This window comes from Balaenoptera physalus (genome assembly GCF_965194825.1).
Source record: "Balaenoptera physalus genome assembly, chromosome: 4".
Taxonomy (NCBI): Eukaryota; Metazoa; Chordata; class Mammalia; order Artiodactyla; family Balaenopteridae; genus Balaenoptera; species Balaenoptera physalus.
The window spans coordinates 10,249,691-10,393,869 of NC_138891.1; the positions used below are offsets into that span (position 1 = coordinate 10,249,691).

Consider the following 144,179-nt stretch of genomic DNA (forward strand, 5'->3'; position numbering starts at 1 on the left):
GCACATTTCTACAGCCAGCCAGCCGAGCCACTAAAAGCAGATTCAACAGGGAACACGGCAGTCATCCTTGCCTTTGTCCCAAACAAGAAGCCGCCTCCCACGTGTAGCACTGAGGCAGGTGGCCAAGACACAGATCCCAGGAAAGGTTTCATCTCAGAAGAAACTAACAATTAGGATACATACTGAGGATGTTTATTAACATGAAGCAAATGTGCTGGATGTTCAATTCCCTAAAGCAGTTTTCCTAATAATTTTCTATTTCCAAACCCAACTTCTGAAGAAGCAAGGCTGCAGGCCACAATAAGGTAAACTAAAACATTAAATTTTTATTTATTTATTTATTTATTTTTGGCTGCGTTGGGTCTTCGTTGCTGCGCGTGAGCTTTCTCTAGTTGAAGCAAGCAGGGGCTACTCTTCCTTGCGGTGTGCAGGTTTCTCACTGTGGTGGCTTCCCCTGTTGCAGAGCATAGGTTCTAGGCGCACACGCTTCAGCAGCTGTGGCACGCAGGCTCAGGAGTTGTGGCTCATGGGCTTAGTTGCTCCATGGCATGTGGGATCTTCCCGGACCAGGGCTTGAACCCGTGTCCCCTGCATTGACAGGCGGATTCTTAACCACTGTGCCACCAGGGAAGTCCCTAAGACATTAAATATAATAAAGCATTTCAAATGAAATTACGTTTAAATTTATTCAACATAAGATATATAGTTTGTTATCAAATAATTTAAAGATAGCTTACATTTCACACACAAAACCATATTTTCATATGACTGAATAAAAGTCTATGTCTTTTTTTCCCTTAAGGGGAAAGAAAATCCCTACTGACCAATTCGAGGTACATCATGAGATAATCAAGCAGTTATTCATAAAAGAAAGTCAACGTTGTGAAAATCAGTTTAATCAATGAAGTTTTTGCAAAAAGTTTATCAGCTGGTTTTTCTTGCTTCTCCAACTGGTCACTGAGTTCACAGCCTTAAAAACTAAGACTGGGTAGAGGTAAATTCATCCACCATGAATCACAGAGTGTACTGTCTATCCCTGTCCTTGTGGACCTCCATCCCACCCTTTTGCACCTCCGCCTTCCCCCTACCACCACTTCTCAAAGTAGATGTGCTCTTTGGGAACGTGGCTGCTCTCCAGTTCCTTGGAGAAGAAGTCTGTCATTGGAGGTGGGCCACAAATGTAGAAGAAGGTCTCTTTCGAAATATGATATCTTATCTCCTTCTCCGTTATTCTTCCTTCTACCAAAAAACAGAATAAACACCAATTTAAGCCAGACGTGTCTGTACTGCGAAGAGGAAGGACTAACCACAACTCGGCAACAGTGTCTATTTTCAGTAACTAAGCTCAGTGGGTCGCGTCCTGAGTCATCAGTACGCCGGCTCCTGCTGGTGTCCAGGCCGGACCCAAGCAGAGAGCGCGTCTCCAGGTTTCCTGAATCCACGGCAAGCAGTGAGGGCAGCTGATCATAATGCACTCTCCAGACGGGGCCAGGGAGCATACTGATCTTTGGGAGAGATTCAAAACTGCCTTCAGCAAAGTAAATAAACTGCTTTGTGAGAACTCCTTCCAGGGAGGAGAAACCACGAGAAATTTAAATTACTATTAATGGCAAATGGAATTGATTCAGTCAAAGCCGGAGTATAATTCTTTGTATGCATACTACGGCGATGACGCAAAGGTCCCCTAAAAAATGCAGAAAATAAATTTTTAATATGGGCAGCAGGAGATCTGTATATAATAAGTAAATCCAACTAACCTCTCCGTATTTTTCCATGATGAATTGTCTCTCAATTCCCCAAGTAGTGACATTCCCAGCCAGCAACTCCCAGCAATAAAGCATCTACACTCAACCAACTGGCACATCCACAAAATAACGGTGTGGATACAGTCAAAACATCTTAGGGGACTCACCCGTGATGTATGGCTTGAGGTCTGCACTGATTTGTGTAGTCTGTTTGGTAACATGCAAACTGCATGCAATCTTCTCAGGAAATTCATTTACTAAATCAAGGATATTTTTCTGGAATGTCAAACATATTTGGTCACACTACAATTTAAAAAAATCAAAACAGATGTGCACCCCCAGGGACGCTGAACCACCACTGCCATTCTGCACACGTCTGCCGCTCCGCTCTCTACTTAGAGAGATATTGTTTGCAGCCGAGCAGGCCAGAGCATTCAGAGTACAGAGGGCTATTTGGCTTTAATTGAAATCTGAATATGCTAACAAGCATATTACTAACTCTCCGGGAGTTTTTTCTTTTTCCTTTTTCTCAGGCGTGGGCAATTAAGCAGCAGTTTCACTGACCACAGTTGTGTCTTTTAACTGTTTCTGTTCTTTTGTTCCTCCTTGCAGCTGCAAAGCAACCCAGAGTGAAACCCTTCTCCTGTCAAATGGACTTAGTTTCCACAGATGCAACCGATGGGGGTTTCATATACCCAGCTGGGTCTCACCTACTCCTGTGCCATCTGAGCCCACCCATAGTCCTCGGGACTCTCTGGGGAGCCCCAGGGCCACGCTGACTTTTCTGCTCATCCACCTCCTGGTTCAAGCCGCCAGCCCTGCCCTCTCCCTGTCACCGCACTGGGAACCTCCTTAGCACTAGCTTTTTAAATTGTCCTGGGCCTCATCTGAACATGATTCAGCCTTTCAAGCCTCTGAACTGTTGCAGAGAAGACGGAATGGAGACAAGAGAGGTCTGCGGACACTAACACCACGATGCGAGTCTGCTCACAGCAAGCTATGGGACACACACTCCCCCCTTACCTTGAACAGGAGCTCGCTGGTGTTTTTTGCACTGTAGAACAGTCTGATTGTTCCAATCTCATACCCACGTCCCTTGTTCGCCCGTTCTCTGTGGAGGTCTGCTGCATGCCGCAGGATGGAAAGCAGAGGGTTAATTCCAACTCCTCCGGCAATCAACACAAGGTTTCTAGAGGTGTCTGCAGGCTGAGGGTCAAAGAAGAACTCTCCACCCACTCTCACGGCCACTTCTGAGTCCAGTGTACACTGAGGGGGGAGAGAAATGAGCCTTTAATGCTTTGTAGCAAGGGTCTTAAACCATGTTCTTCCTTTGGAAAGCAGAGTGCATCCACCTCCTATATTTTGGTCAGTTTTTAGGGCCATTTTTACAGCTTGCTCTCAGTTCTCGCAGGGCCCGTGAATTGATCCCACCTGTGCCTTATACAGGCCATATGCCCCTCCACCTTCATGATGCAGGCTGCACAGCCACTCTGGTATTGAGAAACAGAGGCTCGCTTCAGGAATCCTGCCATTTGTTAACTTCTCAGGTGCTGAACTAACTGGGTTATGCAAAGAGGCACTGGGCCCAGGGGACAGCCCTGAAGTATGAGTGTCCTTTTCTGAGCTGTGCTCCTGTGTTCCGATTCAAGCCTTGGAGCTGAGAGGCGGGACGGGGCTACCCTGGGCTCCTCAGGGCTGGGGAGTGCGGGTCCGCGGGCTCCCTCCTGGCCGCCAGCAGGGAACGGCCAGGCTGCCCCACAGGCCGAGGCCAGCACTGCGCTCCTGCTCAGGGCTGCCAGCTTCTCCCTGGAGCAGAACAGGCAGCCAGAGGTTCCGGCCTGGGGGCGAGTACCACTTACACCCACCCAGGTAAAGCAGCTACAACTGGGTGAGGTCACTTACACCAGAGGTACCATCAGAGCTGAATGCACTGGTTCTCCATGGGGGCGATACTGCCCCTGAGGGAGCTGTTCTGGAAATCTGTGGTGACACTTTTTTCAGGTCATGATGATTTGGGGAATCCAACTGGCATTTAGAGGGCAGGGCCAGAGACGCCAGATGTCCTGTGAAGTCAGTGGTGCCCCGAAGCTGGCTCCTACTAAGCGGATGGTTAAATCTGCAGGAATTTTGTGGGCCAGTTTCTACTGGTAGTTTGATGCCAGCCACTGTGGGAGTATTTACAGCACAGCAATCAGCAAATGAGGCAAACGAGGGCTTTTAGGTCAGGGAGCTGGTCTGGCGGCACACCAGTCTCTGTGATGCACAGGGCTGCCCTGCACAGACTTCTAAGTGACCCATGGGACGTACATGCAGGTGAAAACTGGTTTGCAACGATCTGAGACTAGACCCTAAATCATTTTACAAAAAAACTTGACCAGATGGCAGATAGCAGAAGCAAGAAGAACGACAATCCTGCAGCCTGTGGAACAAAAACCACATTGACAGAAAGATAGACAAGATGAAAAGGCAGAGGGCTATGTACCAGATGAAGGAACAAGATAAAACCCCAGAAAAACAACTAAATGAAGTGGAGATAGGCAACCTTCCAGAAAAATAATTCAGAATAATGATAGTGAAGATGATCCAGGACATCGGAAAAAGAATGGAGGCAAAGATTGAGAAGATGCAAGAAATGATTAACAAAGACCTAGAAGAATTAAAGAACAAACAAACAGAGATGAACAATACAATAACTGAAATGAAAACTACACTAGAAGGAATCAATAGCAGAAACACTGAGGCAGAAGAATGGATAAGTGACCTGGAAGACACAATAGTGGAGCTCACTGCTATGGAACAGAATAAAGATAAAAGAATGAAAAGAAATGAAGATAGCCTAAGAGACCCCTGGGACAACATTAAACGCAACAACATTTGCATTATAGGGGTCCCAGAAGGAGAAGAGAGAGAGAAAGGACCAGAGAAAATATTTGAAGAGATTATAGTCGAAAACTTCCCTAACATGGGAAAGGAAATAGCCACCCATGTCCAGGAAGTGCAGAGAGTCCCATACAGGATAAACTGAAGGAGAAACCCGCCAAGACACACAGTAATCAAATTGGCAAAAATTAAAGACAAAGAAAAATTAGTGAAAGCAGCAAGGGAAAAATGACAAATAACATACAAGGGAACTCCCATAAGGTTACAGCTGATTTCTCAGCAGAAACTCTACAAGCCAGAAGGTAGTGGCATGACATATATAAAGTAATGAAAGGGAAGAACCTACAACCAAGATTACTCTACCCGGCAAGAATCTCATTCAGATTCGATGGAGAAATCAAAAGCTTTACAGACAAGCAAAAGCTAAGAGAATTCAGCATCACCAAACCAGCTCTACAACAAATGCTAAAGGAATTTCCCTAAGTGGGAAACACAAGAGAAGAAAAGGACCTACAAAAACAAACCCAAAACAATTAAGAAAATGGTCATAGGAACATATGTATCGATAATTACCTTTAACGTGAATGGATTAAATGCTCCAACCAAAAGACACAAGCTTGCTGAATGGATACAAAAACAAGACCCTATATAAATGCTGTCTACAAGAGACCCACTTCAGACCTAGGGACACACAGAGACTGAAAGTGAGGGGATGGAAAAAGATATTCCACGCAAATGGAAATCAAAAGAAAACTGGAGTAGCTATATTCATATCAGATAAAATAGACTTTAAAATAAAGAATGTTACAAGAGACAAGGAAGGACACTACATAATGATCAAGGGATCAATCCAAGAAGAAGATATAACAATTAAAAATATATATGCACCCAACATAGGAGCACCTCAATACATAAGGCAACTGTTAACAGCTATAAAAGAGGAAATCGACAGTAACACAGTAATAGTGGGGGACTTCAGCACCTCACTTACACCAATGGACAGACCATCCAAACAGAAAATTAATAAGAAAACACAGGATTTAAATGACACAATAGGCCAGACAGATTTGATATTTACAGGACATTCCATGCAAAAACAGCAGATTACACTTTCTTTTCAAGTGCACACGGAACATTCTCCAGGATAGATCACATCTTGGGTCACAAATCAAGCCTTAATAAATTTAAGAATATTGAAATCATATCAAGCATCTTTTCTGACCACAATGCTATGCGATTAGAAATCAATTACAGGGAAAAAACCCATAAAAACCACAAACATATGGAGGCTACACAATACGTTACTAAGTAACCAAGAGATCACTGAAGAAATCAAAGAGGAAATCAAAAAATACCTATAGACAAATGACAATGAAAACAGAATGATCCAAAACCTATGGGATGCAGCAAAAGCAGTTCTAAGAGGGAAGTTTATAGCAATACAAGCCTACCTCAAGAAACAAGAAAAATCTCAAATAAACAATCTAACCTTACACCTAAAGGAACTAGAGAAAGAAGAACAAACAAAACCCAAAGTTAGCAGAAGGAAAGAAATCATAAAGATCAGAGCAGAAATAAATGAAATAGAAACAAAGAAAACAACAGCAAAGATCAATAAAACTAAAAGCTGGTTCTTTGAGAAGATAAACAAAATTGATAAACCATTAGCCTGACCCATCAAGAAAAAGAGCAAGAGGACTCAAATCAATAAAATTAGAAATGAAAAAGGAGAAGTTACAACAGACACCGCAGAAATACAAAGCATCCTAAGAGACTACTACAAGCAACTCTATGCCAATAAAATGGACAACCTCGAAGAAATGGACAAATTCTTAGAAAGGTATAACCTTCCAAGACTGAACCAGGAAGAAATAGAAAATATGAACAGACCAATCACAAGCAATGAAATTGAAACTGTGATTAAAAATCTTCCAACAAACAAAAGTCCAGGACCAGATGGCTTCACAGGTGAATTCTATCAAACATTTAGAGAATAGCTAACACCCATCCTTCTCAAACTCTTAAAAAAATTCCAGAGGAAGGAACAGTCCCAAACTCATTCTATGAGGTCACCATCACCCTGATACCAAAACCAAAGATACTACAAAAATATAAAAGTACAGACCAATATCACTGATGAATATAGATGCAAAAATCCTCAACAAAATACTAGCAAACAGAATCCAACAACACATTAAAAGGATCATACACCATGATCAAGTGCGATTTATCCCAGGGATGCAAGGATTCTTCAATATACGCAAATCAATCAATGTGATACACCATATTAACAAATTGAAGAATAAAAACCATACGATCATCTCAATAGATGCAGAAAAAGCTTTTGATAAAATTCAACACCCATTTATGATAAACACTCTCCAGAAAGTAGGCACAGAGGGAACATTCCTCAACATAATAAAGACCATATATGACAAGTCCACAGCAAACATCATTCTCAATGGCGAAAAACTGAAGAAAAATCAAAAGAAAACTGGAGTAGCAATACTCATACCAGGTAAAATGGACTTTAAAATAAAGAATGTTACAAGAGACAAGGAAGGACACTACATAATGATCAAGGGATCAATCCAAGAAGATATAACAATTAAAAATATATATGCACCCAACACAGGAGCACCTCAATACGTAAGGCAACTGTTAACAGCTATAAAAGAGGAAACATAGTTTCCTCTACATCTGTGTCTCAATTTCTGCCCTGCAAACCAGTTCATCTGTACCATTTTTCTAGGTTCCACATATATGTGTTAATATATGATATTTGTTTTTCTATTTCTGACTTACTTCACTCTGTATGACAGTCTCTAGATCTTATCATGTGTCTACAAATGACCCAATTTTGTTCCTTTTTATGGCTGAGTAATATTCCATCAATAGTAATATTCCATCATAGTTTTGGAAGTCCTAGCCATGGCAATCAGGGAAGAAAAAGAAATAAAAGGAATACAAATTGGAAAAGAAGAAGTAAAATTGTCACTGTTTGCAGATGACATGATACTATACATAGAGAATCCTAAAGATGCCACCAGAAAACTACTAGAGCTAATCAATGAATTTGGTAAAGTAGCAGGATACAAAATTAATGCACAGAAATCTCTGGCATTCCTATACACTAATGATGAAACACCTGAAAGAGAAATTAAGGAAACACTCCCATTTCCCACTGCAACAAAAAGAATAAAATACCTAGGAATAAACCTACCTAGGGAGAAAAAAGACCTGTGTGCAGAAAACTATAAGACACTGATGAAAGAAATTAAAGATGACACCAATAGATGGAGAGATATACCATGTTCTTGGATTGGAAGAATCAACATTATGAAAATGACTATACTTCCCAAAGCAATCTACAGATTCGATGCAATCCCTATCAAATTACCAATGGCATTTTTTACAGAACTAGAAAACATCTTAACATTTGTATGGAGACACAAAAGACCCCGAATAGCCAAAGCAGTCTTGAGGGAAAAAAATGGAGCTGGAAGAATCAGACTCCCTGACTTCAGACTATACTACAAAGCTACAGTAATCAAGACAATATGGTACTGGCACAAAAACAGACACATAGATCTATGGAACAGGATAGAAAGCCTAGAGATATAACCACGCACCTATGGTCAACTAATCTATGACAAAGAAGACAAGGATATACAAGAGAAAAAACAGTCTCTTCAGTAAGTGGTGCCGGGAAAACTGGACAGCTACATATAAAAGAATGAAATTAGAACACTCCCTAACACCATACACAAAACTAAACTCAAAATGGATTAGAGACCTAAATGTAAGACCAGACACTATAAAACTCTTAGAGGAAAACATAGGAAGAACACTCTTTGACATAAATCACAGCAAGATCTTTTTTGATCCACCTCCTAGAGTAATCGAAATAAAAACAAAAATAAACAAATGGGACCTAATGAAATTAAAAGCTTTTGCACAGCAAAGGAAACTACAAACAAGACGAAAAGACAACCCTCAGAAATATGTGCAAACGAATCAACGGACAAAGGATTAATCTCCAAAATATATAAACAGCTCATGCAGCTCAATATTAAAAAAACAAACAACCCAATCCAAAAATGGGCAGAAGACCTAAACAGACAATTCTCCAAAGAAGACATACAGATGGCGAAGAAGCACATGAAAAGCTGCTCAACATCACTAATTATTAGAGAAATGCAAGTCAAAACTACAACGAGGTATCACCTCACACCAGTTAGACTGGGCATCATGAGAAAAATCTACAAAAAACAAACGCTGGAGAGGGTATGTAGAAAAGGGAACTCTCTTGTACTGTTGGTGGGAATGTAAATTGATACAGCCACTATGGAGAACAGTATGGAGGTTCCTTAAGAAACTAAAAATAGAATTACCATATGACCCAGCAATCCCACTACTGGGCATATACCTAGAGAAAACCATAATTCAAAAAGACACATGCACCCCAATGTTCACTGCAGCACTATTTACAATAGCCAGGACATGGAAGCAACCTAAATGTCCATCGACAGACGAACGGATAAAGAAGATGTGGTACATATATACGATGGAATATTACTCAGCCATAAAAAGGAACAAAATTGGGTCATTTGTAGAGACATGGTAAGATCTAGAGACTGTCATACAAAGTGAAGTCAGTCAGAAATAGAAAAACAAATATCATATATTAACACATAAATGTGGAACCTAGAAAAATGGTACAGATGAACTGGTTTGCAGGGCAGAAATTGAGACACAGATGTAGAGAACAAACATATGGACACCAAGGGGGGAAAGTGGCGGGGAGGGTGGTGGTGGGATGAATTGGGATTGACATGTATACACTGATGTGTACAAAATGGATAACTAATAAGAACCTGCTGTATAAAAAACAAAAACAGAAACAAAAACAACTCAAAGTATTGTTTGCATGGATCTAACGTAGTCTGAATTTTCCAGAATGTCACTGCCATGTAGATTGTATGTTGTTGTGTCCAGAAATTTATCAAACATGTTCATTATTCTGGAGAACCACATCCCAGTGTACAGCACGCATGTGCGGTCCTTCTGTCACCACGAAACACCTGCACCATCTGCATCTGTAGACGTGTATTCACGGTGATCCTACACTGAGGAACAGCAACCTGCCCACCTCATTCTACCTTCTAGTTCAGACGTGTCCCACCATTTATACACTGAAATACAGTCTTTGATTATGGATCACTTTCCTTTACTTCTCCTTTGTACTGTATTTAGAGAATTATGTTATATTTTAAATGTATTTATTTAATGTATGTACTTGTGTATATACTAACTTTGAATTTCATTTCAGAAATGAAAGGGGCATTGGATCTGGCAGTGTTGAGAACCCTTAGTTTGGAGAAAAACACATTGATCTAGGAGTCAGAAAGCTAACTTTTAATCACAGCCCCTATGAAATCCAGGAAGTCCCTTCACTCCTCTGAGCCTCTGCTGCCACACCTGGAAAACGGGTTCCAGCCCCTGCCCTGCTCACCCCCCAGGGCCACGGTGGGCATTGCATGACACTGTGGGGGAACCTCTGCTGGCATCAAGCACTACGTGGAGGGTATTTTGGTCATGTGGCTGTCACAGAAGAAAAAACGTAGGGGGTGCCTGCTTCCTTCTTCCCTGTCACCAAAAAACAGAACTTAGGAATAAAGAAATCATTTATATCAGGAGCATTCTTGACACAAATCTACTGAGTAGACTCCCTCAGTTCAGGCGCTTTCTGAAGACCAACCCTGAGCCCTCACCTGGTGCCTTGCCTGACAGGTACACAGTAAGTACTTTTGATATGAATTTAATTTGGGGCTCTACAACTTAAAGAGCTAAACTTAGAGAAAATCTAGGAAAAAATGAAAATTACGTGAATTCACAGAACAGGTCCTTTTTGGTCAAGAACTGTTAAATTAATGGAAATCCTTTCTCTGAGGGGGAAAAAAAAACCCATCTGAACTTAACTATTTTAAAGATGCAGGAGATTTTTACATGAAGGACGGTACGTGGGTTTTCATTTTTGACAGAAGAAATTAGCAGCAAGGGTGCATTCTTTTAGGAATAACTAAAATCTAGGAATTGCTACACTGGCTACCAAAGTGCTTTAAAATGCTCTTTCCTTTCAAGTCTTGAAAATAGAAATCTGTAGAGGCTCTGTCTAATGATGACAGCAGAGTTAATCTCTCTCCCCTCCTCCCCTTCTTGCCTGTACATTTCTCTTTATCTCTAAGAATCTAAGAGTAAAAGAGACTAAGAAACAAGACAGAAATAATTGCCTCCAATGGTCACCTTCAGAGTGCTTAGTAATGACAACAAACAAAACCTTTAGGTTATTGTTTTTAGAAACCAGAGCATTTTCAACCCTTAAGTTGTCAAGAAAATATGCTCCAGAGAAAGATAATAATCAAGAAGCCTGTCGTCTCCTTAGTGACAAAATAATCTTCAGTAGATCTATCTCCTAATTTGCTAGCATCTGGAAAGAATCAAAAGCCATCTTTGTCTTTTGTTGATCAATAAAAACTGCCAGGGTAGCATGAACAGGAGACTCAAAGTGCTGTAGAGTATAAAATGGAAGGGAGTAAAGGGACATTACCTTCAATTACATGGCAATGTATCTAATTTGGATATAGATTTTCTACTTTTGAAATAAACAACTTTTCCACAGCAACTGGAGCCCAGCACACAATAGCTGTCTACAACCCTTTGCCCTACCAGGAGCTTGAGCCAAAGCAGAGAAAATAAAGGAAGACGTTTATGGCACTTTATTCCATGTCCCAACACAGCAGCCTGCTGCCACCGAGACACTCACGTGCCTCTATTGTCCACTCTAATAGCTTAATAAGACGAATCCTCAGGAGGAAAACAGACACCTGAGAATGGTTCCAAGAAAAATCTGACTTCATAAAGGCTGTTTGCAACTCCCACTGGGCAGAGTGGAGCAGGCACTACAATTAGGATGTGCACTCAAGCAATGCCACTTGGAGATTTTCTACAGCCGCTTGGAATAAGTTCCTTCACTGAAATGCCAATGAGCCATGAAACCAAGCAGGGAGCTATGGACCAGGAACAGGTCCAGGTCATGTAGGCGGCCAACAACTGGAGGGGCACGTGGCACTAGAAGCCCGGATGGCTAAGCTCCTTTTAGCACTGAGCTCGGGGCACATGGACCCTTTGCTGGTCCCACCCTCAGGGCATACTTTAACAACTCAGGATGCAACCTGGAGATAGTGATGGAGGAAAATCCAAAGAGAATATAAAAAGGAATGAGGTTGCCGAGGCCACACCAAAGGACTCAGAAGGTCGCAGGGTAGAAATGTGACAGGATACATTTACAATGGAAATGCTAAGGCAAGCAGCTGGAAATGTGTCTAAACAGATACAACCTGACATGTAAACCATAGGAAGAATATTTTTTTATGCTGCTGTAGATTTAGAAATCTTTTATTTTTTAAATTATCTTACAGTAACAGTTTTTTGTTGTTGTACAGTTCTATGAATTTTAACACAAACATAGAGAAGTGTAGCACCAAAATCGATACTGAACAGTTCCATCACCCCCCAAAACTCCCCTATGCTATCCCTTTCTGCTCACACCCTTCCCCAGCCTATCCCTTGTCAACCACATTTCCATCACTGTATTTCCGCCTTCCAGATTGTGGCATAAATGAGATTATAGAGTATGGGACCCTTTGAGACTGGCTTCTTTCACTCAACATAACACCCCTGAGATTCACCTGAGTTATGGTGTGCATCAGCAGTTGATCTGTTTCTACTGCTTAATTAACAAATACAGGCGGACCTGGGAGATACTGCAGGTTCAGTTCCAGAACACTGCAATACAGCAAGTACTGCAATCAAGCGAGTCACAGCCATTGTTTGGTTGCTGTGCATATAATAGTTATGTTTATAATGCATATAAAAGTTATGTTCACATTATACTTCAGTCTATTAAGTGTGGAGTAGCATTATGTCTAAAAAAAAATGTACATACCTTAATTAAAAAATACTTTATACTACAAAGCTACAGTAATCAAAACAGTATGGTACTGGCACAAAAACAGACATATAGATCAATGGAACAGGATAGAAAGCCCAGAAATAAACCCACACACTTATGGTCAATTAATCTATGACAAAGGAGGCAAGAATAGACAATGGAGAAAAGACAGTCTCTTCACTAAGTGGTACTGGGAAAACTGGACAGCTACATGTAAAAGAATAAAATTAGAACATTCTCTAACACCATATAGAAAAACAAATTCAAAATGGATTAAAGACCTAAATGTAAGACCAGATACTATTAAACTCCTAGAGAAAAACATAGGCAGGACACTCTTTGACATAAATTTCAGCAATATTTTTTTTGGATCCATCTCCTAGAGTAATGGAAATAAAAACAAAAATAAACAAATGGGACCTAGTTAAACTTAAAAGCTTCACAACAAAGGAAAGCATAAACAAAAAGAAAAGACAACGTATGGACTGGGAGAAAATATTTGCAAACGATGCTACCAACAAGGGATTAATGTCCAAAATATACAAACAGCTCATACAGCTTAATATAAAAAAAAAAACCAATTAAAAAATGGGTAGAAGACCTAAACAGACATTTCTCCAAAGAAGACATACAGATGGCCAACAGGCATATGAAATGATGCTCAATGTCGTTGATTATTAGAGAAATGCAAATCAAAACTACTATGAGGTACCACCTCACTCCAGTCAGAATGGCCATCATCAAAAAATCTACAAATAATAAATGGTGGACAGGGTGTGGGGAAAGGCAACCTTCCAAACTGTTGGTAGAAAGGTAAATTGGTGCAGCCACTATGAAGAACAGTATGGAGGTTCCTTAAAAAACTAAAAATAGAGTTAGCATATGATCCATCAATCCCACTCCTGGTCATATATCTAGAGAAAACTCTAATTTGAAAAGATACATGCACCGCAAAGTTCATAGCAGAACTATTCACAATAGCCAAGACATGGAAACAACCTAAATGTCCATCAACAGATGAATGGATAAAGAAGATGTGGTATATATATACGATGGAATACTACTCAGACATAAAAAAGAATGAAATAATGCCATTTGAAGCTACATGGATAGACCTAGAGATTATCATAGTAAGTGAAGTAAACCAGACAAAGACAAATATCGTATGATATCACTTGTATGTGGAATCTAAAATAATAATACAAAAAAAAACTATTTATAAAACAGAAATAGACTCACAGACATAGAAAACAAACTTACGGCCACCAAAGGGGAAAGCTAGGGAAGGGATAAATTAAGAGTTTGGGATTAACATACATATACTACTACTATATATAAGACAGATAAACAACAAGGACCTACTATATAGTACAGGGAACTATATTCAATATCTTGTAATAACCTATAACGGGAAAGAATCTGAAAAAGAATATATATATATATGTGTGTGTGTGTGTGTGTATATATATATATATATATACACACATATATATGTATAGCTGAGTCACTTTGCTGTACATCTGAAACTAACTTAACATTGTAAATTAACTATAATTTTAAAAATTTCTTCATATAAAGAAAACCTTTATTGTTAAAAAAATGCTAACAATCATCTGACAATGCAGGGTTGCCACAAACATTCAGTTTGTAAAAGAACACAATTATCTGCAAAGTGCAGTAACGTAAGGTGCAGTAAAACAAGGTCTGCCTGTATACTGTATGAATGTATTGATATCACAGTTTATTTATCCATTCACCTGCTGAGGGATGTTTTGGTTGTTTCTAGTTTTTGACAATTATGAATAGAACCACTATAAACATTCATGTACAGGTTTTTATATGGACAATTCTTTTGTTTCTCTAGGATGAATACCCAGGAGTGGTACTGCTGGGTATTATGGTAAGTGTATACTTAGTTTCATATGGAACTGCCAAAATATTTTCCAGGATGGCTGTAGTATCTTGTTTTCCATCTAACAATATAAGCAATATAAAAGTTCCAGTTGCTCCACATCATTGGCAGCACTTGGTATTGTCGGTATTTTAAATTTTAGTCATTCTAATAGGTCTGTAGAGGTATCCCACTATATACGGTTTTAATCTGCATTTCCCTAATGGTTAATGATGCTGACCATTGTTTCATTGCTTATTTGCCATCCTTATGTCCTTTTTTAGGGAAGTGTCTGTTCAATCCTTTGCCCATTTAAAAATTATGTTTGTTTTATTTTTGCTGCCTTTTGCAAGTTCTTTATATATTCGGGATATAAGTCCTTTGTTGGATATCTAATTTGCAAACACTTTCTCCTAGGCTGTGGCTTCTTTTTGAAAATTCTGTTATAGTGTATTTTGCAGAAAAAAATTTTTAATTTTGATTAAGTCCGATATATAAATCTTTCCTCTTAGGGATCTTGCTTTTGGTGTCATGTCTAAGAACTATCTGCCTACCCTGATGTTCAGAATATATCCTGTGTTTTCTTCTAAAACCTTTACTTAGACCTACAATATATTTTGAGTTACTTTTGAATATAACGTATGAGATTTAGGTTAATGTTCCTTTTTTTTTGCATATGGATAGACAACTATTCCAGCACTATTTGTTGAAAAGGTTGTCCTTTCTCCATTGAATTTCTTTAGCAGCTCTGTCAAAAATCAAAAGGCCGTATGTGTGTCGGTCTATTGAACTCTTTAATCTGTTCCATTGATCTATATGTCTATCCCTTCACCAATACCACACTGTTTTTATTACTGTAGCTTTATTTTAATCTTAAATTTGAGTAATGTGATTCCTCCCCTGTTAGTCTTCTTTTTCAAAACTGTTTTTGCTACCCTAGTTCCTTTGCCCTTCCATATAAATTTTAAAATCAGTTTATTTGTATCTACAATATTTGCAATATAGCACATTCCTTTTTGGTAAAGGGGATAAGCAAGTGCCTGAGATGGGATGGAGGTTCTTGGTAAATATAGAAGGCACACTCTAGAAGTGAAGGGGATGGCAGTTAAAAAAAAGACAAAGGTCAAAAACTAAGAAGACTGAAAAAAAAAAAAAAAAAAAAAAGAATTGGAATAGATCCCCATGCTTTCTACAAATAAAGTCAATGTTCTCCTCAAAAAAAAAAAAAAAACTAAGAAGACAAATAACTGATCTGTTCTGAGCCCAGTCTTTGTTATCAGAGTTCTAGTAGGTAATGAACAGCAGCGTAGGGTTGTGTTGAGGTCCATGGTGAACCATGGATTATTAGCAGCAAATGTGGACTCCTTCTCAAAATCACATGTGAAGAGCTCTCCAGAGACTGAAATGGAGAGGCAGTGGCACCACAGGTTTAGCAGTGCTCAACTGGGCACAAGAAGTATGTAATCAGAGATTGTTTCCTCTCCAAATAATGAGAGAATGATTAGCTTAATTCCCTTCATTTAAGATGGTTAGGACAAAATAATCTGATTTATAGATTTACCAACTACAAGACACACACAGAGCCAATTTTCAAAAACGTACATATGAAGTAAAATGTTTTAATCCTAAAGCAGCATTCAACTGAATACTGTTTGGTGACCCAGAAGGTATTTCAAGACCCCAAAGTATCTTTGCATCATCCTTAGTGCATCAAAAAGGTTCTGCTTCTTTAACCTTGCTACAGTCTGAATTCTGGATGGAGGGGAGCTCTTTTTGAGCTTCTACCCTTTTCACGCAAGCCTAGGTTTCTTAGGTGGATTAAGAGAGCTGAACACAAATTCTGTGGGAGACAGAGATCCCAGATCTCCAAGTTTAAACAAAGGTTTGCTCACCTGATTGTGAATCCAGAGAGCAGGAGGGTGGTTTGTGTATTTCACTGCCAATTCTATCATTCTCTCTTGTTCTAGCAGTCTGGGGCTGGAGCATATTGAGAACCCACCAACCACAGAGACTCCTGGGATAAAGAAGTCAACCCTAAAAGGAAAGGCAAGTAAACGACTATTGTTGAAGCAATTTTAAAAGTGGGTAGTAAGGTAAACAAAACTGACAAACTTTTAGCTAGACTAAGAAAAAAGGAGAAAAAAATAAAATTACTAAAATCAAGAATGAATGATGGGACATAATCACCAACCTCACCAAAGAAAAAAAAAAAAAAAAAGATTACAAAGGAATTCTATGAATAAGATAAAAAATTAGTTAACTCAGATGAAATGGACGCATTCCTTGAAAGACACAAATTACCTAACTGGACTCAGAAGAAACTGAAAATCTGAACAGACCCATAATAAGTAAATGGATTGAATTAGTAATTTTAAAACTTCCCACAAGAAAAGAATAGGTCCAGATGGCAGCACTGGTGAACTCTACCAAACATTTAAAGAAGAATTAATGCTAATCTTTCACAAATACTTCCAAAAAAACCAGAAAAGAACATTTCCCAACTTATTCTATGAGGTCAGTTACCCTGATAGCAAAACCAGACAAAGCTATCACAAGAAAAGAAACTATAGATCAACATCCCTTGTGAATACAGACGCAAAAATCCCAGGAATACAAGATTGGTTTAACATACAGAAATCAATCCAATGAAATAAACCCACTTAACAGAATAAAGGACAAAACCCATGTGATCATCTCAACAGATGCAAAAATGGCATCTGACAAAATTCAATACCCTTACATAATAAAAATACTCAACAAACCAGGAATAAATGTGAACTTCCTCAACATGATAAAGGCAACTATAAAATATCTACAGCCAACATCATATTTAACCTTGAAAGGCCAAAAACTCCCCCACTAAGAACAGAAACAAGACAAAGATGTCTGCTCTGACCACTTCTACTCAACATTGTACTAAAGGTTCTAGCCAAGGCAATTAAGCAAGAAAATGAAATAAAAGGCATCCAGATTGGAGGGAAAGAAGTTGCAGATGACTTAATATTGTATATAGAAAATTCAAGGAATTTACTATAAATATATTAGACTAATAAGTTCAAATAAGGCTGCAGGATTTTAAATCAGTAATAAAAACCAATTTTACTTCTACACAGTAGCAATGAACAATCTAAATGTGAAATTAAGAAAAATAATTCTATTTATAATAGAATAAAATAATAAAATAATTGGGAATAATCTTAAAAGAAGTTTAAGATTTGTACACTGAAAACTACAAAACATTGTTGAAAAAAATCAAAGAAGATCTAAATAAACAGAAAGGCTTCTCATGCTCATGGACTAGAAGACCTAACACTGTTACGAGATGGCATTAGTGCCCAAAGTGATCTACAGATTCAATACAATACCTATCAAACCCTAGCTGGTTTCTTTGCAGAAACTAACAAGTTGATTATAAAACTGATATGAAATTCAAGGAACCCAGAATCATAGAAGAATAAATTTGGAGGATTCATACCTTCTGATTTCAAAACTTATTATAAATCTACAGTAATGAGGACACTGTGTACTGGTGTAAAGACAGGCGTATATATCAATGGCAAAGAACTGAGAATCCAGAAATAAACTCTTAGATTTATGGTTGATTTTCAACAACAATACCAACACAATTCAATGGCAAAAGAATAGTCTTTTCAACAAATCGTGCTGGTTTTGTAGTAATCTATAAGGGAAAAGAACCTGAAAAAGAATATATATATATATGTGTGTGTGTGTGTGTGTATATATATATATACACACACACACACACACACACACACATATATATAAATAACTGAATCACTTTGCTGTACACCTGAAACTAACACACCATTGTAAATCAACTATACTTCAATTAAAACAAACAAACAACAAGTGGTGCTGTGACAACTGAATAGCCACACAAAAAGAATAAAGTTGGACCCCTACCTCACACCATATACAAATATTAACTCAGATCACAGACTTAAATATAAAAGCTAAAATTATAAACTCTTAGAAGACTTACACAGGAGTAACTCTTCATGGCAACAGATACTTAGAAATGACACTAAATCACAAAGGTCAAAGAAAAAATGGAGAAACTAGACTGCATAAAATGAAAAACTTTGTGCCACAAATGATACCATCAAGAAAAGATGACCCTCAGAATGGGAGAAAATATTTTCAAATCTTGTATCTAATAAGGGACTTGGATACACATTATATAAAGAACTCTTAACAAGTCAGTAATAAAAAGACAACTCAAGTAAAAAATGGGCAAAGGATTTGTACAAACGTTTCTCCAAAGAAGATATACAAATGGTTAGTAAGTACATGAAAAATCCTCAACATCATTAGTTATTAGGGAAAGGCAAATCAAAATCACCATGGGCTATCACTTCACACTCACTAGGATGGATGGCTAATCAAAAAGACAATACCAAGTGTGAGTGAGGATCAGAGAAATCAGAACCCTTACACATCGCTGATGGGAATGTAAAATGGTCTTGCCACTTTAGAAAACAATTTGGCAGTGCCTGAAAATGTTAAACATATGTGACCAGCAATCCACTCCTAGGTATATACCGAAGAGAAAAAAATATATATGTCCACTCAAAAACATGTACATGAATGTTCATAGCAGCATTATTGATAATAGTCTAAAAGTTTCAAAATAATCTAAACATCTGTCAACTGATAAATGCATAAACAAAATGTGGTACATCCACACGACGGAATTAAATACTGATCACATGCCACCACATCGATGGACAATGAAATTACGTTAAGTTAAAGAAACCAGTCACAAAAAAAGATCACATACTGTATATTTCTATTGATATTAAATGTCCAGAATAGGCAAATCTGCAAAGACAGAAAGTAGAACAGTGGTTGCCTAAGAGGGTGAGGATGGGGACTGAATGATAATCAGTACAGAGTTTCTTTCTGGGATGATGAGAACGTTGTAAAATTTGTCTGGGCTGATTGATCACTGTACAGTTCTGTGAATATACGAGAAATCATTGAACTGTACACTTTAAATGAGTGAATTTTATGATATGTAAAGTATATCTCAATAAAAGTTTTTAAAAAGTGTGGGGAAGAAAATGGCAACAAACACTCTCTCACTGGCATTTGAAAAACTAAACAGGCTGATGCGGGCTCCTAAGTTCCAAGAGTCTCATTTTCCTTCTCTTCTAACCATTCTCCTGTAGTCGAGAACTCTTGTGAGTCTCAAGCCTTCTACTGAATTGAATTCTACGCCACAGAAACTTTTTTGGGGGGGGCGGATTCTAGGAAATGCAACAAATCTAGTCACATAACAAGGAAAGAGAAACTTATTAGAAACTGAGACCACAGGAAATTCTCATCTCCATGTCCAGGAAACTCAAATATCCAATATAGCTGTTTCTCAGCCATCAAAGAGCGATAGTATTAAAAAAAAGCAATAGTATCATTTCCCTCCAGTTGCTTCCCTACCAGCAGGCTTACACGAAAAGCACTTGATGTTCTCTCCTGATTTGATCTATGTATGGCCTTAAAAGATGTTCTCTTCTCATCTCTGGCCTTAGATATCTGGTCATTTTTTTATAGTCTTAGAAAACCAGTTCTGGACTGGAAGTGCTCCAGAAAAGGCCCCCAGGCTGTTTTCGCATTTATTCACTTCCTTCTTTCCCATGAATACTCTAATTTCCCTTCCATTTCAGACAAGATACAAATTTTAAAAGACTATAGCTAACATTTATTAACACAGTTGCTATGTGCTTTCAGAGAAGAGGTAAATGGCATCTCCATAGCTTCTGTGTTTAAAAAAATTAATCTCTGAGCTACTTTTGCTGCTTTATCTCCTGAACTATAGCACCCTCTGCTGCTTGATGGTGATAAAGACCTTTCTCTCAGGTGAGTGAAAGGGAATCTCTCTTCTCTAGTAACTCTGGAAACCCTTTGCCTTTAAAAGGACTCCTTCAGGAAATGCTACAGAAGAACCTCATCTGAATGGACTTAAGAAAATATGTACAATACATAAAACATAAAACAATAATAAAACATCTTTCCAAGAAAGAATTAAGTTTTAAACACACAAGTGTGCGCGTGCACATGCACCCGTTTAAAAATGCCCTCTGCAGGATTAGCACCCAGATGAGTGAGTACCTGAAGAGCAGAGAGAAAGGACCTAGTTCTGTAGTGAAGCGCACATATTCACATCCAATGTGACACACCAGGCAGCCCCATCCTGCCCCAGGGCCCAGCACAGAGCAGGCACACAAACCACAGCCGAATGAGAATGCTTTACCCCGAGATCCCAAAACTCTTTAGCCGTCAGCTACCGTACTCGGCAAACGTGACAGACGGCATCTGCCCACCATGAACAGGCACTGGGGTTGGTGTTGCAGGTAAAGATGCAACTATGTCTTGGTTCCTGCCCTCAAAAAACTCCCAAATGGGAGGAAAATTAACAAATAAACACGATTAATGGGGCTATGAAAAAATCTGCTTGGCAGAGAGAAAACGCTCATCATTTGAGATCTGTCTGGAAGTACCTGTACTTAGTACAGGTTTCTTCTTAGCTCCAACATATGTGATCCTGATTTTCTCAGGAAAATACTAATAAAGCCGCTGCTTTATTTAAAAAAAAAACTTGCTTGGGGGGTGGGGCGTGGGGAGGGGAGGCGAGGAAGTAGTAGTCAGTTCCACTAGGGGTGGAGGAATTAGGAAGGACTTCACAGAGGAGTCCTGAAGGACAGTGCTCATCACACAAGCAGTGGAGGAGGACACCATGTGAACAAAGCCGCCGAGGAACGCAGCACTTCCTCAGTGTGGCCCTGTGAGTCAGCGCTGCGAGGCCATCTATAACCGTCTACAGCGCAGCTGCCCTGCCAGCGGGTGGCGGGGGGAAGAGTCCTATTTCTCTAATCTTGCTCCTCTAATCACTTTCTTCTCAGTGTCCTCCTCCTCTTAGTACAGCCCAGTCATTTGCAAGCATAAGACCTTGTGTTATCTTGTACGAAGTCAGAGACGCACCTTTCTCCCTCCAGAAACGCTTGGGCCTTGCTCCCCGGGGTGTGTTCTGTGCACAGCCCAGGTGTGGAGCTCACACTGACTGTACACGAGGGGCGGCATCACAGGGAGTGGAGCTGTGCACTCGCCCACTCCTCGCACGTCTGCTGCTCTTCCAACAACAGCCTCACTGCAGGGGAACTGGCAGAGGAGCTAAGAGTTACAATCTGTCCCTTGGGCCTCACCAACACAGATGATCTAAATGACTGTGAAGCATTGGCTACAACAAAAAACAAAACAAACTCTGCCTGACATACCCCAAGACACAAAAATATTACTATTCCCTGTTTAAAGATATGGAAACGGAAGCCCAGAGCAAGAAGGAAGCCGCCCACATCACAGAGCCAGCAGGTAGAAAAGCGAGCCTTTGGGCCAGGCGGTCTGCGGAGCACAAGGCGTGTGACGCTGTGATACAGCCTCCCAGGGGGACAGACCCAACATTGGTGATATTACCAAATCCATTCACTGATACAGCGTATGTGACACCCACCCTGAGTGATTTTATCTTGAGGCTCACAGGGAGACCCTATTTCTATGTATATCACCAGAGAACGATGACATTTTTCTTATCAGATAACAGTTTGCAAACTTACAGTTTGCAAGTGCTAACACACTCGCACGCACACCATGGGAGCAGCAGTGTAACAAAGGCATAGGCTTTTTCTAATCAGGACGCTGGGGTCAGCGTCTTGGCACAATTCTGAGTTGGAGGCAGGGAGATAATGGTGTGCACAGGACACAAACACTTCCCCAGAAGGGAAATGTGGAAAGATAGATCATTACAATTAAAGTTTGCACTTTTCAATGTAATAACTGCTCAACTAGTTTGGAAGGGTAAAAACGCTGCCCTCCCCCCTAAAACAGCCCAAATTCACTTAATATGTATCACTGAACATGTGCAAAGATTGCAGTAAATTGCTTCACAAACGCAAATTATTGCAATCAGCATCTTGTTTTCTAGTTCTAAATTCAAAGGCAAACTATTAACACAAGACTGCTAACTCTTGCTATTATCACATTTGCTATTTATCACACATCCTCCTTCTAACAAAACCACATTTCCAGATGGACTGCCAAAATTAGTCAAGTGACTCCTAAGAAAGACGACCAAGATTGACATGCCAGAAATTCATTTAGAAATGAATGCTTTATTTAAATAAAGGAAACAGACACCCAAACACACCTTTCCTAAGGAAATACAAGTTTTTATTTACAATTCAACTTGAATCCCAGCTCAGTGAGGCCATTTGTGGCAACAGTGGGACAGCTGGGCTGTTACCTTGTCAGTACACTGACCAGCTCTCAGAGTCCTGAGTGTGATGTGGGCTGGGCCCCATGGGGGATCCTGATAATAAATTCAGCAAAATATTTCAACTCAACCCAGACAAGTTATGAGGGACACAGGAATTCAGACGAGAGGATGGGAAGCTCTGTGACATACCTGGTTAGAATAACCAGTTTCAGACTGCTGTGTTTACTCTGCATTTGACATAAAGAAGACCGACTTTTAAAAATGGATCAACCCCCTGCAACACATAACTGAAGCACATTAGATTATTGCAGTGCAATCTATTAGCAGCCATTCCTGCAGAATGTAATCAGAGTTGTCAAGTCCTCAGACCACAACTAGCTGCTCTATTTCAATCTGGAAAACTCAAGAAGTTCTGGAAGGTACTCCTTGGCATGAGCCCTCCCAGAGTCCACCATTAGCCCCACCAAAAAGCCAGGTAGGCTCCAGTGCTGGGTCGCCTCAGGCCAAACAACCAACAGGGACGGCACTCACCCCACCCATCAGCAGACAAGCAGATTAAAGTTTTACTGAGCTCTGCCCACCAGAGCAACACCCAGCTATACCCACCAACAGTCCCTCCCATCAGGAAGCTTGCACAAGCCTCTTAGATAGCCTCATCCACCAGAAGGCAGAGAGCAGAAGCAAGGCAAGAAGAACTACAATTCTGCAGCCTGTGGAATGAAAACCACATTCACAGAAAGATAGACAACATGAAAAGGCAGAGGGCTATGTACCAGATGAAGGAACAAGATAAAACCCCAGAAAAACAATGAAGTGGAGACAGGCAACCTTCCAGAACAAGAATTCAGAATAAAGATAGTGAAGATGATCCAGGATCTCGGAAAAAGAATGGAGGCAAAGATCAAGAAGACGCAAGAAACGTTTAACAAAGACCTAGAAGAATTAAAGAACAAACAAACAGAGATGAACAATACAATAACTGAAATGAAAAATACACTAGAAGGAATCAATAGCAGAATAACTGAGGCAGAAAAAAGGATAAGTGATCCAGAAGACATAATGGTGGAATTCACTGCCACAGAACACAATAAAGAAATGAAGACAGCCTAAGAGACCTCTGGGACAACATTAAGTGTACCAACATTCGCATTATAGGGGTCCCAGAAGAAGAAGAGAAGAAGAAGAGAGAGAGAAAGGACCCGGGAAAATATTTGAAGAGATTATTTCCCATGCCTAACATGGGAAAGGAAATAGCCACCCAAGTCCAGGAAGCACAGAGAGTCACAGGCAGGATAAACCAAGGACAAACATGCCAAGACACATAGTAATCAAACTGACAAAAATTAAAGGCAAAGAAAAATTATTAAAAGCAACAAGGGAGGGGCTTGCCTGCTGGCGCAGTGGTTGAGGATCCACCTGCCAATGCAGGGGACGTGGGTTCGAGCCCTGGTCCGGGAAGATCCCACATGCCGCGGAGCAACTAAGCCCATGCGCCACAGCTACTGAGCCTGCACTCTAGAGTCCGCAAGCCACAACTACTGAAGCCCAAGTGCCTAGAGCCCGTGCTCTGCAACAAGAGAAGCCACCGCAATGAGAAGCCTGTGCACCACAAGGAAGAGGAGCCCCAGCTCACCGCAACTAAAGAAAGTCCGCGTGCAGCAATGAAGACACAGCGCAACCCAAAATAAATAAATAAATAAATAAGTAAGTAAATAAATTTATTAAAAAAAAAAGCAACAAGGGAAAAACGTCAAATAACATACAAGGGAACTCCCATGAAGTTAACAGCTGATCTCTCAGCAGAAACTCTACAAGCCAGAAGAGAGTGGCACGATATATTTAAAGTGATGAAAGGGAAGAACCTACAACCAAGATTACTCTACCTGGCAAGGATCTCATTCAGATTCAATGGAGAAGTCAAAAGCTTTACAGACAAGCAAAAGCTAAGAGAATTCAGCACCACCAAACCAGCTCTACAACAAATGCTAAAGGAACTTCTCTAAGTGGGAAACACAAGAGAAGAAAAGGATCTACAGGGGCTTCCCTGGTGGCGCAGTGGTTGGGAGTCTGCCTGCCGGTGCGGGGGACGCGGGTTCGAGCCCTGGTCTGGGAGGATCCCGCATGCCGCGGAGCGACTGGGCCCGTGGGCCACGGTTGCTGGGCCTGCACGTCTGGAGCCTGTGCTCCACAGCGGGAGGGGCCGCGGTGGTGGGGGGCCCGTGCACCGCGATGGGGGGTGGCCCCCGCTTGCCGCAGCTGGAGGGGGCCCTCGCACAGAGACGAGGATCCAACACAGCCATGAATAAATAAATAAATAAATAAATAAATAAATAAATAAATTAAAAAAAAAAAAGGATCTACAAAAACAAACCCAAAACATTAAGAAAATAGTAATAGGAACATACATATCGATAATTACCTCAAACGTGAATGGATTAAATGCTCCAACCAAAAGACACAGGCTCGCTGAATGGATACAAAAAAAAATCCCTTTTGTATGCTGCCTACAAGAGAGCCACTTCAGAGCTAGGGACACATACAGACTGAAAGCGAGGGGATGGAAAAAGATATTCCATGCAAAGGGAAATCAAAAGAAAACTGAAGTAGCAATACTCATATCAGATAAAACAGACTTTAAAATAAAGAATGTTACAAGAGACAAGGAAGGACACTACATAATGATCAAAGGATCAATCCAAGAAGAAGCTGTAATGATTATAAATATATATGCACCCCACATAGGAGCACCTCAATACATAAGGCAAATGCTAACAGCTGTAAAAGAGGAAATCAACAGTAACACAATAATAGTGGGGAACTTTAACACCTCACTTACACCAATGGACAGATCATCCAAACAGAAAATTAATAAGGAAACACAAGCTTTAAGTGACACAACAGACCAGACAGATTTGATATTGATAGGACATTCCATCCGAAAACAGCAGATTACACTTTCTTCTCAAGTGAACACAGAACATTCTCCAGGATAGATCACATCTTGGGTCACAAACCAAGCCTCAGTAAATTTAAGAAAACTGAAATCATATCAAGCATCTTTTCTGACCACAAGGCTATGAGATTAGAAATCAATTACAGGGGGAAAAAACATAAAAAACACAAACACGTGGAGGCTAAACAATACGTTACTAAATAACCAAGAGATCACTGAATATGATCATCTCAATAGATGCAGAAAAAGCTTTTGACAAAATCCAACACCCATTTATGATAAAAACTCTCCAGAAAGTGGACATAGAGGGAACCTTCCTCAACATAATAAAGGCCATATACGACAAACCCACAGCAAACATCATTCTCAATGGTGAAAAACTGAAAGCATTTCTTCTAAGATCAGGAACAAGACAAGGATATCTGCTCTCGCCACTATTATTCAACACAATTTTGGAAGTCCTAGCCATGGCAATCAGAGAAGAAAAAGAAATAAAAGGAATACAAACTGGAAAAGAAGAAGTAAAACTGTCACTGCTTGCAGATGACATGATACTATACATAATTAATCCTAAAGATGCCACCAGAAAACTACTAGAGCTAATCAATGAATTTGGTAAAGTTGCAGGAAATAAAATTAATGCACAGAAATTTCTGGCATTCCTATACACTAACAATGAAAGATCAGAAAGAGAAATTAAGGAAACAATCCCATTCACCACTGCAACAAAAAGAATAAAATATCTAGGAATAAACCTACCTAAGGAGGTAAAAGACCTGTACTCAGAAAACTATAAAACACTGATGAAAGAAATCAAAGATGACACAAACAGATGGAGAGATATACCATGTTCTTGGATTGGAAGAATCAATATTGTGAAAATGACTCCACTACCCAAAGCAATCTACAGATTCGATGCAATCCTTATCAAATTACCAATGGCATTTTGCACAGAACTAGAACAAAAAAATCTTAAAATTTGTAAGGAGACACAAAAGACCCCAAATAGCCAAAGGAATCTTGAGGGAAAAAAACGGAGCTGGAGGAATCAGGCTCCCTGACTTCAGACTATACAAAGCTACAGTAATCAAGGCAACATGGTACTGGCACAAAAACAGAAATATAGACCAATGGAACAGGATAGAAAGACCAGAGATAACCCCACACACCTATGGTCAACTAATCTGTGACAAAGGAGGCAAGGATATACAATGGAGAAAAGACACTCTCTTCAATAAGTGGTGCTGGGAAAACTGGACAGCTCCATGGAAAAGAATGAAATTAGAACACTCCCTAACACCATACACAAAAACAAGCTCAAAACGGATTAAAGACCGAAATGTAAGACGAGACACTATAAAACTCTTAGAGAAAAATATAGGGAGAACACTCTTTGACATAAATCACAGCAAGATCTTTTTTGACCCACATCCTAGAGTAATGGAAATAAAAACGAAAATAAACAAATGGGACCTAATTAAACTTAAAAGCTTTTGCACAGCAAAGGAACCTATAAACAAGACAAAATGCAACCCTCAGAATGGGAGAAAATATTTGCAAACGAATTAACGGACAAAGAATTAATCTCCAAAACACATAAACAGCTCATGCAGCTCAATATTAAAAAAACAAACAACCCAATCCAAAAATGGGCAGAAGACCTAAATAGACATCTCTCCAATGAAGACATACAGATGGCAAAGAGGCAAATGAAAAGCTGCTCAACATCACTAATTATGAGAGAAATATAAATCAAAACCACAGCGAGGTATCACCTCACACCGGTTAGAATAGGCATCATCAGAAAATCTACAAACGAAAAATGCTGGAGAGGGTGTGGAGAAAACGGAACCCTCTTGCTCTGTTGGTGGGAATGTAAATTGATACAGCCACTATGGAGAACAGTATGGAGGTTCCTTAAAAAACTAAAAATAGAATTACCATATGACCCAGCAATCCCACTACTGGGCATATTACCAGAGAAAACCATAATTCAAAAGGACACATGCACCCCAATGTTCCTTGCAGCACTATTTACAACAGCCAAGTCATGGAAGCAACCTAAATGCCTATCAACAGACAAATGGATAAAGAAGATCTGGTACAGATATACAATGGAATATTACTCAGTCATAAAAAAGGAACAAAACTGGATCATTTGTAGAGATGTTGATGGATGTAGAGACTGTCATACAGAGTGCAGTAAGTCAAAAGGAGAAAAACAAATATTGTATATTAACGCATACATGTGGAATCTAGAAAAATGGTACAGATGAACTGGTTTGCAAGGCAGAAATAGAGACACAGATGTAGAGAACAAACGATGTAGACAACAAGGGGGGGAGGGGGGATGAACTGGCAGATTGGGATTGACATATATACACCAATATGTATAAAATAGATAAATAATAAAAAACCTGCTGTATAAAAAATAAATAAATAAAATAAAAATTTTTTAAAAAGTGTATCAACCCCCAGCAACACATAACGGAAGCAGATTAGATTACTGCAGTGCATTCTATTAGCAGCCATTCCTGCAGAATGTAATTATCAGAGCCATCGGGTCCTCGGACCACAACTAGCTGCTTTGTTTCAATCTGGAAAACTCAAGGCGGCAATTTTCATGTATGACTGAGAGGGTCATGGGCTCAAAACCAAGGTGAGCTGAGGATAGGAAATGAATCAGATTCTCCATGCCAAAAAGAGGCTCAGGCCGAATGGAGACGCTCTAGAATTCCTACCCCCTGGGAGAAACAGTAGCCACAGAAGTCCTTTCCAGAAGGAAAAACAAGCTCTTGTATCTGATGGCACCTTGAACACACACACACTTAGGAAACAGAAGAGCCACTTACCACTGGCCGGCTTTAAAAGAAAAGTCTTTATCAGCGACAAGCAGGCGCAGCCTCTTCACAGACGGGGACTCATCAGCTGCTCCACACACCTTAGCTGCTGACACGACCTGGAGCCAAAAGACCACAGTGGCTGAGGTTAGGTGCACACAACTCAGGGACAAACTGTGGCTTTCTGGTAGGTAGGTTTTTGGGTTTTTTTTAAAATCTACAAAGATGTGGGTTTTGAAAATTGCAAAACAAGGTAAAGCACACTTTGCTTTAGAATTCTGCCTACCACCAGGTGAACAAATTTTAATTATTTTGGGAGAATTTTATTCTGCATACAAAACTCACCTCTGAAAGGGACCGTTTAACAAGCGCGTATTTGTGGAGCGTGCGGTGTGCGCCACGCACGAGGCTGGGTGCTCTGGGGAGGAGCCGGGGCACCGGAGCCCCGTGCAGCCCTGCCTGGAGCCTGACTGCTCTGTCGGCGCTATGCACGCAAATGAGACCGTCAGCCACAAGCCTGTGTTTGTTCTGAGCCCACCAGAAGCCCACGCCAAGCTGACTTCAGAAATTAAAAGCAAGCACTTAGAAAACTTTTTTTTTTTTAAGCAATTTTCACAGAGTAAATTGTGTGCCTGTTTAATCTAATAACAGACAACAAATTGGGTTTGTACTCCTTGTGCTTTTGTTTTCTTCATTTATTTTTTCTAATTCATCTTTTATTATATTTTACAAGATATAAACAGTTCACAACCTTCAAACAACAAAAACGGCCCTTTGCTACAGATCGTTGGAGAAACACTATTTTAAACGATGTATCTGATTTCTAGGAAATCCTAAAAAGGTCTGAGTCAGGTACTCTTCAGTTCAGTGACATCCATGCCTCCAACACCCCTCAAATTCCAAAGGCCTCTACTTCCTACATTCCTTGTTTCTTCCGCTTGTGGGTTTCTCTTCCTCCCAAACCTGGGATTTCTTCACAACAGGAGAGAAAAGACAATATGACTCTTTCCTCCACCTACTGCCCTTCAGCTCCACTTCTGGCAGCAAACCAAATCAGTAGCAGGTGACCAAACACAGTCCTTCTCCTTGACTGTGTTACCTTCACAGCCCCATTAGGGGGCACCTTGGGAATCTGTCGAGGTCAGTGAGCCTCCCACCCTAATGCTAGCTCCCCTAGCCCCTTTTTTCCAATAGGACCAAGTCCAGTCAAACTATCAGTGGGAGACAATTCTTAAAAATCCACAGGAAAATTCTCCAGATGATGATGGTCTCTCTCGCTACCTCAACAAACCTCTTAAAATGTTCTCCCTTTCTCTTGCTCCTGTAAAATCCCCTGCCTCTCTTTCTCTGTATTTTTGCCAGTCCTCTCTCTCCTCCTCTCCCTGAGAGCAAGTCGGGTGAATATCCGCTCTGGAGCCTCTGAGCCTGGCCCCACCCCCGCCCCTGCATGAAACACTGCTTCACCAGCTCCCACCAGCCTTTCCTCCACGTTCAACCTGCCCCTCTAGACCCCGTGACTCATCAGACATGATGTCTAATGCTAACTGCTCATCCTCAACAATTCAGCAGCAAAAAGGAAGCAGCAGAGTACGGCTTTTAACAGCACAGGCTCTACAGCTAGACTGCTCGGTATTGAAGCCTGGTGCCACCACTTACCAGCCGTGTGACCCTGGGCACACGTGTGACCCTAGGCCGCCTCAGCTGGGAGATGAGAAAAACAGCACCTGTACCTCACAGAGTTGGTGGGAGGATTAAAGGAGACAACATATGCAAAGCGCACATAACGCTGCTGGCCCATAGTAAGTGCGCATTAAGTGTCTGTTTTAATGTATCTTATTGCATTAATTATAATGAATTTATCAGTATTTATTTGTTATTACAAGAAATCTCACACTTTATCCATTTACGATCGCACATTCCACCTCACCAGTGCCGCCATGCAGGGCACACCCCAGGGAGAACATCTCATGGACGACAATACAGACTATAAAGCATGGTGGTCTTGGTACCACAGCCTATTCATTGTTTTGCTAGAACAAACTTAAAAGCCATACTGTCTTTAAAAGCTATTCTGGAAATCTTGCCTTTAACACTGGCCTCTACTTATACTTCTTTATCCGACAGAACCTTCCCTGTTCCCTTGATGCTCTCTGCACCCATGGGAAACCTGGCTTCCGCTCTCCTGTGACTTCTCCCAAGCTTGGTGGATGTCTTGCCGAACAACCAAACTCAACATCCAGCCTCAGTTCTCAGCCTCCCTTCTGAGCCTCCCTGGTCTCTCTGAATTTGATGCTTCCTACTTCCTTTCCATCCTGAAGCACCCTCCTTGCCTGGGACAGCTGACACTGAACTCTCCCAGTGCCCTCCTGCCTCTCTGACCTGGTCCTCCTGCCCCTTCTCCGCTCCTCCTCCCACTTCCTTACCAGGCGCTTCCTCTGAACTGCCTCACTCCTGCTCCCTCTTCACCTCCGGGCTGAGGCCCTCAAGCACTGCCAAAGCTACGAACCCTCCACCCCAATTCACCATTACTTTCCTGCCAATCACAGGCTCACATCTACACGCCCCTGTAAAAACAGCCAACGTCTGAGGAGCAATTATCCCAGGTGTATGCCAGGTGCTGAGCTAAATGTTTTATGTGCATTAATTCATTCAGCTAATATGAATAACCATGTTCTATCCCGAGAGACAGTATTGTTACCCTCCATTCTGCAGATGAGGAAATGGAAAGGTTCAGTAACTTGCTCAAGATCACTCAGGAATGGCCGTGCCAGGATTCACACCCAGGTCTGCTTGGCCCTTGACCACCTGAAAGTCCTGATCCAATGGCAAACTCACTGATGTGCACAACTAAACCCAGCATATTCATTCCTTCCGCAAACCTTTCTTGAGCTTGGTGCCTGGCGCTGGAGGTGCAGAGGTGGAGAAGGCTGCTCCTGCCCTCAGAGGGCCCCGCAAAAGCAGCCGCCTTTCACGACCAGGGTTTCAATTCTGGATCGACCTTGGAGTCAGCAAGTCAAATCCATGATCGACTGGTACCTGCACACACAGTCTTTGGTTCATCGCTAACACAGGCCAGTTCCACGAATTCAGCTCACGCCTCTTCCTCTCCTTGCTCACCCACCACCATCCTAAGCCAAGAACTCTGTTCTTCTCACTTGAATTTCTGCCTCAGCCTCCTTCTTATCTCTCTCAAAACAGCCAACAGGCGAATATTCCTAATGTTCTGACCTCACCGAGTTACTCACCAGCCCAAAACCCTCCAAGGGCTCCCTAACTCTCAACTACAAACAAAATGCTCAGAGGCCTTGGTAACTCATACCAGCCTGAGCTCCTCCTGGTTTACCAGCCAAACTGGACGACTTGCCAGTCCTTAAAGGTACCTGACACCTGCCTACCTCTCAAAGCCCTGCTGAGGTCTTTGGGCAGGCACCCGCCCTCAGTCCTGTCACCCTCCCACCCAGGCCTCTGGGCCCTGCTCAAACACCACCCCTCCACCCAGGTCCTCCCTCTCCTCTCCATCCTCTCAACTCTGCCAATAAAATTTTTCTGCCTGTCTTATCATACTTAGCACATGTAATGTAAATATAAATACTCATGAACAGATCTTTTCCACACACAGCCCACAAGCCTCCTGAGGTCAGGTACTGGATAAAATTTACATCTAGATCACTTCCCTGCCTCAAGCATGGGGCCAAACACATAGTTAAGATTCAGTAAATATCTGCAGAATGAATGAAAACTCTAACTTAAAGTGACTTAAAATTCGTTTCCAAAACAAAGGTTAGTAGAAATTCAGGAGCTATTTGTTGTTCAAAAAAACAAAAAAACAAAAAAAAAAGAAAAGAAAAGAAAAAAAAAGCAAGTGGGGGACCACTAAAGAAAATCTAAATTCATGTTCAAAACTGTGGAAAAGTCAGGGAAGGGAGGGATTTCTTCAGTAGAATAGGAATCTTCCTTTGTTTGCCACACACTCTGTTTTAAATATCTTATTACAAAGACAAAGTAATAATGATCAGCAGAGGACTCTCCATGACATTATTACTCTCATTTTTTTTAGGTTTACAAAAAAGAAACATTTGTTTTTGTAAACAGTCATTATTTTCTTTCAATACAATAATCTGCAAAAACACAGCCAAGAGCTAGATTATTTCATTTTTAACAGTTTAATGGGCATCTGTCAGATTCATTAAAAACTAGATATGTATAAGCTTTAAACACATCCCAAAGAGTCACCTGGTCACAGGGAAATGACATTCATAATCACAGGGGAGGTGGGGAAAGGCACAGAGAATTTCAGCTGAAACATGAGCATGCTTGACCAGCAAATGCTAGACTACATAAAATGAATTCAACAATCATCTGCCAATGTCCAAATAAAAAATTCAATGAAGAAGGGAAAGAAGTTATACTTTCCATTGAAAAAGTCCTATTTTCATCTGGATAGCCCCCAGGACCAAAAATGATCCCAGATGCTTTACGCTTACTGGTATTAATACAAAAGGCACCATACCTGTTGCTATTAGTCCAAATAATCTGGGCAAAATGCTATAACCGGTCACACAAAATACCTTGCAGAATTCATGATTTTTAAAGACATGCCTCCCTCTTAACACTTTATTTTCTTAATATAAATACTGTTCACTATACAAAGATTTCTAGCAATGGGGATTAAAACCATTAGCAAAATCTTTTTGAAGGCCATGTCTTTTATTTTATTCTGAAGCTATTTCATATAATTAAGCCATGATTATGGCTCTGGTTATATGCCATTCTTTCTCTACTTTTAGTGAATAAGCAAAACATGATGGAGAAACTGTATGTTTTAACATTTGTACTTGTTCTCATATTTAATGGATCAAAAGATTTCGCAATTGAAACCTCAACTAGCCACGTCCTAAGTTAAAACACATGGCAGGAAATGAAGTTTTCCATAAAATAACATCTAGACTCTTCTACTGTTCAGTAAAATAACAACACATTTGCCAACTTTTACTAGCACACTTTTTTAATGCTTTGTCAGAGTCAGCATCTAAAAGGAAATGCCATCATACTGACTGAAAGGGTTTTATGGACAATATTTTGATGTTACTGCTGCTACAAAAGTCTCTGTTCAGGAAATGGGCCTTTCTCTGGGAAACCTGGCCGCCTTCCCCTGTTCACTCCCATTCATTCATTTGCGGGCTTAAAAATTTAGACAAAGTCAGGAGTAGAGACGACCTGAAACAAAAACACAGGTGGGGCACAGAGCATTTCAGAGGTGAAGGAAAATTTAGTCATCATCCAGAATAGTGTGTCATCTTATACATAGACACCAAGGCCCAGATTTCAACTGTGGCTGAACACCAATCTGATGAGTAGGAATCTGATTAAAAGAAAATGGTTTTACTGAAGTAAATTACTGACAAGGAAAGACCACACAACTCTGTCAACTGTATAACCTCTTCAGTGGTGTGTGCCATCAACACCACGGCCTGCTGTGACAATGCGCTCTCCCTGCTCCTCCCAAAGACCCACCCGTCCACCTGGGCTGACTCTGCTCTCTGCCCCCTCAAGCCTTCACTCTCTCATGCATCACTCCTCGCTCCCCTGTCTCCATGACAACACACGCAAGTGTTCGGGTTTGCCGCCTCACATAAGGACACTGGCAGCAAACGCCTACACACAGCACTCACCATGGGGTAGCCACTCCACATACAGCATTCATTCCACCATCACAACAACCCGAAGAGGTGGGTATTGCTATCATCCCCATTCTATATGTGAGAAAACTGAGGTCCCAGAGCTAGTAAGTGGCAAAGCCGAGATTTGAATCCAGGCACTTGACCACTGTGCTTTGCTGCTTCTCAAAATATAATAATTAAAACAAGCCTCTCCCTTAACCCAGCTGTTACCCCATTTCTGTGCTAACATCCACATAAAAAATTTCAGAGGGATATACGGTCCTGGCTCCACTTCCTTATTTCCCACCCTCTCCCCAACACATCCATCAGGCGTTCACGCTCAGCGACGCACTGACACTGAAGCCAGCCACTCCGGTGGCCCGCTATCCACTCTGCTATATCCAGTGACGGCCTCTCAGCAGACTTCCCCGTGGTTGGCTGCTCCCTCCCGGAAACGCTTTTCCTCCTGGCTTCACCAGCACCTGCTGATCGCCTGCCTGCCTCGTCGGCCCCTGCTCCCCCATCTCCTCCGCTGGCCCTTCCTCCCTTCCTTGACCTCTAGATGTTGACACGCCCCAGGCTGAGTGCCCGGCCCTCTCCCTCTCCTCTCTATGTGGCTTAAACTTTTCATCTCCAGCAGTGAACTCCAATCTCGTATACCCAACTGCTGACTTCAATTTCCATTTCAAACAAAACATCCAACACAGAACTCTTTTATCTCTCGAAGTTTCTTCCTTTTTATTATGGAAAACGTCAAACATACACAAAACTAGTAAAAATAGTATAATGTATCTCCATGCAGCCATGACCCACATTCAACAGTTGATGTGAGTTGACAAAGCTCATGGCTGATCTTGTCTCATCTGTAACTCCATCTACCTCCCACCCCAGATTATCCCCAAACTGAGCTCTTTATCCCCCCCTCCAAACTTGTTCTTCTCTATTTTAGTAAATATGTGCCACCACCATCATCTACCCCAATGATTCAAATCCCAAACTAGAAGTCTCTTGGTCTCCTGTCCTCTCACTAGCTGTACGCCCCCCGCCCCACCTGTGAATCCCATCAGCCCCACCCACAACCCCACCATGCTACCCTAAGCCACCGTCATCTCTCCCCGGACTATGTCAGTAGCCTCCAACTCGGTGTCAAAGCACCGCAGAAGCCCGGAGCTCTACCGAGCCACTAGATGACCCACTTACAATGTAAACCACACGTCATTTCCCTGCTTTAAACCTTCTATCGTCCTGAGAATAAAACCCCAACTCCTTGTCCAAGGCCACAGCAGGTTCTATGACCTGGGCCCTGCCTACCTCTCATCTATCACCTTCTCTGAACACGCGGAGCTCGTTCCTGCCTCAAAGTCTCCGCACTCTCCAGTCCCTCTGCCAGGAATGCTGTGCACTAGGCTGGCTGGCTTTCCTCCTTATTCAAGTCTCAGCCCAAACGTTACAAACCAATAGGAAATCACCCTCCCACCCCCCCCATGACCCCATTACCCTGTTTTATTTCCTTCGCAGTGTTTATCACATCTGACATTCTCTGGTTTACCTGCTCCATATACCTCAGGGGCTTTACCTGCCTCATGCACTGCTGTACGGGGCTAGGTTACAGCAGGCACTCAATGCATGTCTGCTGGATTTAAAATGAAATCCATTTCATTTGATTGGATCCCCTAAGGGAAAAATGGAAAAGAGCCACCTCTTAGATTACTTAATTTGTTGAAAAAAAGTGTGTCGGTGAAAAGCAATGACACTAGACATTTTAGACACTAACAAGTTAAGTTCTGGGTCTAGTTAAGAAGTAGCAGGTGAGGCAAGTTCTCATTTTCACAGGCCTTATCTGCATATCATCACTGTCCCTACTTTACAAAGGGACTCATCCAAGGCAGTACAGGTAACCAGCCACAGAAGAGGTGTCGAGTGAAAAAAAATACACAACCTAAAAGTTGAGAATTATGCTTTATTCCATGGACTAACTGAGGACTTAAGTCTAGGATACAGCCTCTCAGATAGCTATGAGATACTGTTCCAAAGAGGTAAGGGAGGAGCCAGGACATATAGGAGTTTCTGCAAAAAAGAAAAAAACCCAGGTAATCGACCATCAAAAGATTACTGCTAATTAAAGAAAAACCAGACACCTCAAGTTAATGAATTTAGTGCTTCTCTATGTATGGGAAGATGCAAGAGTCTGAGCTTATTGAAATCATTCCTTTGATATGCACCTTGGCTATCTAGGGCCAGTATCCTGCTTTTCTCCATCCTGAATCCCCTCAGGGTGCACCATGGCGGGTGGTGGCTACAGTGGCTGATGGCTTAATGGCCCCAATATCCTTTGTTTACTGAAATGGGCAGGCGACATTCTTTGTCCACAGTGGGAGTAACACTTATTTATTCTACTCAATGAAACAGGTACTGAGTGCCTATGTCATGTCAGCACTATGCCAGGTACTGTGGCTACAGTGGCTTCCCTCTTCGTAGGCCTCCACTCACAGCAGGGTGCTGGGTACCTGAGGAGCTGGAGTCCAGCTGCCAGGGCCATCAGACTGCACCCCCCTGGGAGATTCTCCAAGAGACTTGGGCCCAGACCCCCCACAAGCCCCCAGCTGCCTCGAGGTGGCAGGTGCCTGAGGTCTCCCCACCACTCTCTGCTCTGTCAGAGCTGACAGTGCCGTGAATGCCAAGTACTGTTCATCTCAATCTGGATAATCTCTAAAAGGTTCTCTGACCATCAGTTGAAGCAAATTAGCTGTTCAACTGCTGGGAAACATTCCATATTAAAAAGATGCCCCCCCCCCGACCTCCCAACTTGAAGAAGGCCGCTCCAGCACACAATCTTCCCCAAATGTACAGGTGATGACTAGCAGAGAAGTGTAAGAGTTAAACTCAGAACACGATCCAGCTCTCCAACTAAGCAGCCTATTCCACTCAAATCCAAGCCTCAGCAAAACCCAAAGTCAAGCAGATTCTCAGCACTCAATAACCAGCAATGGGACTCATAGGATCCCCAAATGTCTCTGACCCAGGAGCCCAGTCATTTGGTTTTATTGTGACAGCAGTAACTCCCCCGTTTGTTATGCCCAGTAACACTAAGTGAAGTTTTGATCTGGAACAGAGATAAGGCTGTGTGACATTTACCTCCCATTTTGTTGCTCAATTGAACTTTGTCTAAATCAAGTGTCACAATCCTCTCCTATATTAGAAAGAAAGACCAATTTGATAAAGATCTGAGTTCAAGGGCTGAGTTCTCCATTTACTTGAACAAGTCCCTTAAACTTAGGCCAACAATGTAATTTATCACCCAAAACAGGGCCCTTGTGAGAGTGAAAGGGGGTGCTACTGACAATTGTACCAGAGGAAGAGTCATAAGCCAGGGCTACCCCAGGCAAACAGAAAGCAGGGTCATCCTATCTAAATCTCTGAAACCTTAATTTCCTCATCTTTGAAATGGGGATAAGCACCAGGGTGGCTGTGAGAATCAAGTAACAACTTATTGTCTAATCGAGGGCTTTGTAAACAACAGGCAACAATACACATAAGGCATTTGTAGGATAAGGCATAGGCTTCTAAAAGAAGTACACTAGTACAATTTAAAAAGTATTAATCCCAAGGAGGAACATACCTAGACACACAGTAACCAAACTGACAAAAATTAAATACAAAGAGAAAATATTAAAAGCAATAAGGGAAAAGCAACAAATAACATACAAGGGAATCCCCATAAGACTATCAGCTGATCTTTCAGCAGAAACTCCGCAGGCCAGAAGGGAGTGATGTAATATATTTAAAGTGATGAAAGGGAAAAACCTACAACCAAGAATACGCTACCCAGCAAGGCTCTCATCAGATCTGATGGAGAAATCAAAAGTTTACAAACAAGTAAAAGCTAAAAGAATTCAGCACCACCAAACCAGCTTTATAACCAATACTGCAGGAATTTCTCCAAGTGGAAAAGAAAAGGCCACAACTAGAAACAAGAAAATTACGAAAGGGGAAAGAAAGCTCACCAGTAAAGGCAAACATATAGTAAAAGTAGAAAATCATCCACACACAAATATGGTATTAAAACCAGTAATCATGAGAGGAGGAGAGTACAAGGGCAGGATATTTGAAATGCACTTGAAATTAAGAGACCAGCAATTGAAAACAATCATGTATATATATAGACTGCTATATCAAAACCTCATGGTAACCACAAATGAAAAATCTGTAATAGATATACACACGAAAAAGAAAAAGGAATCCAAGAACAACACAAAAGATAATCAATCACACGAGAAGAGAACAAAAGAGGAAAGGAAGAAAAAAGACCTAAAAAAACAAATCCAAAATTAATAAAATGGCAATAAGAACATACATATGGATAATTACCTTAAATGTAAACACATTAAATGCTCCAACCAAAAGACACAGACTGGCTGAATGGATACAGAAACAAGGCCCATATATATGCTGTCTACAAGAGACCCACTTCAGATCTAGAGACACATACAGACTGAAAGTGAGGGGATGGAGAAAGGTATTCCATGCGAATGGAAATCGAAAGACAGCTGGAGTAGCAATACTCATATCAGACAAAATATACTTTTAAATAAAGACTGTTACAAGAGACAAAGAAATACACTACATAATGATCAAGGGATCAATCCAAGAAGAAGATATAACAACTGTAAATATATATGCACCCAACACACGAGCACCTCAATATATAAGGCAAATGTTAACAGACATAAAAGAAATTGACAGTCACATAATAATAGTGGGGGACTTTAACACCCCACTTACATCAATGGACAGATCAACCAGACAGAAAATCAATAAGGGAACACAGGCCTTAAATGACACATTAGACCTGACGGACTTAACTGATATTTACAGAGCATTCCATCTGAAAGCAGCAGAATACACATTCTTTTCAAGTGCACATGGAACCTTCTCCAGGACAGATCACATGCTGGGCCACAAGGCAAGCCTCAGTAAATTTAAGAAAACTGAAATCATATCAAGTATCTTTTCCAACCACAATGCTATGAGATTAGAAATCAACAAGAAAAAACTGCAAAAAACACAAACATGTGGAGGCTAAACAATATGCTACTAAACAACCAATAGATCACCAAAGAAATCAAAGAGGAAATCAAAAAATACCTAAACACAAATGAAAACAAAAACACGATGATCCAAAACCTGTGGGACACAGCAAAAGCCATTCTAAAAGGGAAGTTTATAGCAATACAAGCTTCCCTCAGGAAACAAGAAAAGTCTCAAACAACCTAACCTTACACCTAAAGCAACTAGAGAAAGAAGAACAAAACCCCAAGAAGGAAAGAAATCATAAAGAGCAGAGCAGAAATAAATGAAATAGAGATGAAGAAAACAGAAAAGATCAATGAAATTAAAAGCTGCTTCTTTGAAAAGATAAACAAAATTGATAAACTTTTAGCAAGACACATCAAGAAAAAAAGGGAGAGGGCCCAAATCAATAAAATTTGAAACGAAAAAGGAGAATTTACAACAGACACCACAGAAATACAAAGGATCACAAGAGACTACTACAAGCAACTACATGCCAATAAAATGGACAACCTAGAAGAAATGGACAAATTCTTAAAAAGGTACAATCTCCCAAGACTGAAACAGAAAGAAATAGAAAATACGAACAGATCAATTACAAGTACTGAAATTGAATCTATGATTTAAAAACTCCAGAACACAAAAGTCCAGGACCAGATGGCTTCACAGGCGAATTCTATCAAACATTTAGAGAAGAGGTCCAAGAGGGAGGGGATATATGTATACATATATCTGATTCACTTCACTGTACAGCAGAAACTAACACAACACTGTAAAGCAATTATATGCCAATAAAAAAATTAAATTAAATTAAATTAAGATAGGGAAGCATTAACATCTATCCTTCTGAAACTATTCCAAAAAACTGCAGAGGAAGAAACACTTCCAAACTCATTCTATGAAGCCACCATCACTCTGCTACCAAAACCAGACAAAGATACCACAAGAAAAGAAAATTACAGGTCAATATCACTGATGAACAGAGATGCAGAAATCCTCAACAAAATACTAGCAAACCAAATCCAACAATATATTAAAAGGATCATACACCATGACCAAGTGGGATTTATCCCAGGGATGCAAGGATTTTTCAATATCAGCACAGCAAACAGTGTGATACACCACATTAACAAACTGAAGAATAAAAACCATATGATCATCTCATTAGATGCAGATAAAGCTTTTGATAAAATTCAACATCCATTTATGATAAAATACTCTCCAGAAAGTGGGCATAGAGGGAATCTACCTCAACATAATAAAGGCCATATACGACAAACCCACAGCAAACATACTCAACAGTGAAAAACTAAAAGCATTTCCTCTAAGATCAGCAACAAGACAAGGATGTCCACTCTTGCCATTTTTATTCAACATAGTTTTGTAAGTCCTGCCACAGCATCACAGTCAAATGTCATTCAGTTCAGAGCTCAGTTTCCCTCATCAGCAGGACTCCAGACAGCTTACAGTTACAGCCCCAAGTAAGAGGTATTAATATCATAATATGGTCATTCAGTAAATTCTCCAGAGGGAACCCCAGGCCTAGTAAGGAAAGGACACTTCCGGGCGGGTGAGTGCTCCATTCTGGACCCAGTCCAGGAAGCAGCAGGGTCCTCTGGCCTAGGAATCAGAGACCTGGAGCTTCCCTCTGGCCCCAGGCTCTGCTGCCTCTGCTGTAACATGGAGATGCCAAGCTATCCTTAGGCTGCCTCACAGGCTGGAACTGAAGGGCAAATGACGTGTGGGGAGTTCTGTGCAGTATGCTAGCCGTACAAAGGGAAGGCAGGGTCTGCAGACAAGAGAGGAGAAGGCGGTCCGGCCTGACCACAGGTGCTGGTCGTTTCCACAAGTCCAAGCTGAGCGCCTGTTCCATGGCTAGGAGTTGCACTCTGGAGGGATGCAGGTGAGCCCCTGATGACCTTACACCACTAAGGTCGTGGTTCCAGACACCACCTGGCTTATCCAGCTCCCCCGCAGCATCCCACTCTCATTCTGTGTGGTGGAGGAGCAGAAATGAGAAACAGAGAAGGAGGGGAGCTGCAACTGGAAAATCTCCCGCCTAGCTGATACCACGGCTGGAATTACCCTGTAATCTCTGACTTCCAGGCATTACAACTCTCAACTGTTCAATCACACTACTGGAGTTTACATTAACTTTCTGTGCAGTTTTCTTAAACTTGGCTCAAAATAACCTCTCAGAAGTCTCGGAAATTCTGTCCTGTAAAATTTGAATTCAGGAATTGGCAAATTACAATCGACCCACAGGCCAAATCTGAGTGTTCTGGTGAATGCCGTCTTATTGGAACGCAGCCACAACAATCTGTTTACATGTTGTCTAGGGCTATCTTCACACTATAAAGGCAGAGTTTTGTAGTTGTAACTGAGACAGGGTGGCCCTGGAAGCCTAAAATACTCACTATCTGGCTCCTTATGAAAAGTTTGCCAAACCCGACTCATAATTCTACCTGCCTCAAAATACAACAGAAGAGAGTATAGTCCAAACCTGTTAAATAAACTGCTTTTTCTTCAAAGCTGGAAAGGTTTCACTTTTTTAAAAAAAATTCTAACAAATCTCACTTTTACAGAGTCAGCACTTTTGCGTGTTGAAAAAACCAAAAAAAAGCGTTTTCAGATTTATCATCAGCGGGAAAAGCATATTTTCTCACACAGTCATAAATCTATTATGCTGAACTACTTTACATAAACTCCTCAAAAACACATTGGCTTAAAGCTGAATCCACAAACACACCACTCTTGGTCCCAAAGCAATTTTCTGAAAGTAGAATAAGCTTGAGGGTGGGGCCTAAATAATACTCTTTTACATTAAAGTATATTCTATTATTAACACTAAAAATTAAACTACTGCGACAATGCAATTTCTGACCATGTTTGTAGAAGTGTATAATCCTTCCTTATATGAAATAGTTTTTTAACTGTTAGTTTAAATACACTTACAAAACTAAGCTAAGTATTTCCAAATTCGTGAAGAATCATTCAAAAGCAAAATCAAATATCCAACTGATGGTTTTAAAAGAAAATGGGGTTACTCACGGAGCTCAAGGGTGAGGATCCTTTATTTCCCAGCCCTCGACACCCCTTCGGGTTGGTGGATTAGCCCTTCTATGGTCTGAATATGGAGGAAAATATCTGCACGTGGGAAGGGTAACAAGAGCTCGTCCACCTTCCTTTCTCAGATGTTAGTGCTTTCTCCCTTTTGATGAAATAGGAAGTTGTTCTAAAGCAGGGATAAGAACAAGGACTTTGAGACATGGTGCCAAAAAAAAAAAAAAAGAAAGAAAAAGCAAGCTGCTCATAAAATGTAGGCTCTAAAAGAAGTTCTATCGCTAAAATAGAACCTTAAACCTTATGCCTGTGAGGATAGTTCCCTCCATTGCTGCTACACTCCCTTCATCAAAAACAAATCCATCAGGACTTCCCTGGTGGTGCAGTAGTTAAGAATCTGCCTGCCAATTCAGGGACACGGGTTCAATCCCTGGTCCGGGAAGATCCCACATGCCACGGAGCAACTAAGCCTGTGTGCCACAACTACTGAGCCCACACTCTAAAGCCCACGAGCCACAACTACTGAGCCCACGTGCCACAACTACTGAAGCCCACGAGCCTAGAGCCTGTGCTCCGCAACAAGAGAAGCCACCGCAATGAGAAGCCCGCGCACCGCAATGAAGTGTAGCCCCCGCTCACTACAACTAGAGAAAGCCCACGTGCTGAAACAAAGACCCAACACAGCCAAAAATAAATAAATAAATAAATAAATTTATTAAAAAAAAAAATCCATCCATTCCAAGTTTAAACGGAACAATTTGAGTATTTTGCTGTTATCTTTTCAAATCAGTTGTCATACGCTCTGTTCAGAAAAGTTCTGAAGAGAAAAATAACAAACTTGCCCTGACTGTCTTCACAGGGATCAAGCTCATGAGTAATGAGTAATGATGATCAAGCTCATCAAGCTCTGAGTAAGCCAGTCCTAACTGCGCGCAAACTGCCAGCGAGGAGAACCTGCCCTGGCCCAAGATACAAACCTCCCGGCGAACGACATCTGCAGTTCTCTCCAAGTGATCAGTTTTCCTTTTGGATTTCATTACGCTTAAATAGAAAGTAAAATTAGGTTATTAAGTATTATCCTCCTGAAAATTAATTACACTAGTAATTATTGTGACTATCCAATACCTGTCATACTATCCAATACCTGTCATACCTGTAGCTGGAAAGCAACAGCATGACTATCCACAATACAATATAACATCATGGATCCCAGAAAGGGGCCCATGAAAATCTGCACATCTAACTAAAGCTTAACGATCCACTGATAGCATGCACATGTAAGCAAGACGTTACGATATGCCTCCCATGATCATCAGCAGGTCAGGTCTTTTTGAAAATCAACCTCAAATGACACTGAAGGTGACAACTCACCTGCTTAGAGTAAGGTGGCGCAAAGCGCTGGGTGTCAGTCTCCTCAAAGCAGCCTGAGCGCAGATGGCCCCCACAAAGCCTCGCAGCAACGCAGGAATCATGACAGCCATGGTGCTTCCTGGGAAACAACAAACTGAAAGTTAAAATATTTTAAGGAAAAGTAGGGAAATATCAGACTATCTTAGGGGCCAGTGAAGAAGAGTTTGGATTTTTGTTGCTGATATTATGAGCTGATATAACAGCAAAGCAATTAACTTCACCCTGACAAAATTAATGCTACTACATACAACTGATTGAACTATCTCCACAGTACATATGTATGTAATTATTGGTGTTGTTAAATATTCGTGTTCTCTATTAGTTTCCAAAATCTCTGACCAAACTCATGGGACTAATCTTCTGCTATTACAGAAGAGGACAGTAGATTTTATAACTGCCTAATAATTATATTCTGCCCAGAGCACCACATAAGTCTTTAATATATCTTGTTAGATAAAGTGAAAGGGGCAGACAAATTTTCTGAGGTTCACGGCAATGAGAATAAACAAACTCCAACTACATGCAGTAACATAGGTGAGTATCACAAATATCACAGTAAATGAAAAGAATGAAAGAAGCCAAACTCAAAGAAGTCAGTCATACAGAGTACAAAAACAGAAAAAAAGAATCTACGCAGTTAGAAATCAAGTTAGTAATTACTCCTGGTGAGGTGCCAATGACAATGTCGTTTCTTAATATGAATGCTGATTGCATGGGTATTTTCATTTTGAAAAAAATTCATCAAATCACAGAGGAATTTTGGGGCAGTAAAAATACTCTGCATGGTACCATAATGACAAATGTCATTAAACGTATGTCCAAATCCACAGAACATACAACCAAGGGTGAGCCGTGGTGTTAGACTTGGGGTGATTATGATGTATCAGTGCAGGTTCATCACTTATAACAACTGTCCCACTCTGGTGGGGGATGTGGATGATGGGGGAGGCTGTGCACGTGTGAGGGGCAGGGAGTGTATGGGGAATCCCTCTACTAGCCCTCAGTTTTGCTGTGAACCCAAAACTGCTCTAAAAAAAAAATCAAGTCTTAAAAATTCAATGAAGCAGTTCTCTTAGGATTTATGTACTTCTGTTTATATGTTACACTTCAATAACAAGTTAAAAAAAAAAGCCAGAAAGATTCTCCAACATTTCAAATTCTAAAAACTACTGGCCTATCAGGGAAAGCACTGATTGGAAGTCAAATGATACGTTTTTTTTGCTTCCTATCACTCTGTTTTCCTCTGCCAATTTTTAAATATTTCTTTGCCTAAGATGGCCACTTTTAACACGTTATATTGCCATATATATCTGTCCTTTACTATCTTAGTTGGCTTGAAAATAAATTAAAATGTATGTGAACACTCTATTTCCTGAGCTCTTTGGAAGGTACTACATAAATTAATTGTAACAAATACAGTGTTAGAAAAATATTCAAGTGAGGTGTGCTGCATTCCTACTCCACATTCATTGATTTAGTCCTTCATTTGAGAAATATTTATTAAAGCCCATCACATGGCAGGTCCTGGGGATACAAACATGAACAAAACAAAGACCTTAGGGAGTCTACATTTAAAAGACAGAGACAAGAAATAAATAAAAGTAAATAAATTGAAAAGTGATGTCAGTTACATGTAATTTATTCAGTTATAACCAAATCATATCAAAAAGCCACTGTTTCATAACTAGTCTTTAGACAAGTAAAAGATCTACTTCTTGCCATGCAGCATCACTGTGGATAAACATGCTACTCGCTATTTTTCTCTCTAGTAAATGAAATAAGTATAAGGCCTCTTTCACCTCATGTAAGACTACTACACGTAGTTTTTCTCCTTTGAATGTACTAAACCAAAAATGGCACATAAATCATTGAAAGAAAGAAGGCAAAACTTACTTTAGAAGTCCATGAGAGTTCAGGAGTCATTAAGAGTATGGCTGGCTGACTGACTGACATGCAATATTCTGGTCCTGCATTTACACTGAGACCTTTGGAATATACACCGGTTGGAACACAGACAGTGTTTCCATATACTGAAATTCTCACAAAGTTCCTGCAATGGCAGAGACAACATATAAGAACGATGTCTGGGAAAATTAAAAAGCACTGTCTCTTAGTGGCAAAAGGAAAGGCTCATTGCAATCAGCAAGCATCACCGCAGAGCAAGCCGACTCTCAAAGACCCCCTTTCCATTCATTCCTCCTCCTGTTTCCACTTTTCTTGTCTGATTGTCTTGCTGCTTCTCTCTTTCATCTTCCTTGGCCTGTCTCTAACTCCTGCTGCTTAGGGTATCCACCCCATGAACAACCAGCTCAATGGCTGGAATGATATAGTTACATGTCACTTGGGGTCAACTTCCCTGATAAAATTTAACTGATATGTAGGTACATACAGACACCCTGTTCTGCTCAATGTTTTGGACAACTACAAATGTGTTTGGACAACTACAATAAGTTGTCCTCATCTAAGACACATATTTTAGTGATTATGCTGTTTGAACGGTCTACTGCTCAACTGAACTGGAAAACAAAGAAATGTTAATTTTTAAAAGCTGTTCTCTTTAAAATTCTAAAATCTTGTTTTGTAACAATAGTAACCATGACCAAGAGCACCACCTACTGGTAAATAAAGGGTATTTCATCAAATTGTGTTCAATGTGCCTTCCAAAGCAATAGGTATTTAAAGAAAAAAAACCTACCCATATTTTGAAATATGTCCAATGGTTTTACATATTCATTGTAAGTATTAATTAACTATGGAAAATTAACATATATTAAGTAATTTTCAAAACCATACAAAAAAGAATATTCCATCAATGTTTGTATCCTCATGGGCCTTACCTCACCAAAGTTATTTTATTTCTAAAACAGAGAAAAGTATCATAAATGCTAAATAAAACATATATCCATTTAAACAGTGAACTGCAAGCAACAGATAATTATGACACTATATATATAAAATCCTGAAGATGCTACCAAAAAACTACTAGAGCTCATCAATGAATTTGGTAAAGTCGCAGGATACAAAATTATACACAGAAATTCGTTGCATTTCTATACACTAGCAACAAAAGATCAGAAAGAGAAATTAAGGAAACAATCCCATTTAACATCACATCAAAAAAAAAAAAAAAACACCTAGCAATAAAACTACCTAAGGAGATAAAAGACCTGTACTCCAAAAACTATAAGATGCTAATGAAAGAAATCAAAGATGACACAAACAGATGGAAAGATACATCATGTTCTTGGATTGGAAAAATCAATATTGTCAAAATGACTATATTACCCAAGGCTATCTACAGATTCAATGCAATCCTTATCAAATTACCAATGGCATTTTGCACAGAACTAGAACAAAAAATTTTAAAATCTGTATGGAAATACAAAAGCCAAAGCAATCTTGAGAAAGAAAAACGGAGCTGGAGGAATCAGGCTCCCTGACTTCAGACTATACTACAAAGCTATGGTCATCAAAACAGTATGGTACTGGCACAAAAACAGACATGTAGATCAATGGAACAGGATAGAAAGCCCAGAAATAAACCCACGCACCTATGCTCAATTAACCTATGACAAAGGAGGCAGGAATATACAATGGAGAAAAGACAGTCTCTTCAATAAGTAGTGCTGGGAAAACTGGACAGCTACATGTAAAAGAATGAAATTAGAACGTTCTCTAACACCATGCACAAAAATAAATTCAAAATGGATTAAAGACCTAAATGTAAGACCAGGTACCATAAAACTCCTAAAGGAAAACATAAGCAGGACACTCTTTGACATAAATTGCAGCTATATCTTTTTGGATCTGTCTCCTAGAGCACGGGTCCCCAACCCCGGGTCACACAGCAAGGGGGAACCGGGTCGCACAGCAGGAGGTGAGCAGCGGGCAAGTGAGCGAAGCTTCATCCGTATTTACAGCCGCTCCCCATCGCTCACATTACCACCTGAGCTCCGCCTCCTGTCAGATCAGCAGCAGCATTAGATTCTCATAGGAGCACAAACCCTACTGTGAACTATGCACGCAAGGGATCTAAGCTGCATGCTCCTTATGAGAATCTAATGCCTGATGCTCTGAGGTGGAGCTGAGGCGGTGATGCTAGTGCTGGGGAGCGGCTGCAAATACAGATCATCATTAGCAGAGAGGTTTGACTGCACAGAGACCATAATAAATCAACTGCTTGTGGACTCATATCAACACCCTATCAGTGAGTGGCAAGTGACAATTAAGCTGCATCTGGTGGCAGGCTTTATAGTGGCAAGTGAGTTGCTGTACTTCAATTGTACAGCTGCATCTAGTGGCAGGCTTTGAGTCAGAATCCGACACTTATTTAGTCCATGCGTGGCCCACCCATTATTTTATTTACCACTTCCATTGTGCTTCTTTCCCGCACTGCGCACTTGTCTCAGTCAGAGTTTTGGTAAGCCCACAAGCTAACCCTAGCCAAAATGCATAAAAAACAAACATCGCTGGAGAGCTTCTTTGAAAATGGGGAAAGACCCAATGATGAGACAGCAGAAGACTCTAAGACTGCCAACAGAAAGAAAGCTGGATTTAAAAGAAAATACCAAGAGTCTTACATAATTACGGGTTCATTGCAACAGGTTATTCACATTCTCCAAGCCTGCTTTGTATAATATGTGGCAACCAGCTATCCAACAAAGCCATGAAACCTTCAACTGCTTCGCCACATGGAGACCAAGCACCCTGCATTAAAAGACAAACCTTTGGAGTTTTTCAAAAGAAAAAAACATGAACACGAAGAACAGAAGCAATTATTGAAGGCCACCACTTCATCAAATGTGTCTGCACTGAGAGCATCATTCTTAGTGCCCAACCACACTGCTAAAGCTACGAAGCCCTTTACTATTGGTGAAGAGCTGATCCTGCCTGCTGCTAAGGACATCTGTCGTGAACTTTTAGGAGAGGCTGCAGTTCAAAAGGTGGCATGTGTTCCTCTTGCAGCTAGCACCGTAACTAGACGAACTGATGAAATAGCAGCAGAGGATACTGAGAGACAATTGTTCGAGAGGATTAATGAGTCACCGTGGTATGCAATCCACGTTGACGAGTCTACTGATGTTGACAATAAGGCAACAACGCTTGTTTTTTGTGCAATATATTTTTCAGAAGGATGTGCATGAGGATAAGTTATGCACACTTTTGTTGCCAACCAACACCACAGCTGCAGAACTATTCAACTCTTTGGACTTATCAGGACATATCAGGAAAACTGAATTGGTCATTTTTTTAAAATTAATTAATTTATTTACTTTTGGCTGCATTGGGTCTTCATTGCTGTGCGCGGGCTTTCTCTAGTTGTGGCGAGTGGGGGCTACTCTTCGTTGCAGTGCATGGGCTTCTCATTGTGGTGGCTTCTCTTGCTGTGGAGAACGGGCTCTAGGCACACAGGCTTCAGTAGTGGTGGCACACGGGCTCAGTAGTTGTGGCTCGCAGGCTCTAGATCACAGGCTCAGTAGTTGTGGTACATGGGCATGTGGGATCTTCCCGGACTAGGGCTTGAACCCGTGTCCCCTGCATTGGCAGGCGGATTCTTAACCACTGCACCACCAGGGAAGCCCTGAATTGGTCATTTTGTATCAGTATATGTGCAGACGGAGCACCTGCCACAACTGGACAGCTTTCTGGTTTCACTACTTGGGTCAAAGAGGTCGCTTATGAATGTGAGTCTACGCACTGTGTCATCCGTAGAGAAAGGCTGGTTAGCCGAAAAATGTCAGCTGAACTTAACGTTTTGCAGGATGTGATTAAAATTATCAACCACATTAAAGTACATGCCCTTAACTCACATCTGTTTGTGCAGCTCTGTGAGGAGATGGACACAGAGCATACACGTCTTCTCTTATACACAGACGTGAGATGGCTTTCTAAAGGTAGATCACTGGCCAGAGTATCTGAGTTACAAGAGCCGCTCCAGAGATTTCTTTTAGAAAAACAGTCACCACTGGCACTACATTTCAGTGACACAGAATGGGTCACAAAACTTGCTTACTTGTGTGACATATTCAACCTGCTCAGCGAACTCAATCTGTCACTTCACAGGAGAACGACAACTGTGTTCAAGTTGGCAGATAAAGTGGCTGCATTCAAAGCCAAACTGGAATTATGGGGATGACAAGTGAACATTGGGAATTTTTTTTTAATTAATTATTTATTTATTTATTTTTGGCTGTGTTGGGTGTTTGTTTCTGTGCAAGGGCTTTCTCTAGTTGCGGCAAGCGGGGGCCACTCTTCATCGCGGTGCGTGGGCTTCTCACTGTCGCGGAGCACAGGCTCCAGACGCGCAGGCTCAGTAATCGTGGCTCACGGGCCCAGTTGCTCCGCGGCATGTGGGATCTTCCCGGACCAGGGCTCGAACCCGTGTCCCCTGCGTTGGCAGGCGGATTCTCAACCACTGCGCCACCAGGGAAGCCCAACATTGGGAATTTTGACATGTTTCAAACATTAGCAGAGATTTTGAAAGAGACTAAGCCAGGGCCTTCTTTCTCCCAGCTAGTGCATGATCACCTATCTCAGCTTTCAAGAGTCTGAGCATTACTTCCCAACCACAAAAGACCCCTGAACTGGGAAGGTATGGATCCGTGACCCATTTGTGAATAAGCCAGGTGAATCGACTTTGTCCGTGCTAGAAGAGAATCAACTGCTTGAGATCACAAATGATGGTGGCCTTAAAAGTACGTTTGAGTCAACTTCAAATCTCCATACATTCTGGATTAAAGTCAAGGCGGGATATTCTGAGATCGCCACAAAAGCACTGAAAAGCCTGCTTCCCTTTCCAACATCCTATCCTCGTGAAGCACGGTTTTCTGCAGGGACAGCAACCAAAACGAGATCACAGAGTAGAGTGGACATAAGCCACACACTTCAGGTGTCCCCTGCCTCCCATCACCCCCAGATGGGACCATCTAGTTGCAGGAAAACAAGCTCAGGGCTCCCACTGATTCTGCATTACCGTGAGTTGTATAATTATTTCATTATATATTACGATGTAATAATAATAGAAATAAAGTGCACAATAAATGTAATGCGCTTGAATCATCCTGAAACCATCCCCCCCACCCCACCCCGGTCTGTGGAAAAATTGTCGTCCACGAAACCGGTCCCTGGTGCCAAAAAGGTTGGGGCCGCTGTCCTAGAGTAACGGAAATAAAAACAAACAAATGGGACCTAATTAAACTTAAAAGCTTTTGCACAGCAGGGGAAACCATGAACAAAACGAAAAGACAACCTACCGAATGGAATAAAAAATTTGCAAACGATGCAACCAACAAGGGGTTCATCTCCAAAATATACAAACGGCTCATACAGCGCAATATCAAAAAATCAAACAACCCAATCAAAGAATGGACAGAAGATCTAAATAGACATTTCTCCAAAGACATACAGACGGCCAAAGACACATGAAAAGATGCTCAGCATTGCTAATTATTCGAGAAATGCAAATCAAAACTAAAATGATGTATCACCTTACACTAGTCAGAATGGCCATTATCAAAAAGTCTACAAATAATAAATGCTGGAAAGGGTGTGGAGAAAAAGGAACCCTCCTACCCTGTTGGTGGGAATGTAAACTGGTGCAGCCTCTATGTAGAACAGTATGGACGTTCCTTAAAAAACTAAAAATAAAGCTACCATATGATCCTACAATCCAACTCCTGGACATATATCCAGAGAAAACCATAATTCGAAAAGATACATGCACCCCAATGTTCACTGCAGCACTATTTACAATAGCCAAGACATGGAAGCAACTTAAGTGGCCATTGACAGATGAATGGATAAAGATGTGGTATATATATACAATGGAATATTACTCAGCCATAAAAAAGAATGAAATAATGCCATTTGCAGCAACATGGATGGACCTAGAGATTTTCACACCAAGTGAAGTCAGACAAAGAAAGACAAATAACCACATGATATCACTTATATGTGGAATCCAAAATATGATACAAATGAACTTATCTATGAAAGAGAAACAGACACACAGACATAGAAAATGAACTTATGGTTACCAAAGGGGAAAGAAGGGGAGGAATACATGTTTGGGATTAACATATACACACTACTATATATAAAATAGATAACCAACAATGACCTACTGTATAGCACAGGGAACTATACTCAATATTTTGTAATTACCTGTAAGGGAGGAAAATCTGAAGAACATATATACTTATGTATGTATAAATGAATCGCTGTGCTATACACCTGAAACTAACCAACACTGCAAATCAACTATACTTCAATAAAAATTTTTTTAAAAAACAAAGTCACATTCAAAAAATTAAAAGAAATACAAAAAAAAGAAAAAAACTACTCATATTTTGAAATTTATGTCCAATGGTTTTTTATATATTCAATGTATTAATTAACTATATAAAATTAACATATTAAGTAATTTTCAAAACCATACAAGAAAGAATATTCCATCAATATTTGTATCCTCATGGGCCTTATCTCACCAAAAAGTTATTTTATTTTTAAAACAGAGAAAAGTATCATAAATGCTAAATAAAACAGATATCCATTTAAGCAATGAACTGCAAGCAACAGATTAAGATTTAAAATGAATGATACTAGTTTCTGTTCAATAACTACATTCAAATTCTTTAACAATTACTGAGGCACCAGGCACTATTTTAGGTTGTGGAGACACAATAAACAACCAGACACAAGGCCTTTGCCATCGTGAGGCTTTTATCACAATGTCTACAACAGATAATAATAAACAGATAATTAACAAGACACAGATTACAGTGAGTGTGATAAAGGAAATAAGAGTGACGGGGTAGGTGGGGGAATATCAGGAAAGGTCTCTCTCAAGAGGCATCAGAGCTGAGACCCGAATGAGGGGGAAGAGGCAGCCAAGCAGGCGTTACGTGCAGAGCACTGGGGCGAGGCCCCATCACAGAAACAAGCCTGGTGCGGTAGAGGAAGCACAGCCAGTGTGACTGGAGAGCAGTGAGCCCAGGACAGTGACAGGAGATGAGGTCAAGCAGGGAGACACGTGCCAGGTCACAGCAGGCCACAGGAAGGGTGTGGACTTCCTTCTAAAGGCGATGGGCAACAACTGAAGGGTTTAAATAAACCAGGGGAGGGAGGTGATCTAATTTACATTAAAGGATCACTCAGGCTGCCCTGTAAAGGACAGATCACAGAGGGGCAAGAGGTGAAGCAGGAAGTTCAGTTAGAAGGCACCAGGCTAAGCGTAGATCGGATAAAACTCAGACAGAAGCAGATGAACATGGAATAGATTTTGGAATTAGAGCCCTATCACTTGCTGATAGACTGGATGAGGTGTGAGCAAGCAGAGCGAGAAAGAAAAACCAAGAATGCCTCGAAGAGCATGAATGCATTTGAGATAAACGCACAGAGGTAGCATGGCACCTGCTGATTTATAATCCTAGGAGCCAGCGAGCAAGCACAGGGGACCCCGGCATTGGTGAGGGCACCCAAGTGGAATACAAGTTATAACAGAGTGCTCGACTCACAATCAGCGGAACTGGGCTCAGATCTGACTCCTTTCTGCTTTCTGACCTTAGGCCACTCACCTCTTCCCATTTATAAATGGGAATGACAACACTACCTCACTAGATTGCTGAAAGGAATAAACGTCCAGGGAAATACCTGGCAAGCAGGAGTGTCACTAAAAATCAACCCAAATACGTTATCCCTGCCAAACAATCTAGAGAGGCAGTGGGTTGATATTGCCAATAAACAATTCCTTAGCCTGATCTACAACAGCACTCATAAAAAACAGCTGCTATGACATAAGTGTGATCTAGTTCTAAATTCAATCTCACGCTAAGAATTTTGGTCACTGTTATTTTCCAAATCAGCAGTGTTACAATTAAAAAAAATTATTTTTAAACCATAAATTTGTGATCTCAAATGACTGTATAGCAACTAGTAAACTTGCTTTTGTCACGCTCTCAGAGTCCAAAGATATCTCATTATATTATAAAATGTCTATTCCCTTTTAGGAATAAATGTAAAGTTTAGTAGTCACTGTGATGTTTTATTAAAAAATGCTGGGTGGCATAAAATAATGCCTCACAGGATTGGCTACAGTTTTACTTTCCTCAGCACAGGATGAACTCAAACTGGCAGAACGATATGGGGAACCACCTCTGGCCAGAGAAGAGATATGGCAACAGACGGCAGGCTGAAAGTGGTATGGAAGGCCAAGGAGACCCCCAGATCTAGGCCTCAAGGGAACCAGCACTGCTCTAGCAGAAAATCTCAGCAGTCTACAGAGTGCCAGGGCTGTCTGTTTAATCTAGCTCTGCTTCAGGCACATCATATCACAGATGGCACTGAAGGTAATTAAGAGCCTAGTTTCTGGGGTCAGACAGGTCTGAGTGATCACCATAGCTTAATGTCACTTACCAGCTTTGCCCCTTTTGGTTAGTTCCTAAACCTAAGCCCCTAAAGCTCAGGTTTCCCAATGTTGAAGATGGGATTAATGATACCTAGACCTCACTGGGCTGTTTCAATGACATGATGCATGTAAACCATTTGGTACAGGGCCTGGCACACAGTGTCAATTACTATTAATAAGTGGTTCATTCATTTTTCTTTTTCCATTTGAGGTAATACACACTCAAAGAAAAGTTGGAAAATTACAAGGAAATTATAAAGAAAAATTACCCAACGACTCCTGAAACTTTTAGGATTACAAACCTCAGATTTTAAGATTCCCCAGCAAATTGTTTTTGACAGATCCAAACTGTTTTCTAAAAGGTCTACCAATTTATAGTTCCATGAACCAAATATGACTGCACCCATTTCTGTACATTCAAAAATGGCTCACCTTTATTTTGTAGGTACTTATGCTCAGAAGCACTGAAGAACTAAAGAAAGTTCCCAACCTCAAAATGATCACTGGGACTACAGAATAAACACTGGAGACTCTCTGGCCTCCTGTCTCCAAGAGGCTACCTGGGAAGTATCCGTGTCTGCAAAGATTCAGGGAGCAGCCTCTGAGCTATGTGGGCTCTGAGCTATGTGGGCTTTCTCCTTTGCTCAGAGCAGAACCATCCCAGTTAACCCTCAACAAGTTTAGCAAATGTTTCCTAACTCCTGGGTAGATCTCCAATTAGGCAAAATAGAATGTTGGTGAAGCCTCTGAAGTAATCTTCTACAAATCCCTTTAACATAACTTCTAAATTTTCTCCCAAAGATTCCTCTGCCTTTAGGTTTTCAAGCTTTAAAAGGGCTAAACCAGGTGGAACTTCAGCGTGCACAAAATTGGTAACTTCATGCAAACGTCGGAGCACGTGTACATAAATAAGCATAAGGATGTGTACATGTGTATATTATGCATATGTATTATATAAATATAAACTGAATATCGTATATGTGATTGCTGAACCAAGTAAAACTCATAACTTCCACGCAAAATAGAATGTTGGATCTGAAAGGAATCTTGTAAATCATCTCTAAGCCAACCCTCTTTTAGTCAGAAGAGGAAATAAGGCCCAAAGAATGTAAATGTCCAGCCCCCAGAGTTAGTTCCCAACGGTCATCTTCTGAGCTCAGATCTGCTTCTAAATAGTGGTTTTCTCACTGCATTCCTTCTCTACCAAGATTTGAATAAATGCCTAGTAATGGAGAAATACTCCCATGAAACCCCGTTTTACCAAGACAGGCACTAGTGCTGCTTTCGAGACAAATCACGTTTTATTTACATTTCCCATTAAGGTATACAAAGGCCTCATGGTAGTAACTCTGCATGCTGATGCCATTTCTTTTACAAAGAAGAAACTGTGGTTCATGCAAGTTAAGTAATTTGTTCACAGGCTTGGGGACAGACAGGCTCTTCATTTCCTAGTTGTGTGATTTTGGTCAAGATACCTGACTCTCTGTATCTCAGTTTACAGATTAATAATATGGAATAACATCTAAAGACCCAGGGTTGATTGAAGAATTATACTTAGCGAAACACCTGATCGTAGTCATATAATATTATCAATACATGCTTGGCAAACACAGGACTAGAACTCAACCTGCGTAACAGATCTTGCTTGGTCCTTTCGACAACACAATTTAGGGCATTTGAAGACAATCTAGGGTGAGGAAGAGGCGGGGATGTACCTGAATAGCCGAGTGCAGCCAGAACTACAAGCTACGCGTCGCCCAGAGCTCACGGTCACTCGGTGAAATCACTATTCCAAGGGAGCTTTTCGTCAGTCACCGGGGAGGCAGGGAGGGACGTTCCGGAGTCTGAGCAGTTCCCGCCGCCGCCTCAGACTCACAAAGCGCGCCCGCTTTTCCGCAGCGTCGCCGAGGGGCAGGGTCGACGCTACCTAGGCCGGCCGCCGCCCTCTGCGGGGTCTAGTTAAGGCCTCTCTAAGGCCCGCGGACGTGAGGCAGGTAACAACCCCCTCAACAAGGTACCTCCAGGCCGCCACCGCCTCTGGGACTCAGCTCGCAGAGTAGGGACAAGCTCCGCCCCCGGCGCCGGAGAGCTTCCGGTGTTCCCCCACGTGACGCAGCAGCGGCGCGGACGAACCCCACATATTATTGGTCGCTGCCGTCCGATGGGCGGGGCGGGGCGCGACCTCGCGGGGCAGCCACAGCCGTCCGCCCGTGTCTCCTCCCCCTAGCTCCTCCATCTCCATGGTGACCGCTACCCGGTCACCCATTTGGCCTGAAACCCTGAGTTACGTCAATGTCTCTGAGCCGGAAGCGGTCATTCCTGCGCCGGTGCACGGCTACGACGCCCGGCTGGGCCGGTGCTCTAGAAGTTGGACCGGCCCCGGCCTGGGTCGGACGGTGGAGGTGACAGGCCTCTGCTGGCCGCAGTAACGATGGCGGTGTTTCACGACGAGGTGGAGATCGAGGACTTCCAATATGACGAGGACTCGGAGACGTACTTCTATCCCTGCCCGTGTGGAGATAACTTCTGTATCACCAAGGTAACTCGGGGTCCCTCCCGGCGACTCCTCGGAGCCCCGCCCGGCGACTCCTCGGAGCAGGCGCGCTTTCGCTTTGCCGAGTTCCTGCCGCCGATCCACACGGCTCACAGTTATCCACGCCCTTTTTTATCCGTTTCTGAATCCCCCCAAAGTTGATACTCTGCGCTGTCGGCGGGCACTTAGTTTTGGCCTTTAGTCGGGCCGGAGCGGGGAGGGGAGGGTGTGGATGGCGCCATCCTCCCCAACTTAAGCTTCCACTTCCTGGGATACTCCTTTGGAGGAAGGTATGTGTTTTTGTGTTCCCAGGGGTTTTGAGGCGACTGAACCTTGACTCACCCTCCTGGGTGTTTATCCCAAGTGACGCTTCCAGGGAAGAGTGGGGCTGGCATTTCTCTTGGAAGATGCTTTTGGTCCTCACGTGCCTTGTGGGGAGGTCAGCCTCAAAGGAGCTTGCCCACAGAGGTGGGAGGGTTTGGGAGAAGGAGGTCGCCAAGAGAAGACTGTGCTGACCATGCGGTGTTCGATTTTGTTATAGGAAGATTTGGAGAATGGGGAAGACGTGGCAACGTGCCCTAGCTGCTCTCTCATTATAAAAGTGATTTATGACAAAGTAAGGAGTCAGATTTTAAAAGGTGGGGGGAGGGTTGCAGGGACCTAGAGTAGTCTGCCTGTGATAGGTAGGTGTAGAATGTTTTCTAATCTTGTGTTAGGTAAATGCTATGTTTTTTAAAACAAATTTTAAAAACCATTAATAAGCAGCTGTGTAGTAAATTAAAATTTTAAAAGCTCAAATTGATTAACTCTTTTAGCTTTGGAGAAGGCAATAAAAACTGTTCTGTATCTAGTGAATAGTATGATTACTTATTAAATAGAGGAAAATAATTATAAAGATTATTTAATTAACAGTCTTTATTCCTCCCTTATTTAGTAAGTAATTAAAATTGTTTAGAGCTCTTGGACTTATTTTGAGGGAACATTTGTATAGTATCTCTTACCTGGCTTATACATTGAACTCTGCATTATCTTGTTTGAGATGTAAGTCATAGTTGCAATTTTAAAATTTTCATTTTAGTCTTTAGTTGTCCTGCTGTTTTCACCCAAGGATATTGACAATAGAAAACAAAATAAATGCCCACCTCCACCCCAACTTTTGGTCAGTACTTTGAATGGAATCTTAACATCATAAGTAAGAAGCTTAACATTCTTTTTTCTGGGTTTTGTTTTTTGTTTTTGTTGTTGTTGTTTTTGAGATATAATTGTCATATAGCAGAGCTTAACATTCTTAAGGATGAACTCTAAAATGAGTATAGGCAAGGTGGGGGAACAAGGCACTTAGCCTCATGACATAAGCAGGCTATAATTTAGACTACACTTAAGAGGTTTACTGATTTATTCTTGCATTTAAATGTGTTCTGGAACAAAAAGAAAACAGGGTAAGGGTGAGCAGGAGTGCTGGTATGAGAAGAGATTGCAATTTTAAATCGGGTGATCACGTACTGTAGGCTGTTTAGTAGCATCCCTGACCTCTACCCATTAGATGCCAGTAGCACCCCGCAGTATGTCAACCCAGAATGTCTCCACACATTGCCAAATATCCCCAGAGACAAAAGCAATGCCTCCTCCCCGCTACCCCTTGAGAACCTTGTGTTAGAGCAAGAAGGCACATGGCCATTTTAAAGAATATGGAGCATAAACTCCAAAGAACACAGTGGGAGGGCTCCACGTGCTGGGCAGGAGTCAGAGATCGATAGGGATGGAATACAGGCTGATCCTTACGGGGATCAGACTGCAGGAGATGAGGGGTAACCTGGGAGACAGAGGTTTCCTGGGCTGGCTGGCGTAAGCCAGGCTAAATCATCAGAGATTGAACTTTCATTTACAAAATAGCTAATTTGCAGATTATCTATGTTGGGAAACATAAAGAGCTATCCGTTTAGTTGAAAAAAGTAATTACTTTGAAGAGAGCAGGTATTTGAGTGACCAAATATTGAAGTGGAGAAGTAGTAGTGCAAATAGTAATTAATACAGAAACTTAAAAGGTGCGACGTCTGTTTTATAAATGTGATTTCTGAGAAGTGGGTGCGCTGTAGTGACGAGGGACATGTTTGTTTATAAGATAAGGTGCATTAAATATGAATTCAGGACTAAAAACTGATACACTTTTAAGATTATGATTCTGGTGCTGGCATTGACTCACTGAACAAGAATGAAGTGATAGAGCAAAGGAAAAACTTAGATTAACAGAGCTGGATTGATCCTGTAACAAAATGAGTTTACCATTGATGCATCTGTGACACAGACACTCCGTGATTAATATAATTTCTTGTTCTGTCTTAGGATCAGTTTATGTGTGGAGAGACAGTCTCGGCCCCTTCCACCAACAAAGAGCTAGTTAAATGCTGAAGAAGACTTTAGGATTCCAAAGCCTGAACTTTGGGGAGTGAGCCAAATGGGAAAAATGCAAAGTCACTGGCTTCTTCATGGGGACAGTCATTTTGTAGTTTGCTGTTCCATAGAGTGTGGATTCTTTCCATCAGCTGCCAAGTTCATCTCCAGTTGAAGAAGCAAGTCCACCACATGACATACCCGGATTTTGTGCCTAGAACTTTGAATTGGATGGGCTCTTAATTTTCCATCCGAACTTAAAAGAAGATAATTTCAAATCAGTGCTTTCTTTTGCTCAGTTTTGTTATTTTTGTATCTTACACCTAATTACTTCATTATCTGACAACAGCTTCATCTACCTCAAAGTCATTAGGATTCTTTAATTTAAAAAAAGATTTTATTTTTTAGTTGGTTATTAAGATTATTAAAATCAGCCCTTTCTTTGTAGTTTGACATCAGCTCTGCTGTTCTAAACTGAAGGAAATCAGTTGCTTTTAGTCGGTTGGAACTGTACCTTCAGTTGGCCAGGCCAGTTTTCAAGAGCTGGCCATGAGTCAGATGTCTGTGTTCTGTTAAGCATGTCATTTCCATTATACTTCACACACTGGGTTCTGGTCATGGTGTTAGAGAGAAAATATACTGAGCTCACAATTTTTCCAGAGTTAAAAATTAGTGAGTTAAGAAGAAAAGTCAAAAAGTGAAATGGTCAAAGAATATGGAATTTCCTTATCAATATTCTGCATGTTCCTTGAAAATCAGGACGAGATAAAAAGAAAAACAGCCAAAGAAAGTGAAATTGGTAGCAGAAGGAGAGGAGAAAAATATGCCTACTTTTAGTAAATTAACTGCTCGAGTGGTCTTGTGAGAACAGAGCAAGTAACATTTCTGTATCTGGGTTCTTGTGTGTGTATTTGTTTTTAGATAAGGCTAACGAAATTTCACTCTAGGTAGGGGTTAATGTCAAGTCTTCATGGCTAGCGGACCTGCTTTCAGCATTACCACCAAATCGAGTTACTAGTCCTAAAAGGTAAAGCTTCGACAGCAACTCTTGTATTTGCTGAGGAGGAACTTAAAAACGAGATGCCTGTTCCAATTAGATATGCCCCTGAAGGCACATCTAATAAGCCTCTATAAGCTGCAGCCACATCAGACATTCACTCTTGCCCTGGAGAAAAAGAAACATACAAAGATAGGCTATCGGTCTTCCTTTGCTACAGCCCTGAGAATAACAAGAAATAGAACCACTTGCACGGAAATTCCAAAATTCCCTTTATATACACACCTCTGCTATGTGTACATAAAGTTAAACTCACCTATGTCTGGTGGGTTGCTCTGTGAATGGCTTCTGCAATTAGAGAGAAAAATAGCTTGCCAGTGTGTGAGCATTTCATTACTAACTGATAAATGTGCAGCACACTCATTGGGGGTTTAAATTAAAACAGGCCAGTGGCCTTTTTTCCCCTGCCAACAGCATGGCTATGTGAAGCCATTAAGCTGAGACATAAATCCCCAAAAACTGTATGCCAGAACTGCTTGGTACATTATGTGAAGCATACGGCACATTGATGTGTTGAGAAATCTCATCGCTATTTGGGACACTGACACCCCAGAAGTAATCCACAGTTGCTTTGGAACGAGTGACGGCTCAGGTGAACAGAGCAGGGTGTGTGCTGACCGGTGGGGATGAGCTACAGAGAGAAACGAACTGTCCCTTACTCAGATCTGATGGTTTTGTAGATACCGATAACTGATGATGAATTTCAAACAAGAACAGACATCCCTGATGTCACTTCTACTGTGAGCGTAGAAGAGCAGGAAGAAAAGTTGCCCAAGTCCTAACGTCCCAGGAGAAAAGTCAACGGCACTGGCGATCGGTGATAATCTGATAACGGGAATGATTTCATTTCCAAAGCACCTGAGTTGCTAAATCTGTTAACCGCAAAAGAACACATCAGGATTTAATCCTGTGTTAAGCAGAAAGTAAAACCAGGGTCTTGCAAATATGACTCGAGTTCAGTGTGGTGTATATGCCTTGTTTAGCTTCACAGACATTTCAGAGCCCCTCTGAGGACTGAGTTGTAATCCAGGCTCTGTCTCTTGCTAGCTTTGTAATCTTTGGCAAGGCCAGTGGATTCCTCATCCGTACAATTAGGAGACTGGATCAGGGTATTTCTAAACTCAGTACTATAATTTCAGCCTTCATAGTTTGCAGGAGCTGGAATGGTAATTGAAACCTTTTTAAACTAAACACGGTCTGAAGATGAATTACAGAGAAAGACACTCCATTCTTCAGTAACTCCATGTCAAAGGAGTCTGCATATACTTTAGTGTACACAGTCAGAAACCTTTTTATTGGAAAGCACCCAACATTTTTGATAACTACGTATTAATTTATTACCAGAATAAATTGTATTGGCATGCTAAATAAAGCCAGATTATTTACATCCATTTGTTTTCATGTAGTTTTTCTTCCCCTAAATACCAACATTATGTATTAAAAGGTTATAATGTGGGCTTCCCTGGTGGCGCAGTGGTTGAGAATCTGCCTGCCAATGCAGGGGACATGGGTTCGAGCCCTGGTCTGGGAAGATCCCACATGCCGCGGAGCGACTGGGCCCGTGAGCCACAATTACTGAGCCTGTGCGTCTGGAGCCTGTGCTCCGCAACAAGAGAGGCCGCGATAGTGAGAGGCCCGCGCACCGTGATGAAGAGTGGCCCCCTCTTGCCGCAACTGGAGAAAGCCCTCGCACGGAAACGAAGACCCAACACAGCCATAAATAAATAAATAAATAAATAAATAAAATATTTTTTTTAAAAAAATTCTTGATCTTTAAAAAAAAATTCTTGATCCATAAATAAATAAATAAAATATTTTTTAAAAAATTCTTGATCTTTAAAAAAAAAGTTACAATGTGATTTTTATATGAGGTAGAAATCTTTAACCCACTTCAGAACTTTGTAAGGTTTCTGTTACGGACAGTACATTTTTTAAGTGGGAAAGAAATTGCCACTGTTTCTACAGTTTGAGCACATGGGTTTCAGTTCTGGATTTTTATTGTTATTTGGAAAAAAATAGCTTTGAATTAAGCGGCAGAAAGGCAGATATAGTTGACTCTAAGTAATTCAGTTTATTGCTGGGAAGGAAGGCTGATATTTAAGACTGATGATCAGTTCTTACAGTGGTTTGAGAGCCCAGCTCTAGTTAGGGCACAGTTTGAATCTCAGTTCCTCCACTGTGATCTTGGACAGGTTTCTTTTAGTATCTCTATGTCCTGGTCTGTGAAATGTAGACCATAATAGTACCTTTTCCCCAGGGTTGCTCTGTGGATTCATTCATTCAGCAAGGGTCTGTGGAGTGCTTGCCGCACGGTGGGCACTAAGTGAGGAAGACAGGTAGGTTTCTGCCATCTCGGAGCTTCCTTGCAACTAGAAGAGAGGAAATAAGAGAACAGACTGTGTTTAGGACCCAGGAGGAAACAAACCACGTGATGTGATAACAGGTGCCTTTCTAAAGAAGAGATGAAAGGCTTCTCAGGTCTGGCACCTTTTTTGTTGTTGTTGTTAAATTTATTTATTTATTATTTTTAGCTGTGTTGGGTCTTCCTTTCTGTGCGAGGGCTTTCTCTAGTTGCGGCAAGCGGGGGCCACTCTTCATCGCGGTGCGCGGGCCTCTCACTATCGCGGCCTCTCTTGTTGCGGAGCACAGGCTCCAGACGCACAGGCTCAGTAGTTGTGGCTCACGGGCCCAGTTGCTCCACGGCATGTGGGATCTTCCCAGACCAGGGTTCAAGCCCGTGTCCCCTGCATTGGCAGGCAGATTCTCAACCACTGCACCACCAGGGAAGCCCCTGGCACCTTTTCTGAGACCTGAAGGATGAGAATGAAGCAGCCTTGTGAAAATGATTACATTAGCTAATGACTAAAACATTTAGCACAATGCCTGTCATATGTGCAAAAACAAAAAGTTACCTACTCTGATACCGAAAGGAATTCATTGTTTTGAGCATTGACAGTATTATTAGAATAAACACGAAAAGTGCAAAGTATTGGACACCCTTTCTCCACACTTACTGAATCTCTCTGGGCTTGGGTTTTGACAAGCCCTCCAGGTGGTTCTGATGCAGCTAACGTTTGAGAAGCACTCGTTGAGCACCGGTGTTCAAACTCGGCAATGCACTAGAACCACCTGAGGAGCTTTTAAAAACCGTGCTGCCCGAGAGAGGCTGATTTATTTGGTCTAGGTGCAGCTTGAACGTCAAGATTAGTGCAGTATCCCTTGTGATTCTAACGTGCAGACCAAGCTGAGAACCACTAGACTCAGCTGGAAAAGAAAATTCGTAATCACAAAGTAAGAAGGATCCAGTTTTTTCAATGGTCACACCTTGTTTGCACAAGATGGGCTTGTGGGCTCAGTCGGCCACTTGCTTTGTGTCCAGACATACAATCAGCCTTAACAAGTGACTGCAGAGCCCAAGCTGGGCTAATGACCTCAGTGGGAGAGCCCCAATCTGGGTAGCCCCCTAGCTGCGCCCCCTGCTTAAACAATCACATTTTCCCAGAACACGCTCTGGCTGCTAATTACACACCTTACAGAAGTGACGGCTTCTGCATGTGTAAGTGATTAGGATTGCTTTAACTCCATTCCCTGCTTCCTACAAAGCAAATTGCTCATGATTACATACTACATTGGGAAACCATTTTACAAATTATTCCTTCTTAAGAGTTTAAAACAAAGGACACATGAAAGGGACTTCCCTGGTGGCGCGGTGGTTAGGAGCCCGCCTGCCAATGCAGGGGACACAGGTTCGAGCCCTGGTCCAGGAAGATACCACGTGCCGCGGATCAACTAAGCCCGTGCACCACAACTACTGAGCCTGCACTCTAGAGCCCGGGAGCCACAACTACTGAGCCCACATGCCGCAACTACTGAAACCCGTGTGCCTAGAGCCTGTGCTCCGCAACAAGAGAAGCCACTGCAATGAGAAGCCCGCACACCACAACCAAGAGTAGCCCCCGCTCACCACAACTAGAGAAAGCCCACACGCAGCAACGAAGACCCAACACAGCCAAAAATAAATAAACAAATAAATAAATAAGAAAATAATTTATATATTTTAAAAAAGGACACATAAAAAAGAAATCACAGTTAAAACTACTATCCCCTAGCTCACAAAATGCTTAAAATGGGGGAGGGATATCCAAGGAAGGCAGCCACCTTTGTCCTGGCAAACGAGGGGTATTTGATGGGGCAAGGGCTTCCATATGAAGTGACTCCCAAATAGAGGTGAATATCTAGTAAGGGGTGGGGCATCTCAGTATGTGGCACAGAGCCCAGGCACTGCTTCAGGGGGTCAACACTTGGGACTGAGACAGGCAAGCAGGACCCAGTCACTAGGCAAAGATTTGGGGCCAGACTTCATTCTTAGAGGGGAATTGAGCTCTTTCCTGTACGTTTGGGCAAAGATTAACGCCAACACTGAGGGTGCAGAAGAGGGGAAACAAACTCTTAACGGGCACCACCTGTGTTCTAGGCTCTTCCATGAGGGCAGGACAGGGCACCCAGGGTCACCCCAGAGGGCATTGGGTCCCAGTCTACAATCCCAAACGGCAGAACCTGGACTGTTACCGGAGCCAGCAGGTATCTGTGAACTACCAACTGGTGATGATGGGAGAGCGAACTGGCGAGGATGGGGGCTTTGGACCCTTTAATGAGATTAAGTGAAATAATACATGTAAAGCAGTGAGCACAGAGTGTTTGCACATAGTAAGGGCTCAATAAAATATAGTTTAATCGTACTTATTTTTTGCTCTATCAGAAATGACCCAAGACTTATGGTCTGAGGAACTTGCCTGAATTTAAAGGTTAAGACAGCACGGAACTCAACCATGATGTATCAGGAGTCAACCCAGAGAAGCAGAAGAGCCATGAGCAGTAGAGAACGAGGGATTTGTTTGAGGGTTAGGCTTTATGTGGTTGTGCGAGCGAGAAGGAGGCATCAAGGCTGTTATCTCTGCGTCTGGTGTTGAGACTAAAGTAGCTACAGGTCAGCCAAACTTGGTGTGAACAAAAGAAAATACAAACTGGAGCTACATCTGTCTCTCCCCACCGCCAACCTTGACTCAGTGGGTGATGTCTGCAGGAGGCTGGCACCCTTCCCCAGGGAGCTGCGTAAGTAGCTGGTGCAGAACAAGGCAAAGATGGCAACGGTGCGTGTGAGCACTCACTGCCCTGCTGCCCTGCTCCAACCTTCCGAGCATAAAAATATGTCTGCTGCTTTCCTTCTCGCTTCCAATTTATTTTTTTTTTTTTTTTGGCCGTGCAGCTTGCGGGATCTTAGTTCCCTGACCAGGGATCGAACCCGAGCCCTGGCAGTGAAAGCGCCGAGTCCTAACCACTGGACCGCCAGGGAATTCCCTCATTTGCAAATCTTGCACAAAATTTCTCTGGTGGTCGATGCTCACCCAGGACCGTACAGAGAAGGGAACTCTGCGAAATGTAGTCCTATCGTCCCAGTTTAGCCGATTGCCACCATACACAATGTTGGGGAAGCCGAGGCAGGGGTGGGACACCCTTTTTGTTTTTAAACAGGTAAAGTGATAATAGCATGACGTCATGTAGATCACACGGTGATGTTGATTTCATTATCCCCATGTTAACTGAAACATTAGATCAAGTCAGCCTCTCTTGCTGGCCAGACATCAGACAACAGTCCCATGAGATTAATTTTTGCTACACTTGCGTTGTGAGATGAGCAAGGTCTTGGCCGTGTTTTCTGTATTCAAATTTAGAGCAACGTCATTCTAGTAATAATAGGTTAATATTTCCAAAGTCTGCTCTGTATATCCACATGAAAGGATTCATTAGCTCTAATTCTAGAGAGAAATGGGACATATGTTCATACAATGTCATTCAAAGTGAGATGTAATACCCCTGGGAACCTAGACTACACCCCCTCCTTACTGATGGACCTGTTTCCTGGTTGCCGGAATTGGGGGATGATTCGTTCTGAGTGTTTTTATTGCAACAAATTCCCTGATACATTTCAGTGGTGCCCAACAGTTTGTTATCCAGACCGTTTCACATCGGGTGAGAAGCTCACACTTCAAGTCTGACATGATCTGCATGGCCAGGCCTGAAAACTTGAACTTTGGACCTTGAACAGAATCTGCCAGATATAGTTTTTATATTCCTGGCAAAATACGGCAAAATACAGGACTTGTCCATCTGGCTTGGCTAAGCACTCGTCACGTGATGCTGAGGTCAAGGGGAAAAAATTCCGTGAAGTTAGACATGAAAAAGGACTGTCTGCTTGTAGAAGTGTTAAGGTTATTAGTAGTTACCCACCAAAATGGATAAGCAGTGTCATTCAGCCAATAAAGATGCTGCAAGCGTTTTCTGTTTATGAGTTGGGCCTAATCTCTGTGCCAAGGGGAGATTTTAAAAAAAACAGAATTATATTACAGAGAAACTTTAAGAACAGGATGGAAATGCTTTTCACCAATAAGTGACACAGATGTATGTGTTGGTAGTTAAATGATTGGAAACTTGGTTCTCTTTGCCGAACACACCCCTTACTCATCAGGAATTTTAAGCAGTTAAGTACCATCTGGATATCATGAGGCAGAAGGGGGCCTGACCTCGGCCAGATGGCTCCTGTTTTCCTCGCTTGCACACGTGTTCCTCCCCATCTGTGGGCTCAGTGGGGCAGGGCCCTGGGCAAAGTGGCCAAGGACAGTACTGGTCACCTGGGCAAGCCTTGGTCTCTCCACTGTAATACAGGGAGGGGGGGAGTTGAAGGAATGATTTCAGAGATCTCAGCTCTGTTCTGATGTGACATTGGGTGGGTGAATGACTATTTCCAGTCTCTGATGAAGTTGTCCTCTCGAGCCTGAAGGGGCCACCTTGAGGTGACAGCCGTGCTTTGGGCTGGGGAGCGGGGGCAGGAAGAGAAGAGTGGAGGAGAGCAGCCCTCGCAGGAATGACTGTGAACGACAGCGGCCAGGGCCTGTCGGGGGAGCCAGAGCCCCACTGGACACGAGTGTGGGTAGCCCAAGCCCCGCCAGCTTGCAGAAGGACATGTGCGGCCAAAACCTCCCTGTCCCACGTGTCCTCTTTCCCAGGGGGCAGCCTACTTAATGCAAATGCCACCTGCGGGACCTTCAGCCCAGGTCTGGGGCAAACTCCCCCGCTGGCTACTGGCCTCAGCATCTCAAGACACACTTAGCTAGGCCGTTGAGTTCCAGGGCTGCCCTGTCCAACATGGTAGCTAAAATTCACATTTCAATTAAGAGGAAATAAAATTAAGAAGTCAATTCCTCAGCCATACTACCATATTTCAAGTACTCATGTACACATGCTGCTGTGGCCTGTGGCTACCATATTGGACAGTCCAAGTAAAGAACATTTCCATCATCACAGGAGGTTCTACTGGAGAGCTCTGTTCCAGAATTCTCCAGAGTGCTCGTATACTGAAGAAACATAAAACACCTCTCTGGACTTCCTCTTCTTCTTCTATTACGTTTCTTTCTTTGCTTGCATTGGAATATCTTGGCCATAGATTCTTTTTTTATTTTAATAAATTTATTTATTTATTTATTGGCTGTATTGGGTCTTTGTTGCTGCGCGCAGGCTTTCTCTAGTTGCGGCGAGCGGGGGCTACTCTTTGTTGCGGTGTGCAGGCTTCTCATTGCAGTGGCTTCTCTTGTGGAGCACGGGCTCTAGGCATGCAGGCTTCAGTAGCTGTGGCTCGCAGGCTCTAGAGCGCAGGCTCAGTAGTTGTGGCGCACGGGCTTAGTTGCTCTGCGGCATGTGGGATCTTCCCGGACCAGGGCTCGAACCGGTGTCCCCTGCATTAGCAGGCAGATTCTTAATCACTGCGCCACCAGGGAAGTCCCCATAGATTCTTAGAGACATTTGATATCAAAGACCTGGGTTCAGGCCTCAGCTTCCCCACATCAAGTTTACGAGAGTTACTTAGTCTGTTTCTGTGTCAATAAAACGAGGATAATTAACCACCTCCCTGGGTTGGGAAAATCAGATGGGATAATAAACAGGAAGTTGCTGATAAGCCCTATGCACTGTACATATTCTTACCAAGCGATGCACAAAGAGAAAAGGGAGGGGTGATAGCCATTAAAGTTCTGTCAAAAAAAGAGGTGGATTTTGGAATAATATTGGTGGTTATTCAGAAGGGACTGTAAAGGTAAAATAATGATACTTCCTCGGAGAAGAGAGGCAACTCCTTCCCACTCCCCTCTCCTTAGTGGGTCTTTTTGAAAACATTAATAGGCCTGATAAGAAGCCCAACCTTTTGATTTTATAATGCAAGGTCAAGGGCCTTCTGACCCTTACAACCATAGACACACATTGTGCAAATGAACTCAGAGCCTCTGGAGGTGGACAGGAGACAATCACATGGTCCACCCATCTGTCTCTCAAAGGGATGAGAGACGTTTTCATCGTTCCTTCTTCTACTTCACTGCATAAATTCATGGGAAATTCTGTCCAGACTCTGAAGTCACTTTCGTGTTACCTTAATGCACGTTGAGTCTGTTAGTGCTTACCAGTAATGAGTCATGTTCGCTCTCTTCTGCATTAGTACGAAGGGGACTTTGTGTTGGCAGGATTGTTTTATTTCTCCAACAGGACCAAAGGAGACTTGAGTTTCCCATGTGGAGTGGAGGTGGTGAGGGGAAAGCCCCCCTCTGGAGGTGATGGGCTCAGATTGGAGGGAAAGGCTGGGTTTCTGGCTGATTTCCCCTCCTGGGAAGCCAGCATTTGAGACCCACCCAGAAGAGAGAAGGTGCTCTGGTTTCCAGGGGCCCAGTAGGGACGTAGCCCAGGAAGGGAGAGGGTTAGCTTGGTAAGTGTGTGGCAGACTCACTGATAACCCTAATCCTGTGATTTCTCCTATAAAAGTCCATGAAGTGAAATTTCTATTTTAAGTGCTATGGAGCTTTGTCTTGCATGAGATTTCAAATCACTCTAACTTCAATGGCAACTAAAAAAAAGTCCTTTCAGTTTCCTAGAAGCTGGGAAGGAGCCCCAAGCCCTACCGTGAATTAGTTGGGGAAGCATGTGGCAGATTCTGGGAGCCTGTGTGCCTTTTGCAAAAGGGTAGTTGGCGATCAAATGGGCTGCAAAGGACAGAGCATGGGGGCGAGGGGCCCAGGGGCTGTAAGAACGAAGGAGCCCAGGGGCAGACAAGGGAGGGACCAGCCCTGCCCACAAACCTGGGGTTCACATTTGGGGCCAAAAAGTAAGTCAGCTGACAATTTCAAGGAAGAATTTGGTCAAAACAAATATCTACAATACATATATTCCAGTCAATATTCCTTCAAGGATTAGTAATTTTGCTACATCACGGGACATTCGACAACTGCTTTGCACATGTATACACTTTTGGACAACTTTCAGAATTTTCCATTATTTTCTGTTTATTTCTTATTCATATTCTGCCAATGTGCTTGGTTCCACATTGTTTATAATTACAGGGGAGAGGCTCCGGGGCCGGGTACTGAGGGCAGGAAGGACAGAAATGTTGAAAAATAGGGGCTCCACTGGTACAAATTAAATGTTCAACAATAGTTTTATTGTTTATTTTATTGTTTTGTCTCATTCTATAAGTAATGCAGCCACATTATAGGAAAATCACAAAACACAAACAAAAGAAAATAAAGAACAAGAGCTCCTATAATTCCAACTTCCCTTGCCTCATTCCATTTCTGTTCCTCCCAGGGGGAGTCTTTTTTTTCTCCTAGGAGTTGAAGGCACAATGACCCTCAGACTGGCAGCTCCTCATTCCCCCCACCCCAGACCAAGTTCAGGAGGCCTCCTGCCCTCAGTACCAGGCCCCGGAGCCTCTCCCCAGACACCTGCAGCTTGTCTGCACTTTGCTACACTCACTTTGTATTATACTTCAAAATCCTTAAATGTAATTTTTTTTTAGTTTATTTATTTTATTTATTTATTTTTGGCTGCGTTGGGTCTTCGTTGCTGCACGCAGGCTTTCTCTAGTTGCGGCGAGCAGGGACTACTATTTGTTGCGGTGCGGTGGCTTCTCTTGTTGCGGAGCATGGGCTCTAGGTGCACAGGCTTCAGTAGTTGTGGCACATGGGCTCAGTAGTTGTGGCGCATGGGCTTAGTTGCTCCGCGGCATGAGGGATCTTCCCAGACCAGGGCTCGAACCCGTGTCCCCTGCATTGGCAGGCGAATTCTTAACCACTGTGCCATTAGGGAAGTCCCCTTAAATGTAATTTTATATATGATCTTCTATCAGGTGTGTGTGTGTGTGTGTGTATGAAAGAGAGATACAGATACAACAACTGAGGGAGGGAAGGAAAGAGAGAGAAAGAGACAGAGACAGAGAGACAGGGACAGAGACAGAGACAGAGAGAGATACAAGGTAGAGCTTTGGTGTTAAAAGATCTACAGATTGGGGTCAAGGGAAGCCCTGGAAATTTGGAAGGGGCAAGGGGATGGTGAGGGCCTTCTATGTTCCCAGGGTAGAGAAAAAAGTGTATTTCAATGGGAAACAATGTTTCATCTAGAGGTTAGATCACCACCAATTTATCTGCTTCTAGACTCTGACTGTCTCTGAGCTGTTTTAACTCTGTAGTTGAGGGCAGCTGACAGCAACGCGAGGTCGCTCTTGTCTCTAAGCGTGCATGTCCTCTACTGCCCAGGAAAGGCTCAGTTGTTCGCCCTCCCACCGTGCGACAAGGCCCGTTTTGCCTCCATTTATGTACATATTCATGTCAATATTCCTCCTGTATAAGGTGTCTCTTTGGAACTGGTTATAGTCTCTACTGGTCCCTCATGAAATCAATAAAATCTTTAACATGTGTTCATTTTTATATCTGTATGAGAGTCATGATTTTACCACTTTGTTGAGAATTATTTTTGAATAATTTCCTAGTTTTCCGAGGACTGAGGAGAGGTCAGCTGGAAAGTGAAGGGGGGAAGGGGTGAGCGACCTGTACACCTCTGGGCACGAAAGGAAGTGGGTGATGGGGTCAAGGCACCCAGGTCATCTAAATCGCTATAGAAATGCACCTCTGTTTGGCTTACTATGTATTACTGATTTGGGCTCAGACTCTAAGAAGTCAGATATTAATGTGTAGAAGAGTAGTAAAAGTTCCAAGTGATTTTAGCCTGCTACAGATGCAAATGATTTCTATCCACCAAAAAATATAACTCCCAAAGGATTTATTGTCCTGTAAGAAGACATTATCTAATTTTGCAATCTATTTCAACATCTTTTATTCTTCTTCTCCTCCTCCCTCCCCCCCCCTTCTTCTTCTTGGCTTTATTTTGCTTTGTTTACTTACTTTTTTGTTTTTCTTTGTTGGAAGGCAACATTCTTTTTTTCGCTAACATTATATTGATCTTCCCTATTCTTTGAACTAGCTTTACCAATCTGCTGATTCTCTCATTAATGAGTTAAATAAATCTTTGCCACATGCTTATTCTACTATGAAAGAGGGTCATAGTTTTTAACTTTCTGAAATGTATACATCGACCGTCTAGTTGCCAGCTTGTGGTCTGCATGATCCTGTCCCAAGGTCACCCCACAGAACAGAACAGTGGAATCTGCATTCTCTTATCATGCACGGAGAACCTGTCCTGTGCCTGGCACGGTGGCAGGTGCTGAAGTTAGGGGAAATGGAAGCAGACAGGCTCAAGAAATTCACACCAGTGGCCAGAGAAAAGTTGTTGGTTTGTTTCTTAAATCAGCAATTGAAATGAAATGTGATAACTGCTGGCTTAGAGGTGGCAGTGCTCTAGAGCCAGCGTGGATGGAAGGAAAGGTCAGATCCCCGTTATGCGGGCCTTGCTCTTGCTCTCTTCTCCCTTTTCCACAGGGAATCGTTAAGTTCCAGCTCAGTACTCAGCATTGTCTTCTTCCTGGCTAGGAGCATCCTCGCACCTCACAAGACCCCAGTGTCCAGGCATTAGATGCTTCTGTGTTAAATGAGAAAAACTAATTGGAACAGCTTATCCTAAAGAAAGTCTGTTGTGAAATCCATCCAAAAATCTAATAAGTAGGAGTGATATCTGTTGGTGAATGAATTGGGTTATCTGAGGTGAAGCTGAGTTACTAAAGCAATAAGCAAATCAAGAAGAGAGCAATCTGGAAGGTTGTGAGTGTGCCTTCTGGTTCCTAAAAGGCAGGATTAGTACTGAACAGAAAAAATCCAATGAACCTTGGCCCATTTGCATTTTAGCACTCATTTTGGGTACTGGTGGGATGGTGGAGAGGATCTTGGTCATGGAAATGGAAGTTCTTTGCTCTAGTCTCAGTTTGGAAATCTTATCCCAGATTTTCTCTCTGAGCTTTAAAGAGTTGGTGTGAGGTTAAATCATAGAATTAATGTTAAAGCACTCGTGATTTTGCCTCTACAAGACATTTGATAATGTCTGGAGACATTTTTAGTTTTCATAATTGGGTAGTGAGCGGTGCTCCTGGCATCTGTGTAGTAGGTACAGGCCAGGGATGCTCCGGAAAGTTCTGCAATGCACATGGCAGCCCTCAAGCAAAGACTTATCTGGCCTCAAATGTTAATAGTGCTGTTAACTATTGATTGATAGGTTGATAAATCCTATCTAGGTCCATCTTCTTGGTTCTGTTTGACGCAGGGAATCTAATAAATGAGAGCTTTACTAAGACTGAGTTTCCTGAGTAAGTAGCTGATCTGGGGAGGTGTGGGTAGGGGATGTTGAGGAGTGCAGATTCAGGTGATAACCTGGGTCCCTTGTGGTTACATATGGATCTGGTTGTCAGTTTTCACTGGTCTCAGTTCCCCAGTTGGTAGATGAAGAGAGTGGGAGGGCATTGCTGTGAATTTACGGAGATAGTTGGTACCTATGTCAAAAGGCCCCTCTGAGTGGCTGGGCTATAACCGTAAGCTTTAGATGGGGTGATATATTGGTGTCTTATCAGTTTGTTGGATTTACAAAGACTCTTCCAGCTCATTTAAGTAAAGAAGAGTCACTTATTAAAAGTTTTGTTGGTTATCCATTTTAAATATAGCAGTGTGTACATGTCAGTCCCAACAAGCACCTACTGTATAGCATTGGGAACTCTGCTCAATATTATGTAGCAACCTAAATGGGAAAAGAATTTGAAAAAGAATAGATTCATGTATATGTATAACTGAATCACTTTGCTGTACACCTGAAACTATCACAATATTGATAATCAACTATACTCCAATATAAAATAAAAGTTTAAAAAGTTATGTTTAAATTAAAAAAAGAAAATATGAAATGTGATAAGTCCCATAGTAGAGGTTTCAGAGTTAAAAACTAGACGCTCACAACAGCCCATGCCTGACACCTCATCTCCCACATAATGGGTATTTAAAATCGTAGCTGGAATCTTCAGGGGGGTGACTTGAGCTATCCAAGCCTGGTGATGCTTACAAGGAAATGGGAGTTTCCTCTCTGAATCACTTCACCTCATCAGGGCAGGACCAGCAGCCCAGTTGTTAATTGTCCTGAAACATCCTGGCGCTATTTGCTCTTCTTTTGCCGGTCCCAGTAGCTTTCATTGCCTTTCTTTGGATAGTGGGTTTGGGAGTGAGGGTTTGCTTCTCCTGGTTTCACAAGCCGTTTTGTGAAGAGGGGGCGTGTTAAGTGTTCCGGCGCGTTGGCCTGGGCCTGATCCAGTCCGGCCACCAGATGGCGCAGTTTCGCCTCTCAGCGCCGCAGCGCCGCGTAGGATTGAGCTCTGACGCTCCTGGATTTGAGTCCTTTGTTGCATTGTGACCTTGGGAAAGCCAGTTTCCCCTTCTGCAAATGAGGAATGGTGAAAATCACCTTGCAGGGCAGCTGTGCGGATTAAATAAGATGACAAAGGCTAAGCGCCTTGCACAGTTCAGACGCACAGTGGATGCTCTGTAATCCCGGCCCTTCTCTTTCCTCTTTCATTCATTCAGCGCACATTTATCGACCGGTGTTTCTGTGCGATGGCTCATAAAGACGCAGAGTGTCTTACACACACAACACACACAACACACACACACACGCACACACACACACACTACTGTAGTTACTGGAATACAAGACATACCCTCTACCTTCCAGTTCCTAGTCATCCAAAATTTCCTCTTGTTCAAATGCATTTGGGTACAAAAAGCCACATTCTGAAGAGCTAAAATAATGGTAAAAGACGTAGCAACCCTAGAAGAGTGTTACTATGTGTTCAGAACCTACTATTCTCCACTGGGTTCCACTGTAGAGTATTATACAAACAAGATAATATGTTGCCCCATACAACCAACTTAAAATCCGTTTCCAAACATGTATGATGTTTTCCCCAGAGGAGGGACAGTGACGCAGGCTCAGGACAGCCCTGGGCTTGTGGGCCAATCTGCCCTGAGTGCAGCGTTGTGAAGGGAGGTTGTTAGGGCTGTGTTGGGGGGGATTGCATGTAACACTAAGCACGTCCGTTTTTGTCACAGGCACTGGGGAGCCACAGCTGCCTTCTGAGTTGAGGAATGACAGGGTAACATTACCAGCCCCAAACCCTAGAAAGAGCAGTGTCTGTCTAAAGCTGGGGGCTAGATAATTTCATCCTTAATCCCACCCAAACCTCTTCTCCCACCCCTCCTCCGCTCTCTCCTGTCCTCTCCTCCTTCTATTTACTCATTCATTTATTCATTCATTCAGCAAAGATCTATTAACCATATATACCATATTGCAGATATGTATTAGGCACTAGGGTTAATCAGTGAACAACAGCAACAAAGCTTCTTCCTGGAACTTACAGAAACCCATTCATGTTATAATATTTATATATGCGCCTGTCTTCTATGGGCCACCTGAGCAGTTGGGGGCCACTTGCCTCCCCTTGTGAAAAAGCCAGCATCATAGCTTGTCCTCTGAGGCCCTGCCGTGCCCTTGCCCTTCCCATGGTTTGGTTGTGCAACCTTTCCTTCAATTACATGAGATGCTTTGTTATTCTCCTACGAATCTCCCTGGCCTCTGCAAGACTAAGCTTGTGTAATTTGCATTTCTGTCACCTGCCACCTAAAGGTGCCTGCTAGAAAGGCAGAGCCACTGAAGAAAACTGATAAGACTTTCTTGATTGTGTTAAGATGCAGGGCCAGCCCTGTAGGTAGGATTAGCCTGAAGGCCTACTTGGCATCAGCTGTGTTAGCCAGGACCAGCCACATCATAAAGGAAGGCTGTGTTCATGTGTGGTTTTGTTTGGCTTCCCCTGCAAGCAGAGCCTGAGGCAAGGATTGGGTGCAGGTGGTTGATGTGGGAGGTGAGCTTGGGAAGCAGGGGAGTGTGAGCGAGGAAGTAAGATGGGGAAGAAGGAAAGGTGAATATAAGGGCACATTCTCCCAGCTGCTGCTTGATTCTGCTTGATTCTGAGAGGTGAACAGAATGCCTCCATTCAGAATTACCTCCTGAAAGGTGGAGGCTGGAGCACTCTTCCACTGGATCCTACCCCCTCAATGACTGAGAGTTGCCTGGGGTGCTAACTCTTAGGGATGCTCATTCCCGGTCTCTGCCTTCAGAGAAGACCCTGGGGCAGAAGACCCTTGGCATGGGGCTAAAGGAATCAGAGCCACATGGAGCTGACCAGGAACTGGGGCTGAAGCAGAGTCAGCCTGAGGGCATGTGATGCAGGCACGGGAGGTGTCACCAACAGAGCCTTACTGAACTTTGCAGCATATTGTAAGTTACCTAACCCAGTGGTCCCCAACCTTTCTGGCACCAAGGACCAGTTTCGTGGGAGACAGCTTTTCCATGGACCAGGAGCGGGGGATGGTTTTGGGATGATTCAGGCGCATTACATTTATTGTGCACTTTATTTCTATTATTATTACCTTGTAATATATAATGAAATAATTATACAACTCACCATAATGCAGAATGAGTGGGAGCCCTGAGCTTGTTTTCACTTGCCACTCACTGATAGGGTTTTGATATGAGTCTGCAAGCAATTGATTTATTACGGTCTCTGTGCAGTCAAACCTCTCTGCTAATGATGATCTGTATTTGCAGCCGCTCCCCAGCGCCAGCATCAACGCCTCAGCTCCACCTCAGATCATCAGGCATTAGATTCTCATAAGGAGTGCACAACCTAGATCCCTCGCATGCACAGTTCACAGTAGGGTTGGCTCTCCTATGAAAATCTAATGCTGCCACTGATCTGACAGGAGGTGGAGTTCAGGCGGTAATGCGAGCGATGGGGAGCGGCTGTAAATACAGATGAAGCTTCAATTGCTTGCCCGCCGCTCACCTCCTGCTGTGCAGCCTGGTTCCTAACAGGTCATGGACCAGTACCTAACCAGACTGGTTAGGTTGGGGACCCCTGACCTAACCCCAGGTTGTGGGAGGTGTTGCTGCCCCAGATGAGATCGTCTCTGGCTTATCTCTAGAATGTAGCCTCTGTGCAGAACTCCAGTCTAAGCATGGGCCTGGCAGGAAAGAATTGAGCTTCCAGAAATTCTGACGAGATCTTTATTTGATTTTGCACAGTTTAAGTGCCACTGGTGAGGCTAATTTGGGGATTAAGAGTCTGCACCTCGTCCGGAACATGTAGCATTCTCTATGGTGTACCCCAATTATGCCGACTTCCTTAAGCCTTTGATTTGCCCAATGGTGTTAGGATGCCTGACTGCACTGCCCTGACTGGTCCACCTTGGCATTGGTCAACAGAGTGGCCGTGCACAAACTCTGCTTCCAAAACTGCTCTGCAGGCTCCAAATCACATTCAAGTTCTCCTGTGATGGCTGCAGCCAGCTGCAGAGACTGCAACACGTGGAGCGCCTGTCACTCTCCTTCCTGACAGCCTGGCTCCACTTAGTTTAAGGATTTTGTGGCCCAGAATGTTACCTGAGCTGTCACCGTCATGCTCTGTCACCCCGAAACGGATGGCAGGAAATGGGTCGGCGAGCCCTGTCAGTTTCCTTGCTGCTGGCATCATTCCTGGGTTCAACAGTGAGCATCCCGGCTGTGAGTCACTGCGGAGGTGGAGAGCATCCACTCAAACGTCTGCAGCCACACTTAGAAAGAGCTCTTCGAGAGACGGAAGAGCCCTCTTCATCCGTGTCTATTGTCTGCCCTTGTTCTCCATGAGCTGATTGTTGCCTAGACTCACACAGCTGGGCTAATGGGGCACCTGCCACTCCTAAGAGGGCACAGAGCTTGTGTCATATGAGACCTGAGAAAGGAAACCCACCCCCAGGCTGTGGAGCCCCTTTCTTCCTCAGCACACAATTTCCCCGACACCATCAGGCAAGGCTGCTCTGTGCCTGTTGTGATGGAGTGAGACAAAAACAGAGCCACACTGTCATCAGTGTGAGCTAAGACAAAGCAAGAATGCTGGGCACATTACAAATGACCAGAGAGGCCCTCTCCTGGAGAACAGGAGTGGTTGCCCATCCACCAGTGATAGCGTTAGCCCCGCTCTGTTCCTCCCATCACCTTCTATATAAAAGTGAGAGGCCCAGGGGCTTCCCTGGTGGCGCAGTGGTTAAGAATCTGCCTGCCAATGCAGGGGACACGGGTTCGAGCCCTGGTCCAGGAAGATCCCACATGCCGTGGAGCAACTAAGCCCGTGCGCCACAACTACTGAGCCTGCACTCTAGAGCCCGCGCGTCACAACTACTGAAGCCCATGCGCCTAGAGCCCGTGCTCTGCAACAAGAGAAGCCACCTCAATGAGAAGCCTGAGCACCGCAACGAAGAGTAGCCCCTGCTCACCACACTAGAGAAAGCACGCGCATCAACGAAGACTCAATGCAGGCAAAAATAAAATAAATAAATATATAACAAAATAAAAATTTAAAAAAGTGAGATGCCCAATCATAAAATTGCCCCATTTTCTGATAGCATCCAGTATAGAGCAAGACCATGCTTCCTAGCACCCTTTCCAAAGTCCCCTTGCCCAAGCTCTGATCTCCAAGCCCCTTTGCACCCTCTTGCTGAGATCCCCATGGTTCCGCACGGTGTGTGGTCTCCCTGGGCAATAACCCCAAGTTCCGCGGCCACAGCTGTATTCCTGGTGGTGTTGGCTGGCTGGGAGAAGGCCAGTGCTGACCTGCTGCCCAGCAGGAGCTCCTGTGCCCCCTCATCAGCGGTAGAAGTGCTCCTGGCAGCCACTGGGTGAGGCGACTGGGGCTCTGGCCCCATGGGGGACATTTGATTGTCTCCTGTGGCAGACATATTGGTGCCCAGTGTCTTGTCCCTGGCCACCTCCAGATTTCAATTCCAGGGAGCCTTGCCATGCGGGCTCGGACTCATCTTGCACCGTGTGACGGTCAAGCCCAGGCCTCTCTGCTTTCCTGCCTGGGGGCCTTCTCTGAAGCCTGGGAACTGCTCTGCCCTTGCAGCCTGCAAGGTGCCCTGGAGAGAGCTGATGTCCCCAGAGGTCATGTCAACCAGGAAGGGAGAAAAATTGGTGGAAAAACGTCCCGGCCTCTGCCCTTTCAGTGGATGGTTCTGGAACATGTTCTGCAGGCATCTCAGAGTAGGAAGAACCAAGCTCACGACCCTCTTGCGTTGGCTCTTCCTCTCTCTCTGCCCCACTCTCCTGACTCCCTGACTCCTGCTCCCTGGGGTCACCTGTCAAATAAAGCACCCACATCCAAGGCCTTGTTCCTTCTGCTCTTAAGTTACCCCAAAGTAACACTCCTCCCTAGGACCCACCCACCCCCAGCTCCTGCCTGCAGAATTTCCTAGCCATAATGTTGGCTGGGGTTTTTTTCCCCACCCCAGCTCCAATCAAAATTCCCAAGCCCCTGGTCACAGAATTTGGTTCAGGAGCATGCACATTCCCCAAGCCAGTTTAACCAGAGTGACCCTCAGAGCTCTTGCTGGGGATTCTGGGACACGAACCCGGTCTCTGCCGCTCGGCCTGTGGGGATGGTTCTTTACCGATGGCTACATTTTTTCACTCCTCCCTTTGTTGGGTGGGGTCTGTTTGCCCTCCTCTTGAATGTGGGCTGATCTCGGTTGCATTGAGCAAGGAGAACAGCGGAAGGGGTGCTATACAAGTTCCAAGTCTGGTCTTTAAGAGGACCAGCAACTTCTGTGTTGGTCTGGGTGTGCTGAGCCGCTGGGTAAGAGAGCTTACAGCCCTGCTGCAGGGACCACGAGAGAGGCCGAGACTCCTAGAGCCAGGCTACGTTTAGTTTCCTGAGGAACCTCCATGCTGTTCTCCATAGTGACCGCACCGGCTTACATTCCCACCAACAGTGTAGGAGGGTTCTCTAGAAAAGGGCATTCTCAGCAGAGGGAACAGCGTGGCAAAACCAGGGACAAAAGAAAGAGTGATGTATTAGGGGACAGTGGGATGAGTGGCAGGCGGTGAGTGCAGAGGCTGAGGCTAGGCAAGGAAGGAGCTTGTAGGCAGGCCGTGTCGGGGACCTAGAGCATTATTCTGAAAATGATGGGGAGCCATGGAGGGGATTCCATCAGGGGAGCATTTTGGCGAGATCACTTGAGCTTTAGGGAAGACTGACGGTGCTTGAATGAGTGAATCCTTCAAAGGAGGTGTCAAGGCTGGAGAAACACCTGGGAATTATCCTAACATAGGTGGATTATTACATCACAAATAGGTATTTAAAGGGTCACTTGATGCTGGGCCTGTTGCCATGGCAATTTTTGACAAATAATTATTTACAAATGTAAGTCTATTTTGTGTCCCACTTGGCAAATGTATAAAAAAAAAAAAAAGCATATTCATTTACTTTCCTGGAATTGTTTTTGAAATAAATAGCTCTGCCTTCCCAGAAACCTGAGGGTACATATCCAACTCCATCTGAGTCTGTGGTGACATAATATGCATTAAAGATGATGTTTTGCAATTTTCTGATTCATGGGTGACTCATCAAGGTCATCCAAGCTTAGCATTCCCAAAACACGTGGGACAGGACCTAGCTGTGTCCTTGGTACTTAATAGAGATTCAAGAAATATTTGTAGTTTTTGAATTTGGAAAGTGACGCTAAGTGTCTAGAATTCACTCTGGAAAGAGCAATATAGTCTTGGTTGCTATTAGTAAACATCATCAGAAGCTTAACTTTGTGTTTTGCTGGCCTCTGAAAGCCCAGCCATTGAAATTTGTCAGAGCACAGAAAGGTTTTCACCAGATGCCATACCTCTGTGGTAATGACTGGACAAAGAAGGCGAGGATTAGGACCAAAGTGTTGAAGGATTTTGTCTTAAGCACTCGCATTATGAGAAAGCCTTGAGGAAATCCAGAGGCCCCTTGGCACTGCTGTGTAATGACTTCTCCCGCTCATGGGAAGCAGATGGAGTTAACAGGCTGAAACTGTTGTTTTATATAAAATCCCCAAACAACTTTCTATATCATATACTCCCATATGATACACAAAACAGGAAGAAATTCATTATAAATCCCAAAGGAAGTTCCCTTCTCACTTTCAGAATCCGTACTTACTTGCTGTTCATGGTTTTTTTTAGAAAGCAAATAGAAACCTGCCTCTCAGAGATGGGAATAAAGGAAGACTTTTATGGGATGGTGCTTTGGGCCACAATGCTTTCCAGAAGGTGTGTAAGAAAAGAGATCAAAACACCTTTGCCTCTCAGCATGTCTGAGCAGCCCTGGTGGTGGAGGGTGGGATCTGGATGGCAGGCACACAGTGCCTTCCCCACACCCCCAATCTGAGAAAACCGAGCTGGTTTGGGGGGGTGCTGGAAGATCCCTACCTTGGGATGGGGCAGGAGCTGATTGGATAACACCCTGGAGTTGTGAGCACAGAACTGTATAGGTCTTGGACTCAGGGTCTGGCAATTTTCATTTCATAATGATAAAGAACAGAAGCAGAGCCCAGTCTTACCTGAGAGAGGAGTCATCTCCAGCTGCAGACACTGGCCCTGCACCAGTCAACCTCCCATCTTCCCAGTCCACAGAACCCCAGTGAGGTCTGGGTGGCAGTGTGCCCAGCCCTTTCCTCCCTGTGGGGTACTTTCCGTGACCACGTGGCATGGTTCTGGCCACTGGGGCAGAGGGAAGTCCACTGATGGGAAGTGGGGGGGGGGTCTCTGGGAAAGACCTCCTTTCTCAACAGAGACAAAGATGTTAGAGGAAAGCTTCCTTGTGTAGCATCTCTTCCTTCCTAACTGGGATGCTAGGACAAGGATGTCATGTTTGGGGCTGTGATGGACATCCTGTAACCACGAAGCGATAGATACCAGAATCAAAAGCCAACAGGGATGGTGAACAGAAGGTTAAAAAGAGCCTGTTGATGAATGCTGTCTGTGAGCTATTGCAGCCAATGGGGAACCTACCTTTGAATCAGGAGTGTGAAATAACTGAAGATCTTTATTTCTTCAGCCTCTGGGAGTTTGTTATTCTTTTACTTGCACCTGAACTCATTGAACTGATGCATCTAATATTTGCAGATGCTAAAACAACTTGACCTTTGTTTTCAACCATTCCCATTTGGAAGGTCATTGTCACAAACACTGGGAGGCAATAAAATGTAGAGGTTAAAAGTAAAGGCCTTGAGACAGCAGAAGCAAGAAGAGCTACAATCCTGCAGCCTGTAGAACAAAAACCCATTCACAGAAAGATAGACAAGATGAAAAGGCAGAGAGCTGTGTACCAGATGAAGTAACAAGATAAACCCGGAGAAAAACAACTAAATGAAGTAGAGATAGGCAACCTTCCAGAAAAAGAATTCAGAATAATGATAATGAAGATGATCCAGGACCTCAGAAAAAGAATGGAGGCAAAGATCGAGAAGATGCAAGAAATGTTTAACAAAGACCTAGAAGAATTAAAGAACAAACGAACAGAGATGAACAATACAATAACTGAAATGAAGAATACACTAGAAGGAATCAATAGCAGAATAACTGAGGCAGAAGAATGGATAAGTGACCTGGAAGACAGAATGGTGGAATTCACTGCTCGGAACAGAAGAAAGAAAAAAGAATGAAAAGAAATGAGGATCATACACCACGATCAAGTGGGATTTATCCCAGGAATGCAAGGATTCTTCAATATATGCAAATCAATCAATGTGATACACCACATTAACAAACTGAAGAATAAAAACCATATGATCATCTCAATAGATGCAGAAAAAACTTTCAACAAAATTCAACACACATTTATGATAAAAACTCTCCAGAAAGTGGACATAGAGGGAACCTTTCTCAACATAATAAAGGCCATATACGACAAACCCACAGAAAACATCATTCTCAATGGTGAAAAACTGAAAACATTTCCTCTAAGGTCAGGAACAAAGCAAGGATGTCCACTCTCACCACTATTATTCAACATAGTTTTGGAAGTCCTAGCCATGGCAATCAGAGAAGAAAAAGAAAAGGAATACAAATTGGAAAAGAAGAAGTAAAACTGTCACTGTTTACAGATGACATGATACTATACATAGAGAATCCTAAAGATGCCACCAGAAAACTACTAGAACTAATCAATGAATTTGGTAAAGTAGCAGGATACAAAATTAATGCACAGAAATCTCTTGCATTCCTATACACTAATGATGAAAATTCTGAAAGAGAAATTAAGGAAACCCTCCCATTTACCATTGCAACGAAAAGAAAATAATACCTAGGAATAAACCTACCTAGGGAGACAAAAGACCTGTATGCAGAAAACTATAAGACACTGATGAGAGAAATTAAAGATGATACCAACAGATGGAGAGATATACCATGTTCTTGGATTGGAAGAATCAATATTGTGAAAATGACTATACTACCCAAAACAATCTACAGATTCAGTGCAATCCCTATCAAATTACCAATGGCATTTTTTACAGAACTAGAACAAAAAAATCTTAAAATTTGTATGGAGACACAAAAGACCCCAAATAGCCAAAGCAGTCTTGACAGAAAAAAAACGGAGCTGGAGGAATCAGACTCCCTGACTTCAGACTATAGTACAAAGTTACAGTAATCAAGACAATATGGTACTGGCACAAAAAAAGAGATATGGATCAATGGAGCAGGATAGAGAGCCCAGAGATAAACCCACACACCTATGGTCAACTAATCTATGACAAAGGAAGGCAAGGATATACAATGGAGAAAAGACAGTCTCTTTAATAAGTGGTGCTGGGAGAACTGGACAGCTACATGTAAAAGAATGAAATTAGAATACTCCCTAACACCATACACAAAAATAAACTCAAAATGGATTAGAGACCTAAATGTAAGACCGTACACTATAAAACTCTTAGAGGAAAACATAGGAAGAACACTCTTTGACATAAATCACAGCAAGATCTTTTTTGATCCACCTCCTAGAGTAATCGAAATAAAAACAAAAATAAACAAATGGGACCTAATGAAACTTAAAAGTTTTTGCACAGCAAAGGAAACTACAAACAAGACGAAAAGACAACACTCAGAATGGGAGAAAATATTTACAAACGAATCAACGGACAAAAGATTAATCTCCAAAATATATAAACAGCTCACGCAGCTCAATATTAAAAAAACAAACAACCCAATCCAAAAATGGGCAGAAGACCTAAATAGACATTTCTCCAAAGAAGACATACAGATGGCCAAGAAGCACATGAAAAGATGCTCAACATCACTAATTAGTAGAGAAATGCAAATCAAAACTACAATGAGATATCACCTCACACCAGTTCGAATGGGCATCATGAGAAAATCTACAAAGAACAAATGCTGGAGAGGGTGTGGAGAAAAGGGAACCCTCTTGCACTGTTGGTGGGAATGTAAATTGACACAGCCACTATGGAGAACAGTATGAAGGTTCCTTAAAAACCTAAAAATAGAATTACCATATGACCCAGCAATCCCACTACTGGGCATATACCCTGAGGAAACCATAGTTCAAAAAGAATCATGTACCAAAATGTTCATTGCAGCTCTATTTACAATAGCCAGGTCATGGAATCAACCTAAATGCCCATCGACAGATGAATGGATAAAGAAGATGTGGTACATATATACAATGGAATATTACTCAGTCATAAAAGGAACGAAATTGGGCCATTTGTAGAGACGTGGATGGATCTAGAGACTGTCATACAGAATGAAGTAAGCCAGAAAGAGAAAAACAAATATCATATATTAACATATATATGTGGAACCTAGAAAAATGGTACAGATGAACCAGTTTGCAGGGCAGAAATTGAGACACAGATGCAGAGAACAAATGTATGGACACCAAGGGGGGAAAGTTGCAGGGGGGTTGGTGTGATGGATTGGGAGATTGGGATTGACATATATACACCAACATGTATAAAATGGATAACTAATAAGAACCTGCTGTATAAAAAATAATAATAATAATAAATAAATGAATAAAAAGTAAAGGCCTTGGAACCAGATGAACCTGGGTTTGTGATCCAGCTGCATCCCTTTCTTGTTGTGTGGACTTGGGAAAATTTCTTCATCCATGTAAGCCTCACTTTCTTCAACTATAGAATGGGATAATATAAAATGAGGATTATAATGGTACCTACTTTGTTGGCCTATTGTAAATACAACAAGAGATAATGTGAGTAAAGGGCTAGGCACAGGCTTAACACCTGTGGCAGTTATTACTATTATTTCTGATGATGGGTACATATGTTTATTCACAGAGGTCGTATTGTCTCTTGCCCAGTTAGTGTCCAAAGTTTTTTCTACTTGATTTTTCTCCCAATTCTTGAAATGTCATTAATCTGTACTCCAGCTCCTGGTTTTCTCTCCTCCGTGATAGAATCCATGGAGTCGAGCATCCAGCCCTTTGGTAAGTGGTGAGGGAGAACAAGGAAGTATGGACCATGACTCTTTGCTTAAAAAAGCCAATTGCTTAGTCTGGGATAGAATTCCACCATGAGCTACACAGTAAGTCCTCTACAGATGAACGAGTTCCATTCTGAAAGTGCGTACGTAAGTCCAATTTATTCGTAAGTCCAACAGAGTTAGCCTAGGTACCCAACTAACACAATTGGCTATGTAGTACTGTACTGTAATAAGTTTATAATACTTTTCACACAAATAATACATAAAAAACAAACACAAAAAATAAAGAAAACGTTTTAAATCTTACAGTATAGTACCTTGAAAAGTACAGTAGTACAGTACAACAGCTGGCACACAGGGGCACATTCGCATCTTTGAAATTTCGCAACTTGAATGTTCATATGTAGGAGACTTACTGTATTGAATAGAAATGTCGGACAAAGGCCGTCTTAAGGCAACGTATATCATGTTTCCATCTGGATCCCACCTGTTAGCCTAAGGCCAGATGCGTAGGGAGGCAATGCAAGGATGTAGCCTGAGGGTTGGAGGAGGGCACTGGAGACCTGACCAGCTGGGAGGGCCATTGCTCAAACCAATCTGTGAGGAGATGTCATTGTCAGGAGCTGGAGCCTCAGGGAGACGGTAGGAGCTCCACCACCAAGCAAACCAACCACCACCTAGAGCCATGTGCAAAGGCCTCCCATGGAGAGCAGTCGAGGATATTCTCAAAGAGTCGACTGGAGAAGAAAATAGCATTCCCAACAAAGAGTAAGAATAGGGGATTCTCATCCTTCTGTTATATGAGGCATCTGACCAACACGGAGGAACAAACCAAGATCTCGCCACAGCAGAAGACAAGAGCCCTCAGCTGTGCCTCCCAACTGCGTGGCCAGAGTGATGGAGCTGCCTGGCCCTTGTGCTTGGTGAAGGCTCGCTGGACAATGACAAGTGGGGTCAGCGGTGTGGAGGGTAGAGATGGGGCCAGACAGCTTTGGACTGTCTGTGCATGTGGGGTGGAGGTGGTGCTCAGGCTGTTCGTTTTATCAGGAGCCAGACTTGGATGTGCCAGCACTGACACACTCCAAGGGCGTGATGGGCTGGCAACCCCGAACGTAGGTTGTAACAGGCAGGAGGCACCCCTGGGTCTGGCCTTTAAACATGTTCCGTGGGCCCATGTTGGCTTAGGAGCGCAGGGAGGAAGGTTCGCTGGCCTCGTACAGCCTGACCTCAAGCCCTGCTATTGGGGGTCCCTCTACTTGGCTTGACTCCTCCTGTTGGTGTTTTGCAGTCTGGCTGAATTGGATGCCAAAGATCGGAGTTTATATAAATACACAGAGGCTATGGCTCTTGCCCCACGCAAGAGCTTTTATCTGATTGTCCTCACATCCCAACTGCAAGGGAATTGTGTCGGGGGAAGGCAGGGAGTGTGTGCATTGTGCTTTGTGAGTCTCTTCACCAGCCTAACATAAAACCTCGAGTGTCAGATTTCATCTGTTACTGCAATTGAATCCCGTTGGCTTGGCTGCAATGCTGAGAGTTGCTTTGCTTATTAGCAGCCCTCCCTTTCCCGTTGATGTTCTTACTGCAGCCTGTGGTCACGTAAGGAAAGCTGGTCCTGCCCAAGCTCTGTCAACAGTGAGGGCCCGTGGCATCTGGGTGTCCAAAAGAAAGGCGGCTGAGGGCTACAGTGTCAATGTTTTATGTTTTCATTTACAAAAATGATTCATTTGTTTATTTCTATTTTTTTCTGAAAAGGATTGGAGTCTGCTTACAATGAGATCTAATATTTCCCCTCTTCTGTTTTCTTTGCTTTTTTGGTTATTTATACTATAAAAACACCCTATTTTTATGTTTTTCAAGCTTACTTACAATTTCTTTGGGAATATTTCTCTGTTTGTTTTTAAAGGATCTGTCATTTGTCTCCTTCTGCAGCTGGAATGAGACACAAATCTCTAGTTCAGGTGGTGGTAAATGATGCCTGTGAGCCACATCTGCCCCACCACCTGGGGTATTTTTAATTAATTAATTTATTTATTATTTATTTTTGGCTGCGTTGGGTCTTCGTTGCTATGTATGGGCTTTCTCTAGTTGCCTGCCACCTGTTTTGTTTTTGTTTTTGTTTTTGTTTTTTTAAACAGTGCCGACTTTCTTTTTCTTTCTTTTCTTTTTTAAATTAATTAATTAATTTATTTATTTATTTTTGGCTGCGTTGGGTCTTCGTTGCTGCACGCAGGCTTTCTCTAGTTGCGGCGAGCAGGGGCTGCTCTTCATTGCGGTGCGTGGGCTTCTCATTGCGGTGGCTTCTCTTGTTGCGGAGCACGGGCTCTAGGTGCACGGGTTTCAGTAGCTGTGGCATGCAGTCTCAGTAGTTGTGGTGCACGGGCTTAGCTGCTCCGCAGCCTGTGAGATCTTTCTGGACCAGGGCTTGAACCCATGTCCCCTGCATTGGCAGGCGGATTCTTAACCACTGCGCCACCAGGGAAGCCCCTGCCACCTGTTTTTGTAAATAAAGTTTTATTGAAACACAGGCATGGGCATCTGTTTATTATTGACCTTGATTACTTTTGTGCTACAATGGCAGAGTTGTATAGTTGTGACAGAGACTGTGGGGCTGCAAAGCCAAAAATATTTACTATGTAGCCCTTTATAGAAAAAGTTTTGCTGACCCCTGCTTTAGTTCACAGTCAAATATAATTTTAAAATACTATCTGACCTAAGTGAATTTATCTTGATTGGCGCTGTGTGGTGGCGTGTGGCTAGGATGGGTGTTCATTCTTTTCTATACCAATGTTGCTGTGCTTCCTGAGAGCCCAGGCTTGCTGGATCTATCTGACTGCAGAGGCTGCTTTTTGCCGGCTCTCTCCTAGACAGTGAGCTCAACCCAATTCCTTGATTCCCGTTCTCCAAAACAGGACACGGTCAGTGTGGAAGGCTTGGCTGAAAGTGTGGAGTGATGGAAATAAAGCACACAACTTTAGACCGAGGACTAGAACACCTCACTCTGAAAATCCTCTGGCAACCCCTCCTGCCCCCACTAGGATTACCTTTCTGACCATCTTGCTCTTTAGATCTTCACCATGTTGTTTTGCCTTCTCCTCCCCAATACCCGCCTCATATCTAAATCCCCCTCACTTTATCCTGGAAAGCTATCATGCTCTCCACTACTGACTTACACAGTATACCTGTACATCCTCTAATAGTGGTATGTACCAGTTACTGGAAAATAACTGGAATATGAGAGGGAAATGTTGTGTGATGCAGGAGGAACCTTGCTTCCCTAGGCTTCAGGTTTCCACAAGGAGGGACATCAGCTAGTGGAACATGAGTGGCCTCCCTCTACTCCTCACTCATTCTTCCCCGGGGAGGAAGGACTTCTAATATTATTGATAAGCTTGGGATAAGGACTGACCATGTGCCACTTCCTCAGTCTCTTTCTCTCGGGACACAGCTTCCCGGAAGCCCATACTCTGGTCTTGCTGTTTGGTGGGATAATTTCAGTTCAGGGGAATAAGGTTATTTGGTGCATGGGGTGGGACTATTGATAAATAAATGAAGAATGGAATTTGATGAACAAACTAACTCTTGTAGATGGAAGCTTCTGGTGGGCCAGGCCATGTATTCTAGGGTGGGTTTCCCTATTAGGAGATAAGGATTCGAGAGCAAGTGGTCTATCTGGAAGGTGAGCCTAGGAAGTACCAGTTGGGGTGTGTGGAGGGGAATGCAGCCAATTACAGATGCACCATCAAGCCATTTACCACTTGGGTGATCAGAGCTTAATCCCACAGTAAACGCTGGGAAATGGTGTAGAACATGCACCTCAGAGTTGTTCTGCTGGAGAGTTGAGGGAGCTGAGGTGCTTATACTCCAACTCTTGTCAGTCAGTGATTGACGATTGCTCCTGGGGGTGACTTCCAAGGCATGGCCGGGCTTCCCCACATCATAAAGAAGCCTTCTTTATCTTTGAGGAAAACCCTCAGGCAAAGAAATGTCGACACTCACTGGTGTAAGTTCTTCAGGAGCTCACTGAAGCTGTAAGACCAGAGGGAGGTGGGCGGGGCCAGAACACTCTATGCCACTATTACAGACTCTGGTGTTGAAGGGTGAATTTGGCATCTCTTTCTTAGTTAATGGTGCTTTAACTTTACTGTGGGATTCAGGATTAAGAGAATCAAATTTTGGATTTCGGCATGATTTGTTTTCTGATCATATAATCTCATGTTTGGCTGTTAGATGTGGCTATTTTCAGAGGCCACAGGTCCTGGATCATCTCCAGAGGGTTCCTATAGAGCCTCTACTTAGATGGGGCTACCTGCTTTCCAGGGCCCCAGCTGCCTCCTCGAGACAAGGGCTGTATCCCCACCACTATCAGCAGGACCTCTAGTAGCCTCTCATCCTATGTCCACAGTAAATAGTATTTCTGTGCCTTCATACTGTGGGCTCTTCCAGGAGAGGAGCTGAGGCTGGAACAGCTGAAAATTTGAGCAGTTAATTGATTTGTTCAGTGCTCATAAATTCTTACATTATCTCTTACATTTCTGCTAGAGAAACTAATTTCTTAGTCTCAGTAACAAAATTATTGGTGAATGTGCTGGTTGACTCAATTAGGTCAAGTGTCCTCCCTGGAACCAATCAGGGGGTGGAATCCTGTGGAGGTAACAGGCAGGTCCCACTGAAGCCACATGGCTACAGTTGGAGAATTGTGCTGGTTTGATAATCCATTTGTTGCTCTCCTCCCACACAACAGATATTCTCCACCCTCTGAACAGGGTTAGCATTGGTGTATCTGGACAGGTCATGACTTTAAAAACAGCTTCTCATGCTCTCCTGGGTCTTATTTAAATAAAACATTAAGCAATGCCACCCTTGGCCAATTCCTAAAGGAGAGGGGTCAGCAGTGCCTTCGTGAAGGTTGCCCAGTGAAGTAAAGTTGCCCTACCCTCTGGTCACATTTTACTGTGAAGCTAAAAGGCTTTCATAAGCCCAAGTTGCAGCAGAATTGGCCCTGTCATCTTCATTTAGCATTTGTCAAGGGTTCTGGAATATCAGTTAACTGTGTGTTAGCTGTATGGTTTAGGAATTGTTGGGAAACTTTAATTTTCAAAAATGAATCTAATCTGTTTGGGCTCAGCTTGCAAACTATCACCCTAGGAGTGATGCAACCATGCCGACTCTGTTTTTGAGCCAAATAAAATCAGGTGAGCTGCTTTTATGTCATTATAGCATAGTGTATTGATATCATGTAGAGACATCAGTGGTGAGAAAACATCACCATCCCAGTCCTGTGGAAAGAATTACCACACCAGCAAAGATCCTCACAATATTAAAACAATGCTAAGGACACACTTCCATATTTAAAGAGCACATTTCATGGAGGAAGAGGTTGAAACTGCAAAGAGTTTGGAGATTGGAGGGACTGTTATTAACACAGAAATAAGAGAGGATTCTAGAATCCTGGAAATATCACCTCCTTGGCTATTTGCGCTTAACGTAATCACTGGAGATATGCCCAAATCAAGGTGTTTGGAGAATCAGGGCCGGACTTGTAGGTGCTTTGGGCTTTGGCCAAAGAAGTGGCATTCTGAACAGAGCTTTTAAAGAACAGCATAAACAGTGTACACAGTGTGTAGAGTTGTGCCCATCAAGGCAGCCCATGTCAATGTCCAGATTTGGTGACTGGTTGCAGATCACTTGGTGTCCAACTGGTTTTTCATGGCCTTTCAGTGGAAAATGGAAGGGTCCTCTTGAGGTGGGCACAATAACACAAGCTCTAATGATGTCAAATTCTGGTGCAGTGGCAGCACCATCTCGTGGACCTGGGGGACTTTTTGATGTTTGTGGGAGTTGGGATTCTAAGTTGGTCAGTGAGATTGATGGCATTGAGACCAAAGAGGAAATAGATCAGGGTCCCTCCAGGGATGACATCTGCTTTCATCGTGTAATAACACAAAGAGTGTTGACTCTAGATTGTTGGCTGAATACTTCTGTCTGTCCCCTCAGTGGGGTACTTACTAATGATGGCGAGCTTGTTGGGGGTGCTGATGAATTCAGTCTTACAACCCAAACAATAAACTCAATCATAAAATTCAGGCAGACAAGTGAAACTCTTGGGAATCAAATCTTCTGACTGCCAAGTTTCTCTACTTTTAAATTGATCATTGTGGATAAAATCAGAGATGAGCCCATAGAGAAGAGAATTTGAATACTCTGTTACTCTATGAGGAGAAGAAGGTTGAATTATTTTAGAACTAAATGGAGGCATCTGTTTTGTTTAAATTAAGGGTCTTTAAGTACCAGCCAGAGACTGAGTTCACCGCTATTTCTGTAATAAAGTAATAAATCATGGGGATGGTTAAAGAAACACCACATTCTTGCTTTGTTCAACCAATTAAGCAATAAGCCTTCTGGGTCCTTTTGTTAATTACTGTCAAACACAACTTATACAATTGAATTCAGCCCTTTATTTAACTATATTAATTTATTCCAGCAACTTCAAATACCAACAATGCCAATAACAAAGTTCATTTTAAAAATAGAGGCCTTGTTTAATTTTTATTTTTCAACCATAATACCCTTTACAAGGTTGCCATCTGAGAATTTTTAGCTCTGTCTCAGCCTCAGGATGTTAGGGGAATTTGTGTTGAATATAGACAAGTCTGAAGCAAGAAGCTGAATCTCTTCTCTCAATGGGGTGATAAATCTGTCTAGGTCAATGCTATCCAATAGACCTGTTTGCACTGATGGAATATTCTATTCTCTGTGCTTTGCAACACAGTGGCTATTGAGCACTAGAAATGTGGCCAGTACAACTGAGGAACTGAGTTTAAATTTTCTTTAATTTTAATTAATTTTCTTTAATTTTTTAATTAATTTTCTTTAATTTAATTTTAACAAATTTCTTTAATTTTCTTTAATTTTAATGAATTTACATTTAGATAACCACACGTGGCCAGTGGCTCCTCGCCCAGGTCTAGAGTGTATTCTGAGGAAGGAAAAACACAGTGTTCCATTGACTTCCACAGGTGAAGAAATGCATAGTTATGATGTGTACTGTTTAGAAACCCTTACCTCCTGCTTAGTGTTTGTTATTTGAAACATACTGTATCCTGAGACAGCCCAAAGGAGATCAGCATCTTTGAGGGGAGGTTTTAAGCTGATCATGTGAAGAGGGAAATCCACCTGGAAGAGAGATGGGTACCAGGTCTTTTTTTTTTTAAATAGATCTTTATTGGAGTATAATTGCTTCACAATACTGTGTTAGTTTCTGTTGTACAGCAAGATGAATCAGGCATATGCTGACATATATCCCCATATCCCCTCCCTCCTGAGCCTCCCTCCCACCACCCCTACCCCACCCCTCTAGGTCATCACAAAGCACCGAGCTGACCTCCCTGTACTATGTTGCTGCTTTCCGCTAGCTATCTATCTTACATTCAGTAGTGTATGTACTCATACACTTTGCCCCAGCTTCCCCCTCCCCACCTCCTGTGTCCTCAAGTCCATCCTCTATGTTTACGTCTTTATTTCTGCCCGGCCACTAGGTTCATCAGTACCTTTTTTTTTTTTCTTTTTTAGATTCCACATATGTGCGTTAGCATACGGTATTTGTTTTTCTCTTTCTGACTTACTTCACTCTGTATGACAGACTCTAGGTCCATCCACTTCACTACAAATAACTCAATTTCGTTTCTCTTTATGGCTAATATTCCATCGTATATATGTGCCACATCTTCTTTATCCATTCATCTGTCGATGGACACTTAGGTTGCTTCCATGTCCTGGCTATTGCAAATAGTGCTGCAATGAACACTGTAGTACATGTCTTTTTGAATTATGGTTTTCTCAGGGTATATGCCCAGTAGTGGGATTGCTGGGTCATATGGTAGTTCGATTTTTAGTTTTTTAAGGAACCTCCATACTGTTCTCCATAGTGGTTGTATCAATTTACATTCCCACCAACAGTGTAGGAGGGTTCCCTTTTCACCACACCCTCTCCAGCATTTATTGTTTGTAGATTTTTTGATAATGACCATTCTGACTGGTGTGAGGTGATACCTCATTGTAGTTTTGATTTGTATTTCTCTAATAATTAGTGATGTTGAGCATCTTTCCTTTTTTTTTCTCTTTACTACTTTTTTTTGAATTTTTGAATTTTACTTATCTTTTTATACAGCAAGTTCTTATTAGTCATCAATTTTATACACATCAGTGTATACATGTCAATCCCAATCTCGCAATTCATCACACCACCCCCCCCACCCCCACCACCACTTTCCCCCCTTGGTGTCCATACGTTTGTTCTCTACATCTGTGTCTCTATTTCTGCTCTGCAAACCAGTTCATCTGTACCATTTTTCTAGGTTCCACATATATGCGTTAATATACGATATTTGTTTTTCTATTTCTGACTTACTTCACTCTGTATGACAGTCTCTAGATCCATCCACGTCTCTATAAATGACCAATTTCGTTCCTTTTTATGGCTGAGTAATGTTCCATTGTATACATGTACCACATCTTCTTTATCCATTCGTCTGTTGATGGGCATTGAGGTTGCTTCCATGACCTGGTTATTGTAAATAGAGCGCAATGAACATTGGGGTGCATGTGTCTTTTTGAATTATGGTTTTCTCTGGGTGTATGCCCAGTAGTGGGATTGCTGGGTCATATGGTAATTCTATTTTTAGTTTTTTAAGAAACCTCCATACTGTTCTCCATAGTGGTTGTATCAATTTACATTCCCACCAACAGTGCAAGAGGGTTCCCTTTTCTCCACACCCTCTCCAGCATTTGTTGTTTGTAGATTTTCTGATGATGCCCATTCGAACTGGGTGAGGTGATACCTCATTGTAGTTTTGATTTGCGTTTCTCTACTAATTAGTGATGTTGAGCATCTTTTCATGTGCTTCTTGGCCATCTGTATGTCTTCTTGGGACAAATGTCTATTTAGGTCTTCTGCCCATTTTTGGATTGGGTTTTTGCTTTTTTAATATTGAGCTGCATGAGCTGTTTATATATTTTGGAGATTAATCCTTTGTCCATTGATTTGTTTGTAAATATTTTCTCCCATTCTGAGGGTTGTCTTTTCGTCTTGTTTGTAGTTTCCTTTGCTTTGCAAAAGCTTTTAAGTTTCATTAGGTCCCATTTGTTTATTTTTGTTTTTATTTCCATTACTCTAGGAGGTGGATCAAAAAAGATCTTGCTGTGATTTATGTCAAAGAGTGTTCTTCCTATGTTTTCCTCTAAGAGTTTTATAGTGTACAGTCTTACATTTAGGTCTCTAATCCATTTTGAGTTTATTTTTGTGTATGGTGTTAGGGAGTATACTAATTTCATTCTTTTACATGTAGCTGTCCAGTTTTCCCAGCACCATTATTGAAGAGACTGTCTTTTCTCCATTGTATATCCTTGCCTTCCTTTGTCATAGATTAGTTGACCATAGGTGACTGGGTTTATCTCTGGGCTTTCTATCCTGTTCCATTGACCTATGTTTCTGTTTTTTGTGCCAGTACCATACTGTCTTGATTACTGTAGCTTTGTAGTATAGTTTGAAGTCAGGGAGACTGATTCCTCCGTTCCGTTTTCCTTTCTCAAGATTGTTTTGGCTTTTTGGGGTCTTTTGTGTTTCCATATGAAGTGTAAAATTTTTTGTTCTAATTCTGTGAAGAGTACCATTGGTAGTTTGATAGGGATTGCATTGTATCTGTAGATTGCTTTGGGTAGTATAATCATTTTCACAGTATTGATTCTTCCAATCCAAGAACATGGTGTATTTCTCCGTCTGTTTATGTCATCTTTGATTCCTTTCACCAGTGTTTTATAGTTTTCTGAGTACAAACCTTTCGTCCCCTTAGGTAGGTTTATTCCTAGGTATTTTATTCTTTTTGTTGCAATGGTAAATGGGATTGTTTCCTTAATTTCTCTTTCTGATTTTTCATTGTTAGTGTATAGGAATGCAAGAGATTTCTGTGTGTTAATTTTGTATCCTGCAACCTTACCAAATTCCTTGATTAGTTCTAGTAGTTTTCTGGTGGCATCTTTAGGATTCTCTATGTATAGTATCATGTCATCTGCAAACAGTGACAGTTTTACTTCTTCTTTTCCAATTTGTGTTCCTTTTATTTCCTTTTCTTCTCTTATTGCCATGGCTAGGACTTCCAAAGCCATGTTGAATAAGAGTGGTGAGTGGACATCCTTGTCTTGTTCCTGATCTAAGTGGAAATGCTTTCAGTTTTTCACCATTGAGTATGATGTTTGCTGTGGGTTTGTCATATATGGCCTTTATTGTGTTGAGGTAGGTTCCCCCTATTCCCATTTTCTGGATAGTTTTTATCATAAATGGGTGTTGAATTTTGTTGAAAGCTTTTTCTGCATCTATTGAGATGATCATATGGTTTTTCTCCTTCAATTTGTTAATGTGGTGTATCACATTGATTGATTTGTGTATATTGAAGAATTCTTGCATTCCTGGGATAAATCCCACTTGATCATGTTGTATGATCCTTTTAATATGTTGTTGGATTCTGTTTGCTAGTATTTGTTCAGGATTTTTGCATCTATGTTCATCAGTGATATTGGTCTGTAATTTTCTTTTTTTGTGGTATCTTTTTCTGGTTTTGGTATCAGGGTGATGGTGGCTTTGTAGAATGAATTGGGGAGTGTTCCTCCCTCTGCAATTTTTTTGGATGAGTTTGAGAAGGAGCAGTGTTAGCTCTTCTCTAAATATTTAATAGAATTCATCTGTGAAGCCATCTGGTCCTGGACTTTGGTTTGTTGGAAGATTTTTAATTACAGTTTCAATTTCATTACTAGTGATAGGTCCGTTTATATTTTCTAATTCTTCTTGGTTCAGCGTTGGGAAATTGCACCTTTCCAAGAATTTGTCCATTTCTTCATGGTTGTCCATTTTATTAGCATATAGTTGTTTGTAGTAGTCTCTTGTAATCCTTTGTATTTCTGCAGTGTCAGTTGTGATTTCTCCTTTTTCATTTCCAATTCTATTGATTTGCGTCCTCTCCATTTTTTTCTTGATGAGGCTGGCTAAGGGTATATCAATTTTGTTTATCTTCTCAAAGAACCAGCTTTCAGACTTATTGATCTTTGCTGTTGTTTTCTTTGTATTCTATTTCATTTATTTCTGCTCTGATCTTTATGATTTCTTTCCTTCTACTGACTTTGGGTTTTCTTTATTCTTCTTTCTCTAGTTGCTTTAGGTGTACAGTTAGATTGTTTATTTAAGATTTTTCTTGTTTCTTCAGGTGAGGTTGAATTGCTACAAACTTCCCTCTTAGAGCTGCTTTTGCTGCATCCCATAGGTTTTCGGTTGTTGTGTTTTCATTGTCATTTGTTTCTATGGTATTTTTAATTTCTTCTTTGCTTTCTTCAGTGACCTCTTGTTTATTTAGTAGCGCACTGTTAGCCTCCATGTACTTGTGGTTTTTACAGTTTTTTTCCTGTAATTGATTTCCAATCTCATAGCATTGTGGTCAGAAAAGCTGCTTGATATGATTTCAATTTTCTTAAATTTTCTGAGGCTTGATTTGTGACCCAAGATATGATCTATCCTGAAGAAATTTCCATGTGCACTTGAAAAGAAAAAAGTGTATTCTGCCACTTTTGGGTGGAATGTTCCATAAATATCAATTAGATCTAACTGGTCTATTGTGTAATTTAAAGCTTATGTTTCTTTATTTATTTTCTCTTTGGATGATCTGTCCTTTGGTGTAAGTGGGATGTTAAAGTCCCCTACTATTATTGTGTTACTGTCGATTTCCCCTTTCATGGTTGTTAGCATTTGCCTCATGTACTGAAGTGCTCCTATGTTGGGTCCATAAACATTTATAATTGTTATATCTTCTTCTTGGATTGATCCCTTGATCATTATGTAGTGTCCTTCTTTATCTCTTGTAGCAGTCTTTATTTTAAAGTCTATTTTATCTGATACAAGTATTGCTACTCCAGCTTTCTTTTGATTTCCATTTGCATGGAATATCTTTTTCTATCCCTTCACTTTCAGTCTGTATGTGTCCCTAGGTCTGAAGTGGGTCTCTTGTAGACAGCATATATATGGGTCTTGTTTTTGTATCCATTCAGCCAGTCTGTGTCTTTTGGTTGGGGCATTTAATCCATTTACATTCAAGGCTATTATCGATATGTATGTTCCCATTACCATTTTCTTAATTGTCTGGGGTATGTTTTTGTGGGTCTTTTTCTCCTCTTGTGTTTCCCACCTAGAGAAATTTCTTTAACATTTGTTGTAAAGCTGGTTTTGTGGTGCTGAATTCTCTTAGCTTTTGCTGGTCTGAAAAGCTTTTGATTTCTCCATCGAATCTGAATGAGATCCCTGCTGGGTAGAGTAATGTTGGTTGTAGGTTTTTCTCTTTCATCACTTTAAGTATATCCTGCCACTCCCTTCTGGCCTGCAGAGTTTCTGCTGAAAAATCAGGTGATAACCTTATGGGGATTCCTTTGTATGTTATTTTTTGTTTTTCCTTTGCTGCTTTTAATATTATTTCTTTGAATTTAATTTTTGTTAGTTTGATTAATATGTGTCTTTGTGTATTTCTCCTAGGATTTATCCTGTATGGGACTCTCTGTGCTTCCTGGACTTGGGTGACTATTTCCTTTCCCATGTTAGGGAAGTTTTCCACTATAATCTCTTCAAATATTTTCTCAGACCCTTTGTTTTTCTCTTCTTCCTCTGGGACCCCTATTATTTGAATGTTGTTGCATTTAGTGTTGTCCCAATGGTCTCTGAGATTGTCTTCAATTCTTTTCAGTCTTTTTTCTTTATTCTGCTCCTCAGCAGTTATTTCCACCATTCTGTCTTCCAGCTCACTTATTCATTCTTCTGCCTCAGTTATTCTGTTACTGATTCCTTCTAGTGTATTTTTCATTTCAGTTATTGTGTTGTTCATCTCTGTTTGTTTGTTCTTTAGTTCTTCTAGATCTTTGTTAAATATTTCTTGTACTTTCTCAATCTGTGCCTCCATTCTATTTCTGAGATTCTGGATCATCTTTACCATCATTACTCTGAATTCTTTTTCAGGTAGATTGACTATTTCCTCTTCATTAGTTTGGTCTTGTAGATTTTTACCTTGCTCCTTTATCTGTGACATATTTTTTTCCCATCTCATTTTTTCTTCTTTTTTTATGAGTGGGGTTGTGTTCCTGTCTTACTGGTTGTTTGGCCTGAGGCTTCCAACACTGGAGTTTGTAGGCTGTTGGGTAGAGTTGGATCTTGGTGCTGAGATGAGGACCTCTGGGAGACCTCACTCCAATGAATATTCCCTGGATTCTGAGGTTCTCTGTTAGTCCAGTGGTTTGGACTTGGAGCTCCCACCGCAGGAGCTTTGGCCTAACCCCCGGCTCATGAACCAAGATCCTGCAAGCTGTGTGGGGTGGTTAAAAAAAAAAAAGGAGAACAATAACAAAGTAAAAAATAAAATTAGGCTAGGAAACTAACAGCTGTGTTAGTTTCCTAGTCTAAAAATAAAAATATAGATGAAACAACAACTGGAAGAGAAAACAGAACCACAATAGTAAAAAATAGGAGGAAAAAAAAAAAAGGTGGAAAAGGCCTTGGCTGTGGAGGGCAGGGCCTAAGCAGGGTTGAGGTTTGAGCAGTGAGTGGGGCCTATGCTTAGGACCCACAGGGCTGGAAAAGGCGGGCGGTGTTTGGGGTGGGGCTTAGGCTCAACAGAACAGAAGGACCCAGGTGTGCCCCTGCCTCTGGTCTCAGAGGGTGGGGGACCTCACCTGGGAACCCAGCAGACTTCCTGGGCTTGAGTGGGCGGGGCAAACGCCCTCCACTCCTCTACCACTCCTCCGGTCCCAGAGGGCTCCTCCTGCCTGCCTCTCCTTATCTCCCCAGCCTCCCTCCTATGCCCCCAGGACCCACACACCCAGAGGGGACTTTGGAGGTTGTGGGACTGGCCTGGGAGCTCAGCAGGCTCCCTGTGCCTGAGTGGGTGGGGCAAACCCTCTCTGCTCCTTTCTTGCTCCTCTGGTCCTGGAGGGTCCCTCCCGTCTGACTCTCCTGTTCTCTCCCAGCCTTGCTCCTTTGCCCCCAGGACCAACTCAGCCCAGAGGGGACCTCTGAGGGCATAGGACCCAGCCCGAGAGCCCAGCAGACTTCCCAGGCCGATTGGGCAGGGGAAATGCTGGGCCCCTGATCTGAGCCCCTGAGGGTCCCTCCAGGCGTGGGAACCCCTCCCCCCTCTCAGCCACCCCTCACGGGTGCCGGTCCTGTCCAGCGTCCACTCCTCCTCCCCCCTCAGTCCCCCCATGTCCTGCCGGTTCGCTTGGGGGTTCTTCCCATCTCCTTGGGTGTCAGGGTCCCCCACCCAGCACCATGTCTTCTTAATCACAGAACCACCCCCACTCAGCAACTCTTAAAGCCCAACTGGGTGGGCCAAGTCACAACAAGAGAGCCATTCAGCTTTTGCTAGCATTGGCTCTGCCCTGATGGAGATGTGTTCTTCTATGACTGAATGTTCAGGTGTGGGCATATTTGAGGGTCCCAGACATTTACTACTGGCTCATAGACAGCCCTTTCAACCCTCATGGACATTAACACACACCTTTAGTTCCTCTCAAAAGAATTTTGGCTCAGACGCTGGCATTTCCCTCCCAGGGAGGTTTGCCTCTTTGCAAATGTTGCTCATTCTGATCCAATCAGTGTAAACCCTGTAACAGGGCATCAGGAGAGTTTCTCAACTGTACACACTTCTGTTAGTGGGAGTGTTCAATCTAAGCTGACCCAACACCAATGATTAAAGAAAAGAATATTGCATGAGAATCTGATTGTGGTTAATCTAGATAGAGAACAGCAAGGGCAGGGTGAACAGAGACAGAAAGTTCTGAGAAAATTCTCATTAACAGGAGAACATCTTATTCCAGGTCTACTGACTCTTTTCAGCTACTAGTCTGAGCTGAAGAATTGGGTCAAAGCTCTCTCCAACCTTATTTTCTCGCAGTAGCTTACTTCCTTTCCTTCCTCTGAGCTATGCCTCAATCAATGAACATGAAATTTGTCCTCTTAAGCCTATTGCAACGTTTTTTGGATGTCAGGACTTTGCACTTTCTTCACGCTTTAATTTTGATAGCTGGTGACACAGACAATCCAAGATTAGGCCATTTGAAATAAATTGATCAATCAGAATTGTGTATCCTGAAGGTGTTGCCAGGCCTCTTTCCTTAGTCAGAGATAAAAGCAATTATTTACTGCTTTAAAATTATTTTTAAAAACCCCAAGAATCTTATGTACCATGTAATGATCATCTACCAGTGATGAAGACATTGAGACAATGGGTCCATGTTTTTCTTTTTCTAAAACAGCCAGTGGTCAGTGAAGTAAGGTACGGGAAGGAAAGACTTCCCATATTCATTTGTGGAGTTTTTGTTTCTACTATCACCACTGCACAAACACAAAGGGTCTCCTTCATGATATGCACATGCTCCTGTCGTTCCCTTGAGTTGAACCTCTATGGCCACATTTCTCTTTTCCTTCTGATGGTGGCATTCATTGTTCATCCACAGTGCTGACGTTGTCAAATCGCCACAGCTGGCTGGCTTTTCCATCACACTCACGTAAATACAAATCTTTATTGTTTTCCTGCAACACAGCTTCTATGCATTTTCCAGAAAGAATGTGAACAATCATTCCATTCTGAAAAGAGAGAAGAACATGAAAAAAAAAAAAAAGAAAACGAGGTGGTTCCCCACAATCAGTCAGCAAAGAAGGAAATTTCTAAGATTTGTGCTAATCATTCAGAGAATAATAAAGGTGATATGAACTGGCCTGGTAAGGAATTGGAGTATTTTGGTTACTATATAATACAATTTAGGTAACCCTAAAATTTAAACATCATACAGAGCCTTGGTGTCATTAATTCAATTATTATTATTGTGGTTAGGTAATTATGCCATTTCTTGGAGAGTTCTGGCTAGTAAAATGCCAGTGTAAAGATCATGTTCAATCGTTATACTGTATTGTTGACATTCATCGTTATCACTGTACTTGTAAATTTCTGCTTTCAGAAGGATTTAATTTAATCTCTGCCCTCTGTTATTCCTGCAATTTAGTACTGCTGCCACCAGGTTGCAGTTCTGAGTAAGACTTTAAGGATACACTGAAGGCCTGAGTCAGCCATGTATGGAAGACCATAGCTGCTTCCTGCTCAAAATGTACCAAACTTAATACTGAATGTAGCCATCCCCTTTTCAAGAAAAAAATCAATTTCTTTATGAAAAGTTAAACAACCTTAACCAACAGTGCTGATAATGTCCATTTATTTATTTATTTAGAGATATAATTCACATGCCCTAAATACAGCTCAGCAGATTTTAGTATATTCACAAAGTATATGCAACCATCACCTCTATCAAATTGCAGAACATTTCATCACTGTAAAAAGAAATGTACTATCCATTAGCAGGCACTTCCCATTCCTCCTTCCTTCCAGCCACTGGAGATCATTAATCTAGTTTCTGTGTTTATGGATTTGTCTCTTCTTGACATTTCATATAAATGGAATCATATAATATTTGGCCTTTTGGGACTGGCTTCTTTCACTTTGCATGGTATTTTCAAGTTTCATCCATGTTGTAGCACAAAATAGTACCTAATTACTTTCTTTCTTTCTTTCTTTCTTTCTTTGTAGTGGTAAAAATATGTAGCATAAAACTTTCTACCTTAACCATTTTTAAGTGTAAAATTTAGTAATGTTAAGTATATTCACTTTGTTGTGAAACAGATCTCCAGAACTTTTTCTTCTTTCAAAACAAACTCTATACCCATTAAACAACAACTTACCTCTCCCCACTTCCCCGCGTGCCTGGTAACCACCATTCTATTTTCTGTTTGTATGAATATGACTTCTCTATATATGTCATATAAGTTTAATCATACAGTATTTGTCTTTTTGTGACTGGCTTATTTCACTTAGCGTAATGTCCTCAAGCTTCATCCATGTTGAAGCAAATGACAGGATTTCCTTCTTTCTTAAGGCGGGAAAATATTCCAGTGTATGTATATAGCATATTTTGTTTATTCATTCATCAATCACTGGACCCTTGGGTTGCTTCCACCTATTGGCTATTGTGAATACTGCTGCTATGAACAGTATCTTGTTCCTTTTTATGGCTGAATGAGAATACTTTTTTAAAGCCTTATTTTTTAATGCCTGAAAGATGCTGGGTGTATCTTAGTCACTAATCTTTTACATATTATTTTTAAATGCTGTTTCTATATCTATCTTATCCAGAGGACTTGCTTAGCATGATCCTTTGTGATCATTCATAAAGGGCCTTAACTTGGTTTCAGAGAATTCTTTGCACATGTGTGGGCCCCCTGAGTCCTAGGTTCACTTGTCACCAAAGCCCCAAGAGCTTTGTTCTCAACTGTTTATCGTGAGTTCAGTTTAAGTTTTACACTATATGATTTTCCTCTTTCACAGCCTGCCTTAAGAGTACCGATGCATGGAGTTCTGCTTAGTTATTTAACTCCCCCCCTTATTCCCAAGCAAAAGTTGAAGAAAAGCATGTTTAAAAGTTGTGTGTATTAATCTGTTTGTTTGTATACTTGTACCCTAACTCATTTCAGAAGGGATTTGAGGTGATGGAAAAACTATGTATGGACAGTTATTGTTGATACTGTCATATTCCAATCCCAATCCTGTAAGCTCACTCTCCCTATATACTTACACTCCTCCTATTTCCTCTTTATTGATGCACAACCTCTGGAAAGGATCTCAAGCTTCTCTCTGGAGTCCTGGGAATCAAAGTCTTACTAAAATGATGAAATGCTCAGAGTGGAATTTGCAAAGGAAGAAAGTACGATCTACATCCTCATCTATCTGGTTGTGGAACAGGAGGCAGGCCTTTCCATTGCCCCTAAAACCACACCACCAACGTGGTTGACTGCTTCTGTAACATGCTCCATGGTCCTACTTGTGACCTAAGCTAATAAACTTTAAAAAGAGGCTGTCTCCTCTCTCCACCGTATCAAGACCAGAGCTATACAGAAACCTGGCAAATTAGTACATTTCAAGATGCTGATGGTTAACCTTGCTGCAAGGTTGGCTTCACCTCCCCCTGAGGCCTTAGTGCCAAGTCACTAAGTTCAACGGCAGGGACACAGGCTTGTATGGTAATACTTGACCTCTGGGAAAAGCCTGAGACACGTGCCAGCCAGCAGCACGTGAATCCTGAATCCTGCTGAATCCTGCCTAGGTGGGTTACTTACCTCCTGGTAGTCCCAGTGCTGCTGATGGATGTCAGGGCCTTCCCTGGTGCAGTTCTGCAGAATCACCTGCTCTCGCCTGACATCGAAGCACAGGTGCTGGGGGCTGCCATAGTGGATCTCCTTCCTGCCCATGTGATCCAGGTGCTGGGACAGAGGCAATGGCTGTTAGCACAGCTAGAAGGAGATCCTCTCCAAAGCTGGAGGTAAAGGAAGGAGAGCTCACTGCAATAGGGCTGAGGTCTGGGGGCAATCCTCAGATTCTACTGGGGTCAGCAAGACCCTATCTCATAGTCAAGGCCACAGATATGACGCTGGACTAGCCCTGGCCTCTGAAATCTCCACATTCCATCTACTTTTGCATTCATATTTATACATTCTGGCAAATTCCTCCATTATTCTATTTACTGTATCATAGGTGAGGCCATAAAGGATGCTGTGTGTTTTGTGAGGGTACAGTTGGAAGCGCAGATGAGGAAACTCCTGAGGCCCGAGTTGATCTCTTTCTGGAGACATCTGTGCTGGCCCTGCAAGTAATTTTCCTGCTGTCTTTTGTATCTGCTGACTCTCACTCATGGTTTTCATTTCCTCCTGGGTTCAGTAGGACTAGATCATGCATTCCTTTGCAGAGGGGCTTTAGCTGCGGGAAGCTCGTGGGGCCAGGTTGGAAACACATCCTGATAAAACCATTTTCCGTTTGTCCGTGCCAAATGCAGCCTGAACTAATTCTTACGCTAACTTTGTGGCTGGGAGACGGGGTTGGCTTCACGGGCATGTGACCTGCGTAACTGCAGGGGCCTCATGCTTAGAAGGGTTTAATGTTCTTGGTCTAATATATTTGGTTTAATGCTGATACTGTCTGGGAATTTTTTTTTTTTTAATTCTGTTAAGAGACATTATTCTTATTAATTTATTTATTTTTGGCTGTGTTGGGTCTTTGTTTCTGTGCAAGGGCTTTCTCTGGTTGCGGCAAGCGGGGGCCACTCTTCATCGTGGTGTGCGGGCCTCTCACTATTGTGGCCTCTCTTGTTGCGGAGCACAGGCTCCAGACGCGCAGACTCAGTAGTTGTGGCTCACAGGCCTGGTTGCTCCACAACATGTGAGATCTTCCCAGACCAGGGCTCGAACCCGTGTCCCCTGCATTGGCAGGCAGATTCTCAACCTCTGCACCACCAGGGAAGCCCTGTCTGGGAATTCTTAATAATTGTTGAGTGATAGGTCTCACCGTCTTCATTTGCACTGAGTCCAACAAGTTAGGTAGCCAGTCCCACCTGAGGATTCCCAGACAACACAGTTCCTATAAATTTGAACCCTAAACCCACGTTGGACACAAGCTTGTGGTTAAAAATTTTCAGGGAAGAGTCATTTTCTCCGACGCAAAGACCTGTCTACAGACCTGCTTCCTTGTCATCTTCCGGTGGCAGTAGGTAGTCTTTTCTAGTCCAGGTTTTCACAGATAGGTTACTCTGTGAAGGTCAAAGCTGGCTTTGTATGGGTGTCCCATTTCCAACCCCTCATTTCTCATGGGCTGAAGATGGGCTTTCGTCACTATCTCCTGCCTGGAACCAATGCCTCTGGGTTCCTGAGGTTTGACAGAAACTGTCCCCTTCACCCTGCAGGAGAGCTTGGCCATGGCCCTCTGACTCTATTTCAGTTACCTCTGGATTCGGGGGCCCTGGAGATTTCCTTTTGTTATAAACTTAGTTATTTATGCATAAAAGAGGGTGTTTCTTCTTATTTTTTTATATGGCATATGGTGCTTTCAGCTTAGCAAGTTCACAATTTTTCTGGATACAGAAGCCCTTGCTAATCCCCACCTCCCCACCAAGAATATAAATAAATAAATAAATCCAAAAGCTAACATTCTTTTTGCACCATTATCCCCAGTTGCAGATGAGGAAACCAAGACTCAGAGAGGTTAAGAAGCCTGACTGATGTCACACAGCTAGAAGGTGAACTATTTCCACCATCACAGAGCTTTCTCTCTGTCCTCCTGTGCCAGGTGTAAGTGCCTATTGGGGTGTTCTAGAACACTGGTAAAGGACAAAACTGAAAGGGGACAAATGGATACTGAGCACTTGCTTCCCCAGGTGTCCTCCAGGCCCAGGGCCTTCCCCTGGGGTCCCAGAGCCTCACCAGTCCTGCCTGCAGGGCTGGACCCTCCAAGACTTGTTCTGCCTTTCGCCCCAGGCTCTTGGGGCCTCACCTGGCTCATTTGATCAATATCTCCGGGAAGTTACACTTTGTTGTTTGTTTTTTAATACAGGCCTTTGGGGTAGGACAACTTATGCAAAGGCCCCGTCACAGGCTGAAAAGAGAGAGGTTTGGGGGGCGGGCTAGACTTTCCAGGTTGTCGTCCAAGTTGTGATAAGAAGTGGACGTACCAACCTTCATCCAGCATCATGGGGACGTCCCACGACCTGGGCAGTTATTCCTGAGATGGAAATTTGAAGAGAAGAAATACCCTAACATAGAAGGAGACCCTCCTGGTATCCAAGGAACCCACATGATGCTGGAAGGACCCTCTGTCTCTAGATTCTTCCCCTGACTCAGTGTGGATTTCAGACCTCATTCAGGTCCCTTCTGGCCTTATGTACCCACGAGCAGGACCTCTGGCTCAAGGAGAGACTCTCCCTGTGGTCAGTGCCTGTCAGTCACTTTCAGTGTCGCCCTTTGGGCCATAAATTTTTGTTGTCACAGGGCAACCCCGCCCTTCCTTGGTACCGAAGGGTCCAGCCACGCTGCAGAGTGAGGGCCCAGGAAATCCGTGGAGTTGGTCTCCAGTGCACCCCAGGAGAGCTCGTGTGCTCTTTCCCTCCCATCCCCAGGGGCGTTTGCACCCTCTGCCTTCCTCCTGACCATGCAGTGGAAGCCTTTCTCCCTGTGGAAGGAGTTTCACAAACCACATTGCTCTGTGTGTGGGAAACGTTCCGAATGAGGCCACAGCTCTGAAACCCGATGACCCCATCTGTGTGTAAGGTCTCCTCTGGCAAGTGAGGCAGAGGGTCACCAGAGGCCATGAGCCTTGTCTACCCAGATCCAGCCCTCTCCCCACTTCACACACACACACACACACACACACACACACACACACACACACACCCCAGGCTCCTGTGATGCCCTAAAGTTCCCCCTCTGGCCCAGAAGTATTGGTTCCCATAGATCCCCATTAAATGCCTGAAAGACACAGCATATCTACTCTGGGCAGGACTCAGCGTCAGAAGCCTGGAGTCTTAGGACCACAGTCACGAGTTATGGGTTTGAGGCACTGCTGCAAATGGGGAACATTTTCCGGGGTCCCCTCGATTCCTCAGTGTTTCTGTACCTAGAGTGCCCGCTCGGTGAGCCACTTTCTCCATCTCTGGTTCTAGTTGGCTAATGATCTTGAGCTGCTCCAGATGTTTCAGAAAAGTGCCCTGGTGGAAATTTGCCTGCACACAGGTTTTCTTTGACCTCTGATTATAGATTTTTAATTTAAATGGGGAGCTTTTCCATTTTGTAAATAAGTTAATTTGTACCATTTTTTTAGATTCCACATATAAGAGATATCTTATGATATTTGTCTTTCTCTGTCTGACTTACTTCACTTAGTATATTTACGGAACAGAAACAAACTCAGAGATAGAAAACAAACTTATGGTTACCAAAGGGGAAAAGGGGGGAGGGATAAATTAGGAGTTTGGGATTAGCAGATACAAACTACTATATATAAAATAGATAAACACCAAGGTCCTACTGTATAGCACAGGGAACTATATTCAATATCCAGTAATAAGGTATAATGGAAAAGAATCTGAGAAAGATTTTATATATATTTATATATGTATAACTGAATCACTGTGCTGTATACCAGAAACTAACACAACATTGTAAATCAACTATATTTCGATAAAAAAAAAAGAAAAGAAAAAAATGGGGATCTTTTCCATAAACTCTGGGTTTCCAGTGTCTTTTAAATTTGTGGATGACCTTGTAATACTGGATCCGCTTTCATACAAAACAAAAGACATTTACTGAGGCTGGGGCAGGCGCTCCTCTGTGACCACAGCCTCTGCCCAGCTCCCCGTGTTTATATCCTTTATCCACTTAAACCCTGGAGACACACCTGAGTTTGAAGCCCCTGGGCTAGCCACTCTCCAAGCCTCAGTTTCCTCATCTGTCAGATGAAAATATTGGCTAAACAGCCTCGCCATGTCCCTCGAGCTCAGATGCTCATGTTCTCTGATGGGTCCACCTTTGGGCTTGGGGCTGGGGCAGGTTGGGGAATGGGTCATCAGAGTGGGGGACCATGCACAGTCAAGGGACATGGGACCACTGAAAGGAGATGCCCCAAAGGGAAGGGAGGGCCATCCCAGCAAAGCCCCCCTTGCAGGTCTGAGAACACTGACCACCCACCTGCTGCTGCTGGCTGTCACTGCAAGGAGCTAGCATCATGGCACAGCCCAGGATGTCCCCTTCTGCCTGGCAGTCTGCACAGAAGCCAAGTCCGGTGTTGTGGAGCTGTAAGCAACGTTCACACAGAAGTGAATCCCGCCCTCTCCTGCAAAGACGCCCTCTGTCGGCCACTCCTTCACTCTCTGCAGTGTAGCTCAAGGTCGCATGCTCAGGTCATAAAAATGATCGAGGTGAAGCTGAAGCCAGTGAGCCTAAGGACAGGCCTGCTGAAGGAGGGGGCAGCACCTGTCCTGGTGAGGGGCCCTGGGACGGGTTATGGGGCAGCTCAGCCAGCCCCCCGCAAGGAGGCCCTGCTGAGCTGGGACTGGGTGGCCGGGGTCATGGAAGAGCATCTGAACTTCAGCTTCTATCTTGGGAGACCGCCCAGCCCCTTCTCTTCCTCTCTCTCTGCACTTTGTTTTTATCATGCCTTGCCTTTCCAGAGAACCTGGGCCTGCGTTCGGATGGGTACAGCTCGGGATAGATGTTGGCCAGAAACCAGTGGAAGGTCCGACAGCTCAGCCTCCTTTGCAGCTGCTGGCGTTCAGTGCAGTCCGGCTTCCCAGCCTGGGGAGGAGAGACACACAGGCGGCAGGACGGAGAAAGCTGGTTTTACATCACAGTTCATGTGCTAGGAGGCACAGAGGTGTCTGGGAGCAAGCTGAAGGAGGGGGACAGCAAACCTCACGGTGAACCACGTCCCACACTAAATAGCATTTACGTGTCACGCCATCAGAACTGCGCTGAGTGGTAGTGGACCAGGTGAAAATGCACTGTTTGCAGACATTTCATTAAATGTTTAAAATGTTTATTTTTCTGTGCCTTTTTGGGGATGTCCTTTATGTTTATTTTTTATAATAAAAAATACTTATATTTGTTTCACGTCTTGGGTAATTTTACACAACACTGTAAATCAATGTTATATTTGTTTCACGTCTTAGGTAATTTCACAGCCTTGAGCACTTTTCCTGGGATGAAAGGGCCCTCGGAGACCCACTGCAGTGCTCACTTCCCACCCAGCCTCTCCTCTGGCCACGGGATGAAGGGTCACTCCCCTTAGATGTGATGACAGCACCTCTACAGACATCAGTGGGTTCCAGGCCATGATGCCCCTGGGAGACGCTGGAAGAGACAGAGGACAACCCCGCCAGGTAGAGGAGCCACTTGACAGGGGCCACTCATGGAAGTACTAGCCAGAAGCTTCTATCTGCCCTTCCAGGCGGGAGGGGAGGTGGTCCTGCGCAGCCTGCACCTGGTGGCCCTGGGTGGGCACAGAAGACCCTGCCGGGCTCTCCTCTTACCTTACTCAAGGAGAAGGCCTCTGGGCTGTGCCTGTAGAAGGTTTCTTTGAACGCGCCCAGCCAGGTCTCAGCAATGCGGACCTTGTTCCGCAGGGTGGCCTCCCAGTCAAGAGGGGAGTGGGCATCCTGATTTCGGTAGACGTGCCCCACCCGAGAGCAGGGAAGGATTTCGACGGAGCCCCCACAGAGCCAGGTCTGCAGTGAAAGGAGAAGACCAACACCTCTGTACTCCTCTCCAGCAACGTGGGGAGTGAGGGGCTGGCAAAATGCACCGGAAATCATGAGCACAAAAGAGAAAGATGGTTCCGGTTCTCAGGATGGAGCAGAGTTTCCAGATCTGAGGGTTCTGGGCTGGGGAGGGACAAGGTGGGGAGAATGAGGGCGGTTGTCCTGGGTCAGAACCCGTGGTGTGAGGGGCTCACACCCCTGCCACTACCTGTGGTTCCCCACCCCCACTGAAACACGTGACCAGATTCAGCACTTAGATGATGCTGCCATGCCGTGAGTGTCTGGATTCTCCCACGGCTGCTTCCTCGGGGAAGAGGGTAGCCCTAGTGGCCGGGGGATTTCTAAAAGCTTGTGAAGTTTCCTGCTGCACAGGCACCAGAAGCCATCTGTGTGGAGGTCAAAGCAAGCTTTCCTCAAACAGAGTCTTTCTACTTCTGGAAATTTCTCTACTCCCCACTCACTCCCTCCTACTCCCAAATGCCTGAAGTTCATTTGACAGGAAGCCTTTTATTCCCCACTTGGGAATAAAGAGGAAAGTGAAAACATGCCTAGGATAGGCAGTACATGAACCAAAACACACCAAGAACCCAAACCGATGGGGTTCCCAGACTGGGTGCCAAGGTACCCCAGGGTGCTGCAGCAAACTCAAAAGGCCACGTGGGATATTTTCAATGTTCAGGAGAAACATAGTGACATCTGTGTTCTGAAAAGTACAAGTTCAAGGCAATTCATGGTTTCAACCTTAGATCACTGCCCTTTTAATGATATATGTCTTTGTTGGGTTGGGTTTTCAGTGGTTCCTGTGATGAAAAAGCAAGCATCAGGCTAAAAATCAGCATGGAACAGGAAATGAGGGTGGTGGGTCCAATCTGATTCCAAGGTTCGAGAAACTGTCTGGCGCCCAGTGGGTGCTAAGCTGTTCGGACAAATACTTATTAAGTTGTTTGGACCAAACTACTCAATGCACAGAACTGCTTGGTATTTGCTTTGGCCAGTGGGTTCTGTGAAAACTATCAAGATGCTAAGGGTGCCGGGAATGGAGAACGTACGGGAAGCTTTGCACTCAGGTAGAGATGACTGAAAACTCGCCCTTTTCTAAAGGCAGGTTTGACAGGCGAGTTCAGGAAGGAGGCTGGGGTGAAATCAAGAGAGATGAAAAAGGGGGAGAAATGAGGGTTTGACACACTACGTATAATGACTTTGTAACTTGCCCGAAGCCTTATCCCTGACCTCCAAGCTGTGACCGGACGCAGGGCTCCAAAGAACCCACCTGGGCCTCCCTTGGCCCAGGAAGTACCTTGAGAGACAGTTCGAGGTTTTCACCACCCCTCAGTGACATGAGAGGGTCATACGCTCCAGTGTTTTGGAAGTAATGTCTGTCCATGGCCACGACCCCGCCGGGCACCACAGGGCTCCTGGAGAGAGAAGGTGAGACTATGTAGAGAAGGTTCAGAACCTGGAGCATCTGGGGAGCGGTGGGGGGATGGCAGGTAGGGGGCACTCCAGCGGCCCAGAGAGTGGACTCAGGGCTCAGACAGATCTCAAGACTGGAGCCAAGCAAGCGTGTCAGAAATCCCAGTATTTCATGAAAAGAGAGCTCTGGTTGCCTGGGCCTTTTATACCCCATCCTCCTGTACTGCTCCTTTAGGGAGAGGCCCCTCTGGCGAGATTTTGGGAAGAAGACCTTGGTTAAATAAGATGCCCTAAGGCCGGCAGCACCAGGCATGGACCAAGGGAACCGGCAGTCCTCTTTCTTCCCTCACCCCTGACCTCACCCTCTTGTTTGCTTCGTGACCATTCACCCCCTCCCCAATTCTAAGATGAATCCCCCAGGGGCTCTGGAAGTAGATAGGTCCCCATCTGCTCTGGGGGAAATACACATGACTTAAAAACACAGAAAGCTGGAATCCCGAGTGAGGGAATGAAGATGACAAAAACATACCTCAGAAGGGTTAACTGGGGAGGAGAGAACCAGAGGCTTTTGAACAACGATCTCTTTATTCAAAAGAGAACAAATTTTCATTGTTGTTGTTTTTTGGGTTTTTTTGGTTTTTTAAAAAATTTTATTTTTTTAATTTTTTTATACAGCAGGTTCTTATTAGTTATCCATTTTATACATATTAGTGTATATATGTCAATCCCAATCTCCCAATCCATCGCACAACCACCCGCCTCCCCGCCACTTTCCCCCCCTTGGTGTACATACGTATGTTCTCTACATCTGTGTCTCTATTTCTGTCCTGCAAACTGGTTCATCTGTACCATTTTTCTAGGTTCCACATATATGCGTTAATATACGATATTTGTTTTTCTCTTTCTGACTTACTTCACTCTGTATGACAGTCTCTAGATCCATCCACATCTCTACAAATGACCCAATTTTGTTCCCTTTTTATGGCTGAGTAATACTCCACTGTATATATGTACCACATCTTCTTTATTCATTCGTCTGTCGATGGGCATTTAGGTTGCTTCCATGACCTGGCTATTGCAAATAGTGCTGCAATGAACATTGGGGTGCATGTGTCTTTTTGAATTATGGTTTTCTCTGGGTATATGCCCAGTAGTGGGATTGCTGGGTCATATGTTAGTTCTATTTTTAGTTTTTTAAAGAACCTTCATATGAGAACAAATTTTAATGCAGCCAAACTCTGGGTATGGCTTAAGGAGTGAATGACTCAGAGTTCAGATTTTTTTTTAATTACTAAGAAAATAGTCTTACATTAACAAAACTACTGACCTTTAGGTTATTAAAAATACTAAGTTATACCACAATACTAAAAACCAGTAGTGTAGTTATTACTTGATACAATTTCCAATTCTACCACTCACAATTTGTAAGATCTTGGATGAGAGAGATAACCTGTCTGGTCTCAATTTCCTTACCTCTAATCGGGTACAGTAATAGTGTTTCATAATAGGGTTTTGTGGGGATTAAAAGAAATGTCATGTAAAGCACATGTGCATGCCAAAATCCAAAGATCTCTGAAAATCAAGTGCTTTTTCATGATGCATCTGGCAGTAAACCATGTCCTGAACTGACATGGGTATCTGGGGATGACAGACTGTATTTAAAACCTGTATTTAAAACACAGCAGAGGGGACTTCCCTGGTGGCGTAGTGGTTAAGAATACACCTGCCAGTGCAGGGGACACGGGTTCGAGCCCTGGTCCAGGAAGATCCCATGTGCTGTGGAGTAACTAAGCCCATGTGCCACCACTACTGAGCCTGTTTTCTAGAGCCCACGAGCCACAACTATTGAGCCCATGCACTGCAACTACTGAAGCCGGCGTGCCTAGAGCCTGTGCTCTGCAACAAGAGAAGCCACCACAATGAGAAGCCCGCGCACTGCAATGAAGAGTAGCCCCCACTCGCTACAACTAGAGAAAGCCCACACACAGCAACGAAGACCAATACAACCAAAAATAAATAAATAAGTAAATAAATTTTTTAAAAAACAGAAAAACACAGCAGATCAGAGCCGTGAAGAGCGTTGTGTCAGGAGGCTGGCCATAAGGGTTTTAACCCTGGATCTACCTCTTAACAAACTTATGGAGCTGGGCAACCTCTGGGGGTTTCATCTGTAATTTAATCTCTATATACCTCAGTTTTCACATGTGTAAAATGGGATTAATAACAGTAATTAGTAACAATAACTGCTTTACAGAATTATGGTAAGGTTTGAGTTAATACGTATACTATGTTTACAGCATTAGCTAAGCACATAATATATGTTCAGTAAATATTCCTTAATACTATCATTTGCAAGTATACAAATGATGATACCCTTTCTGGAATTTTCTTAGCATCTGTATAGAGTCTGTACCAAACCTTGTCCTAATTCCTCATTTCGTGCTCTCTCACCAGACTGATGAGGGAAGCCATGAAGTCAGCGTATTCAGGGTGGGGAAGACATGGGTAGAAAAGTATGAATGTGCGTGAGGAGGGACCTGGGCCCTGGATAGGGAGCCTGAGGCCTCCGTGGGGCCCCAGGTAGCAGCCGGGTCTCAGGGAAGGACCGGCTGCTGAGGGCAAAGGTGGCTGGGCTCTCTCTGGTGCTGACTTTGGCCGATGGTAGGTCAAGGTGACCTACGGTGACCTTGGCCATCAGAGAGGCCCTGAGGCTTAGAAGAAGGTTCCAGAGAGGATTGATGCCTGGGGTCAAAGTGCCTTTGCTTCAGGTTGGGTAAAGGTCCTCTCAGAAGTCTGCTCTCTTCAGTAGAATCCCTTTGCTTCGGCTGGAGCAGAATAAGTTGTCCCCTCAAGCGAGCACCTTTCTTAACTCCCTGGGGGCCCCTCTGTCCGGTACCCCTCATACTGCTGACCGATCTACTACCCTCCCCACGCCATAAATCGAAGAGGTCTGGAAACTTCCCTTTCAATTCTTTGTGTCCACAGCCCTTAGCAGAGAGTCTGGCATGAAACAGGTGCTCAGAAGAGGCTGATGGACCAGTAAAGAGGTTAGAAAGCATTCAAAGCTCTCTGCACTTTCAGGCTGCATACCTGTGATGGAAGGAGGTGAAATCTATCTGGCTCTGCGCCCCGACCCCTCATAGTTGCATCTTAATACCATGAAACTTCCCCATTGGGTATACAAGGCCCAAGGTTGGTATTGGCCTGGTACAGACTGAATGTATGTGTCCCCCCCAAATTCACATGGCAAAGCCCTAACTCCCAGTGTATATTGTATTTGGAGATGGGGCCTCTGAGGAGGTAATTAAGGATACATGAGGTCATAAGGGGGGAGCCTTGATCTGATAGACTCGGTGCCCTTAGACGAGGAAGAGACCCCAGGGCCCCCTCTCTGTCATGTGGGGACACAGGGAGAGGGGGCTGTGTGCAAGTCAGGAAGAGAAGTCTCACCAAAAACCAAATTGACCAGAAACTTGATCTTGGGCTTCTACCCTCCAGGACTGTGAGAAAATAAATTTAATGTGGGTTAAGCCACCCAACATGCAGTATTTTCTTATGACCTCTGAGCTGACGGCAACATGGCCCAAGAGCCAAGAACGAAGACACCAGACTCTGAGCTTTAAAGTTTGAATGACAAAGCCGCCACCTATGCCTAAGATGAGGGATCAGCCTCACATAGCCAGCATTTTCTATGTCCAAACTAGAGAAGATCCTCCACCCTGAGGAGAGAAGAGAGAGCTCGTGGGGAGACCAAGAGACAAAGATGCAGGTAGATCCCTGAGAAGAACCTCGTGTCCACCTTTACATCTTCGGGGTTAATTCCTGGAAGAGGAGGATCCCGTGCTTGTTGTTTGGGAATCAGAGAGCAGGGGGCATGTTGCCCACCTCCCATCTGGCTGCCCTGGGAGTTCAGGAACCCCCTGACCACCTTCGGTCCCGGAAGACGGGTCTAGGTGGTACCCTGGGGACCCAGGCAGAAGGTCATGGGGGCCCTGGGGATCCAGGCAGAAGGTGGTGGGTGCAGTTCCATGGAGGCCCCTGGGCCATCAGCACACCAGCGTGTGCTGTGCCTTGGGGGCCAGGAGAAGATGTGGGACTTCAGCATATGCCACGTGGAAGGTGCAGGCCACTGGGGACAGCGTGCCAGCCCCGCATCAGAGGCCACGACCAGTGAAGGTGCATCGTGGTGAACACCGACGCAGGACAGCTAAAGCCCGAGGTGGGGCACTCCCTCCCCACCCACCTCCCCGACAGAAGCCTGGAGCTCAAAATCAACCCCAGGGGGACGGGAGGGTGGACAAGCATGGATGACAGATTTAAAGATGAGATGACTAAGCTATCACTGAATTTGTCTAATTTGTCTGGAAGGTCTCTGCCATTAGGAAGCAGGGGTCAAGATAGAAATTGCCTAAGTCCAGTTAGTAGAAAATAAAAAGAAATATTTTTTGCGTACCTAAGCTCATGGTTTATCACATGTCAGCTGTTAGAGTTGCACACCCTCGGGCAGACCCTTGGAAGTCCTGTTTGTGCCTAATGCCTTCACTTCGTGTCCCTGGCCTAGGCATTTGGAAACAACTTGGGTAATTGCTTGGCACTGGGCAGGTCAGCTGTGGCAGATTCCTTATCCCACGGGCTCTTCTTACAACGTGACATTGACATTGACCCCCCCTGAGAGGTGGGTCCACGTCTCCTTCCTGTGAACCTGGGTGGGTCTGTGACTTTGGAGGAAGTGACCTTAGGTGACTTCTGAGACTTAGTTATAAAAGGGGATACATACTCTAAGACATCACAGTAAGTGAGAGAGGACACATAAAGGTTACCTATTGTACGATTCCATTGATATGAAATACCCAGAATTGATAAATCCATAGAGACAGACAGTAGATTGGGCATTGCCAGAGGCTGGGGAAAGGGGACAGCAGGAGACACTAAGTAAGGGATTTTCCTTTAGAATAATGGAAATGTTTTGGAACTAAAAAGAGGTGGTGGTTGCCCAATATTGTGAATGTACTGAATGCTACTGAATTGTTCACTTTGAAATAGTTCATTTTATGTTATATGAATTTCACCTCAATAAATTATTTTTTTAATTGGTAGGGGGATACAGCTTGCTTTGCCTGGCTCTTTTGGATACTTGCTCTCCGAACCCAATGCCAGGGTGTAGGAAACCCCAACTAACCTGCCTGCAGTGACTTCATGGAGAGAATGGGGAAGAAACTCCCGCTGGGTCCCAGCGATGGCCAGCATCAAACTCCAGGGGATTCCTGCCCAGAGCTGTTGAGTCATTTCCAGCCAGTCTAGTCTACTAAAGGATAGTCCTGCTGAGGCCCCAGACACCACAGAGCAGAGACAGCCAACGCCAATGCTCCCTTTCAGAATTCACAACCCAGAGTCCATGCTCTTAATAAAACAGCTGTTTCACGCCTTTAAGTTTGGATGGTTTGTTATAAAGCAGAAGATATCTAGAACATTGACTTAAATAGAATAGTTGTCCAAAGGCCAAACACATGAGAAGCAAACCATAAAGTTGGACATATTTTGAGACTTATGGTGTCCTAGCATTCATCCGGCGGAATTCTTCCTTTTTACCAAGAAAGCACCCCAGGCAGGGAAACTCCAGTGTTACCCGGTAAGACAGAGCTGGGTTGAGGCCCCAGACAAGGTGCTTCCACTTTCCACTCCAGTATCTGGAAGCTTCGCTGGACTCCGTTCATATAACAATGTAAGAATAATAACACCTATAGCTGCGTGTCTGGCACTTTCTGAATGTTTTTGATAAATTAGCTCATTCAAACCTCACAACAACCCTATAAGGTAAGTACCGTGACTATCCCCAATTTACTGATTAAGTCACTTGCTAGGAAACTGGGAGAACCAGGATTAGCCCAGGCAGCCTGGTGCTGAGTCCACCCTGAGGAAGTGAAAGCAAAGCAGGCTGAGTGAAGGAGCCTCACCTGATGGGGCTGATGGGGGACAGCAGGGCCTTCCTCTCTCGCTCCGGCAAAGGCTCCCAGTGGAAATCCAGTTTCCAGTCCAATACCCCGCGCTGCAGGTCCTTGGAGGGGTAATACTGGAAAGTCTTCCAGTCAATCACGTCTAGGACTGGAGACACCACCCTGCTCCTGGAAAGAATCGAGGAATTAGATAAGGGATACACACCCTCCACTGGCTGGGGGACAGAAACGTAATCCAGACACATGCTGCCCAATATGGCAGACACCAGCCACCAGCGGTTACTGGGCACCTAAAATAGCATCTGTCCGAACTGAGATGTGGTGTAAGTGTAAAATATGCACTGGATTTAGAAGACTTAGTTTGAAAAACAAAAGATGTACAAACCTCAGATTACATATTGAAATGATAATATTTTGGACATATTGGGTTTACTAAAATATTTTGTTAAAATTAATTTCATCTGTCTCTTTTTCTTTTGTAATGGGACTACTAGAAATGTTTAAATTATATCTGTGGCTCATGTTCTATTTCTACTGAACAGTACTCTCCTAGAAAATATATTTTTCCATAAGGAATCGGGGGCCCATTTCATTAAAAAGCATGCCTGCCCCTTTCTTTAAAAACCTCCCAGGATAAAACTGAGAGACAGGGGAATAGGGACCTAGGCTCAGCTCTGCCACTAATGTGCTGTATGATCTTGAGAAAGCTGCTGCACCTCTCTGGGCCTCAGCTTCCTCATTCATAAAATGGGAGGTTGAACTACTTCTCACAAAGGTCTTTCTCAGCTGTAATGCTCTAGGACTGTGGCTCTTTACTTCTTTGGGGGTCTCTGATCCCTTTGAGAATCAGGGGAAATCTATGGACCCCTCCCCAGAAAAATAATCATATGCACATATACAAAATATCGTGCACAGCTGCAGAGGGTTCATGGGCCCCTGCTCTAGGGTCTAGTTCTTGTTCCTCCCTGGATCATAAAACTTTATTGGCTTGAGGAATCAGGATTGTCAAGCCCCAAAAGGGTCCTCATTGTTAAAGTGTGTGTATGTATGAGTACGTGGTGTCTCTCAGCAAAGTCGTGAGTCTAGGTTGATTTGCTCATTTACTGTTGCTGTTGGTAATTGTATTTTATCCCAATTTTTTTGCACAGCCTGGGATTACGTGACCTCAGAGAGGGTGATGTGGGAAATTGGTACAGGTTGGAAACTCTGCCTTTTAATTAAACAAGTAATCACTTAGGTGTACCAGTAGCTGCCCTCTACCTAGTCAGTATCTCACTCACATTTTTTTTTCTGGCCTCTCACAGTAGTTTCTTCTAAAATCCGTACCATGGAATGAATCAGGCCTGAACTCAGGGGTGGCTGGAAGTTACCAGTCTAAGAAAAGGAAGATTCCTGGAAAAGAGATGCCAGCCATGCTGTTTACACTCCCATCAATTTCCATCCACCTCAGAGACAGCCAGGGCTGGCACGAGCCCAGCCCATACGGAGAGGGCCAAGGTGATCCCGGGATTCAATGATCTGCTTTGATCTGTGGCCTCAAGTGACTGGCCTTGGCGTGAAGAGTCATGGGGTTTATATTTACAGCAAGGATCTTGATATGCTTTTCCTGCGCTTTTCACATTGTTCCCTCTGGAAGGTAAGGGGAACTTAATCTCTCTGGCCTCCGCTATTTTGGGGCACCTCGCGTTGACCTAAGAAAAGTGAGAAGCAAGGTCAAGGAAGAAAGGAGGGTACCCTCCCAAGCCTCCACTTACTGTGGAATGAGCTGAGCAGACGAGATGTATTTGGCTACCGGGCAAAGCATTTTGTGGAATTTCAGAATCAAGAGCCAGGGAAGCCGTGTGGCTGAATTCTAAAGAACCCCATCAAGTGTGTGCCATCTTAGTAGTGGTAACAGGACAAGAAAGGAAACTGCATTCAAGCGTCCACACAGTCAGTTCGTCCCAGACCTTTGAGCTGTGTCCTTCTTGATCAAAGGTGTACATCCCTTTTCACCAGAAAACAATCACCCTAAAATTCATCAAATTTCTCTTTTTACTCTGTCTTGCTGGAGGCTCAGTCATACGTAAAGCTCACTTCTAATAACTGTATTATCCCCAATTTCTTTCTTTTCTTTTTAAACTTAAATTTGCCAGATTTCCCTGTATGTTTTATTTTTTTAAATAAATTTATTTATTTATTTATTTTTGGCTGCGTTGGGTCTTTGTTGCTGCGCACGGGCCTTCTCTAGTTGGGGTGAGCGGGGGCTACTCTTCGTTGCGGTGCGCGGGCTTCTCATTGCGGTGGCTTCTCTTGTGGCGGAGCACGGGCTCTAGGCGCGCAGGCTTCGGTAGTTGTGACGCGCGGGCTTTAGTAGCTGTGGCTCGGGGGCTCTAGAGCGCAGGCTCAGTAGTTGTGGCGCACGGGCTTAGTTGCCTCACGACATGTGGGATCTTCCCAGACCCGGGCTCGAACCGGTGTCCCTGCATTGGCAGGCGGGTTCTTAACCACTGCGCCACCAGGGAAGTCCCTATCCCCGATTTCTAACACTATCTTTTCCTTTCTGAAGTCTCCTTTCCCTTCTATTTTAGCCAGATACATAAGTGATTCATCATAAGCCTCTTTGAGTACATTTTGGATAGAGATAAAGAATAAAATGTCAATGAATGAAGTGAAAGATGTTTCCTTGTTTTGGTTTTCATTCCCATGGGCCATAGCGGCTGCCCAACCAGGGCTGAATTAGGAAGTAACTACAGTCTAGGGACTCGAAAAAAGGTGGTTAAAAAAAAAATCTTATATTTAGCTTTGTGTTTCGAATCTACAGATGTAGATGTTCTTGGACTTCACTTAAAACAAAATAGCAAAGCTTCCCTGTCTGACTTGGAAGGAGCTAGGAGAGGGCTCACTCCATCATCCTGTCGCTTGTGAACTGAGTTTTAACTCTCAGGCAGACACGAGATCGATCCTCTCTCAAGCCTTTCTAAGCTCCAGGAGGTCAATGGGTTTCAATGGAGCCATCAACAAACACCAGCTAACTGAAATATGTGAGGTCAACCAAGGCAACACTGTCCAGAGAGCCAAAAGCTACCTGCAGTTGCAAACTTACCAACCAAACTTTTTACCGCAAGGAAGAATGAACCCTAGTTCATCTCACCCCTCTTTATTTTCCCCAGGCCTGGATGTTCCTCCAGCTCTACAATGTGTAAAGTCACTTTGGAAGTTCACACAAATTCTCCGTGTTTGTGAGAAGTATCTTATACTGAGAAGCAAAAAGCTATGAATTCCCTCTTCCCAGAGCTCTGCTGCTCAGGTGCGACCCCAAGACTGACACTGGCCCTTCCAGGACTCTGCCTGCTGAGGGGTGTGGAGAAGGATGGAGGCTGGAGAGCTTCCTGTGGGCATCAGACAGGAGGAAAGCTGCCCCCTCTGCAGGGCTGGAGGCACCTTGCTCCCCTCGCTGCTCTTCATCACACACACACACACACACACACACACACACACACACACACACACACACGCAGAGGATTCCTCAGACTGCCTTCCATCATTTACGCCCTCGAATGGAGGTGCTCTGTTCCCTGCCCCACCTTGCTTCTCCCTGTGGAGCAGGCCCAGCCCCAGCTGAGAACTAAGTAACCTTAAGAACTAGGTGTTCCTAAGACAGGAGCCCAGACCAGTCTTCAAGTGGGAAACAGCTCTTGAGCCTCTTGACAGCCTCTGGAGCCAGGAATACCTCTAAGGGGGTGTTGCCCATTTCCCCTTGGAAATTTTCCTTTTTCTCTGGCCATGACTCTTACTCCTTGGCTTGGCTACTAGAGCTGGCAGTCAGCACAGGCAGCGGTGGGCGGGTGTTCTCTGAGTGGCTGAGGCTGTGGACTGTTTCTCCCTCTCCCACCTGCTGCTCTGCAGCCCCCGGGGGTGAGTTACCTGTCACCAGCTATTCTGGCCAGGAGGGGCTCCAGCCAGCCCGGGTGGCACTCGCAGTGGGCGTCCATGAAGACCAGCACGTCCCCGGTGGCCCTGGCGGCCCCCAGCATCCGGGCCCTGGCGGCGCCCAGCCTCCTGTTGCTCCTGAGCAACTTCACCCCCTCCAGCCGGGCCACATACTCGCTGAGAGCCGACTTGAGCTGTCCTGGAATCGACAGGGCAGTGGGGTCACAGATGCCACAGCCCGCGAGATGGCGATGACCGTCACTAGGATCATTGTCAGTCTATCTTGGGAGCTGTGGTGAGCACAAGAGTCCCGAGCAGCACGGACATTGTGGTGGTTGCTAAGGTGTAAAATGCTTCCTTAGTTTCGGTGGGTCAGGATTCTCTCCAGTAAACACCAAAAGACATGGTGTCGTAAAACTAAGAGAGGAGAGAACTCGCTCACATTCTCTGAATGCAGCAATGAGGTTGAAGCAGATACTGCTGGTGCCCTACTCAGAAGCCCTGAGATCCCTTTTACTGATTTGGTTTGCTTTGCATGTGCCCAGCTGCCGTGGGTTGGCTGCTAATGGCAATCAGCAGCTTTCCCTGGAGATGTGCCCTAGAGTACTGGAACCACCTCTCCTGCGAGTGGCACGGAGTCATGCAGAATGATACCCCTCACCCCAGGTGCCAGAGTCAATGACCCTCCATTGCCGGGGTACCAAGCCCGCTCCCTTGCCTCAAGGCAAGACAGGTGCCGAGGTGCGGTTTACACTGCAGAGCTCCCCCTGGGATCAGGCTGTGGCTGGACTTCATCTGACACCACATCTAAGTTCAGCTCCTTCCTCTGCCTCTCCTGCTTTCCCCACTCCCCTACAGTGTTCCCCTGAGAGCACCGCCCCCGCCAAATCACATGCACATGATTCCCCATCTCAGGCTCTGCTTCTAGGGTACCTGACCTAAGACACAGTGGTCAAGGAAGTCAAAGACAGAGGGTCCATTGCATGTGACTGCCGGTAGGTCATTGGTGGCACTGGCCAAAGCGGTCTCACTGCAGTGGTAGCGGTGACTGGGGCAATGCAGTGGGTCGAAGAGGAAATGGGAGGTAAGAAATTGAGACCAAAAGTCTGAACATCCTTTTAGGAATGACAATCTATAGAGTTGACAGGATGAGGCAAGCTTGTTAGGCTTTGTATTCAAGATCAGAAACGCTATGTGTATGGGCATGCTGAGTGCACCCAGATAAGCAAACTAGTGGAGATGGAAAGAACAACGTATGGTCGTTCCTGAGTATCTGGGTGAGGGGATTGGTTCCAGGACCCCCCGTAGATACCAAAATCTGCAGATGCTCAAGTGCCTTATATAAAAGGACAGTGCAGTCAGCCCTTTGCATCTGAGGGTTCTGCATCTGAGGATTCAACCAGCAGAACACGTCTTTGGTATTCACAGAGAAGCAGTGCCCCTGGGGCTCTTCACTAATGAGTTATCTGCGCCTGCATCCCATCTGCAGGTCTGCTTTGGGGAACCTTGCCTGCACAGGCTCCACACCCCAGTCTGCGCACGGGAAACCCCCCAGGGTCCAGGCCCTCCCCGGGGAACCTGGAGGAAGCCCGCGGGCACCTTGCTGGCTGAGGTCGTCCACCAGGATGATCTCCTTCAGGTAGGCCCTGGGCGCTGTGTCCAGGATGCTATGCACGGTCCTCAGGAGGGTGGACCAGGCCTCGTCGTGGAAACAGAGGATGACGCTGGCTGTGGGCAGGCTGTCTCCGGGATGCTGCTGCAGACACCTGCAGGGCAGAGAGGCAGGGCGCTGAGGGGAAGAGCAGGTCCTGGCTGGGGTTTCTTCAGCCAATGGCTGTCCTCCCAACTCACCGGCTCTCTCTGGGTTTTCTCAGAATTTCCACATACAGAGAACCCATTACACCCTGACAGAAGTGCTGTCCACTATCTCCCAGGACTCGGGTTCCGAGAGCTTCTTTACAGTGTTCACCCATGCCTCTCCCGTAGCAGTTGAGAGCTATTACCACCATTCTCAGCAGATGACTGTCCTAATCTGTAAAGTGGGAATGAATGACAATATTACCAACCTCTTAGAGCTGTTGTGAGGATTAAACAGGACGAGGTACATAGTAAGTGTCCTGTGAACGTGAAAGATCATCCGTTTAGGAGCAGGGACACTATTTTCTTTATTTTTGTATTCCTATAATCTAGTACAGCATCTGACACATAATACATGTTAGTCAGTATTTCAATCTATGTGTGTCCTTTGCCCTAAAGTGGGTCTCTTGTAGGCAGCATACTGTAAGTTCTTGTTTTTTTTAATTCAATCTGCCACTCTTTTTTTTTTTCTAACTCTGTGTCTTTTGATTGGAGCATTTAATCCATTGACATTTCAGGTAATTATTCATAGATATGTATTTATTGCCAATTTTAACCTTGTTTTCCCATTGATTTTAAATTTCTTCTTTGTCCCTTTCTTTTTCTTTTTCCTTTTCTGGTTTGATGGTTTTCTTTGTATTATGCTTATGTTCTTTTCTTTTTGGTTTTTGTGACTCTATTGTATATTTTTGATTTGTGGTTACCCTGTTTTTCAAGTATGTTAACTCATCTTCCTATATCTAATTGCTTTAGACTGGTAGTGATATAGACTCAAACACATTCTAGAAAAAAAATATCTATATTTCTTTACTCGCCTCCTTCGTATTTTATGATTTTATGATTTTACATCTTCATTTTCATTCTTTTGCTGTTCATTGTGGTTATTATTGCTTTAACAGAAAATTTTTAATTTTTAAAAAATCTGTGTACTGGCTTACTTAAGTGATTTACTTTCCAACTGTGATTTTCTCTTTCCTATAGATTCTTACTTCTTTTCTATTTAGAGAAGACCTTTCAATATTTCCTTTAGTATTGCTGTATTCTTTTAGTTTTTGCTTGCCTGAGAAATTCTTTCTCTCTCTTTCTATTCTAGATGATAATATTGCTGGGAAGAGTATCCTAGGTTGCAGATTTTTCCCTTTGAGGACTCAATATATCTTGCCACTCCCTTCTGGCCTGCAACGTTTCTGTAGAGAAATCAACTGACAGCCTTATGGGGGTTCCCTTGTAAGGAACTCTTTGTTTTTCTCTTGCTGCCTTTAGAATTCTCTCTTTATCCTTTTTTTAAAAAATTAATTAATTTATTTATTTATTTTTGGCTGTGTTGGGTCTTCGTTTCTGTGCGAGGGCTTTCTCTAGTTGTGCGAGCGGGGGCCACTCTTCATCGCGGTGCGCGGGCCTCTCACTGTCATGGCCTCTCTTGTTGCGGAGCACAGGCTCCAGACGCGCAAGCTCAGTAATTGTGGCTCACGGGCCTAGTTGCTCCGCGGCATGTGGGATCTTCCCAGACCAGGGCTCGAACCCGTGTCCCCTGCATTGGCAGGCAGATTCTCAACCACTGCGCCACCAGGGAAGCCCCAAACTTTATCTTTTATCTTTTAACTTGTGGGGCGGTGTGGTGCGTGGTGTGGCCTCTGCCCGGAGGCTGTCAGGTCCCACTTTCCTCTCCAGGTGAATGGGATGCTCTATATTTGTTGTGCAGCGGGTGTGTTGAGAGCTCTGAGCGAATCCACAGTGGAATGAACTCTAATAACAATCTGATCCATGGGGCAGTGTGTGGCTCACATTGTCCACAAAAGGCACTTTCCTAAAATGCACTTCCAGAGCGCTCCTGTCTAGGCTGCAGCTGCTGAAACCACTGGTCCCTCCTCAGAGGAGTATTTGCATTTGAACTGGGGTTGTCTCAAGGACCTCAAACTTCCAGCATCCAAAGGCCTCTGTGCTGGTGGGGCTGCACACGGAGGGATGACCAGAGGAGGCTGGCCCTGCTCGGGGGAGATGCCACCTGAAGGGTCAGCCCGAGCTGCTCACCAGCTGGACATCCCTCTGCCGGGTGCGTCCCAGCCAAAGCTGGAGCTCTCAACACTCTGGAAACCTGCCCCTGACTCTCTGGGCAAAATCCTATGTGGTGGGGGATTGATACTAGGTAAGTACTTTAATTTAATGGTAAAACAGAAATCTTAGACAATTAAACAAAAAAGCGCATGAACATCTCATAAGGTAGCTGTGACAATTGTCTTATTGTTTCTGTATTTATACACTATTTCTTTTCATAAAGTATTTAGAGTCACTCTCAAGAAATATGCACCATAAAATAATGGTAAAAGAAAAAATAAGGCTGAAAAGTCAAGAGTATGGAAATAGAAGTAAGAGTGTGTGGACAAAGAATGTCGCCTGCCATTCCACTAAAAAAAAAAAAGAATGTTGTAGTCATCAAGCCAAAAGCCAGTGCTTCCCTCACCCACAATGCACCCTGAGGGGATTCAGGATGCAGGAAAAGAGGATACTTAAGATACCTATCTAAGGAATAATTTCAATGAGCCCAGACTTTTGCATCTTCCCTTACATAGAAAAGCGCTAAAATCATTAACTTGAGATATCTGTGTTTTGTAATTAGCAGTTATCTTTTGATGTTCAACTCCATGGTTTGTTTGTTTGTTTTCAGCAAAACCTCCTATATATCCTCCCCTACCTCTTTGGAGCAGTTCCTCAGAGCTATTTGAGAGCCTGTCTCCCGGGCTATGGTCCTCAGTAAGGTTCCCAAATAAAACATAGCTGGCAACTCTTAGGTTGTGCATTTTTCTTTAGCTGACAAGTAGAAAGTCAACATCTGGAGAAAGAACATACATTCATAGGTCAAAAGGGCCTTGGTATTTCTAGAGAGAAGTTAAAAATTTGACTCTGAGCTTCCTGGTAGCCAAAGTAAAATGGGAAGTTTATTCTGCAATAGAATTATTACCATCAGAAAAGTTACATACCAGATATTTTAGGTAAAGCAATGTTCTTTCTAGACTGTTTGTTTTTTTTTTTTTTACAATTTATAACTTTTTCATTTGAAATCATTTAAGACTCAAAAGAAGTTGCAAAAATAGTATAGAGAGCTCCCGTGTTATTTTCACCCAGCTTCGCCGAGTGATCCACAATGATCCAAACCAGGAATTTGACATCGTTCAATACTATTAACTCAAATACAGACCTCCTTTAGATTTCACTAGTTTTTACACCTAGCACTAATTTCTAAAAGAAATTCCTATGGACTTTAGAAAGAAGTCCCTCAAGAGATGACAGTGTCCTTAGAAGCATCCCTAAGATGAATAAAATAATGAACTACACTGTACATGAACCTTGACAGCTTGATTTCAGGGATGGTCAAATAACACATCCAAAGTGAACCAGTTCCCATGAAGTTTTGGGGCGATAACTGAGAGGGCCCAGCGCACGCTGCACTCTCGGCTGAGTCTTCGACCCCCTCTACCCTCCCTCTCTCCCACCCCACAGCCCCTGCTCTCACCCCAGGCCCTGGTGGAGCTTTCCTCCTGCAGCCTACCCGAGTTCAAGAAGTTCCACTCTGCCCCCAGAACTGCTCTAGATCTGCTCACAAACAAACAGGTTCAAATTTTCCTTTGTGTGTTCTCCATTTCCTGTGTGGTTGTACGTATTGGCAGATCCAGGGGTTCTAGAGATGGGGACCTCCAATGGCTGTTGAAAATAAATCTTGCCTCAGTGGACTCACTGAGTACAGAAAAACCCCAAAACATTACTTGGGTGATTGCTTGGAGGCTGGCTGTTTTCCAAGTCAGACAGCAGAGGAGTCTGGGGACAAGGAGGGCTGCATATGGGATTCCCATGGGTGCAGATTCAGAGGGACTGAAGTTCATCACCTCAGGGCAGAACACAGTCATACCTTCCCCGGGGCCTGGCCCCTTCTCCACCCCAATCTATGGAATATGTGGACAGGAAACAACACTTCTGTGTGTGTGTGTCTGTGTGTCTTTGTGTGCACACATGTGTCCTTGTAGAATGGTGGTCAAAAGAGCTTGGACTTCGGAATCAGACAAATTTTGATTTGAATCTCCCCCCTGCTGCTCCCTGAGTTTCTTTGGGTAATATACTCAATATTTATCAGCCTTAGTTTCCTCATCTGAAAAATAAGGATAATATTTACCCCTTGGGCCTGTTGTGAGAATCTAAGAATAATTCTATGCACCTGATAGACGGTGGCTCTTTTATAGCTATCTTGGAAAAAGACAGGACGTAATGAGCATGTGTCCCGTATTTATGATAGTCTTTGTAAGATGCAGCTATCTTTCAACAATCACTCCACAGGATAGCATGAGACGCTTCTGAACGGTTTCAGAAGTTTGGAGTTCCTCCTCTGCCTGCTGGGAACACTTCTGTAAGAAACAAGTGCCTGGCACAGGGTCTGGCGTGCAGCAGGAACCCCATCCCCAGAAGAGATCTGATTGTGGCTCCAGCTCTTCAAGATCTCACTCCTCAAAGTCAGGAGATGGGGGAGCTTCCTGCTGGGCTACAGAGCTGGAGACCCCGGGCAACCGACTTTCTCTCCTTGGCCTCACAGGACATTCTCTGCAGAGATGATTCAGCTGTGGACGCGGGAGCCCCGCTACTTCCTAGCTGTGCAAATGACCCTGGACAAGTAACGTGGCTTCCTGGGGCTTTGGTTTCTGTAGGTGGGTGACAGTAGCCCCCGTGTTGCAGGACTGCTGTGAAGATGAGATGGCTTTTTCACGAAGCACTAAGAACGGTGCTGGCACCGAGCGCTGTGTAAGTATTCGCTGCCATGATCAGAGGATGTATTATCACTGCAGGATGGAACACGAAGGCTCTTCCAGCCTTGAAATTCTGTATTCCTGAATCTTCTTTGCATAGGAGAGGGGGAAGGGAAGGGGACAAACCAGGGGAGCAGGGGTTTCAAAGAGAACCTCATAGGACTCCCCTCCTCTCCCTCCACTAGGGTTTTCTAGGTTTTATGCATAGAAAGAACTGTGTTCTCTCTTCCTGGTGAGAGAGGTGGGTGAAGAGATGACAGGCAAGGCTGGGATGAGCTCAATAGGCTGCGAGGACTTTGAAAGGCAAATGGGCTTCTGGAAGCCCTTCCAAGGCCAAGGGCGGTACCTCCCTGAGCCGTGGAGGCAGATGTCCTGGCACCAGCTCCGAGAGGACCCTTCACCTGCCCCGTGGAAAGATGCTCACACGGCCTCCAAGACATAAACAGGTGGTGCTGGAACACCTCTTCAGGCAACCGCAGAACTGCCAGGAGCCGTGAACTGGAAATAGCCGTGGCGGTACCGTGGTCTTTCAGGGCCGAGCGGCCTGGGCTCCCGCGGGAAGGCCAGTGCTCTCACCGTGGTCCGAGCGCAGTGCTAAGTATCATCAACAGAGGTGTGGCGAGGCCTGTGTCTCGGGACCAGGGAGATGCTCTTCAGAGGAACCAGGATTGATTCTTTTGTTTCTGGGGGGCGGGGTGAGCAGGCACAGGGGCCTGTGGGCAGGGCAGGCTGTGTAGACCCCTGTGGAAGGAAGGGCTCTGGATACATGCCTGGGCTTTTGCGGTCCATGGTCATCAGCCCATGGGCAGCACTGGGTCTCACAGGGATGGGCAGACGGGCCCATGTGGTAGCACAGCGTGGAGAAGGGGGGTGTGGCATGCAATTCCCTGAGAGCTCAAACACCGTGACAGTTCAGGGCATCTTAGGAAGAGTCCATATGTGTCATCAAGCTTTGGCATTGGGTTCAAATCCTGGATCTGTCCTTGTGTGACTTGGACAAGCGACATAAGCTCTCTGATAACCATCTTTCCTTTCAACAATTTCCAGATCCGCAGAACCAGTCACATCTGTAGTAATCAATTGTTATTTTTCGAAATACTTTTGATTCCAGTAAGTCCTTTTTGAGCATGCATTTTACTTAACCTCAGTATTTTTCATCTGTAAAATGGGTTTGTTGGAAGGATCAAATGAGTTAATTCATACAAAGTTCTTAGACCAGTGCCTTACTCATAAGTAACAGTTCAATACATGCTAGTTATTATTATTTCTTGCAAGCCTCCCAAGGGCCTGAATACCTCTCTAGGCCTCAGTTTCTTCATCTGTAAAATGAGGATAAGAAGTAGAGTTATTTTAGAGGACTACTTAAAGATTATAAACTTCATATAAATGGAATCATATAATATGCAGCCTTTTGTGTCTGGCTTCTTTCACTTAATATAATGTTTTCAAGGTTCATCGTGTTGAAGCCTGTATCAGTACTTCATTCTTTTTACTGACAAATAATATTCCATTGTTTGAACAGAATAATGTTCCATTGTTTGAATAGACTGTATTTTATTTATCCATTCATCAGTTGATGGACATTTGAGTATTTCCATTTTTGGTTATTATGAGTAATGCTGCAATGAACATTCATGTATAAGTTTTTGTGTGAACAAGTTTTCAATTCTCTTGGGTATAGAGCTAGGACTGGCATTGCCGAGTCATGTGGTAAATCTATGTTTAATATTTTGAGGAACTGCCAAACTGTTTTCCAAAGTAGCTGCACCATTCTACGTTCCACCAACAACTTCTTCACATCCCTGTCAACACTTGTTATTGTCTGGGGTTTTTTTTAGCCATTCCAGTGCGGGTGAAATGGTACCTCACTGTGATTTTGATTTGCATTTCCCTACTGACTAATGATTTGAGCATCATTTCATGTGCTTTTTGGCTATTTTCTATGTATTCTTTGGAGAAATGTCTATTCTAATCCTTTGCCTATTTTTAAGTCGGATATCTTTTTATTGTTATTGTAAGAGTCCTTTATATATTCTGATACAAATCCCTAATCAGATATATGATTTGCAAATATTTTCTACCATTTCTGGGTTTGTGTCTTCACTTTCTTCAAGCACAAAATTTAAAAATTTTATGACGTCCAATTTTTAAGCCACTAAATTTTGAGGTCGTGTGTATGCAGCACTAGATAATGGATACACAGTCCCGTTTTAAAGATGAGGAAATTAGAGCCCAGAGAGCTTAAGTGACTTGTTTAAAGTTGCACAGCAAATTGCTGATGGTCAGTGTGACTCTAAACCTTGTGCTCTTGACCAGTATATACATATCACCATCTTGGACTGAAGTGCTAACAGAATGTTCTGGATTCAGAGTCATAAGGCTTGGGTTCTGATGTCCAGATCACAGTGACTGTGATGGGGGGGGTGGTTATTTGAAGAACACGCAATCCATTGGTTTCATCACAAGCTCTGGACTGTCTACACTGATTCAGTAAAGTCCTCAGAAAGCAACTTACTTTGATCCCACTGTCTTGGCTGCCTTGGAAATTTGCTTCTGTGGAGTTCTGCTTGACATCATGCTCTCAGCTTTGATCAGAGAACAGTACATGAAGGCATTTCAGGACACCTGCTTTGCATTACAGTCTCTGTAACACCTTTGGAGGGGAATTGTCTCCTCCAGCACTTTCTATCCCCTCCACGCAACTTTGGAGGGAAATTCCTGTCAGATAGAAGTGCCAGGAAAAGCTTTTCCTCCTCTGAGGACCTGGTGTGTTTCCTCTTCCTGAGCAACAACGATCATGATACTTATCGTGTTTCCTTTTTCACTTTGGCTGCCAGGAAGCTCAGAGTAAGGAAGTAGGATATTTAGTCATTGGTTGCTTATTTTCATTCTAATTTTCTCTTTGATCTTGATCTTCCATCTTTCTATCCAGTCATTTAACTGATATTGACTGACAACCTACTATGTGTGAGGACTGGAAGATGAATTAAGTAGATAAAATCCTTGAAGCCGAATCTGTGGTGCCCTGCCCATATCCCCTTGGGGATATCATATAATACAGCACAGCCTGACTTCCAATTGCTGGAGCATTTTCTCTGACTGCCAGAGATGCTCTCCTTAAGCACCAGCTGCCTGAAGAGGTGGAGAGTAACCTCCCTCCACCCCTGGGAGCTGCCCTCAGTCAGTGACTAAAATGAGTTGGTGTATTAATATCCAGCAACCCAGACCCTAAGGGTGGGGGTGGGTAACAGCAAGATGCTGTCTCCCAGGTTCCCCCCAGGGCTGAGCTCTAGCTGCCTGCAGAGGTAACTGCCTGCAAACCCACTTTTCATTGGCTGCTCCACCCTCCCTGTCCCCTACCAGGCCTCCCAGGCATCACCTGCAAAACAAATTCTTGTCCTTAGGGTCTGCTTTGGGGGAACCCAAACTCAGATAGCCTCTGATATCATGGAGTTTATATCCTATTAAACAGAAAACTGAAGAATTATTCAACAACTGAAGCCAGGACCTGAGAGTGGGTGGGACACAGTCAGAGAAGGTGTGTGAGTGGGGAGAGGTGTTCCTGGCAGAGGTCACAGCCTCTGCTAAGGCCTGGAGGTGGGAAGGGGCTTGGCCTGTACCAGGAAAGGAAGGAAAGATTTTCTAAAGTATACTTCCCTTTATCTTGACTAAACATGATATTAATAGCAATTTTCTATTTCATAGTATATCTTCAAGTCATTTGAGGGAATAAAGTAGGTAGGTAAACACACAAGAGAGCAAAAGGTAAGTGGTCCACGCAGGGGCCCTGGGCAAGTCACTTCCCTCCCCTGGTGACCTGGGTTCTTTCTGTCAAGTGGGGATGTTTTTCTTGCTCTGTCTGTGCCACGGCTTTGCTGGGGGGGGCGGGGGGTGGATGAGGCGGGGCAGAGAAACAGCTTTTGTACATTGTGAAGCAGTGTCCAAATGTCACCAGGTACTCATGAAGGGATCCAAGAAGAAATGCATGTTTTCATTATTAAATAATGGAGGCATTTTCTTTGTCCTTCAACCATATATCTGGTGAATATTTTACTGTCTCAGTTTGTATACATCACACAAGTGTCCAAAAGCCCACCCTGACCTCATTTGTCCATCTTCTGAGTGGCAGCAGGTGGGGAAGGAAAGACCCAGGGCTTTGGAATCAAATCAATGTGGCTTTGAATCAGGGCTTTGGAATCAGATCAATGTGGCTTTGAATCTTGGCTCTGCTATTTATTTATATCCCTTAATTAGCCAGCACAGGGAGTCTGAGACCTTTCTCCAGCCCACGGCTGCTGCCTGGATAAAAAGGGATCATTCAGGCCCAGGAGAGCTGCTCAATGAGTGCAAACTTTATGTCTTCACACTCCAAGATCACGAGAGCCTGCGTCTGTGTTTATACACAGATGCACGCCCTCACTTCATGCAGCTCCAGGGTCCCCCGTGAACTCAGAACATACATTTGGAGGCTGATTCTGAAGAGAATGAGTCACGGCAGTGCACCAGATGGCCTGGCTGGGACACAAACCCTCTCCTGCCCTTCCCTTGCCTGGCCAGAGTAGAAAGGTTTCTGCCGGGTTTTCTAAAGCTGGTTTGGAGTGACTGACCCCCTGCTCCTACCAAATCAGCAGAGGCCCCCCACTGAGATGGGCTTCCCTGTCTCAGCGCTGAGCCCAGCGATGTAACAGCTGGTTACTTGTCTGCTTCCCTCAGTGTACCCTGAGCTCTTTGAGGGTCGGGCTAGGACTTGCTCACCTTCTCACTTTTAATAGTCGCTAAACAAATAATTATTCAATGAATGAAGGTGGACACTATTCTTGCTCTCAAGGGGTGTATAGGCTGGCTGTCTATAGACACAGGACAATAATACCGACTTCCTGCATTCTGTGAAAACCCCAGTGTTCAGCCCATTGTGTCTCTAATTGGTAGAGCTCATCTCGGGGACACCAGTTTCCAGGCCAGACCTGGGGAGGGAGCGGCTGGGGACACAGCCTGCGGACGATGCCTTAGAAGGATGGACAAAGGAGCCTACAGATGAGAGAGAAATGTGGAAGGGCTGGAGCCTGTAGGTGAGGCTGAGGCTGGCAGCCTGTCACTCGCCACAGTGGAGACAAGTCACACAGGGTGCATGCAATCCCCTTCCCTTTGTGGGAGTCCTCTGAAGTCACCCAGCCTCCTTCTGAGGGGCTCCAGGCACCCTTGGCTTTGCTCTGATCCTGGCTCCTTAGCCCTGGACTAAAGATGGGTACCGACTAGGAGTCTCTGGTCTGAACACTGAAGGCTCCTGGTGCAAGAGCTGCCCCTAACAGGGACAGCTGCCCCAAGAATGGCCAGCTGCCCCAGACCGATCCTTGGTCTCAAGGTGATATTCAGACACACGGCGAGGGTCAGCAGCTGGTAGCAGCTCACAGAATGGGCAGTAAGCCAACGATGAGGCAGCAGAAGCCAAGAGGTAGCCCAGCGCTTCTCAGATATGAACAGGCACCTACATCACCCGGCATCTCCATAAATGCAGATTTTGGGTCCAGGAGGTCTGGGGTGGGGCTTGAGAGTCTGCATCTCTAGTGAGCAAGCTCCCGGGTGATGCTGATACAGGTGGGGGCTAGACGACAGCTTGAGTAGAGGACAAGACATCAGCAGGACATCAGCAGGGAAGTTGCAACAGGAGTGAGTGCCGGGCCTCCAGCTGCCGGAGGACGTCAGGAAGGCACAATCCCAGGAGCACTATGACCCGTGAGTCTCTCTCCTGTCCCCTTCCTGCACTGCCTGCAGTCTTCCCTGGACAGTCCCTGCTCCTTACTTCCCTGGGAAGACTCGAAGTAACCCTGCCACCTGCAGTCACATGAGTGTCTCTGTTTCTTTTCACCTCAGAGAACCTAGATCAGTAGCTCCCGGCCTGGCTGCACACAAGAATCACTTAGGGAGCGAGTCCCGGTGAGTTGTATTTTGCTTGGTTGGTCTGGGGGTGGGGAGCCTGGCCGTGATGATTCACAAAACCCTCACATGCAGGCAGGGCTGTGAACCGTAGGCCTCATCAGCTTACTCAAACTTCAACATGAACATAAACCACCTGCAGATCTTGTTAAAAGCAGAGTTTTTCAAGCAGTAGGTCTGAGCGGGCCTGAGACTCTGCATTTCTGATGCTGCAGGTCTGAGGCCCACACTTTGAGTGGCACAGCAGCAAATAACACCAGCTTTCCCTAGTCATAAAAAAAGATAAGATGCAGGTTGATCACTTCTGATCTAACCCCCGAGGCTGGCCCGAAGCACAAGGCAAGACCCCACTGCACTGGGCACCGTAAGTGCATTCGATCTCAAAGAGTCACACTCAGCTCTGTCTATACCACAACCCCACTGTGGGGGCCGGATCCAGGGTGGAGGTCCAGGGAGGCGCCGCTCCCGGCCGTGGCTACGCTGGACTCGGGGGCTTGGTGCTTGTGGGTTCCCTTCGACACCTGGCTGGCCAAGTCCCCCACATACTGGGTGTTTTCCCTCTCTTGTTGCTGGAAGGGGATGAGCTGGGCTCCAGCCCCCAGTCTCTGCCCCAGGCGACTAACCCCTCCCCAGGGGGCATGCCCACTCTCTCAGATTTACTGATGATGCCCTGTCAGCTGCCTCTCCTCTCTTTTGCAGCCCAGGTGCCAAAGCCATCCTGGGGTGTCTTGCTGCCCACCAGGAACTGACCTGACCCTGTGGACTGCAACAGCCCTCCTCCTTGACACCGAAGCTCCTGCAAGAGTGGCCTCTGGGGCAGGAGGCGGGGGAGGGGGTGGAGCAGAGGAGGAGATGCTCCTTCCTACCTCCCCCCACTGGCCGGGGAGTGCCTGGTGCCCCGCAGCCCTGGTTCTCAGCCCTGGCTGCACGTTGGACCTACCAGGTGACTACCCAGGCCTCACCCCAGACCAACTAAATAAGAATCCCTGAAAGTGGGACCCGCGCAGGAGTCCTTCTTATGACTTCCCAGGTAATTCCGATGTGCTGCCAAATTTGTGATGACTTAGCAGCTGGAGGGGCAGAAAATAACTCATGGGTCAGAGAAAGGACAGTGGTGTGAGGCCCACAGCTGCCCGCTCCAATCTTCCTCCCTCTTTCCAACTCACTCCTAGGTCCTATGCTAGAGAATACAATAAGGGCATCTTCTGTTTGGACTTGAACACTGTGGCGGGGGTGGGGCTGGAGGGGGGGAATAAGCACACACTTCATCTCATTTGATCCACAACCCTACGCAAGGGTGTTATTATCATCGCCATTTTACAGTTGGAGAAACCGAGGCTCAGAGAGGTTGAGTGATTACACAAGGTCACACAGTAAGGGGTGGTGTCCAGAATTCAACCCCAGGTCCACTGTTCTATGGACGTATGATTTAGTCACAGTTGCAGGCATATAAACCAGGGAAACACGGGCCAAACGGTAAACACAAGTTGTAAGTTGGCACAAGCAGGTAGCGTGCAGCCAGCTACAGCTGACCTGACATTTGTGTTTAAGTGTAAAACCCTGGGCCATGAAGGGGACTGTGTTCCTTTCTGCCTCTCTTCTCTATTCTCCAATCCCAGAACTACCTCTTCCATGGAAACTTCCAGAACCCTATTACCTCTCCACTCACCATCTATACCAGTGGTTCCCCAAACTGTCTAGTATCAGCTTGTAAAAATTCAGATCGCCAGGTTCCAACTCAGAGCCACCGATAGTCTCTAGCGATGGAGTCTGAAAAATCTACATTTTAAACAAAAAATCTGCAGGAATCTAATATGCACATACTTTTGGGAACCAGTGATGTAGTCCCTTGCTGCTCAAAACTGTGGTCTCTGGACCATCAGTGCTGGGACCTGATAGAAATGTCGCATCTGGGGCTGCACCCCTGGCCAACTACCAACATACTCTGCATTTTCACAAGATGCCTGGGGCGATTTGCATACGTGTTGAAATTTGAGAAACAGGCTCTATGCAATCTGGTGGGCATAAAGAGTGTCCTCAGACACAAAGGGTAGGTGCTTAAGAGATGGCTGTTCTTTTATGGGTTGTATTTGGGCCCAGTTTTGAATCTAGAAAAATGGTACAGATGAACCTATTTGCAGGGCAGGAATAGAGACGGAGAAGTAGAGAACGGACCTGTGGACACAGCGGGGGAAGGGAAGGGTGGGATGAATTGGGAGATTAGGATTGAAATATATACACTACCATGTGTAAAATAGATAGCTAGTGGGAACATGCTATAAAGCACAGGAAGCTCAGCTCGGTGCTCTGTGATGACCTAGATGGGTGTGATGGGCGGGAGGGAGGTCCAAGAGGGAGGGGATATGTGTATACATACAGCGGATTTCTGTACAGCAGAAACGAACACAACATCGTAAAGCAATTATGCTCTAATAAAAAATTTTTTTTTTTAATAAATAAATAGAGTGATGGGAGAAGGAGAGTCCTGGCACCCTGGAGGGAGGGTTGTTGCCTTACTTTGCAGAGAATCCCTTGTGCATCCTGGAGCCTGCCAGGAAGGGGCGGCGCCAGTGCCTGTGTGCCTCTGGGGGAGGGGAGTCTGGGGGCTCAGGCCGGGCACACAGGCTGCAGGGACAGGCTGTGGCCAGAAGAGGGCGCCACACCCTGCCGGACAGAGCCAAGCTTTGGGCGGGGAGACCTACCGGCCGGGTTAGCCTGGGACCGAGGGGTTACTGCGATGGGAAAGTCCAGGCAAACTGAGACTAGTTGGTCACCCTGGCTGGAAGAGGCACCCACAGAAGTGGTGCACACACGCGCATGCACACATACACACGTGCGCATCACACGCATGACACAGTGTACCCACACATGCACACAGATGCACAACACTCACCCATGCACTTCACACCACAAGCATAACACAGACAACACACTTGCAAAAGTACACACGCACCGCTTGCACAACACATTTATAACACACGGAGCACACACCACACAATGCACACGTGCAGCACACTCACAACAAATACGCATGTATGCAGACCACACAAACACGCCAGACAAGCCGTACATCACAGCACACACACATGCACACAAGCACAGTAGGGGTGCACATCACACCACGTGCACAACATATACAACATACACACATGAACCACACACACACAATACACCCATGCCCTTCACACCACTCACTCAACCCTTGGGTAAAACACACCACACACACAAGCACATCATACATATCATACATGTGCACACAGTCATGACACACGCACCACAAAAACATACAACCCAAGCACCACATGACAACACACACAGGCACAATGCCATGTGCACAACATATATGATACGTGCACGTGTCACACAATCATGATGCATACACACATGAACATTGACATATCAACAACACACATGCACACATGACAAGACACCACACAGCTCGCATACACAGGCACCAGGCACACGGGCACCACTAACACACTACACACAACACACATGCACAGCATCCATTTGACACACGCACAACACAATTCACCCACACTTGCACGATGCAGACACACAGAGTCACACACACACACTCACAGCTTTGGGAGCCAGAGACTCTTGATCGAGACCGTGTGCCTGGTTGGTAAAGCATCCTTGCTCTAGGCCAATGAAAAGATGTATCAAAAGAATTGGGAAATGATATATTGATTCATTCAGCAATCGTTTCTTTACTGTGTGCTGGGACTATAGGTTCACTGCATGGCAAGGGAAGCAGGCACTGAATAAACCAATACATCAATGACCATTTAGCTTCGGTTGTCATGAGTGTTACGAATTAAGGCTGCAGAGAGCACAAAACTGTGATGAGGGGGCGGGGCCTGGATGGGTCTGGGTGTTGCCTGAAAAGAGCTGTTTCAGCCAAGCCCTGAAGTCGGAGCATCAGGGCTGGGGCTATGGTGACATGGGTGAGGCCCTGAGGTACACAGTCTAAGGAGGCTTCACCCTCCAGGAGACTGCATCTGCACGCCCCTGAGGGCGAGTGGCTGAGTGGCCAGGCTCAGGGGAGCCCCAGCAGGGATCTGAGGAGTATGCGGTCCTGCTCCCAACTGCTGCTTCACTCCAATCCTCCCACCCAGAGGGCTGGAGGATGGCTTTGCTTCCCGGGAAACTCTGGGCTCTGGGAAGAGCTGTGCTTATAGGGAAGGGACCTAGTCACCCAACTACCCAGCTGCATTGCCCCTGGATGCTGGTAACCAGACCCCTCCTCTGGACCTGCCATGGTAATGGTGGGGAGGGCAGGGGGTCCAGGACGAGCCCACCGTTTCCCTGGGCACAGCCTGTATGTCATCCTACTTCCCAGCTTGCCTCTTGGTGGTGGGGCCACCCCGCCAGGTCAGGCTGCATGAGTGCAGTATTCTAGATCCTGGGTCCTGGACCTGTCCCCTTAGTTTCGCCGACTAAGGAAGGGGGCGTAGAGTGGGGGGCTCAGGCAATTTGGAGCAAATCCCTGCTTTGGCACCTGCTAGCTGTGTGACTGTGGGCAAGTCACTTGGCTTCTCTGTGCCTCATTTTCATACGCATAAAATAGGCATGATAGTAGTGCTAGCACCCATCATTATAAGTTGTAAGGATTTTTGAGTCAATACATGAAAAGCTCTTTGATTAAAGTCGGGCACATGGCAAGAGCCACATAAAGGTTAGCTGAGATTGTTACCTTCATCCAAAATAAAAGTAAACCCAGCAATCATAATATTAAAATGTGCTGGAACTGGAAGTGTCTTGGAGAACATCCACTCTAGGCCCCTCTGGGTTATAGAGATAAAGCTGTTTGACCTGACAATCCATAGAGACAGAGGACTAGAACCCAGGACGGGGTGAGAAGGGACAAGGAAGAGTTCCTCCTTTTCTGTCTCTAGGACGGGGGTTCTCCCCTGGAGGGCTGGTTAAAGACAGATCGCTGGACCCCACCCAGGGCTTCTGCCTCTGCATCTCTAACACGTCCTCAGGGGATGCTGCCGCTGGGCCAGGGACCACGCGTGGAGAAGCGCTGCCCTAAGGCAGTGGAAGCAGAATGCAGAAAGTCTGCATCCCTGAGTTTGCCGGTTGCCCTCCAGGAACGGGGGAAGGAGAAGCAAGGGCCTACTTACAGCGGATGCCGTACCTCCGGCAGCGCCCTCTGCAGGGGGATGCGCGCACTGAGCGCCTCCTCCAGGCTGAGCGAGGTCAGCGCCTCTTCTTCAGATGTCTCCGCCGCATCCTCCTCCTCGGCCGCCCAGTCCCGCTCTGGGGCGTCCTCGTCCGGCCTCCTGCTCAGCCGCTTGATGAGCTGGTAGCTGCCACCTCTCCTGCCCTGGCTCTGGTTCCCTCTCGCCCTGGGAGAGGCCACAGCCACCAGGAGCTGATCCTCCCGCAGCGAGATGAAGGGCGGCAGGTCCTCCAGGGGGCCGTACTCTTGGTCCTCGTCCTTGGACTCCAGCGCCCACTCCTGGGATTCCCCGAAGTCCAGGCGGTACCCGGCCTCGGGGCTGTGCTCGGCGACCCGAGCTGGGGCAGCCTGGGGCAGGGCCGGCGCGGGAGGGCGCAGCGCGGCCAGCATCAGCAGCGCGCATCCCAGCAGCAGGAGGAGCAGCAGGAATTGCGGTCTGCAGGGTCCACGCCTGCACCGCTTCCTTACCAGCATGTGGCTGGAACTCGCCGGACGCAACAGGTCATGTTCAAATGCACTGTGTCCTCCTGCCCCGGGTTCCTCCGAGCTGGCAGCAGAACCGGGCTTCCTGGGTCCACCTGGAAGTTTTTTGTGCCGGTCACTTAACCTGCTCCTTTTTTCCCCGGCTGACATTTGCCAGCAGCGTGTGTAAGACCGGCTTCCACTCACAGTCAGAAAGCCACGGACCCAAGTCCCAGCCCAGGTCCTCTCTGAGCGGACGTCTTTAATTGCCTTCCAAAAGCCCGTTCACAGGGACTTCAGACTGAACTGTTTGCGCCTCCCTCCACCCCCACCCTTTGATGCCCTTTTCCTCTTTGGGAAAAATAATGATTCCTTTCTGCTCAGGGGTCTAGTCCCACGTGTTTCGCTTCCCCCCCCCTTGCACGAATTGTCAGGCTGCTATGAGATGTCTGGGGGTAGCCGGTGGGTCCTCAGTCTGGCAAAGCTGACAGCCGTCCTCTTTTGGACCCTGCAGGTCGGGTCAGCTCAACAGATGTGAAGCCGGCAGCAGCCTAATTTCCTTTCACACATAGCTCCCCGCTCAGCCGGCCCGAGAAGGTCTGCCAGACGCGGCAGGCATGCGCCTTGCTCCTGGTCCTAATGCCCTCACTGTTCCCAGGCTTTGTGCAACCCGAGGAACAAGACTCCGGGGAAAACAAACGCCGTCACCGCTAGGACCAAACCCAACAGGAACATCCCAGGAGTTCTGATTTGAATCTCCTTCACAGGAAGGCTTCTTTCCCCACCCAAAGGGGCGGGAAAGAGTATTCCCTCCCAATTTCCGGAAGGTTGTACCTGGGATGGAAATGCAGGGAGCTCGCTGGCTATTTGCACACTCAGCCTCCCACAGGTGGTGCTGTAAAGCTAGGCTGGACCCTCCCTCCCTTTCTGAGGACCACCGTCCTCATCCTTCTGAAAAGGAGTGGAGCTGGGGGAGATGCTCTTGTCACAAGCCCCTCTTGCCCACAACAACATCTGAATGCCTGCTCTGCACTGGCCTCTGAGCAGGTGGGGGGGGGGGGGGCTGGGCAGGGGGGGGGGGGGAGTCGGAAGAAGAGGGGCATGCTCCTTCAGTTGTAAATGTCCTTCATTCAACCAATGAATTTTGATGAGCACTCACTAGGTGCCAAGACTATCCTGGAGACTGGGGTATAGCAACGAATGAAACAGCAAAATGTGTGCCTCGTGGAACTTACATTCTAGTGGGAAAGACAAACAAACAGACAGATAATTAAAATATACAGTGGGAGGCACTTCCCTGGCGGCGCAATGGTTAGGACGCCACACGCCCAATGCAGGGGGCCTGGGTTCGATCCCTGGTCAGGGAACTAGATCCCACATCCATGCCTCAACTAAGGAGCCTAAAAGCCACAACTAAGGAGCCTGCCTGCCGCAGCTAGGAGCCGGTGTAACCAAATAAATAAATAAATATTTTGTTAAAAATCATAATAAAAAAATAAAATATACAGTGGGAGAGACAGTGATAAGGGCTAAGGAGAAAAATAAAGCAGGGACGGGGGCTGGGGAGCAGGGGCTGGGGTTGACAATTGACGCTGAGTGAGGGAAGGGCTCTCAGAAGCATTTGTGAAGGAGGAGGGCCGGGCAGCTCAGTGGGGTGAGCATTTGGGGCAGAGAGCACAACAAGTACAAAGGTCTTGAGGCCAAGAGCGTGCCTGGCCTTTTGAGGACCCGCAGAGGGCCCGTGTGTCTGGAACAGAGTGGGCAGGGTGGGAATGGAATGAGAGAGGTAAGAGGGGGGATTACTTAGGACCTTGGGGGGCTAAGGTCTGGATTTTGGCTTTTCCTCTGAGTAAGATGAGAACCCTTGGAGGGTTGTAAGCAGAAGACAGACACAGTCAACTCGGACGTTAACTGGTCCACTCTGGCTGCTATGCTGAGGTTAGACAGTGGGGGAGAACAGGGCAGAAGCAGGGAGACCAACTGAGGTGTTACTGCAGTGAGACATGATAAGGGCATCCCTGGAGGTGGGGTAGTGCTCGGCTTCGGGACGTATTTTAAGGAAGAACCTATACGATTGGTTGGTGAATTAATGTCCAGTGTGAGAGAAAGATGAGTCAAGGATGATTACAAGTTTTTGGTCTGAGCAGTTGGAAGAATCAAGTTGCCATCAAAGGAGATGGGGAAGGCTGGGAGCATGGAGAGGGCAGTGAAAGCAGTGGTTCCATTGGGGACACGCATAGTTGGAGATGGCGTTTCAACAGCCAAGGGGAGGGGAAGGGTGGGCAGCTGGATATATGGATACATGGGGATATATGATAGCTGGAGGTCAGAGGACAGGTCTGGCCTGAAGATAAACAGCCAGACGCCAGCAGCACATAGATGATGCCTGAAGATCCTGGAGGGAGTGATGGAGACGGGAGAGAGGAGGGCAGCCAGCAAGCTCAGAGACCTCGGGCATCAGGTGGACAGGATTGATGGAGGGTGGGTAGCTGGCACCATGAGATGCCACCCTCCTGATGTCTGAAGAGGAACCAGGAGTGGGGTGGGGAGGGCTGTCACTGCAGGGTTCCTGGATGAATTGCTCATTGTTTCTGATTTGATTTTAATCTTAAATTGTGAGCATAAACATCTCATGGGAAAAAACATTTTTCCTTTGGATTCAGTTGCTGCTTCCAGCCTGTGTGTGTGTGTGTGTGTGTGTGTGTGTTCACATTTGTTTTCCCTGAAGCCACTCAGAGTCAGAGGTGAAAGAGTGGGTCCTAAACGATTGTTCTCGACAGCCCAGCGCGGCGCCCGATGGACAGCTCATAGGAATTGCCAGATTGGACTGTATTTTCCAAATCCCACATCGGGATGTCCTGGGGGTGGGAATTGTATGACTTCCAGGTTTAAGAGGTAGGTGTTCTGGGAGACGTGGTTTAGAATGTAAGGACATCTCGGGGTTAACGAGAATGATAGGATGGAGAGTTTTGATTGCAGGAAGCTTTCGGAGATCTAAGGGTGCACAGTCTCCACCCTCGGGCAGAGCGCCCTCCTCCACCGTCTCCGGTAACACTGGCCTCCAACTTGCCAGCCTCGTCCCACCTCAGGGCCTTTACCTGGCCTTCCTTCTGCTTGATGGCTCTTTCCCCAGAAGTCCAGCCACATGGCTCACTTCTCCACTTTGATGTCAACTCCAAGATCGCCTATTCAGGGAGAGCTCCCCAACCCACCTTTTCCCACCAGAACCCCTCCATCCACATGTGGCATTGTCTGTCTGTCTGTCTGCATCTGTCTGTCTGTCTGCATCCCCTCTGCTTTCTCCGTGTCTCCATGGCTCTTCTCAATACTCGATGAGTAAGATGCTCATCCGTGTCACTTCTTGATCTGTTTCTATTCATTTTGCTCCTCATTCTGGGTCATCTTTTACTGCTTCTTTGCATGCCTAGTCATTTTAAATTGGATGCCAGATGCTGTGAATTTTATCTTGCTGGATATTGGATATGTTTGTATTTCTATAAATATTGTTGAGCTTTTTTTCTGGAAGGTCAAATGTTTTGAGCTTTGAGCAGTCTTTAGCTAAGGGCCAATTTTCCCCCACTTACTGAAGCAAGACGTTCTGAGTACTCGGCCTGACGCCCCATGAATTACGAGTTTCCACTCTCGCCAGTGGGAGCACTGACTATTCCCCACCCTGTGTGAGCTCTGAGGATCCTTCCTTCTGCTCCTTTAGGTGGTTCTTTCTCTGCCCTTGAGTTGTTTTCCCACAGGCATGTTCTGATCAGAACTCCTGTGAAGACTTGGGATCCTTGCAAATCTCCGGAACTCTCTGTGTGTAGCTCTCTGCTCCCCAGGCCTCTGCTTTGCATGCTCTAACCCCCTCGGCCTCCCCAGTCTCCCAGTTCTATCTCCTCAAGTCAGGGCCACACCCCGCTCCACCTGGGATCCCCTTCCTGTGCTGTAGCCTGGAAACGGTCTCCAGGCAACACACTCACAGGTCTCACGTCATTTGTTTCCCCTCTCTCAGGGATCGCTCTCCCTGTTACCTAACGACAATTCCTGAAACTATTGTTTTATATTTCTTCCAGGGTTTTTAGTTGCCTCTGAATTACTTGAGGGGGAAAGCACTTCTGTGATGTTGTCTTCATTTGGAGTCCCCTAGTAGCGGGCTCTGGGGTATAGTTGATCCTGATGCGTTCTGGTTTTGTGAATTTGCCTACTTGCTACCATTTATTTGTAACCTCGAAATTAATACCTGTGTCACTTTCACAATCATTTGTGGACGAGTGCAGAGTGGCAAAAATGTTGACTTATGTGATGTGCACATTCCCAGCTGAGGTCACACCGGTGACACTCTGACCTTGTGCCAGTTCTCGTATTATAAACAAGTATCCTGTTCTATCTAGTGCTATGTTTACACATTTTTTGTGCTTTGTGTTGGTGATTTTGCCATTTAAAATGGCCCCCAAACCTAGTGCTGAAGTGCTGTCTAGGGTTGTAAGCGTAGAAGGCTGTGATGAGCCTTACGGGGAAAATGCACTTGTTAGATGAGCTTCATTCTGGCGTAAGTTCTAGTGCTGTTGGCCACGAGTTCAATGTTAATGAATCCACAATATATATGAAATATTAAATATATTAAGGTGTCTTTGAACATAAACATACAACAAGGTTATGTATTGATTGGTTGACCAGAAGACCAGGGAGCAGTGGTTCTGTATTTGCTAATTCAGTATTCATAGCAACTTTGTAGAACATCACTCCTATGAAGTCTTGTTACTGTACAAAAGTACTGAACAAGTAGTTTATTCATGGAGGGGAGAGGGGAAGAGAGATAGGGAAGGTAAGGCAGCTTTGAAGAGCATGTCATCAGGGCAGCTATTACTGTGGGTACCTGGAGCTTAATATCATTGGGGTTGCTTGGGAGCCACAGTAGAGCATGCCTCAGGGTGATCATAACCAAGGGAGAGGAGGTTGGGGTATTTATGCACCAACCCCCCATCAGCTGAGGTCTGCTGGGGAGGGGCACTCAGGGCCTGCTGGGGAGCAGACAGAGGCACTGACTGCCAAAGGAAGTCCTCAGGCAAAGAGGTACAGACGCTGGTGATTGAAGTCCAGCCTGGGTTTCTACTACAGGGGGAGAGGCTCCAAGCATCTGCTGCAGATGGCATGGCCAGGCCTTGTAAACTCAGATGCCTCCAGAAGCCAGGCAGGTAATATAAGCAAAAGCACTAGGCTGAGGGGGGCTGCAGGAGCCGAGAGTTTCTCTCCCTGTCTAACAAGAACAGCTGTTCCTTGGCTATGGCCAATTTTTGCCATGCAGGAAAATAGGCCGAAACTTGCCAAATCTTCTGGTTTTTCAAGAAAAGTGGGAAATTCAGATTTTTTTAAATGTGAAATCCTAAATTTGTAAAAGCTGGCAGTGAATTTAAAAACTTTTAAATACACCGTGAAGGCCAAACAAAACATGGTGGCAGGCCAACTTCAGCCCACGGACCACCAATCTGCAATCTCTCTGGTAGAAGGTGACCAAAATCCCACCTGTTGGGTATGAGCCTGGAGAAAATGGACCGCCATCTCCTATGCACACTAAGCCTTCTGGGAGTGCCAAGAGATGCCTA

At 44.1% G+C, this 144,179-nt stretch overlaps 3 protein-coding genes across 7 annotated transcripts; 1 reads left to right on the top strand and 2 right to left on the bottom strand.

Annotated features, from left to right (window-relative positions):
- Positions 1-306: 306 nt before the first annotated feature.
- On the bottom strand, positions 307-56,289 carry OXNAD1 (oxidoreductase NAD binding domain containing 1). Of its 2 annotated transcripts, XM_082459345.1 has the most exons (9): positions 55,934-56,289; positions 45,707-45,863; positions 43,775-43,892; positions 43,381-43,444; positions 28,623-28,729; positions 16,423-16,564; positions 2,769-3,011; positions 1,913-2,021; positions 307-1,239 (listed from the first exon to the last, which is right to left on the bottom strand). In XM_082459345.1, the coding sequence occupies exons 3-9, from the start codon at positions 43,882-43,884 to the stop codon at positions 1,085-1,087; spliced, it is 930 nt and encodes a 309-aa protein (XP_082315471.1). In that variant the 5' UTR covers positions 43,885-43,892; positions 45,707-45,863; positions 55,934-56,289; the 3' UTR covers positions 307-1,084. The 2 variants fall into 2 exon arrangements, with proteins under 2 accessions (XP_082315471.1, XP_082315472.1); XM_082459346.1 differs by lacking the exon at positions 45,707-45,863 and having other exon boundaries at positions 55,934-56,277.
- Positions 56,290-56,442: 153 nt separating this feature from the next.
- DPH3 (diphthamide biosynthesis 3) lies at positions 56,443-61,590 on the top strand. 2 transcript variants are annotated; one of them, XM_082459362.1, is made up of 3 exons: positions 56,489-56,757; positions 57,293-57,367; positions 59,095-61,590. In XM_082459362.1, exons 1-3 carry the CDS (start codon positions 56,650-56,652, stop codon positions 59,158-59,160), a joined length of 249 nt encoding a protein of 82 aa, XP_082315488.1. In that variant the 5' UTR covers positions 56,489-56,649; the 3' UTR covers positions 59,161-61,590. The 2 variants fall into 2 exon arrangements, with proteins under 2 accessions (XP_082315489.1, XP_082315488.1); XM_082459363.1 differs by lacking the exon at positions 57,293-57,367 and having other exon boundaries at positions 56,443-56,757.
- A 38,074-nt stretch (positions 61,591-99,664) lies between these two features.
- GALNT15 (polypeptide N-acetylgalactosaminyltransferase 15) lies at positions 99,665-139,325 on the bottom strand. Of its 3 annotated transcripts, XM_082459282.1 has the most exons (11): positions 138,062-138,187; positions 122,200-122,380; positions 121,948-122,114; positions 120,343-120,547; positions 116,437-116,604; positions 110,367-110,484; positions 108,842-109,036; positions 107,976-108,107; positions 107,502-107,606; positions 103,110-103,253; positions 99,665-100,532 (listed from the first exon to the last, which is right to left on the bottom strand). In XM_082459282.1, the coding sequence occupies exons 2-11, from the start codon at positions 122,355-122,357 to the stop codon at positions 100,386-100,388; spliced, it is 1,539 nt and encodes a 512-aa protein (XP_082315408.1). In that variant the 5' UTR covers positions 122,358-122,380; positions 138,062-138,187; the 3' UTR covers positions 99,665-100,385. The 3 variants fall into 3 exon arrangements, with proteins under 3 accessions (XP_082315408.1, XP_082315406.1, XP_082315407.1); XM_082459280.1 differs by lacking the exon at positions 122,200-122,380 and having other exon boundaries at positions 138,062-139,322; XM_082459281.1 differs by lacking the exons at positions 99,665-100,532; positions 103,110-103,253; positions 122,200-122,380 and adding an exon at positions 103,276-107,262 and having other exon boundaries at positions 138,062-139,325.
- Between the last annotated feature and the right edge of the window lie 4,854 nt (positions 139,326-144,179).

Coding starts and splice junctions, on each gene's coding strand:
- GALNT15 (XM_082459280.1), bottom strand. CDS start 138,753: ATGTCAGCCGGGGAAAAAAGGAGCAGGTTAAGTGACCGGCACAAAAAA. Junction 122,115..138,061: donor CCGGAGGTACGGCATCCGCT/GTAAGTAGGCCC, acceptor TCTGCCCTGCAG/GTGTCTGCAGCAGCATCCCG. Junction 108,108..108,841: donor AGGCCTTCTCCTTGAGTAAG/GTAAGAGGAGAG, acceptor TCTCCTCCCCAG/GCTGGGAAGCCGGACTGCAC.
- DPH3 (XM_082459362.1), top strand. CDS start 56,650: ATGGCGGTGTTTCACGACGAGGTGGAGATCGAGGACTTCCAATATGAC. Junction 56,758..57,292: donor ATAACTTCTGTATCACCAAG/GTAACTCGGGGT, acceptor ATTTTGTTATAG/GAAGATTTGGAGAATGGGGA. Junction 57,368..59,094: donor TAAAAGTGATTTATGACAAA/GTAAGGAGTCAG, acceptor GTTCTGTCTTAG/GATCAGTTTATGTGTGGAGA.
- OXNAD1 (XM_082459345.1), bottom strand. CDS start 43,884: ATGGCTGTCATGATTCCTGCGTTGCTGCGAGGCTTTGTGGGGGCCATC. Junction 28,730..43,380: donor CAGATGTCGTTCGCCGGGAG/GTTTGTATCTTG, acceptor TTTTGGCTCCAG/GTCGTGTCAGCAGCTAAGGT. Junction 2,022..2,768: donor CCAGCGAGCTCCTGTTCAAG/GTAAGGGGGGAG, acceptor TTGACATTCCAG/AAAAATATCCTTGATTTAGT.